Source organism: Tenebrio molitor, chromosome 4 (genome assembly GCF_963966145.1).
Source record: "Tenebrio molitor chromosome 4, icTenMoli1.1, whole genome shotgun sequence".
Lineage (NCBI taxonomy): Eukaryota > Metazoa > Arthropoda > Insecta > Coleoptera > Tenebrionidae > Tenebrio > Tenebrio molitor.
This window is the reverse complement of record NC_091049.1, coordinates 21,530,585-21,669,831: the sequence shown is the minus strand read 5'-3', so window position 1 is coordinate 21,669,831 and position 139,247 is coordinate 21,530,585. Positions and strand designations below refer to the sequence as shown.

General features: G+C 34.4%; 13 protein-coding genes and 1 long non-coding RNA gene across 19 annotated transcripts; 7 read left to right on the top strand and 7 right to left on the bottom strand.

Annotated features, from left to right (window-relative positions):
* The first annotated feature begins 21,573 nt into the window (after positions 1-21,573).
* Positions 21,574-25,335, top strand: LOC138129576 (ankyrin repeat domain-containing protein 50-like). Its single transcript, XM_069045883.1, has 2 exons — positions 21,574-23,890; positions 23,956-25,335. The coding sequence occupies exons 1-2, from the start codon at positions 23,301-23,303 to the stop codon at positions 24,752-24,754; spliced, it is 1,389 nt and encodes a 462-aa protein (XP_068901984.1). The 5' UTR covers positions 21,574-23,300; the 3' UTR covers positions 24,755-25,335.
* Positions 25,336-39,293: 13,958 nt separating this feature from the next.
* Positions 39,294-46,342, top strand: LOC138127937 (uncharacterized). The gene is made up of 3 exons (XM_069044061.1): positions 39,294-39,447; positions 39,504-43,327; positions 43,382-46,342. The coding sequence occupies exons 1-3, from the start codon at positions 39,430-39,432 to the stop codon at positions 44,166-44,168; spliced, it is 4,629 nt and encodes a 1,542-aa protein (XP_068900162.1). The 5' UTR covers positions 39,294-39,429; the 3' UTR covers positions 44,169-46,342.
* A 5,797-nt stretch (positions 46,343-52,139) lies between these two features.
* Positions 52,140-53,373, top strand: LOC138129403 (uncharacterized). The gene has a single exon (XM_069045694.1). It carries the CDS (start codon positions 52,171-52,173, stop codon positions 53,371-53,373), a length of 1,203 nt encoding a protein of 400 aa, XP_068901795.1. The 5' UTR covers positions 52,140-52,170.
* An 830-nt stretch (positions 53,374-54,203) lies between these two features.
* On the bottom strand, positions 54,204-59,403 carry LOC138128162 (uncharacterized). Of its 3 annotated transcripts, none has more exons than XM_069044343.1 (9): positions 58,966-59,403; positions 58,730-58,917; positions 58,175-58,680; positions 57,631-57,730; positions 55,800-55,892; positions 55,598-55,753; positions 54,872-55,541; positions 54,394-54,816; positions 54,204-54,336 (listed from the first exon to the last, which is right to left on the bottom strand). In XM_069044343.1, the coding sequence occupies exons 1-7, from the start codon at positions 58,988-58,990 to the stop codon at positions 55,479-55,481; spliced, it is 1,131 nt and encodes a 376-aa protein (XP_068900444.1). In that variant the 5' UTR covers positions 58,991-59,403; the 3' UTR covers positions 54,204-54,336; positions 54,394-54,816; positions 54,872-55,478. The 3 variants fall into 3 exon arrangements, with proteins under 3 accessions (XP_068900444.1, XP_068900445.1, XP_068900443.1); XM_069044344.1 differs by having other exon boundaries at positions 59,188-59,403; XM_069044342.1 differs by having other exon boundaries at positions 58,730-59,403.
* Positions 59,404-59,544: 141 nt separating this feature from the next.
* On the bottom strand, positions 59,545-61,972 carry LOC138128160 (ankyrin repeat domain-containing protein 50-like). Of its 2 annotated transcripts, XM_069044337.1 has the most exons (4): positions 61,841-61,972; positions 61,638-61,793; positions 59,739-61,587; positions 59,545-59,686 (listed from the first exon to the last, which is right to left on the bottom strand). In XM_069044337.1, exons 2-4 carry the CDS (start codon positions 61,737-61,739, stop codon positions 59,649-59,651), a joined length of 1,989 nt encoding a protein of 662 aa, XP_068900438.1. In that variant the 5' UTR covers positions 61,740-61,793; positions 61,841-61,972; the 3' UTR covers positions 59,545-59,648. The 2 variants fall into 2 exon arrangements, with proteins under 2 accessions (XP_068900438.1, XP_068900439.1); XM_069044338.1 differs by having other exon boundaries at positions 61,638-61,858.
* LOC138128161 (ankyrin repeat domain-containing protein 50-like) lies at positions 61,900-65,598 on the bottom strand. Of its 2 annotated transcripts, none has more exons than XM_069044339.1 (4): positions 65,560-65,598; positions 63,814-65,504; positions 62,119-63,684; positions 61,900-62,068 (listed from the first exon to the last, which is right to left on the bottom strand). In XM_069044339.1, the coding sequence occupies exons 2-4, from the start codon at positions 63,829-63,831 to the stop codon at positions 62,042-62,044; spliced, it is 1,611 nt and encodes a 536-aa protein (XP_068900440.1). In that variant the 5' UTR covers positions 63,832-65,504; positions 65,560-65,598; the 3' UTR covers positions 61,900-62,041. The 2 variants fall into 2 exon arrangements, with proteins under 2 accessions (XP_068900440.1, XP_068900442.1); XM_069044341.1 differs by having other exon boundaries at positions 62,134-63,684.
* Positions 65,591-66,841, bottom strand: LOC138129402 (putative ankyrin repeat protein RF_0381). The gene is made up of 2 exons (XM_069045693.1): positions 66,833-66,841; positions 65,591-66,487 (listed from the first exon to the last, which is right to left on the bottom strand). The coding sequence occupies exons 1-2, from the start codon at positions 66,839-66,841 to the stop codon at positions 65,591-65,593; spliced, it is 906 nt and encodes a 301-aa protein (XP_068901794.1).
* Positions 66,842-72,794: 5,953 nt separating this feature from the next.
* LOC138128030 (putative ankyrin repeat protein RF_0381) lies at positions 72,795-77,292 on the bottom strand. 2 transcript variants are annotated; one of them, XM_069044228.1, is made up of 3 exons: positions 76,846-77,292; positions 72,939-73,896; positions 72,795-72,887 (listed from the first exon to the last, which is right to left on the bottom strand). In XM_069044228.1, exons 1-3 carry the CDS (start codon positions 76,852-76,854, stop codon positions 72,877-72,879), a joined length of 978 nt encoding a protein of 325 aa, XP_068900329.1. In that variant the 5' UTR covers positions 76,855-77,292; the 3' UTR covers positions 72,795-72,876. The 2 variants fall into 2 exon arrangements, with proteins under 2 accessions (XP_068900329.1, XP_068900328.1); XM_069044227.1 differs by having other exon boundaries at positions 72,795-73,896.
* Positions 77,293-77,446: 154 nt separating this feature from the next.
* Gmppb (GDP-mannose pyrophosphorylase B) lies at positions 77,447-80,094 on the bottom strand. Its single transcript, XM_069044226.1, has 2 exons — positions 79,402-80,094; positions 77,447-78,110 (listed from the first exon to the last, which is right to left on the bottom strand). The coding sequence occupies exons 1-2, from the start codon at positions 79,931-79,933 to the stop codon at positions 77,548-77,550; spliced, it is 1,095 nt and encodes a 364-aa protein (XP_068900327.1). The 5' UTR covers positions 79,934-80,094; the 3' UTR covers positions 77,447-77,547.
* Positions 80,095-86,737: 6,643 nt separating this feature from the next.
* LOC138127484 (uncharacterized) lies at positions 86,738-87,905 on the top strand. Its single transcript, XM_069043530.1, has 5 exons — positions 86,738-87,211; positions 87,262-87,361; positions 87,410-87,514; positions 87,565-87,723; positions 87,774-87,905. Exons 1-5 carry the CDS (start codon positions 87,012-87,014, stop codon positions 87,831-87,833), a joined length of 624 nt encoding a protein of 207 aa, XP_068899631.1. The 5' UTR covers positions 86,738-87,011; the 3' UTR covers positions 87,834-87,905.
* Positions 87,906-99,249: 11,344 nt separating this feature from the next.
* LOC138129071 (uncharacterized) lies at positions 99,250-101,778 on the top strand. Its single transcript, XM_069045324.1, has 5 exons — positions 99,250-99,814; positions 99,865-99,964; positions 100,013-100,117; positions 100,163-100,321; positions 100,381-101,778. Exons 1-5 carry the CDS (start codon positions 99,303-99,305, stop codon positions 100,438-100,440), a joined length of 936 nt encoding a protein of 311 aa, XP_068901425.1. The 5' UTR covers positions 99,250-99,302; the 3' UTR covers positions 100,441-101,778.
* A 16,593-nt stretch (positions 101,779-118,371) lies between these two features.
* Positions 118,372-119,576, top strand: LOC138128757 (very long chain fatty acid elongase AAEL008004-like). The gene is made up of 5 exons (XM_069044935.1): positions 118,372-118,532; positions 118,589-118,776; positions 118,829-118,960; positions 119,010-119,246; positions 119,301-119,576. Exons 1-5 carry the CDS (start codon positions 118,475-118,477, stop codon positions 119,475-119,477), a joined length of 792 nt encoding a protein of 263 aa, XP_068901036.1. The 5' UTR covers positions 118,372-118,474; the 3' UTR covers positions 119,478-119,576.
* An 11,864-nt stretch (positions 119,577-131,440) lies between these two features.
* Positions 131,441-135,834, bottom strand: LOC138129877 (uncharacterized). The gene is made up of 3 exons (XR_011159415.1): positions 135,697-135,834; positions 135,529-135,640; positions 131,441-131,730 (listed from the first exon to the last, which is right to left on the bottom strand). It is a non-coding gene; the product is annotated as an uncharacterized lncRNA (long non-coding RNA).
* LOC138129876 (phospholipid scramblase 2-like) lies at positions 135,539-136,769 on the top strand. The gene is made up of 5 exons (XM_069046189.1): positions 135,539-135,656; positions 135,731-135,835; positions 135,882-136,099; positions 136,151-136,477; positions 136,534-136,769. The coding sequence occupies exons 1-5, from the start codon at positions 135,575-135,577 to the stop codon at positions 136,561-136,563; spliced, it is 762 nt and encodes a 253-aa protein (XP_068902290.1). The 5' UTR covers positions 135,539-135,574; the 3' UTR covers positions 136,564-136,769.
* Positions 136,770-139,247: the final 2,478 nt, after the last annotated feature.

Below are 139,247 nucleotides of genomic sequence, written 5' to 3'. Positions count from 1 at the left end.
AGCGGCAGTAAAGTAAACTATATTATAATTCAGAATAAGTGGCATCGCGGTAGGTGTTGGAAATTCAAATTTACGTTGGCAGCAAGACCCTTGCTAATAATACCCTAGTTTCGAAGCTGTTGGTAACTTTCGCCTTTAATTTGGCCTTGATATTATCATTGGAATCGTTTTGTGTTTATTTTCTTGTTATAAGTATTTGGAATTTCCTTGTTTCATTTATGAAAAGTGTATTATTTGTCTGGGGGTTATCTCTGCTGTGGGTGAAAACCGTATCAAAATTATGTAACGCATAACCTCAGAATAAAGTAATGACGGTTTCACATGTTTACTAAATTTTTTGACATAACATAAAGTTCACTTTAGAGAATCAACGCCTACCGCGATGCCACTTATTCTGAATTATACTATAGCTAAATCATTTGAAATTCCTACCTGGTTTCTTAAGATGTCTTAAATAATTTGTTATGAAGGTTTGAAGAAAAAATAGTATATGTTATTCGGAGCAAAAATGGTTTAATGTGCTTTGGCTGGTTTGTCTGCCTCACTGCGTTTGGCAGCCAATCTACCAGCCGCAGCACATAAAACTTCATTTTTGCTCCTCATAACATAATATACTATTTTACAATAACGACGAAAAGACTGATATGATCCTCATTTTGGAGAGCGTGGAAGGAATTCGGTCGCCGCTGCGGATGTTTCCAAGCCGATGGTAGACACTTCGAACACCTTTTATATTAACTTAATTTGTTAATTTATTTGTTGAATTTTGATTAAATACAGGTTATCTGCCAATCTGATATTTCTCACAAATCGATCCAACTTACTTTGATTTCTAATTTAAAAGAAATAACACATTTGATTTAGTAGTTACTGACATTGGTATTGTTGGTTGCGACAAAATAAAAATTCAGAAGTACCCCTCTCGTGAATAACCCTGTATATACAGTGAGCGGCAAAAGTATGGAATAAATTCATTAAAAATTAAACAAAATTTTTTTCAAAAAAATCTTTGGACAGGTCAATTTTAGTTTATAAAAATACATATTTTAATACAAAACAAAATTCCAATCAGTCAATCAATTTGTTTTCGAGTTATGACGTCATCGATAGTTTTTTTAAATGGAAACCCAATATTTTATTTCTTGATTCTGATAGCCCTTTTAATTGTCTAAACGCCAGTATAAAAATTTGTTACCTTACATAAGGAAATTTTTGAGAAAAAAAATAATAAATTTGGAAAAAATAAATTTTATAACGACCAAAAACAAGTCAAAAACTGTTTTAGTTTTATCTAGTTTTATCCCCGCACCCAATCAAAATTAAAATTTCTGTACGTTGTGTTTCTATTAAATGAGTCATTTTCGAAAACGTTTTGTAAAACAAATAACACATACGAATGAAATTTACAGTAACATTTGACTGTTTGATTTATCTACTTGATTTTTTGACTTGTTTTTGTTCGTTATAAAATTTATTTGTTCCAAATTTATTTTTTTTTTTCTCAAAAATTTTCTTATGTAAGATAACAAAATTTTTATACTGTCATTTACACAATTAAAAGGGCTATCAGAATCAAGAAAAAAAGGAGGTTTTTATTTAAAAAAACTATCGATGACGTCATAACTCGAAAACAAATGACTGCTTGGAATTTTCTTTGATACTAAAACATGTATTTTTATAAACTAAAATTGACCTGTCCAAAGATTTTTTTGAAAAAAATTTTGTTTAATTTTTAACGAATTTATTCCACACTTTTGCCGCTCACTGTATATAAAACAAAGTCGGGTTAGTTACGCTATTTATAACTCAAGAACGGCTGGACAGATTTTTATGATCTTTATATTGTTGGATTTGTCTCCGCCCCGATTAGCTGAATAACTATTAAAACATCGAATAATTAACGAAAAAAAAAAATGAAGAAAATTCATTTTGAAAGGTTATGTCATCTGTCACAATCTGTAATTGTGCGCGCATCCACAATTTGAACTTAATTGAGATTTAACGTCAGCTGAGTTTTAACACCAAGTGTGATCAATGGTGATCAACAACACCTACTTTTGCATTGTACAGGGCGCGACAACATAACTTCCTTTTTTGAAATGCGAGCTATTCATACTGTAGGGGTCGTAATGGGGCGGGAGTGGTCTCATTCGGAAGCCGTAGTTTTAAAGATTTGTTCCCTGTCAGCTACCATCATGCGTTGGATGAGTGGAAAGCCTGCGTTTGCCGTTGAGGTCTACTTTTTAAACTGATTTTCTGCAATCGCAACCCTTCCGAAATCGCTTCAATGTTGGGTCGTGTCGCGAATCAGAAATCAATTGTTACATAGGTCACTACGTTCAGACCATGATTTCAGACAAACCGGGAGTGCGACAAGACGAAGAACTGGAGTCTCACCTCAATAAGGGACAATTTGTAGTAGAGAGCCCGCTCGCCCGATTTGTCCCCTTGCAATTTTGTTTGTGTTTTTTTTTTAAATCTTGCATTTATATCAACCATCAAAGGACCCTACAAGACCAACATCCGTGCAGAAATTGCGAACATACCCGCTGCTATGTCATGGCTAACGCTAGAAATAGGCTTATTCACTTATTCAGTGTATCGCACCTGTATTTAACTAATTATGCATTTAAGTACGTCAACTGTCTGTAATTATTTAAATGCTACCCCAAGTAATGCTACGTCACGGGGGAAGCTGTTTTAGGGTTGAACATTTATTGCTATGCGGCATACCTAACCGCGAAACTATCAAACAAGTGAACAGTGTGTCCAAACCAACAATCCAGTGGAACAAAATCTTCATCTACAAAATTACAAAATGTTTCCAACAAACACGCATATGCTTAGTAATTCTCTTTCCAATTTTTAATTTAATTTTCCATATTTTCTTCCCGTCAGATGTTGACTGCATCCCAACCAAACTCATTAAAATATTCAATCCGTTTATGGCGATTGTTAATTGTGGATTATTTTTATACAGTGAATTTTTTTATCAATGAACCATAGAGATTTACATGGTATAAAGTATAAACTTTATTTCGCGTCAATGGTGTTTCTATTGCTAATTTCAAAATTATTTTTCGGACATGAAATAAAGTTTACACCATGTCAATCCCTATGGTTCATTGATAAAAAAATTCACTGTATAGTTAGTTATAACTCGGGACACAGCAATTTGCTCTACTACTCATTATACTCTCCCTTCTTGCAAATTAATTTACCGAAAAAACTTAATTTTTCAGTACTCTATCAATGAATTATCGTAAATTCATCTGAGTTAGGCAGTAGATACATAGAAATAATTCATGAAGTACGCTTCATGAAGTAAAATTTTGAACTCATGCCTTTATATGGTAGAAAGTACACAGCGTAAAGTATCATCGTTCGACGTAGAGTAAATGAACGACGAGTGTTTGAAATTTCGAACGGGTTCTAAATTTTACATGATGCTTCATGAAGCAAATCAGCTGCACAAGCGCAGTAGCAACCTGCATAGAAGCGCCGCGCTGAGTTAAGCTACCCTAACTTTTTATTTGTGAAATCTCGTGGTGAAATCCAAGTGAAATCATCTAATTATTATTGACAACGATGGCTTCATGGACAGTAGTAAATATAATCTCAAAATGCACGTGGTGCGTCGTGGTTTAACTCGATGTCGCTTTACAGTGCTCTATTCTGTGTAGCTGTACATCGAGTGACCAAAATGTTTGAAGATAATTTTTTTTATTTAAGTTTTATTGTGCAATTTTGCAGATATTTATGAAATAATTGTCAAACTTTTTTACATAAACAGATGCCAACCCAATAGGTTGCATTTTCCCTGTTACGATTATGATTTATTAATTGGTCGATATAAATTAAAGAAACACATTTATCGGAAAAATTATACAGGGAAATGTGTTCTTTTACACTAAAAAGTAACGTATGGACACTTTAATTTTAAAGTTGTAACGGGTTAAAGTGCCCCATTTTTGACAAAAAATTCCAAAGTCGTGATTTTTGTGTTGAGGGTTCCTTTGCGCTACGTGCTGAGAAACAGTTTTGACTCGGCCTCAGAAACAATTGTTTAAAATACTCATCTTCGGTAATTCGATGGATACTTGATATAATTACATCATCAACCTCTTTCATTTCCGCATTTTTCTCTTAAAGTTCCTCATCTTCATCGCCCTGTGGTGAAGGGCTGAAGAATATCGCCACCCTTTGTGATTTAGGGGAAGTAGGAGTCTTCCAAAAGTCAGAACAAAATTTCACAGTCACCTACGGAAACAGCTTTACTAGCAGGGTAGTTTAGCCACCTTGTGCCTTTCAACTTTACCCTGGAGGCCCACAGTCGGGCACCGTGAGCCTCAATTTGAGTGCCTTCGTTCCTTCGTGCCGCGAACTAGTCGGTGGGCGAAACTAGTTCAATTTCAATGCCCATTGTCCTCTCTGTGTGACTCAGCGAGCAAAGGTTTGCTGATTTCTCCATTTTCCATCCACAATTTCATTTAACTAAACCTCACTTCTTTGTTTATTTTGGTCTGTCAACTGTCTTCTCTCATTAAAATCCAATACCCTCAACAAATCCTGCGACCGCAGCATACGGCAGTACACCATTGGCCCACTCAATTTCACGTGGAATTAACAAAAACACCGAGTTAATAAAAGGGAGAGATAAGAGATTTTAGCTCTCTTCCCGTTTTGCGTGTACACCAAGCTTGTTTACGTGGTGAACGTACCGTCTAATTACCGTCAAGTGTCGCAAAAGGGAAGAAGCTGCTACAATCCCGTAGTCGCAGTCGAGAACACCCACGACTGGACATCTCTCCAGAAGCAAGTCCGTGTTCCTACAGGAGCTACCGCCGGATCCTTGAGGCGAGCTACTTACAACGCTCCGCGCAGGCGCAATTATCACCGCCAAAGCCACCCTCACCGGAGTCCCGGAGTCCAGCTTCCGGCAGCTGCCAGCACCGTAGCAACTACGGTCAGAGCTTTTTATTCTTAGCGGAAATTTGCCATCAGGAACGGACGATTTGTTCCGTTAATTTGCGCAATCCAAGCTACCTAGTTGACGCGCAAGTTCGCTGAATTTTTAAAAACAAACTTGTAACAAACTTTGTGAAGGGCTAGCTACTTGACGCGTGATTGTTCGCTCGTATCACTCAAATATTTTTGAAGTAAACTAACGCCCTGTACGACACGTGGCCACGCGCTCTAATATAGGACAAATTCCCCGGTCAGAGACCGAATTGAAATTTATTTTTACTTTTAAATGGTAGCGGCTTGCTAGAATCATTCATATTTTATTTTTACAACTTCAATTATCAAACCAAATACTCTTTTTATGTTCATTTTTTCAATTTTTTATCAATACACGTTTATTTCAATGCTTTTGTATCATTGAATTGCCGGAATTTTTCTTCTGAGGTTTTCGGATTTGGACCCAGAGTTAAATTTTTAATTTTTTTTTCAACCAAATCCGTGGCGCCCTATTTTTTTCGAAAAGGAACCCCCCAATACACAAAATGCTCTACGACTGATGCCGAGGCAGTGGAGCATCCCCTCAGGTAGGTTACAAAGTAACTGTGAAAAGAATAAATCACTCCACTAGAAATTTTTGACATTGTTCGGGAAATCGCAGCTCTCTTGACCTAAAGTATAAGGTAACGCTATATTTCCCAGATTGGGTGGCCGCAAATGTTCTTTACCGTGGTTTATATACAATTTTTTTCACTACTAGATAGGTACGTTAAAACCCTTTCTGATAATAATTATTAATTATTTTGTCTGATGCGACGATCCGAGTTCTCATTTTTCAACGGTTGCTATAAAAATCGTCTACGTTAACCAATGAAATCAACGAAAATCTTTCGTTGCTAAGTGACGACTGTTCATTGTTGACACCAGCTGAATTTAAGAAAGCAAAAGTTATTGCCATACTAAAACCCGGAAAACCAGCCAATGAAGCTTCGAGTTATAGACCAATCTCTCTACTCAGCGTGTGTCATAAATTTTTGGAAAAGCTTATCTACAATAGAATTTCACCAATAATAGAAGAAAATCTTCCAATAGAGCAAGCAGATTTTAGACCAAACAGAAATTGCTGTGACCAGGTGCTGGCCCTAACATCTTATATCGAATCTGGCTTTCAAAAACGTCTAAAGACTGGAGTTGTCTTTGTTGATCTCACCACAGCCTATGACACCGTTTGGAAAGATGGTCTAATACATAAATTGTATAACGTAATACCTTGTGGAAAAATGTTCTCACTCTTAGAAGATATGTTGTCTAACCGTCAATTCAGGGTTTTCGTTGAAGACAAAAGCAGTAAGTTTCGATTTCTCAACAATGGTTTACCTCAAGGCTCAGTATTGTATTTAATTTATATACAAGTGATTTACCCCCAACAAATTCCCGAAAATTCATCTATGCTGACGACCTGGCAATGGCTTACCAACATCAGAATTTTGAAAATGTAGAGAACGGACTGTCAGACGATTTAATACCTTTGAATAAATATTTCACAAAATGGCGACTTTGCCCAAATCCTCAAAAGACAGAAGTTTGCTGTTTTCACCTCGTAAACAACCAGAAAAATAAAAAACTGAAAGTAGTCTTCAATGAAACTACAATTAAGCATAATTATTCCCCGACATATCTAGGAGTAACTCTGGATTCATCTTTAACCTTCAAATTACACATCGAAAAGTTACGACAAAAACTGAAAACGAGAAACAACATTATACATAAACTAGCAGGCACAAGTTGGGGAGCGAATGCACACACTTTACGTGTCACAGGACTAGCTCTAGTGTATTCTACGGCAGAATATTGTTGCCCTGTCTGGAAGAACAGTGCACACGTGAACAAAATAGATTCTCAATTGAATACGACACTTCGAATAATAACGGGTACTTTAAAATCTACTCCAACACCATGGCTACATGTCTTAGCGCACATTATTCCGTATGATATTAGAAGAAATTACGTCACAAAACGAATTTGGGATAAATTTCAAAATTCACCGAACATGTACTCCATAACACAAGACATGGCAAATTTACCACCGTTTAGATTAAAATCGCGTAAACCACTTTGGAAAGAAGAATTTCTCATGCAACAATTTTCCAAATCTGATTATTGGAAAGCAGCCTGGCAAGAAGTAGATATTTTCAATAAAAATCTAATTGAGGATAATACAAAACAAATTCCGGGATTTCACCTACCCAGGAAAATCTGGTGTAAATTAAATCGTTTTAGAACCGGCCATGGCAAATGCAATAATATGCTGTTTCACTGGAATATTCGTGAAAACCCTTCTTGTGAATGCGGTGCAGAAAAAGAAACCACCCAACACATTGTGGAAGAATGTCCCCTTACTAAATTCCAGCAAGGTTTCTCCAAACTACATCTACTTACCGAAGACGCCCTAAATTGGCTACAACAAATTAAAAACATATAATTTACCATAATTATTTTGTGAATTTCGAATTTTAATTGTATTTTTCTTCTTCATACGAATATATATATGTATGGGTAAAGATACTTTTGAGGAGATTTGTAGCACGGAATGGTACTTTCGAGGAGGATTTGGGAATTTCGAGGAGCTCCTCGAAATTCCATGCAACGGAAAGGTACCTTTGAGGTATCAAGATCTCATTGGGATGTGCTGCCCACTACATGAACTAACACTGTATCGACACTGTAATGAGTTTAACTAGACTATTGTCCCCTAGGTGGTGAAATACATTACGAAATTATTTTCAAATTTGGACAGCTATTTCATTGCCATAAAACTGGTTTTCAACCCTTATTTTAATTGACAAAATGTTTATAAATTATTATTATTGTTCTTATTTTGGCATAATAAAAATCTGCCTTTAAATAAGTTCTTCCACATGATCAATCATATCCTTCATCCCGTTTTAATCAACAATTTGTAAAACTACCTATTTTTGTGAAATAAATCCAATGAATAATCAATATTTTTTTGCAATATTTTTCGTTAACCCCAAGAATTTTTAGTTCTAATGTTAACAATTTTGATAAGAAGTTACCCTCCAACCTTTTTTTATGTTTGTGAAAGCAAAATACCACAAACGTTAACTGTCTAATTTCGGATAATGATCAACGGTATTTTTTTTAATTTTCACCCCTGCGTTAACTTTCACAATTCCTAAATGTCGTAAAAGCTTTTTAAAGTGTTGTGATGATCTTAAAAACTGTCACAACACTAATGGCTAATCAAAAATTTTGTTTTGCTCATAACTGGCTTATTTACAAATCTGTGCCGCAACCCCCTACACACGAATTGGTACTTTTGAGAAACCGTAACTCCTTGAAAGTATCATTAGATACATAAACTCTATTATCAAGGGCAATTATATTTTTTTGTTGTTTTACGCTCAACCCTTTGAAAAACTACCCCCTTTTGTAAATTTGCTCCCATAATTTTTTTGTTTTTAGCATTGATTGTTCACACTAAGAATTCTTAGTTTTAATGTTAACAGTGTGACAAGAAAATACCCTCCCACCCCCTTTCAACCCCCAAACTTTTTTATGTACAAAAAAGGAAAATACTACAAACCTTAACCACAGATTACTCATATAAACAGATAGTGCACTCGGACCTCGAATTGTTTCCAGTTTCAGTGCGCAAGTCTCTGTTTTGGTTCGCACGAATTTAAAAACCTGTTTAGTTGGTTTTGTAAATAAATATGATAAAGAAGAATTTTCCCTTAGATTATTCTCTAAAACTGTATGTCCACATGAGAATTTATTATGCATTAAAATATTACAACTGCAACATTAATTGCCCAACACTTAAAAACAGAAAGTTATTGAATGTATCGCATTTGTGACTTTGTGAAGCATTTATCTGAGGTAGTGTAAAAGATAAAACGGCCTAACCCAGAAAATATAGAACTATACAGTGAGCGGCAAAAGTATGGAATAAATTCATTAAAAATTAAACAAAATTTTTTTCGAAAAAATCTTTGAACAGGTCAATTTTAGTTTATAAAAATACATATTTTAATATAAAATAAAATTCCAAGCAGTCATTTGTTTTCGAGTTATGACGTCATCGATAGTTTTTTTAAATAGAAACCCCCTATTTTTTTTCTTGATTCTGATAGACCTTTTAATTGTCTAAATGCCAGTATAAAAATTTTGTTACCTTACATAAGGAAATTTTTTAGAAAAAAAAATAATAAAGTTGAAAAAAATAAATTTTATAACGAACAAAAACAAGTCAAAAACTGTGTTTGTAAGTTCTTAAAATTATGGAATTAAATGTTCGAATTGCCATCCCCCAGTTTGTTGACAAAAAGCAAGTTTATGAAGAAATTCCCACTGTTTTAGTTTCATCTAGTTTTATCTCCGCACCCAATCAAAATTAAAATTTCTATACGTTGTGTTTCTGTTAAATGAGTCATTTTCGAAAACGTTTTGTAAAACAAAAAACACATACGAATGAAATTGACAGTAACATTTGACTGTTTGATTTACCTACTTGATTTTTTGACTTGTTTTTGTTCGTTATAAAATTTCTTTTTTCCGACTTTATTATTTTTTTTCTCAAAAATTTCCTTATGTAAGATAACAAAATTTTTACACTGTCATTTAGACAATTAAAAGGGCTATCAGAATCAAGAAAAAAAATAGGGGATTTCCATTTAATAATACTATCGATGACGTCATAACTTGAAAACAAATGACTGTTTGGAATTTAGTTTGGTACTAAAACATGTATTTTTATAAACTAAAATTGACCTGTCCAAAGATTTGTTTGAAAAAAATTTTGTTTAATTTTTAAGGAATTTATTCCATACTTTTGCCGCTCACTGTATACATACTTTTCCAGGTTCCGCATTATTATCGGAAATTGTTATTTAATAAAAATATTCAATCTTAATATAATAGTTATAATTGACTATAACATAATATCTTTAGAACCCAAGCCTAATAATAACTTACAATTAATTGGTATAAATAAAACTGTGGTTTAAATTCACTACAACAAAATTTAAACTTATTTCATGCCACAATTAAGTCTGTATGGGTTAGCCTGTTTCCATTTTGATTGTTTTATTTAGAATAATTGATTTGTTTGAATTGTATTCCTTTTTTATTATTTTTTCTTTCTGAAAAATATATTACGTTAATATTTTATTCTGGTTTTATTTTCTGTATCATTTTTATGAACATAACATCAATAGAATTGATTAAAACTCTTATTTGCTTTATTTACAATTTTAGAATTCCGCGTCGATCGGGTCACATTTTAAATTCGCGCGAACCAAACGAAAGTTACTGCGGCAAGAATCTTGAACCGCTACAATCAATGCATTGCTGGTCAAGTGCACTATCTGCTTATATGAGTAATCTGTGCCTTAACTGTCTAATTTCAGATGACGAACAAACAGTAACTTTTTTTCAAGTTTCACCCTCCACTTTTTTTTTCAAAATCCAAAATCTCGTAGAAGTTTTTTAAAATGATGCGATCATCTTAAAAACTGTCACAACATTAATGGCTAATCAAAAATTTTGTTTTCCTCATAACTGGCTTACTAATCTGTGCCGCAACCCCCTACATACGAATTGGCACTTTTGAGAAACAGAAACTCCCTGAAAGTTTCATTAGGTACATAATCTTCATTGACTATGTATCTAATGATGCTTTCAAGGAGTTTCTGTTCCCTTACGGGAAAGGATATTTTTTTGCCGTTTTGCGTTCAACCATTTGAAAAACTACTCCTTTTGTAAATTTTGTAAAATTAAAAATTATTTTTGTGAAAACTGTTAAGAAAATAAAAAATGCAAGTAAAGAATTAAAATAAATTTCAATTATTGAGAGACACTTTATCCACTTTTGCAATCTTTAATCTATGTCAAGGAGACTCCAGGTGGTCTATACTTACAAAAAAGATTTGAATCAAAAACTTTGAAAAGACTTTTTAAACGAAAGGTTAGTCGACTCCATTTTCTTTTTATAATTTTTAGTTTCTAATATCATTTTAGGGTCAATTTTGTCTTCAAGATTTGTTTTTTTAATAATATAAATTCATGTTTATGTAACATCATTTCGAATAGAACATAACCTTAAAAAATTGATATCACGTAAAGATACTTTTGAAGAACACGAATTCCCCAAAAGTACCTTTACGAGAATCGAAGGTATATTCGGAATCAGTGCTTTTTAATTCGTTTGTGATTTGGACAATTGCAAATATTTTTAGTACTGTTTAATAATCACTAATGAAGTAAAATCGGATGTAAAAAATATTTCGCCAAATACTAGAAGAGTCACTCGATTCCATTTCATATTTAATATTTTTTTAAAATGGGGTTACTGCGGGATTCCTGTTGATAATAATTTAATGTCAACTTTGCCTTCAAGATAATTAGGTCTTTTGAAAAAGGCTCAGAGAGGCCGACATACTCTGTAACATCATTTCCAGTAGAACATACCTATATAACCTCAAAATTGATATGACGTAAAGGTACTTTTGAAGAACATAAATTCCCCAAAAGTACCTTTGCGAGAATTGAAGAATGATTCGGAATCCGGCTTTTTAATTCGTTTGTGATTGGGATAATTTCAAGTATTTTTCTTTTCACTAATCAATTAACATCCGTTGTAAAAAACATTTCCCAAATACTAGAGGGTCACCCAATTCCCTGTCATATTTAATATTTTTAAGAATGGGGTTGCAGCGGCATTCCTGTTGATAATAATTTAATGTCAACTTGGTCTTCAAAATAATTAGGTCTTTATAAAAAACTCAGAGAGGCGGACATACCTACTCTGTAACATCATTTCCAGTAGAACATACTTATATAACCTCAAAATTGACACCACGTAAAGGTACTTTTGAAAAACACGAATTCCCCAAAAGTACCTTTGCGAGAATTGAAGAATGATTCGGAATCCGGCTTTTTTGTTCGTTTGTGATTACGATAAAATTGATATCACGTAAAGGTACTTTTGAAGAACGTAAGTTCCCCAAAAGTACCTTTGCAAGAATTGAAGACTGATTCGGAATCCGGCTTCTTCATTCGTTTGTGATTGGGAGAATTTCAAGGAATTTTGAGTATTTTTTAATCATCAATCAAGAAAAATGGGTTGTAAAAATATTTCGCCAAATACTAGTGGGGTCACCCGATTCCGTTTCATATTTTACATTTTTGGGAGTGGGGTTGCAGCAGGATTCCTGTTGATAACAATTCAATGTTAACTTTGACTTCAAAATAATTAGGTCTTTTTAAAAAGGTTCAGAAAGGCCAGCATTGTCTGTAACATCATTTCCAATTGAACATACTCCTAAAACGCATATCACGTAAAGGTACTTTTGAGGAACACAAATTCCCCAAAAGTACCTTTGCGGGAATTGGAGAATGATTCGGAATTCGGCTTTTTTATTTCGTTTGTGATTGGGATAATTTCAAGGAATTTTGAGTATTTTTTAATCACCAATCAAGTAAAATCGGTTATAAAAATATTTCGCCAAATACTAGAGGGGTCTCCCGATTCCGTTTCATATTTTACATTTTTACGAATGGGGTTGCAGCGGGATTCCTATTGATAATAATTTAATGACAAACTTGTCTTCAAAATAATTAGGTCTTTTTAAAAAGGCTCAGAAAAACCAGCATTGCCTGTAACATCATTTTAAATAGAACGTAACCTTAAAATTGATATCACGTAAAGGTACTTTTGAGGAACACGAATTCCCTAAAAGTACCTTTGCGGGAATTGAAGAATGATTCGGAATCCGGCTTGTTTATTCGTTTGTGATTGGGATAATTTCAAGGAATTTTGAGTGTTTTTTAATCACCAATCAAGTAAAATCGGTTATAAAAATATTTCGCCAAATACTAGAGGGGTCACCCGGTTCCGTTTCATATTTTACATTTTTACGAATGAGGTTGCAGTGGGATTCCTATTGATAATTATTTAATGACAAACTTGTCTTCAAAATAATTAGGTCTTTTTAAAAAGGTTCAGAAAAGCCAGCATTGTCTGTAACATCATTTTAAATAGAACGTAACCTTAAAATTGATATCACGTAAAGGTACTTTTGAGGAACACGAATTCCCCAAAAGTACCTTTGCGGGAATTGAAGAATGATTCGGAATCCGACTTTTTTATTCGTTTGTGAATGGGACAATTTTAAGAAATTTTGAGTATTTTTTAATCACCAATCAAGTAAAATCGGTTATAAAAATATTTCCACAAATACTAGATGGGTCACCCGATTCCGTTTCATATTTTACATTTTTACGAGTGGGGTTGCAGCGGGATTCCTATTGGTAATAATTTAATGACAAATTTGTCTTCAAAATAATTAGGTCTTTTTAAAAAGGCTCTGAAAGGCCAGCATAGTCTGTAACATCATTTCCAATTGAACATACCCCTAAAACGCATATCACGTAAAGGTACTTTTGAGGAACACAAATTCCCCAAAAGTACCTTTGCGGGAATTGGAGAATGATTCGGAATCCGGCTTTTTTATTTATTTGTTTTTGAGATAATTTCAAGGAATTTTGAGTATTTTTTAATTACCAATCAAGGAAAATCGGTTATAAAAATATTTCGCCAAAAACTAGAAGGGTCATCCGATTCTGTTTCATATTTCACATATTTACGAATGGGGTTGCAGCGGGATTCCTATTGATAATAATTTAATGACAACTTTGTCTTCAAAATAATTAGGTCTTCTTAAAAAGGCTCAGAAGGGCCAGGATAATCTGTAACATCATTTCCAATTGAACATACTCCTAAAACGCATATCACGTAAAGGTACTTTTGAGGAACACGAATTCCCCAAAAGTACCTTTGCGGGAATTGGAGAATGATTCGGAATCCGGCTTTTTTATTTATTTGTGTTTGGGCTAATTTCAAGGAATTTTGAGTATTTTTTAATCACCAATCAAGTAAAATCGGTTATAAAAATATTTCGCCAAATACTAGAGGGGTCACCCGATTCCGTTTCATATTTTACATTTTTACGAATGGGGTTGCAGCGGGATTCCTATTGATAATAATTTAATGACAAACTTGTCTTCAAAATAATTAGGTATTTTTAAAAAGGCTCAGAAAAGCCAGCATTGCCTGTAACATCATTTTAAATAGAACGTAACCTTAAAATTGATATCACGTAAAGGTACTTTTGAGGAACACGAATTCCCTAAAAGTACTGTAACCCTTCGACTTCTTTGACTTTTCCTCGATGATTTTTTTTCTCCCTCATTTGGTGTATTGTTGGTTGTCGCATTCCCTCGGATGTTATTTTTGCGGAAAAATACGAAACAAAAATAATGAGAAAGAAATATTTAGGGATCCTACGTTGTGTTTTATTTTTCATTTTGTTTAATTAGGTTCTAACCAGAGGCCGTACCGTCGGAAGGTTTTTCCAAATAGAATTAAAACGATTGAGCACACTTCACTTACATTTTATTTAACAAATAATCGAGTGTGGTGGTGTTTGGTCCCAACAAATTATAGAAATAAATAAATGAATTTAATAACAGAAGTTGGTGGAAATTTGACCCAATGAAATTTGACTCTCGGCCCACGAATTGAGATCTGACTCATGAATAAATGGCTAAGCTGGGCAAATATATGAGTTTATGGCGCGAACAGCATTATACGAGTTTGAGATGCGAACTATGTGATCCGATTTAGATTTCAATTCTTTCCTCAATTAAATTGAACCCGATGCGATGTCCTGGAATCTCATAGATCACCCCGGTCTACTCCGGTGGTCGAAAATAAAAGGGAAAAAAGGTTCTAACAGGGCCAAAGGGTACCTCTCTTCACGTGTCAGCTGGCCTAGTTTGGTCACTGTCCCGTTTACGGGTGACATGGCGGTTTGTGCACTTATGCCGGACCACAGCTAATTGAGTGCGACGGACACTGGCGGTAGCTTCCCGATCTCGAGACTCCAAAACTTACATAATAAATAAAAATGTTTTATAATGAATTTATACTAGTTCCCCTTGATGAAAGCACGGTTCCCCAATCGGTAAATGCAAGACGATCACATACTTCGCGATAAAGAGATTAGTACAAGATTCTAAAGAGTCACGTGGTCATCCGATACTCACGAAAATAATATAATCTTTACTTTAGAACGATAAAGAACTAAATGCTGGTTGACTAATTAAATCACGACTACAAATAATGTACAAGAATTAGAGAAATAATTTACCTTGTGAATGTAAAGAACGTGGTCACAAAATGGCTGCTGGAAGTACTGAACGTAGCTCCGGCTACTTTGGAGATCAAACCCCGAGTGAATCAAAAAAGCCTTGTTTCCCGTCCCGCAATCGGTTTTATCATTTCTGGCGCACCCCACTTTCACAACCCCTACTTAACCAAAGTGACCAATCAGCTCGGTTCTACTTTACGCCGACCGCGACACCCTGTCGATATCTCTAGAGCTTTTGAAATTACAGTTTTCGTTTTCCACCATTAATTTAAATGTTTAAATTTGGACTTTTGTTAGGACCAGACCGAATGTACATAATTTGTTGTTGAATTAGAACTCTGAAAAGAACACTAAATTACTGACTCTATACAATAATAAACCTCAACATCAAGACACAAACATAATTAAAAATGGAACAAATAGAATTAAACAGGAACACTGAATTACCGACTCTATACAATAATAAAAGTCAGCACCAAGAATTAAACAGAATTTAAATGAAACAAACATAATTAAAATGCAACAAACATAATTAAAATGAAACAAACATAATTAAAATGAAACAAACATAATTAAAATGGAACAAATTAACCTTATTTTGAAACCTAAATTGGGCTTGAAACGCTGTTACGCAAGTGCCATTTCATACAACTAAGTTCCGTTGTTCTGCTACTTCTAAAATTTGTCCTACATTGGTTTGATTCCCCAAAACCGTTCTAATTAATAATTACTTCGTAAATTTCATTCTCTCTCTCTCACTCACAACTCTGATTTCTACGACTACCTGGCTTTACCGTTTCCCGGTCCTCTGTGTTTTCTACCGACTCCCTTTCTACTTTGCTTTGTTACTTTTCTAACTAAAAGTGCAAACAATTCTAGTTCTTTTCTACGATAAAGCGCTCTGTTTTTTAATTTGCAATTCTCGCCCTTTAATTACAAATATGCCACAAATTTGAGAATGCTAAAAAAAGTAAATTAACCTAATGAACATTAATTTTGTTGTTCTCTCAATTTGAAACCTGCCAACATCAAATTCATTAATTCAATTATCCCCTGATTTTAACTGGACCACCCAAATTGTCGAACTTGTAATTACAATAAATTTATTGCAACGCTCCCTTTCCCCTGAACACTTGTTCCCCTTGGGCTATGTTTTGCCCCGGACGCGTACCTGCATTTTCAAAGAAAGGTTGGCAGATTTCACTTGAGGAGTGTGGTGCCACTCTTGTGAACAAAGCAACAATAAAATTTACAACTGAACAGCATTTCCGTCGCAAATGAACGGTATTTAAAATATTTCGTTGAAATTATTTTAAAATTAAAATTCTTAATTTTATCGAACCTATTCGGACCGTTACAGACGCCCCCTGGTTTCCGGTAGATCCCTGGAGATGACGGAAAGCATCTTGTGGAGTGTCCGAATCCTCTGTTGGTCGTTGGCGCTTCCTCGAATTCGCCGTGTTAATGCTGTCCCCTTTGTTGAGTTGCGGAATGAATTGGGCAATGCGTTTGGATGATTTTTGGCAGCGATTTTGGTTGCTGGCCCGGGTCTCTTACATAGCAGGACCCTAGTCGCCGATGTGGAATTCAACAGGTTCGCTCCCCGTTGAAGTTGTTTTCGCTCAGCTCGGTTTTGGCGCTTCCTCGATTTCGCCATGTAGATGATGTCCCTTTTGCTGCGTTGTGGATTGAATTGGACAATGTGTTGGATCAATTCTGGCAGTGATTGTTGGTGGCTGCCCCGGGTTTCTTGCATAGCAAGACCCCCGTTGCCGATGTGGGGTTCAAGAGCTTCGCCCCCCGTTGAAGTTGTCTTCGTTGAGTTCGGTTTCTCGAATAATCGAGAAGTGTTTGTCTGTTCGAAGTTCTTACAAGGTTCTGTTGGTAGCTTTGACAATACATTTGCAGTCGTCGTGTGTTCTGGTACGGCATTTTCTTCTGGTTGCCCCTGTTGTTGAAGTAGTTGTCAACAGCTACTTTTCTGCTGGCGATCACTTCAGTAAATGGTTTCAAAGTTCGTCCTTTCCTTTGGATTTGGCTCTGAGTGGCAGCGGCTTTTGGGTGACTGGTTCGTTCGCCCCCATTTCCTTGGTACATTCTGGAGAGCTTTTCGCCCCCCGTGACGTCGCTGTCCGTGGGATTTCGCTCATTGAAAATCCGCGTGGTCGCCCACGCGGTCAGCTGGCTCAGCTGTTTGGAGTTCTTCTCATGGTAAGTGGTCAACCTCTCGTCCTGGTGGTTGAATTGTTGTGGCTCCCTGAAGTTCCTCCAGCGGTACGTGGTCTCCCACTTGGTCCTGGTTATTTAAATGTTGTGGCTTCCTGAAGTTCCTCCAGCGGTACGTGGTCACCTACTCATCCTGGTCACGGCACCAATGTAACCCTTCGACTTTTTTGACTTTTCCTCGATGATTTTTTTTCTCCCTCATTTGGTGTATTGTTGGTTGTCGCATTCCCTCGGATGTTATTTTTGCGGAAAAATACGAAACAAAAATAATGAGAAAGAAATATTTAGGGATCCTACGTTGTGTTTTATTTTTCATTTTGTTTAATTAGGTTCTAACGAGAGGCCGTACCGTCGGAAGGTTTTTCCAAATAGAATTAAAACGATTGAGCACACTTCACTTACATTTTATTTAACAAATAATCGAGTGTGGTGGTGTTTGGTCCCAACAAATTATAGAAATAAATAAATGAATTTAATAACAGAAGTTGGTGGAAATTTGACCCAATGAAATTTGACTCTCGGCCCACGAATTGAGATCTGACTCATGAATAAATGGCTAAGCTGGGCAAATATATGAGTTTATGGCGCGAACAGCATTATACGAGTTTGAGATGCGAACTATGTGATCCGATTTAGATTTCAATTCTTTCCTCAATTAAATTGAACCCGATGCGATGTCCTGGAATCTCATAGATCACCCCGGTCTACTCCGGTGGTCGAAAATAAAAGGGAAAAAAGGTTCTAACAGGGCCAAAGGGTACCTCTCTTCACGTGTCAGCTGGCCTAGTTTGGTCACTGTCCCGTTTACGGGTGACATGGCGGTTTGTGCACTTATGCCGGACCACAGCTAATTGAGTGCGACGGACACTGGCGGTAGCTTCCCGATCTCGAGACTCCAAAACTTACATAATAAATAAAAATGTTTTATAATGAATTTATACTAGTTCCCCTTGATGAAAGCACGGTTCCCCAATCGGTAAATGCAAGACGATCACATACTTCGCGATAAAGAGATTAGTACAAGATTCTAAAGAGTCACGTGGTCATCCGATACTCACGAAAATAATATAATCTTTACTTTAGAACGATAAAGAACTAAATGCTGGTTGACTAATTAAATCACGACTACAAATAATGTACAAGAATTAGAGAAATAATTTACCTTGTGAATGTAAAGAACGTGGTCACAAAATGGCTGCTGGAAGTACTGAACGTAGCTCCGGCTACTTTGGAGATCAAACCCCGAGTGAATCAAAAAAGCCTTGTTTCCCGTCCCGCAATCGGTTTTATCATTTCTGGCGCACCCCACTTTCACAACCCCTACTTAACCAAAGTGACCAATCAGCTCGGTTCTACTTTACGCCGACCGCGACACCCTGTCGATATCTCTAGAGCTTTTGAAATTACAGTTTTCGTTTTCCACCATTAATTTAAATGTTTAAATTTGGACTTTTGTTAGGACCAGACCGAATGTACATAATTTGTTGTTGAATTAGAACTCTGAAAAGAACACTAAATTACTGACTCTATACAATAATAAACCTCAACATCAAGACACAAACATAATTAAAAATGGAACAAATAGAATTAAACAGGAACACTGAATTACCGACTCTATACAATAATAAAAGTCAGCACCAAGAATTAAACAGAATTTAAATGAAACAAACATAATTAAAATGCAACAAACATAATTAAAATGAAACAAACATAATTAAAATGAAACAAACATAATTAAAATGGAACAAATTAACCTTATTTTGAAACCTAAATTGGGCTTGAAACGCTGTTACGCAAGTGCCATTTCATACAACTAAGTTCCGTTGTTCTGCTACTTCTAAAATTTGTCCTACATTGGTTTGATTCCCCAAAACCGTTCTAATTAATAATTACTTCGTAAATTTCATTCTCTCTCTCTCACTCACAACTCTGATTTCTACGACTACCTGGCTTTACCGTTTCCCGGTCCTCTGTGTTTTCTACCGACTCCCTTTCTACTTTGCTTTGTTACTTTTCTAACTAAAAGTGCAAACAATTCTAGTTCTTTTCTACGATAAAGCGCTCTGTTTTTTAATTTGCAATTCTCGCCCTTTAATTACAAATATGCCACAAATTTGAGAATGCTAAAAAAGTAAATTAACCTAATGAACATTAATTTTGTTGTTCTCTCAATTTGAAACCTGCCAACATCAAATTCATTAATTCAATTATCCCCTGATTTTAACTGGACCACCCAAATTGTCGAACTTGTAATTACAATAAATTTATTGCAACGCTCCCTTTCCCCTGAACACTTGTTCCCCTTGGGCTATGTTTTGCCCCGGACGCGTACCTGCATTTTCAAAGAAAGGTTGGCAGATTTCACTTGAGGAGTGTGGTGCCACTCTTGTGAACAAAGCAACAATAAAATTTACAACTGAACAGCATTTCCGTCGCAAATGAACGGTATTTAAAATATTTCGTTGAAATTATTTTAAAATTAAAATTCTTAATTTTATCGAACCTATTCGGACCGTTACAGTACCTGTGCGGGAATTGAAGAATGATTCGGAATCCGGCTTGTTTATTCGTTTGTGACTGGGATAATTTTAAGGGATTTTGAGTATTTTTTAATCACCAATCAAGTAAAATCGGTTATAAAAATATTTCACCAAATACTAGAGGGGTCATCCGATTCCGTTTCATATTTTACATATTTACGAATGGGGTTGCAGTGGGATTCCTATTGATAATAATTTAATGACAACTTTGTCTTCAAAATAATTAGGTCTTTTTAAAAATGCTTAGAAAGGCCAGGATAATCTGTAACATCATTTCCAATTAAACATGTTCCTAAAACGGATATCACGTAAAGGTACTTTTGAGGAACACGAATTCCCCAAAAGTACCTTTGCGGGAATTGAAGAATGATCCGGAATCCGGCTTGTTTGTTCGTTTGTGATTGGAATAATTTCAAGGAATTTTGAGTATTTTTTAATCATCAATCAAGTAAAATCGGTTGTAAAAATATTTCGCCAAATACTAGAGGGGTCACCCGATTCCGTCTCATATTTTACATTTTTAGGAGTGGAGTTGCAGCAGGATTCCTGTTGATAACAATTCAATGTTAACTTTGACTTCAAAATCAAATAATTTTCAATTGGTTACAGTCTGGTAATTGATGTTATATGAATTTAAATGCGAACATTCAGCGGCAGCAGTCACAAGAAATATATGCAGAATTGAAGGTGCGGGGACGGTAAAAGCGTCTACTTGTCGGCGATTGTTTGCGAAATTTCTGAATGGGGAAGAAGGTCTTAAAGATAAGAATCGTTCAGGACGAAAGAGCCCATCTTCTATCGTTGTGAAATTGAGCTTTTGCATTTTTAAAAAATGCATATACCGGATGTAGAATAGGATTTTACATGTAAAAATAAAGAGTTTCAATTATTGGCTCCCCTAACAATTTTATGGCAAAATTGTTAAAATGAAAGTTAGAGAGAATTAAAATTACGGTCTAATTTCAATCTTAGTTTTATTCTAACATCTTCTGGTACTGAAAGAAAGGCAAGAAAAAAGTTAACACAAAAATCATAAAAAGTACTACTAGGCATGAAATTTTATTTCTTTCTTTAGATGGTATTATGGAGGATCTTCTTTAAGAAACTTCCAAGCAACATTTGCTTCAGGTTTCCCAGACTGACCAATTTCAGCCATAGAAACAATTCGAAGAATTGGAGAGAAGTTTGAACATTTAATGGAAGATACCTTTTCATTCGTCCCTGTAGTCCTGTACGAGTTCATTTGAAGGGCAGATCAAAAGAAAATTAAATAATAGTGAAACCACCCGACAAATAATTTTAGAAGTCAAATTTCATTGCTAGTACTCCTTTTTAGTATTTTTGTCCTAACTCCTTTCTTGCTTTTCTTTCAGTACCACAAGATGTTAGAAAAAAACAAAGAGTGCAATTAGACAGTACTTTTAATTCTCTCTAACTTTTATTTTAACCATTTTGCCATAAAATTATTAGGGGAGCCAATAATTGGATCTCCTTATTTTTACATGTAAAATCCTATGTCTCGTAAACCAATTCTACACCCGATATACAAATAGTGGATGACACAAAGCGTGAAAAACAAGAGAAAAAAAGAAAAAGAGAAAAAAAAGATTTGAGATGAAATAGTGTATTATGATACAAATTTAGAAGGAAGCCTTCAAAGCACGCGCGACGAGTTTAAGAGCACGACGCGTAGCGGAGTGCTGATAACGCTTCCAGGTCGTTGGGATCTTGGGATAGTGGGATCAAGGGACAAACAAGCTTCTATTGGCGTAAAGAAGGTATAAAATTCTTTGTAAGTGAGGCGTCGCCGAGCACCCTACGCAAGTGATGTTTGACGCTTTGAACACATCGTTCCTAAAGTCCCCCAAAATGCGGAGATCTTGCTGGTATAAAGTTAACTTAGTACATGTGTTCAGAAATTCGTTTGAAATTTTGTGTTTGAATTTGGTACCATTCGCGATATTTCCCAGTAAAAGTTGGTAGTGGCAATCAAATTGATACAATCCGACGATTCTTGTCCTTGCATAATGGGTGATTTTACGTTAATTAAATCTGAAGCGCTAGACTTGTTCTTACGTAAAAGTGATTTTATTTTATTCATAATCATTAATCACCCGATACTGAGTCTCGACTTCACCGCGCTCTTTGTCGCTTTCTTCGGCCAACTGTGCTTCGTCGGCATCTTTTTTTTTGAGCTGAAGTTTCTCGATTTTGAATTGAACAGCGTCATATTCTTTGAAAAGACCTGATACCGATTCTAAACTTGTTTCTAGAACGTTTATGTCTGTTTCTGTGTCCGATATATTGTTGGAGCCTGCGAATCCCGCCTGTTTATGTTAAATCGTTAAGGTCCGACATTTTTTTTACTATTTATTCAACACTTGTTCAAAGCGCCCAACCTCTCTTGCGAAGTATACTGAGCGTTAGATTTTCCAATATGAACGAACGAAAGAAACTTGTTTAAATAACGCAAAAAACATGTACGGGAACAAGAAGAGAAGGACAGACCTTTTGATGAGCAAAACTGCAGACACCTGGAGTAGTTCCTAGGCTGATGATCTCGTTGATCGATGATTGGATTGGCGATGACCATGATCTCGCTGATCGGTGATGACGATTGTTTGTGTTGAGATTCAGGCACTTGAGACTACACGTGGGTAATCACTAATCACACACGGGGGATTTTCCACTACTTTTTTTTATTACATACGTGTAATAGATTTATCACACACGGGTGAAATTAGCAGAAAATTGTCCACTTCATCAAGCAGTCCTCAAACAGAATGTTTCCGAAGTTGAAAAACTTGCCCCAGAATATCTAAATCAGGAAGATCGTAAAGGAAGGACACCACTCCACTTAGCGTCATCATTAGGACAAAAATATCCAATTTCTGAAGATTTTGACGTTAGAAATATTCAGAACATAGAATCTACGAAAAGTCAGAAAATTTTACAATGCTTATTAAGTATGAAACAATTCAATCCATTACAGAAAGACAAATTATTTCAATGGAATTGTTTTGAATATGCGGATGCTTCCTTGTGTTTATTGGCTATAGAAGAAATGTCAAAGAAAACACAATTTGAACTGGAACATTTAACAAACTACCGAAACGTTAACATCCTGTGTAAACACTGCGTTTAACTTGGTTGCATAAATATATTATCGATACTCATCAAATTTCAAGGTTTATCAAATGTTGATAGACTTGGTAAACCACTTCTTCATATAGCTATAGAATATGGTCAAAACGATGTTGTACAATTATTACTAGACCACAATGCCGATTTGTTCAGACTTTATTTTAACGGACGAACAGCAATACACGAAGCCGTTATGTGGAGACATTTAGATATATTGAAGACCTTGTTAGACGCTAACCTAAAGAGAGATGATAGAGGAAGCGCACTTCTGCAGTGTGATATTGACAAGAGAGATTCTAGAGGAAATACACCGTTACAAATTGCTGCAGAATTTGGATATTTTGATATTGTTAAACTATTAATTGAAAGAGGGGCTCAGGTTAATACTTCTGATAATTTAGGAAAAACACCTCTTCATAAAGCAGCTTGTACGCGTAACAGAAATATCGTTGAATATTTGATTAACAATGGTGCGGATCCTAATATTCAAGACAATGAAGGGTTGACGGTTCTCCAAAAGGCTGTTCGGATGGGACACCTCGAAGTTGTGAAATGTTTGATTGAAAAAAACATTAACATTAATGCCGTGGACAGAGCCAAAAGGACAGCATTGCATCATGCAGCTTTCAAAGGCTTAAAGGATTTTGTGGAGTATTTGGTGACGAAAGGAATCGATGTAATGGCAACTAACGAAGATGGCAAAACAGCATTGAAAATCGCAGAAGAAAGAAAACAAGAAAACATCATAGAATATCTGAGAAATGTTGAAAAGAACACTAAAAGGTACGAGTAGATCAATTTCATATACCTTAGCAAATAGATATATGTATTATTTTATTTGTTGCTAGATTGTCGTCCGGAAGTACCGTTGAGTTGAGCTTGCATGAACTGGCCAAAACTGGTGATGTCGAAAAAATTCAGGAGTTACTGAAAGTTGTCGATATAGAAACGAGGGATCAAGAAAACAACACGATCTTACACATAGCCTCTTACTACGGGCAAGAAACCCTTGTGGAATATTTACTGGATAAAGGTGCCAACACCGACGCTACAAATATCAACCGCAGAATACCCTTACATCTAGCATCGCAACTTGGGCACGTCAAAGTGGTAAAACAATTATTAGACAAAGGCCATAAATCTTCAGCTAGGGACAAATGGGGCTTAACTCCGTTATCTCGAGCAGCGTACAAAGGTCATAAGGAAGTTGTCAAACTTCTACTAGACGCTGGTTTTAGTGCCAACTCGCAAGACTATCGTAAACATACACCTCTACATGGAGCTGCTCATCAAGGACATAATGACGTAATTGATTTACTGATTTCCAAAGGAGCAAATGTTGAAACTGCCTCGGAACACAAGAAGACATGTTTACATGAAGCAGCCAAAACTGGAATGACGGAGACCGTTCGACACTTGGTAAAATTCTGCAGTAATATTATTAACAATGCGACTAGTGATGGAGAAACAGCTCTTCACATAGCGACTATATTCGGACACCTGCCTGTGATTCAAGAACTCGTGGCGGCAAAAGCTGATGTCAATATAACAAATAATTGTAAAAAAACGGCTTTAGATCTTGCAGTAGAAAATAATCAAACAGAAATTGTTGCATTTCTTCAAGATCAAAAACGAAACAGTAGTTAATATTTAATAAAATGAAATTACCTAGCTTCAAAAGATTGATAGTTTCATTCTTAATGTTTTAAGAGGAAATATAATTTAGACGTATAATCCTCATACCTTTAAGCATTAAATTATATTTCATTATCATTATAATTTATTTTCGATCTTTATACCTGTACCTAAATTTTTTAAGAGGGAGAAGCATTTATTTGTTAATTAAATAATAGTAGTTTATTTGACGAGTTTGTGTGTAAATTGGGCCTTTTTTGGTACGCGTGGGCCATTTTAAAACGCGAGTGAAACGAGCGTTTTAAAGGCCCACGAGTGCCAAAAAAGGCCCAATTTACACACGAACGAGTTGAATACAACGTTTCTTTGTTCGACGAGCCCCTTAAAGGCTCCAAATCGCTTAATAGTTATTTATGTGACGAGCTTTAAATTAATCTTTACGGGCGCGCTGGCACTTGTTGGACGAGTGACGTAAGGAACGAGTCTCCATAAGCCAGTAAGCCCAGTAAAGATTAATTGCTAAGCGAGTTGCATACAAACTTTTATTTCCACCTTCAGCCTTTAAATTTCGTTTTTTAATTGTTATTTATGTTTATAAAAATTTTGTAATGAAAGGCGGTGGGGCAATTATACCTACGTCGTCATGGTGTTGAGATAAACAACAAAAATACTGTCAGAAGTTTTGTGAAATTTGTTGCAAAAAGAAAGAAAAGAAAGAATGGCTTTAATGCCCGATAGACTTTGAAGGCGATTTTTTTTAAATGCAAGAAAATAACCACGGAATTACCAACGCTGCAAGTGCGGCTCTCTACTGGTTCGATCCCAGGAGCGATATGAAAATGACTTGCGAAACGGATCAAAATGCATTATTAACGTATGTAATTGCAACAATTGATAGTTAAATTTGTTTGTGTTTGTAATAAACTTTTTAAAAAAAAATCATTCAATTAGTTTTGATTATTTATTTTTTGATGAGCCTTGTAAAGTCTTTACAGGTCTCATCTACGTGCCTGTTAAATATTACAAGGCTCTGCCTGTAATTACCCATTTACTTAGTTACCACAAATACCTATAAAGTGTCATTTACTTAGAAGGTGGAAATAAAACCTTTAAAATTAGCTTGACGTTTCGTTTTGACAAGTTGTGACATTTATCAAAATCCGTTCACATAGGAGAAAATTCTCAAATTCTGACAGTGTCAAACAAAAAAAACCTTTTCGTACCTCCAGCCGGAATTCCGTAGTTTGTACATGCGTTGCCGGCCTAGTCAGGGAAAACGTAGGGATTTTGAGTTGTCATCGGTTTTGGTTGGCACGTGTTATCAGAATTCTGTCAAGCGTCAATGTTAATTTTGTGCATGGCTCGTTAAAAATGTGTTTCTATTTACAATAACGTACAAACTACAAAGAACCAATATTTAACTAAAATTAATTAATTAAAATTACGTTTAAAGTGTTTTGATTGTTTGAGCCACTTTTTGAATATGGGCTGGTGTTTCCATTACACCAAATGTTTCAGGAAACTGTCAAAAAAAAAACATATTAATTAAATTTAATAAATGTGAGAAAACAAGAAAGATGAACCCTAAAATTCATACCCCCACATTCATTGATAACAAAACACAAATAAAGAATTACTCGATCAAAACACTCGAATGAAAAACAATAAAAACTTTTAGTATTAGAACAGCGATCGCTCTTCCTTCAAAAAACTGTAACGTTTTTACCGCTCAAAAACAATTTCACTCATTCCTTCGTTTCACTTGATGATTGATTAGGATTTAGGAGTTAGAAAAATGTAAAAAAATATTCGAATGCAAATTATTTTTTCACAAATGTTACCCACTGTACGTCATACGTCAAACGTTATGGTATGGCCTATTTGCTTCTTCGTCGCAGCGCCAAGTTTTATTACACTTGTGTCTTATTGGCATTTAAATTCATTAATCATTCGACCTTGGGTTTTGTGTCTAATCTTATATAAGACACTTGTAACAAGTAACTATTAAATTAAGTTAGGGTTAAGTTGTGATAACGATCGTCATGATTCATGATCATGAGTCTTACACGAGACATACACTAATCAAACTAATTTTATTATCAAACAATAGTCAGATTAAAATAAAAAGATTACTAATTTTCAAATAAAATTGAGAAAATGATAAGTTTACTATCAATATTTTTAGCTGATCTCAAGAACACTTAAAACTTCACTAAATGTAATATTTACAAAAATTCTTATTTAACATAAAATATGTACATCTCATCTAATAAGCGTCTAGCTGAATTTTTATCATATTGTGATAATTTGATATTTACAAACTTGACTTTTTTCCGCGAATTATGAATCTGTTAAAATTCAAAATCGCTCATCTCATAAAATTCACTGTTTTGGTTTCTGTAATAGTAGCTAAAATAGGCCGCGAAATCCAATTTCGCTGATGTTGGTCTTAACGACGGCCGTTAAACTAAACGTAATTTTAATATTTGATACATTAGAGCTTCCATGTAAGACAATAGAATGACAATGACAGTGACAATTGGATTAAATTAGAAACCGCAGGATTTATAATACTTTTTACCTCTGAAGGAGTTCACGAACCTGAAACATCGCTATATCACTGCAATTCTCTTCCGACGATTATTTACAAAATGACTTATTTTATTTGAGTAATTTCTATAGCGATATGCCGACATGTAAGCCGACTTTATACCGTGCCTTCAAATAAATTCGAAATTAAAGTAGACTGTGATTTTATTATGAAGTTGGCAACATCTAATTTTTAAAGATAGCACACCAGTGACATTTGACAGTACAGCAGACGTGTTTATTCTGATCGTGACATAAAAATGTATAAAGGGAACGCAAAATTCAAAACAAAACATTTATTCTTAGAGAAAATGTTAAAAATGTTATTGGGGGGTTATGTTAGCACAAACATGTCTAATAGCCTCACAAAGTTCTTCGACAGTGTGACCTGTGTTTTTGAGGTGTGGGTAAATAAAGTAGTCCATTATTGTAAGATCCGGAGGCACGGGTGTCAAAGAATTCTTTCAAATAAGCAATTGCTTGACAAGCAGAATGTGCTGTAGCATTACCTATCTTGCGGAAGTTCATCATCATATAACTCATTGAGAAACAATTCTAATAAATCTTGCAGCAGTTAAAACATATTGGTCAGATGATTCGCCTTCTCGAAACCACTGGCCAAACACCAATTTTTTGTGGATGTAAAGGAGTTTCAACAAATTCATGGGGACTTTCTGCTTTGTTTATTTAAATATCCCGAAAAGAAGCACTTATCGAGAATGTCATTGTTGTTCAAGTTTTACAAAAATAACTGGCAATATGCTGTTCTTCTTCCAAAATCTAAGGACCCGAGTTCGTGGACTGCTTGAATTTTATATGCATACATATAAGTGCAGATCTTTTTCTAGTATATTGCGGCTTGTTCCTTCAGAAATCTGAACTTCTTGTGACAATTTCGTAATTGATTCTTGGATGGGTTTTCTCCATTCGACACTGAATATCTGCGATACAATCTCCGGTTCTTTTTCAAGGTGCCCCGCTCCCTGGTTTACGGCTTACTGATCCAGTTTCACGAAATTTGTCAACACAAGCATGAATTTGGTGTACAAGCTGTGTATAAGTGGTTACAAGATTAAGAAACTATTGACGGAACTCCTGTATGTATTGATTAATTGAATAAACGTATTGTCCGTTTTCTAACCTACCATTTCGAAAATAATTTTCAAGAAGAAACATTTTGTGTGGTAATTCCATCTTATTACGAGTATAATAAATAGTTAATGAAAATTATAAATGAATGGCTCACAACTCTTGTAATTTGAATTAATTTGGTAACTGTCAGTGCTCAAAAGTCTATCAACTGTTACAAGACAAAAATATAAATCACAGCCTACTCTAATTCTGAATTTATTTAAAGGCACGCTATTTCTTGACAGTGAAGTAAATTTTCGTTTGCACAAAAAATGATGTGTACACCTTGGCTGCGAAATCCTTTAACATCCTCGAGATTTCGCGGCCTTGATTTTCAAATAACTATTATATACAACTATCACATAATCTATGGTTTACTAAGAGGATTTTGGCAAGTAATGACAGTTAATACTATTATCAATTATATTACTCAATCATCATGTCAAAATGAAATTTAAGGTGATGACATCACAGCTGTAAAAAACTAGGTGAAATGGAAATCAACCGCAGTTGCCGAAGGTTATGTCGAGAACAACCTAAATAACAAGTTAGACGAGGATAAAAAAATTTGGAAAAAGTTAACAAAAATCAATATACCTACCAGTGTAATAGTAGATTACATACCGAGGTGGGAAGTGTTTCATTCCTGTCGAGAGCTAAGATAGCTTACCAAGGCGTAGCTGAGGTGAGTTAATGCTCGAGACAGGAATGAAACACATTCCCACCGAGGTTTGTATACTATTTTATTCGGAATCATTACTTTTTTAGCAAATAAACAATTCGTTTGGTGCAGTTTCATTTCTACCGTTTTTCGCCAATTTGTGTACGCCACTGGAAAAAACTTGTAACAAGGCGGGAAGTGGCCTACTACTGACCAAGAGAGGGAAGTAAAGATAAAAAGGAATGGTTAACCTTCCGCCCTCGTATAAGGTTAGGAATGCGCATATTACAATACGATTCCAAATAAATAATATTACAAGGTATATTACAGGAAGTACTATCGGGTGTTCATTTAAATTTCCGGTCAAAGTTGGGATTGAAGAGTCGATTGTAATCCACTTGTAACTTTTAATAATTACTATGAATTATAATTATCATGTTAATAGAAAATCCTAGAACTGATTACTTTTGTGTTAAAACATTATTACATAAACATTTTTGTTTTATAATACAAAAATTTCCGATAATATTGCGGAATCTGGAAAAGTGCCCCGAATGCTTGCAGCGTTTCCACGTTGAATGGCAAGGGAAATCCTCTCGAAAAGGAATTTCTTTGATTTTGAATCGCCTGATTCCGTGATAAGTCGGTTTCCAATGACATTAATGAAATCGATGGCTTCTTTGCACCAAGGGCCTAAGGTTTTAAAGGCTAAACCTTTAAATATGTGATTTGACGAAATTATTGAACTATATTTGCTATGTTTGCGTTTGCAAGCCATTTCAGCGGCAGAACCTGAGACTTCAGATGATTTCAATACGTAACTGTCTGCAAGTGTATCTACAACAGTAACGTCCCAAACCAAAGGTTGACCTTTAATCCACGGTATTAAAGTCATCCCATCTGGGCGTTTTCCGTCATCCCCAGACAGTCCGTTTGGTTCTAAAGTTGAATTCACATGAATAGAAATTAAAGACCGGTTGATAATGGAATTAATTTCAGTGTGTCTTGAAAATCTACCACTGCTTTTGAAACAACTTAGACCGTGGGTGCCAATTTCGGCAACTTTCGCATTGCATTTGCAAATATGAGGTGTACAAAGATTACAACCCAATCTTAAACCAATACAAACTTGGAAGGAAGTGTTATCTAAAAGAGTACCAATATTAGGAGAAGGTACTGCATGTAACCAAGATCCTGATTCTCTGCATTGCAAAGCCTTAAAACGAGCCAAGTCTCTAGGTGAATTAAAGATTAAGTCATTGGCAATTATTCCTTTGATATTAATATTATCCCAATTCTTCTGAAATTGTGGGATTGTTGGTATTTCGTTCTCATTTGCTACACCCCAGACTGCTAAAGCTTCATCATAATGGTGAATATTAAGCTCATTATCCTTTGAGTTTAGTAATAAAGAAACAAGCTTTTTAACCCCATTAATTGAAGATAGGAAAGCAGGGAGGCAAATATCGGAAATGCGACGAATTCCCAGACCACCAAATCTAATCGGTAAAGTGGACTGACGCCATTGTAAATCAGTTAAACGTAAATTAAGTATTCTCTCTAAACAAGACTTTAAAGAAGAATCAATTGAATTAACATAATTAGAAAATTTCCAAAATGGAGTTGTTCTTAATAAAAAATTAAATTTTGGTATAAAAAGACAGTTTTTGATTAAAGAATAAGCCACGTGTCTGTTAAGGAGTTCAGCTTTTTTTAAAAGATTTTCAACTGTACCTAATTATAGTTTTTTCGACGGTGTTTTTGAAACCTTGGTCAAAGATTGGAGAACCTAAAAGAGATAAACTTTCTCGGTCACATATTTTAATGCCTGGTGCTAAATTTTGAAATTCCTTTATGACTTTTAAATCTGTGTCTCCAGAACAGCAAAAGATCTCGCATTTGTTAAAGTTTAATTCAAGGCCAATTTTCTGAGATAAATTGATAACTTTCTTAAAGTCTGATAAAACTACTTCTGGGTAATCAGCTAAGGTTCCATCATCTAAATACCATATGTTCATTTTAGAATCCAAAGATAAAATAATTGGTTGAATGGCAAGACTAAAAATCATGGGACCGCAGGGATCTCCTTGCTGGGCTCCAACAGAAGAAGAAATTAAATGATTACCGAAAAATAAAGTTGAAGGATTTCTATAGCATTGATAAAGATAAGGGTACAGAAGTGGGGTATGACATTGGACTTCTTTCAGAATACAATCCCGTTCGACTGAGTTAAACGCGTTTTTGAAATCTAATTTAAGAAGAACTTTGCCACGGTTTGGTCGTTATTAACAAAGGTTCGTGTGGTATGAATTGCTGCTTCGCATCCTAATTTAGTTGCAACTCCAAGTTGGTGTGGAGATAAATACGAATTTACAATATTACGACTTTGAAAACAGGCTAGCTTTGAGGTCAATCTTCGCAAACAGTTTCCGATAGCGATCGGTCTAAATCCTCCATCTTTCTTGTTAAGGGCACATAAAGACGCACCATACAATAAATGGCAGATTTCTGAAGGAAGTTGCCCAGATAATAAAAAATTGCACAGTTTGGTTAAAGCTCTTAGTGCCTTCTGACCTGCTTCACTCGCTGCCAAAGATATGATATCTTTCAAGTATTGTGGTCTCATGCCATCTAAACCTGGTGAAGAACCGGCAGGAAAGGAATTGATACTCGTAGCTTCTCGAACGTTTTGCTCATTGACTATTAAACTAATGTCTCCTGGTTTGGAAGGGTCTGGGAAAAAAAGTTCGCGAGATGGTGAAGGTTGTTTTTTTTTTAAGTTCTTCGGCAACATCTTCGTTGAATGAAGCTAATGAGTCATCCGAGGACAATAATTTAACAGCTCCTCTGATATCAAAATCGGCTACTTTTGCTTCCACTTTCTTAGCGAATGATAAATTTGTACGTTTCTTAGAACCAGTTCGTATTTGAGGTACTTCATAATTAGAAAGATTTTCTTTTATATGCTTATTCAACGACTTATCAGATTTCTCTGCTACATTGAAAGCTCTATACAAAAAAAGCAAAAGATTCTCAAAGGATGATAATGATTTGGTCGAAAGACAATTATTAATAATGGAACTTAATTTATCTGCAGCTAAATGTGTTTAATCCAAAAACTTAATTAATATTGGTATTAATATCACTCCATTACAATCCAAAAACTTACTTAATATAGTGTATTGTTTTTTCTCTGAGAGTTGTAGATAGTATAGTATTCGAGACGCGTGTAATGGCTATTACCCAGTTAGATGATTGCATCACTTGTTCACTTGTTGGCGCTCGTGGTGCAAGTTTCATCTTCCTGGGTAATAGTGGTCATTACACGCTCATTAAATAATATAATATTATTTTACTTGCCTAAATACATACTTAATTCAGATAACTACTTAATCTAAATGTCAAATTACTTTATTTTGAACATTTCAATCTTTTGCGTAGATGTTGGTACAGGATTATTATAAATGATTGTAGTCGAAGCAGCCCATGCTCATGTTATGAAATTTTTGCCGCTTTCATGTGAACTGTCAACTTTTGTCGCTGTCACTGTCATTTTTTAGGTGTGTGAAAGGTGTGTACTCACTTATTCACATAATTTTGATGTTTTTTATATGGAGCGGCAACCATAAATTTTACATTCAGTTTTTACGCCTACTTGGACTACAATCATTTATGATAATCCTGTATAATGAAGTAAACATTTATTGTGGAGCTCTAGAATTATCATTCCTATACACTGTAAATAAATACAAAAATCATGAGAACGTTCAAATAAACTATGCAGTACGCGCCAAAAATTTGGAACAATGGAAATATTGTTTTACCTGTTTTTCGAAAACAGCTTAGACAATAATTAGTCAATTTAAATGTTTTAAAAGAAATAAATTTACCATCATTGTAGTTTTTCCTTTCATTTCCGTTTCTGCGCATTTACGTGATTCTCAGATTTTTAAGTGGCGACCCCCAATATTTTTTTGCAGATTTGGAAAAAATTTCAAATTCTGATTAATGCCCATGTACTATGTATGACCTTGAACTGATCGCTAAGATTTCGATTTGTAAATGTGAAGAAAGGGTGTCAATGAAATTCTAATTTTACAGTGAAAGTTCCAGAAAAACTAATTTTTTAATAACAAAATGATAATCACATTGGTGAATTTAGATATTATCAATATCATGAAATTAATTTTGATATCAACGAACTAAAAAAGCAAATTAAAACAACGTTCAAAATCGACTATTTTGAAACTAAAACATAAAGTTGCAACAAAAATAAATAACCGTACTCATTTCATTCCTGATTATCTCTTTCGGTTGCTCAGTTGTAGCTGGCCAGTTAAAGTAAACCGTGCTTCTGACATAATCACATAATAGTTATTTATGTGACGCGCTTAGTAAATTAATTTTACGGCCGCTCTGGATTTTGTGGGACGAGTGACGAAGAAACGAGTCTCCATAAGCCAGTAAGCCCAGTAAAGATTAATTGCTAAGCGAGTGCATTCAAACTTTTATTTCCACCTTCAGCCTTTAAACATTCTTTTTTAATTGTTATTTATGTTTATAAAAAGATGATATTTGATATGAAAGGCGGTAGGACAATTATACCTACGTCGTCATGGTGTTGAGATAAACAACAAAAATACTGTGAGAAGTTTTGTGAAAATTGTTGCAAAAGGAAAGAATGACTTTAATGTCCGATGAAGACTTTGAAGGCGATTTATGTAATTGCAACAATCGATAGTTAAATTTGTTTGTGCTTATAATAAACTTTTTCAAAAATTATTTAATTAGTTTGGATTAATTATGTTTGATGAGCATTGTATTACAGATCTCTTCTACGAGCCTGTAAAATATTACAGGGCTCTACCCCTAACTACTCATTTACTTAGTTACCACAAATGCCTGTAAACTGTCATTTACTTAGAAGGTGGAATTAAAAAAATGAATGGGGTGAGATTGGGAGACCGTGCAAGTCACACTTTAAATCCATTTTGACAACTTTTAAATTTATCCTCTTAATTTGCGATTACTTCCGGAGGGCTTTTTGTGCGTAGGGTGATAAATTTGACACTACTTAAAAGAAATTACAGGAATTATCTGTGCAATAAAAATAATTATATTAACAAGTGTATCCATTTCAAATCAAAGTAAAATGTATTATAATAATTAATTTTGAATTTCAACTATCAATGTGTTCCCTAAATCCAGAATTTTTAAATTATTAAAAAAAGATTGCGGTACTATTCCCGTCGCTGAAATTACAAGTGGTAAAATCGAAATTTTTTCTAAACACCAAAGATTTCTCATAGCAACGGACAGCTCTAAATATTTATTAATTTTTGTGTTATATGTCTGTGTTATGTTATGTGAATTTGGAATAGCTATATCTAAAAGATATGCTTGCTTTTGTTGTTTATTTAAAATTATAATGTCTGGTCTGTTATGCTTAATATGAATGTCAGTTAAAACTGTTCTATCAAAATACAGGGTGTTTTCGAAGTTGAGGCGTTCCTTGTAACACGAGATAATATACATTATTCTTAAGAATTTTAGCCTGAATCTACTTAGTAAAATGTTTGTATTAACGGAGATAATTGATTGTATATTTTTATTGTTTTCTAAAATTTTGAGTCCGGTCCTGTCTATTTCTCCGCTGTACTAGATTAATAACTGACGTGGCCCAGGATGGTGTCTTTCTGGAAATCGCTCTGCGTACTCTCTGGACGCCGCAGCTGCATTCTGATAACGTGAGAATATTGCGCATACATTAGCAACATATCTGTGAGCTCATTATTTTCGTAATGATAAAGCCATTCCGATTAATTAGATGACAACTCTGACAGTATTTTTGATTAACGTTCATGCTCATTTGATTTTTTTTGTCAATTCTAATTTCTAACAAATCATCGCAAATTTGATCAGGACCGGTTTCAAAAATTTCAAAAAAATTAACTTATTCTATCTTCATTGTCGTACACATTTTACTAAGGTGACTTTGGCTAAAACTCTTTAGAACAACATATACTATCACATGTTAAAAGGAACACCTCAACTTCGAAAACACCCTGTATAATTTGTAATTATCATTTTCCAAACAACTTTCTGGTGTATAACTATAATGTGGTTGTGTATTCTTTAATAAATTGAATTTAACAGCTAAATTCATGTGTATAATTTTAGCGAATATATCATGATGTTTCTTATATTCGCTTTGAGCCAAAACGGTGCAAGGAGAAATGATGTGTTCAATTGTTTCCCCTTCAGTTCCGCAAATCCTACATTTATCATCAATCAATTATCGATTGTATAATTACTGTGACAATTAATCTAAATAAAAAAAAATTATGAAGATTTTGATGTCATGTGTCATGTGTTTATGCCACACTCTAAGTTATAAGAAAATATCAACAATAATCTTATCTACCGAGTACCAACATGAAAGATAAAATAAAGTGTGCATCAACAAATGTGATCAAGGTTGTAAATTATTATTGAAAATTTCACAAAATTAACAAATATAAATCCGAACTAGACGTAACGTTATTCTTAATTTGAAAGAAATTTCGATTTTTAATTACTGTTACGTTATAAAATTGTTCTATTTAACTATTTGTGGTTTTTCTTAACTTCGGGTCGAGACCTACTTGTCCCTGTAAGAATGCAACCCCAAAAAAAGGGGGGGGGGGGTTATTGACAACCTGCCCGAAGGCCGGGAAAATGCTAAATATGACATTTTATTTATTAAACGAAATATGTTTTTACGTATCATATCTTCTTCAAGGGTAATTCTCGCACTGATAAAATCAGATAACTACATAGGTAGTAAATATGTAGAAACTTGAGATGTTACCAATTGTCTAACATTATCTGATACAAGTAAAAATAACTTTATCTATATTATTTCGAGATCGTTTTATGCTAGAATAGTGAAATTGTTGTTAATTTGACATTTTTTTACAAGAGTCATTATATAATTGATAGATCAAAAGAATAAGAGATCTGTTTGTTTGAAGATTAAACAGAAAAAATATATATCATGCATAAATTAAGAACAATAATACACCATTAACTGTACATCGAAAATTTGTGAAGCATCACTCTTTGTGGTTTCGTTTTTATCTAAAGAAAATTTCTTGTTGCGGTGTATTTTATGAAACTGGTTAATATCTTAGGCGGATTTACATCACAACGTGAAACACAGCTTAGGTTTTGACAATTGCCATTTCATGTAAACCATTGCAACGGTGGTTAAAGTTACAACGAATTTTAATTGTATGCCCAGGATTAGAACCTGACGAAAAATTCAAATTAACAACAAAATTAGATATTGACGCTACAGTTTTTTCGGATCTATTTAAAAATTACATTATCAAAATTTTTGAAAACCAAATCAATTTTAAAAGTCTTTAAAATGAGGTAACTTTAGATCCCAAAATTAAGCATATTAATCACAAAAGACATAGGTACGGATTCAAATCCATTGACTCGATTACAGATTAATTGGATCTCTCGATATAACTTGCTACCATACTACCTAGTTTGGAGTGATAATTGTTATGTTATTTATGTCATATAATTTTTATCTAGTAGGCACTTTTTGCAGTAAAAGTCGTTGTCAAAGTTGACGTTTAGTGAACTGAGGGAACTGTGCCATAAAATTTTTATTGCACGCTTTAATGACACAGAACTGTCAGAATACAACAATACAATTTGTTGGAAACATTGTTTACAAGTAGGTTGCTAAATGACGTGGTTCTCAAACGACTTCGGTTATTCATAAATTTATACAAATTTATGTTAAAACCAGTGCGATGATCCCACGATCGTAGATAAAATGTTGTAAGACATTTGTACGTCTAAAAAGTTCCTTTGTTGCACTCACATCCTTTAAAATACTCGCTCGTACCTCGTTCGTGCAATAAAGGATTAGTTATTTTCATATGAGTAGCGCTGTCAGATCACTTTTCAGGTATAAGGCGAAATTTGAAGCACGAGGCGTTAGCCAAGTGCTGCAAAACAGGCCGAATACCTGAAAACTGACAGCGCACAAATATTGAATAGCATTTTTCGTGTTCGTTTAGGCAAAGTCTTAAAAAACATTAATTTATTGTAAATTTTGAGGTTATCTTTGACAGATGTCAAGTTAGGTATATAACCGGGAAAGTTTATATGTTTAGTTATATACCACTTTCCCCGTTATACAGGGTGTCCCAGAACTCGCGGATCAAATTTACAGTGCGTTTTCCTTGGTGATAACTGAAAGCAATAGCGTTTAAAAAAAAGGACAGGGTATAATCGATTTTTTGTAATGAATAATTCAAGTTGACCAATCAGAAGGACGCTGTTAATTTGAATTTCACGTAAATTTAACCAAAGGTTTGAATTACCTAGCAACATAATTCTAGTAAGAATGGTATGGAATTTCAAGTAAATGTTTGGGCAACTGTGAAGATTTTGACAACGTCAAGTTATAATTTGATTCGAAATTGTCAAACTTCGTATTGAAATCATATATACAGCTGCAGAGTATGCCGAAATGCTCATAATTTATGGAAAGTGCCCGCGCAATGCACGTGAGGAAGCAAGGGAATATGCAATACGTTTTCCACGACGTTTGCCATATCCAAATTATAACGTATTTCTATGGTTGGTGTACCGTGCTCGAGACACTGGGTCCTTGGTGCCTACCTGACAAGAAATTGGTGGTCCCCCGCGAGAAGTTAGAACGCCAGAGACTGAAGATGCTGTTCTTCAGTCCTTTGATGACGACGGTAGAAGAAGTATATTTGAAAAACTATATTTACCGCGAACCTATCAATATTTTAGAAGAACTAAATAACCAAATTCACGAAACACTAGCTACTGTTATTCCTAATGTGCTTAGACTGGCAAGGGAAAATTTAATAAAACGAGCTCGCCTATTCCTTCAGTTGAAAGGTGGTCAATTTGAACACATGTTATAAATTATTCTTTTTATTTTGCATGTTTCTTATTTCATTTGTTGCATTCTACATCGTTTAGTTATAAAATTTGATCTTAAATTTTTACTAATAATGATGCTAAAATAAATAGGTTAGTTCAATCCAGTTTCGTCTTCTTTCTTTCAGAACTGCCACTATGCTTGATTTGTTGCTCAAAACCTACGTGTAACTCCAGCTTTTTTAGCAATGTCAAGAATGTTCCTAAAAGTCTTTTCTTTCATTTCGACGATGACGAGTCCCGCTCGTGTAGCTGCGCTAATACGTTGCAGATGCAGAGTGTATGCACAGGAGTCAGGATAAATTTCTTGTGATTCCGATTCACTTCACAGGCCCTGCATATTTCACTTTTTACTAAGATTTTTAAGGTAGTAATATGTATTACTCACTTGACGCTACGTCGCCATTTTACCTTCCATCAACAAAGGTTCAATTCATCATATCCCTCCCGTCAATTTCCCATACCCCTCAGGGTTGCAATTGCTCTGGAAATTTTCGCTCATAACAAACCATATTTCATTCATTGTCGGAAGAAGAAACTTCTTGCGTTCCCTGATTTAGATTCTGGACAATTATTCACCTGCCTTTGGCGCAATCATCCCATTTTTGGTTATTTCAAAAGTAGCTGTCACTTTTGACGTCTGTTTCGACAAGTTGACCAGATAAATATTGAAAATAATTTTATTATTCATCGAATTATACGTTGCTTGGCAATTGAGGGAAGGTACTCAATTTTCTCATAAAGGGAAAATTAGATCGAGCTCTATTGGTCAATTTGATTAATTCATAACTAAAAAGCTGTTGCACCCTGAATATTTTTCTAAACGTTTTTTACCTTCATTACCATCAAGGAATATACAGTTTCAATTTGATCCGCGAGTTCTGGGACACCCTGTATATCCCAGGAAACGAACACGAAAAACTTTTTACAATTATATCTTAAATAAGTATTTTTATTTCTTGCTACTGTCAGTATTTTTATTTATTGTAGAACTTGCTTCTGAACCTTAAACTTCCCCTTAAAATTCTTATCATTATTGTCAAAAATTTGAAGTCTCGATGACAATTGTTTTTCTAATGCTTATCGAAAAACTAAAAAACATTTTGATGAACAGATTCAATGTAATTTACACGCAATAAATATCATCATACATTCGGTGAATTATCTTCTTTAAATAAGATAAGAATTTTATAAAAGCAATATAAAATATTATCAGAGTCATTTGTCGTTAAGATGCGTAACCCATAAAGTGAAACCGTGTGAGTTTCAGTTACTTATTTATTCGTAGTTTATTTAGAAAATTGGTGTATCAACATGTATTGCTGAAATGGCTGGCAGGAAAGAGGTATGAATAATTTTATTTTAGTAAATATTCGTCATTGAAGTCAATTCTTTCTCTAGTTTGCAAAGGGTGTCATTAATTTGGGATACGAATACGAAAAACTCGTCCCGGCTTATTTATCTCTTAAACTGCTAGAAGATAGTTCAATTAAAAATTTTACGCTAAATGTCAATCCGAGTGGCTATCGAAAATTTGACGATTTGACCGTTAACATAACCACTCACGAGGGCCCTAACGAGAGATTTTTACTACAACTTAAACACCGACAACTAGGACGAGATCAAATTGAAGCAAGATCTGAATTAAACAGAGAAAAGAAAAATTTTAACATCTCCGACTACTGCGCTGAATTCGAAAGACTCTCACCAGAAGTCCAAGACAATTACAAATTCATCTTGTATACCAACGCGAAATTTCGAAACTTCCACGAAGTAAGAAATTATAAAGCTGAATTGTGTAGAACTTCATTCAAAGCAAAAGTTTTCAACACGGACAACATTTACCAGTTTCAAGAAAGCAAGGCCGACCTCCAGAAAACGTTTTATAGAAAATTTTACTTATACTCTGGACAGAAAAACGTTCAGCAGTTAATCGAAGCCATAGTTCAAATTTTTAGAGGAAATTTTCATTCGGATTCAAATACTGCAACATGTTATATTGATTTCTTTGGAAATCTGCGCATGGGGAACTACTTAAATACGGAAATAACCAGAGATGAAATTATTCTGAAACTAACAAGTTTACTTTTATCAAATCATGTAATCAGAACACGTGTGCGAGAAGAACGAAATAACAAAATCCAACAACTTGAAGAGGCAATTCAGCAGTTTGAGGTAACATTGCTTCAAGACATTGATCAAGAGTTTGTTAAAGATAATTGGTGTTATTCGCATAGACAGGAGCATTTGGTAGAAGATTGGGCAAGGAATAATAAAATGTTGCCAAAGCAGAGTCAAGATATCTTAGATGAAAAGCAGAAACAGCTCTTGCAATACTTAATGCAAAATCTCGTGTTTGTGAACGTTGTGACAAATTATGAAGATGTTGTGTACAAAGTAGTCAATTTATGTAGATCTACAGAAAATTTTAAATTAAAATTCGTTTTAACCGGTAACGTGATCGAAGATGAAGTTTTAAAGAAGTGGAAAATTTTTAGAAATTTATCAGAATTAAGATCAAATCAATATCTTTACCACAACATGACGACCTCTTTCAAAATATCTCTTCAAGGAAGAAAAGCCGAATCTGTCGAAACATTTAAGACAGAATTTGATTTACATTTTGATGAGTTTATAACTCCAGATATTTTATTTAAAATGTTGCAAGATGATCTGGTGGTTGGGACAGCAATTGAGAAGTTGTCGGGATATTATATACCACGAATTTTATTAAAATCAGAATTTAACTACAAGCATTTGGAAGAAATGTGTGAGCAAAATACTGTAATTGTACAATGTAATGGAGAATCGAAAACTTTTAGAAATCTGTTGAATAAGGAGTGTAGAGGCTTAAATATTTTAGATTTAAATAATTATCAGCAGGATCCGTCACAATATCAGAAATCGTATCTGGTGTTAACCGATCAAAAGTTTTGCGAAGACAATCTATCCACCATACAGTTGAAGTTAATCCAGAACAACAAACTTGAATGGATAAAGAAGAAAATTAAAGCGGAAGATTTGAATGTTCTGGACAAACAAATAAAAGCCATATGTGGTTCTCCTGGCATCGGTAAAACCACAATGATGAAGAGATTGGCAAATAAATGTCCCTTGAACTATTGGGTGGTTATTGTTCCTCTGCAGCAACACAACTGGTTTTTAAAAACCAAGCCGACCACTGAAGAAATTTTGAAATATTTTCTCAACAGCAACAAGAAAATTGATCAACAAGTTCTCCAATATTTCCAAAAGTTTAAGCAAATCTTGTTTTTATTTGACGGGTTAGATGAACTAGACAGCGACAGCATTACAAACGTTCTCGGCATCCTCAAGCAAATCAATAAAGAAGGTTATAAGGTTTGGATCTTTTGTACAACATACTTGAAAAAGGCTTTAAGAAACGAGTTAGAAATATATTCCATATACGAGGTTGAAGATTTAAAAAAAGAAGATTTGAAAGAATACGTGTCTCAACATCTTAAAGAAAAAGGCATGGAAACAACTAACATTGAATTGATAACTTACAAACTTTTTCATGACAATATAGAAGAAATAGATACCAACATTGTAAAAGTCCCTCTCTTCTTGTTTATTGTGTCGGAAATTGTCAGCGGATACAAGAATTTTGACAATTTGGAAGAAATTCTAACACTGACCAGAATGTACTCCCATTTTATTGAAAGAAGACTTGAACATAATCTAAACAAGACTGAATTTAAATATCCGGAAAAGTCAAATATAATTATTGACGTCTTTAAACATTATTACTACAGAGAATATAAGATTGCTGCTTTAAAATCATGCCTGGACCCAAGTCTTCTAGAATTGTTGAAAATCGAAAATGATAAATATTTTTTGAAGTTGATTGAAGAGTATGGTGATATTTTGGGACTCATGATTAAAATAAACAAAGACGAAACATTTGCATTTTCTCACCATACTTATGCAGAATTTTTTGCCGCACTGTGGTTAACTGAAAATTACGAAGTATTTCCTCTTGAAAAGAGGAAATTTATTTTTGAAGAAAAATACGACCGCATTAGAAATTTCTTCAACATTAAACTGGCAGAAGGTTGTCCACTTCATCAAGCGATTCTAAGACTCGATGTTTCTGAAGTTGAAAGACTTGCACCTGATCATTTCGAGCAACTAGATAGTGGAGGAAGAACACCACTGCATATAGCTTCGTTGCTCGGACGAAAATATCCTGTTTTGAAAGACATCGAAGTTAGTAACAATCAAAATCAATGCGAGAACTCCATGAAGCATCAAAAGATTTTAGAATGTTTATTGAATGTAAAAAACATTGACCCTTTGCGAAAGGACCGACTTTTTCAATGGAATTGTTTTGAATATGCAGATGCCTCGTTATCTTTATTGGCTTTAGAAAACTTGTCAAAAAAACAACAGTTCAAACTCAAGTATCTTACCAACTATCACGATTTGAATATTCTATGCAACTACTGTGTATCATTTGGATATGGCAATATATTATCAACGCTAATTAAACTACAAGGTTCATCAAATCTCGGTAAAGTGAACAACAAACCACTTCTTAATGTAGCTGTGGAAAATGGTCACAAAGATATTGTCCAATTGTTAGTTGACAATGACACTGATTTGACAAAAACTTGTCCAGAGGGAAGAACTCCTTTACATGAAGCTGTCCTTTGGGGACATTTCGATTTAGTAAGAATTTTTTTAGACGCTAATCTGCACGCCAACAAAAAAGACTACAAAGGAAATACAGCTTTGCAACTTGCAGCAAAAATGGGACATTTTGATGTTGTCAAACTGTTAGTCGAAAGAGGAGCTATGGTAAATACCACCGATGACATAGGACAAACACCTCTGCATAAAACAGCTTACATGGCAAATAGAAATATTGTGGAGTATCTAATCGCGAACGGAGCAGACCCTAATACTCAAGATATTGAGCGAGAAACTGTCCTCCAACAGGCCGTCCAGATGGGACAATTCGAAGTCGTCCAGTGTTTGATTCAAAACGGCGCTGACATCAATGCTTTCGACAGAAGCAAAAGAACAGCATTACATTATGCAGCGTTTGAGGGTTACCAAAACATTGTGGAATATTTGGTTGCAAACGGAATCGAAGTAGCTGCCGCTGATGACGATGGTAAAACAGCATTGCAATTGGCAATTGAAAGAAGACATGAGAATGTCGTGAGATATCTCAAGGATCTTAAAATTATTATCCAAAGGTAGGTGGGTCCCTGTTTAATTTCTTCGTCGTTATATTCTTTGTGTGTCTTCAGGGCGTCGCCCCAAGCCAGTGAGCACGTCAGTTTACACGAATTAGCAAAAATTGGTGATGTGGAAAAAGTCCAGCAATTGCTAGAGGTTGTCAATATTGAAGCCACTGACCACAACAAGGAGACCGCTTTGCATCTAGCCTCGTATTATGGACATGCACCTCTTGTAGAATTTTTACTCGAAAAAGGCGCCAACACAGATGCTATAAACAACGATGGTCGAATTCCGCTACATTTGGCAGCGCAACTTGGACACCTGAAAGTGGTAAAACAGTTACTAGATAAAGGTTATAAATCTAAAGCTGTGGATAAATGGGGTTTAACACCGTTACATCGAGCGACGTACAAAGGTCATAAAGAAGTTGTTGAACTTTTGGTCGAAGCTGGATTTAATCCAAATCAAGCCAGTCATCGTCTACTAACATGTATCCATAGCGCTGCTCGTGGAGGACATAACGATCTGATTGAATTTTTGGTTGGAAAAGGAGCGAACGTGGAAGTTATTAGTGAAGAAGGGGAGACATGTTTGCATGAATCGGCTTTAAGAGGACTCACGGACACGGTTCGCTATTTGGCACAATCGTTTAATAATATTATTGATTTTGTTAACGTTGAGGGAAGAACAGCTCTTCACTTAGCTGCTGGGAAGGGGTATTTTACTGTAGTCCAACAACTCGTAGAAGCCAAAGCTAACGTTCACATCACAGATAAATACAAAAAAACGGCTTTGGATGTTGCAATTGAAAATAATCGAAGAGAAATTGTTAAATATTTGCAGGACCAACAATAATTAATATTCCACAAAGTATTTCATTTAAAATTTGGGTAATTAGACATGAAACGCTCGTGCAAATTTAATTTTGTGGTTCGGTATTGTGAAGAACAATTTTTTGTTGTTTATTAATTACGATAATTAATGGCGGGATAGTGCCTTAAATTTACCTAATGATGATTAGTTACGGTAGCTAAAATTAGAGTAAGTAAAAATCACTGGAACAGAGTTAGTTACAAAGTTGGGAAAAATAAAGATTATTTTATTTTGTAATTTTAAGAAAATTTCACATTTCTTAAAAATGAATTGAAAATAATAGTAGCGAAATAAATGTGATTAGTTTTACAAATCTAATGTAAACTTTTAGGAATGTGTGGACTTCTTATCTAAGCAAAGGCTAATTTTGAAAAATGAATGTAATACATATATGTAAATTTTTGGAAATTGTTTCCTTGTGATTATTGTAATCAGGAACATTAGTTGCTAGTAGAGTTTTTAATAGACTGGGGTCCAGTTTACAGAAGCGAAATTAAGTTAATCGTAATTAAATGCAGATTAGATTGAACCAATCGCAGTTTCGGATTCATGGATTAATCGCGCATTAAAATTTTATTCGAATTAAATATTTAATTCTCTTTCTATAAATTGGCTCTGGAGCCATATAACATAAATTAAGATTATATAAGATTATTTATTTATTGCATTTGATTTACTCGTTGCACTGAAAAAGATAATTTTCGCGAGTTTTGAAAACATTCACAAATTTTTTACTACAATAATTAATTGTTGTTAATTCAAGCGACGAGCTAATTAAAACATGCTTAACCCGAATTTGATTTATTACCTTTTAGTGCTTATTCACAATGGACATAAGCTTGACATAAGGCATAAGAAATTCATGATACATGCAGTGGATATACTATTAATTTTTACGTAACTTATGAGAAGTGACCTCAGTGAACATTATTGTTGTGTACAAAAAGTCATAAAGAATCATATTCGAGTTATATGCCCAAATTTACAAATTATTCTTAGGTATCTCTTATGTATTTCTTATCTCTTATGCCCATCGTGAATAAGCACTTATAGGCTACATTTACGGCCATTGAGGAAAACTGACGTTATATTCTCCTTCGCTAGGTATATCTCATATGCAAAACTTTCTTCCAATTTAACTAAAATTATTTCTTCTCTATTAACTTGTTCCTCTCGTTTGAAGGATGTGTGAAGAATTAAATTTAGCTGTAAAATCCTGCTTGCTACACAATCACGATGTTTTTTAATAAATACTTTGTAATGAATTTACACTAAAAATAATGTAAGAAGTCCCATGTTAAATTTCACAGTGGTACTAATATTCGTGTACTATTGGGGACAAAATACTTTGGTCGTCATTCTTCTGTCACTTCAAAACAAATTAATGTAAACCAAGCATTAACGTCAAGTCAATAGTGATGACAATTTCAAATTATTGACTTTTCTCTTGTCAAAAATATGGCACCTTCCACGATTCAAAAATTTAGAATCATCTCCCTTGTTTCTGGGGGATTGTCCATGGGCCAAATTGCCTTGTGGAAACCTTTTCAATTTTTCCTCCTAGGAATATCTCCTTCAGTTGTCCATTTTTCGGTATTTAACATTTTGCAATGATGAGTTTGACAGTGACAGAGGTTGACAGTAGTAAAAAATAAGGTTAACCGTCCTAATGCTTGCTTTACAACTTTATGTCAGTCAACTGACTTTGACGACCAAAGTAATTTGTCCCCAATAGTAAGTACACTCAAAACAAAATGTTTAATGTTATAATAAATTGTGTGGCGACTTTTTTCCACATTAAATAATATGTATGTTGAACACAATCATATATTTTAAAAAGTTTATTACCTTTTCGACACCTGCAAAAATGAAAATTTAGAGTTTGAATTGGTTTGAATTATTCAAATGAATGACAACGTCTTAAACATAGATGTATTGTTTTAAATGTACTTTCAAAATTTTTGTTCATTACCATAGAAACATTCATTAGTTCGCATTTTTGCCGCGGGCTTCTTACATTATTTTTATTATAATTTAATTTATTTTAGAGCCGGTGATGTATTGGGTATTTTTTCTGTTAATAATTTGTTAATTGTTTTTGTTAATAAGTTGTTTATTAAAAAATGTAAAATCTCCAATAAAAAGGTTGTTATTAATTTTATTATTCTTATTTAACAAAGTGAATGTTCAATACAGTTTTGTACTATTTAGTAAAAAACTAAATGGTGGTAGCATTTACGAGTATACAGGCTCTTTCAGAACTCGCGCCCTAAAGAAAAATGGAACCTGCCTACGACGATAAGTTTTCAAAAAATACAAGAAAATAATTCCCTGCTGCTTACAGAACTGAGTTACTTGTAATTCTACCAATCTCAGAAGGGCATCTCGAAGTGTGATGTTTTTTCTACCAATTAAAACCAGTTACTAGGTCTCCAAAATAATACCATCAGCTGCACAAAATGTTTTGGTTACTGTAATTTTGACATTATTACATTTGATTTTTCATTGTCAACAAATTTAGATAAACGATGGAGTCATGTAAAATGTTACAGCTGTCATTCCACCACAACTTGGGTTGCCTTCTGGTTAAGCAAAGCCTACGGCGATTCTAGGGGACCCTCGGGACGTAGCGACGGACCTGAGCTGAGCCACCAGTGTCTGATCTGACAATAGGCGTATTTATAAAAATTAAGTATTTACTTTAAAGTAAAAGGTAGCACCAAAAAATAAAAGGTAGAAGTAAAATGTTTTACTTCAATTCGTATTCATAATCTTTACCTTTTCCAAGATACCGTGAGATCAAAAAAAAAAAAAATTAGAGTTGGTTGTGACCAAAAACTTCAGTTGGCAATTCGTTAAGATTTCAATTATTATATGTCAAGTGAATGTCAGTCTTAAAAGTTAGGTTAGTGATTTTGAGAAAGTTGAAATCTTGATTTTCATAAAGGAGTGAATTATGTGTGACCTGTCGGTTGTAAAAGAATTTCCGCCTTTATTCAACGGTGAGAACGCCGGCGCCGCTTCAGAGAGGTTATGTTGGGGGGGCTCTTATTGTCAAGGGGTTTAATTTCATGCACAACAGACACACCATAGGGACAAAAGGATAAGCTGAACTGTACCAAATGATTAGTTTCTTGGGTTAATCTCCGGATGGATTTATTTGGGGTCTCTGCAATTCTTTGTTCAACCTCTTCAATATTTTCAGCTGTTCTTTTTGTCGGTCGTCCTCTGCCATTTTTGCGCAATACACTACCTGTTTTCAAAAACATGTTTACGCATTTGTAGAATTTCTGGGCAAGTTGTTGGTAAGTCTTTTAAAAGTTGAAATTCTTCAAAAACTGGAATTAATAATGACAGTTACTGTTGTAATGAGTAATGACATCTGATGACATTTGAATTAAATTTTTACGTGTTACCAACGAAAGCGTATTAATCACGGCCCTCTCGATTTTTTTTTATTTTCTATCGCACGGTACTATGTTGTGTGACACCGCAAAATAAAGGGGCGGCATTTTGATTGATTTATGTGTCCTGTTACGATTGATTTAATCAATTTTCTAGAATATTCTCAAATGTTCGATTAACGCGCGCGTGATTTCCGTATCCGCCGAAAAAGACCTACGGGAGAGGGGCGAAAGAAATAAAAGTGGGGAACCAGGAAGGCTCGAGGAACTTTCACGACTTCAGTACTTATTTTTTTTTTTAAATTAGCGTTTCAGATGTGGTTCAAAAGGCAAAATATTTCTCGATAATTCTCTTCAGACATAACAACAACATACAACCCTAGCCATATCCGTGGCTTCCAGACCCTGTCTCGTTTCCTCTTCTGCGCATCTTTTGTGCCAAGCTGTTTTATCAAGCTGCGCTTCAACTGATTCACATTTTACGTTTTTCTAATTTATTTTTGTGCCAATGCTATATTAAACATGTTTTTCTGTTAATAATTTGTTAATTATCTTTTGTTATTAAATTGTTTGTTAAAAATATAAAATCTCCAATAAAAAACTTGTTTTACCGAGGAGAGATAACTAAAGTGCATAGAGCAAAGATCATCGATGATGAGAAAAGTCAAAAAGTCATTATTATTCCCTGTGCAATAACAATCACCGTTTACCTACTTGTTTCTTAGATTACATTTAGCTGTTGTTCAAAACTTGGCTGTAATATTTTCATTTACAAATTAAGTGTTTAATCTGATTGAACATCTAATTAATCAACTTAAGTACATAACATTTTTGGTTTACAATACAAAAATTTCCGATAATAATGCGGAATTTGGAAAAGTGCACCGAATGCTTGCAGCGTTTCCACGTTGAATAGCAAGGGAAATCCTCTCGAAAAGGAATTTCTTTGATTTTGAATCGCCTGATTCCACAATAAGTCGGTTTCCGATGACATTAACGAAATCGATGGCTTCTTTGGACCAAGGGCCTAAGGTTTCAAAGGCTAAACCTTTAAATATGTAACTTGACGAAATAATTGCACTATATTTGCTATGTTTGCGTTTGCAAGCCATTTCAGCGGCAAAACTTGAAACTTCTGAAGTTTTCAAAACGTAACTGTCTGCAAGTGTATCTACAATAGTAACGTCCCAAACTAAAAGTTGACCTTTAATCCATGGTACTAAGTCATCCCATCTGGGCGTTTTCCATCATCAAAATTAGAAAGATTTTCTTTTACTTCAACGACTTATCATATTTCTCTGCTACATTGAAAGTTCTATAGGATAAAAGCAGAAGATTTTCAAGGGAAGAGATTGATTTGGTCGAGAGACAATAATTATTAATAATGGAGCTTAATTTATCTGCAGCTAAATGTCTACAAGCTTTTGGTAATCTTCTAATAGTTGGTAACTTATGTTTTAAATTAATAAGCAATTTTGTTATTGAATCGGTTGAAGAAGTAGAAGAAGTTGATAGGTTATTATCGACATGATACATGAATTTGCAATCTGTTATTATCCTTAAAAAGATTTTCCAGGACATAGAGTACAAGGTAATCGTTAAGATCCACCAGGATGACTATCTTCTACTCTAAGGCTGCTCTGTGTTCCTAAGGCATTGAGCTTTTATAAAAATTGTTTATCCCAACTTATAGGTTAACTTTGTACTTTGGGGGATATACGAGGGCAACACTGAAAATTTCTAAAATGTCATGTTTCTAAAAACAAATGAAATTTGTTTTTCTTTGACAGTTACTCTTTAATGTTTTGCAAGTTGATTGCCGTTTAGTTTGTTTGATTTGCTCAAATAGTTTTTTAATTATCATAATTTAAAGATTTTGTGTTCAGCCAAAAATGAATTTGACTAGAGAACATTTCCGGGCCATGATTTTTTACGATTTTAAATCGTCATTAAAAAGCGCCATCTAAGGCAACAATCTAGAATTAGTATGAGTCAAATTCAAAATATTTTACTTCAACAATTAGATGTGAAAAAAATTTGTTATCGATGAATTCCACATAAAGTGACTCCCGATGAAAAAGAACAACGCATTGAATGGTGCAGAAAAACTATGAAAAAATTCAAAGGCCACACTTCAAATTTGATTTGGAATTTCTAGCACCTTGTGATTTCTTTTTCTTTCCAAAAATTAAAAATAAAAATGCCTGGAATCACTTTTTCGTCATCAAGTAAAGCAGCGGAACATTATAAAAACTTGGTTTCTGAAGTATCTCAGGAAGAGTGGTATCATTGCTATACGGAGTAGTTTCATGGATTACAAAAATGTATTGGTGTTAAAAGGGAACATTTTGAAAAACGTTCAAATCATTTATGTTCGACTGTGACAAATATAGATGGTTTATGACGTTATTTTGAGGCTATAAACTACCACTTTATCGGACTAGTCCGATAAACAAGACGGTAAGGTAAATTTCTAGTTAATCGACTTACACACATAAATTGACATGAATTGACAAATAATGCAGTCGAACATAATGATTATTGTATCAAATTCACAAATTTACAACGTTGGACAATTAATATTCTTTTTATAAATGACATTTTTTGGAATCGCCAACTAGATTTAAATTTTTGGTTGATCGCGTTTGGAATTTGTGCTGTTAGATGTCGCTGTGCAAAAATACGTAGGGACACGGCTTATTGTTGGTTCATGACTGTAAATAAAATTGTAAAATGAAAAAATGTGGTTTCTTTTGTGCAAATTTTAAAAATGGGTAACTTTTAATTTTGTTTACTTTTTATTATTCCAAATAATAAATACTACTATAATAAATAAAGTAGCAAACCTGCTGTCATTCTACATTTACCTCATAGATGTCACTGTTATTTTTTTGTAATTTAAACAAATAATGCAGTCGAACATAAAATATTGTATGCAACTTGTCCATAATGATGCTTTATTGGACTCTTCTATTTATAGCCTCGCTCGCTGCGCTCGCTCGTCCATAAACTCGACTCGTCCAATAAACCATTACATTATGGACTTGTTACATAAATAGCTATTAATTTTTTTTTAATTAATGCTTGTTTGATTTTCTAAAAAATTTTCAGTGTCGCCCTCGTATCTTTAATTTTTAAATGTAGTTCTTCCAAAAAATTGTTATATCCAAAAGCAATCCGATATTTGTGCCATTTTTCTATAACACCATTTCCACAGACTGTTGTTAAGAGAGAAAAGAACAGTGGGTTGATGAGAATATTCTACAAAACAGCTGAGTTTATTGCTGCGCATATTCTTATTCAATTGTTATTGTCTATTACAAACTTGTCGAAATGAAAAATGAAGCAATAACAAAATTTCATTGCTACTGCTTTTATTCCCCGAAGTGCAAAAAAAAAATCAATTTTTGTCCTTTCACTACTTTCACTTTCAATATTTATGTCATCTGGATGTAAAGAAACCTCAACTCTTGAGACCTTTCAGTACTCGAAATTTTCATGAACAAATTAGCAAATCCGGTTCTATAAAACCAAGCTTCGTCAGTAAAAAAACTAATTATAGAACATTTTCATCATTACGGAAAGTGTTTAACAAGTATCCACAGAACTGCAAAATAAAGATATAAATCCTAATATAACATTGCACGACACGTAGTTAAAGACACCTCAAGGAATTGTGACAAATTGCTAATTAAAGTGATCGCTTTACTTTCTACAATATCTCCATCATCATCTGGAGTATGTATTGATACTCGTCCACTTCCACTCTTTCATCTGTATTTCTTGTTTCAGAAATTAATTTGTAATTTCCAAACATCTGTGTACTGAGTACTTTTTTATTCTGGTAGAAGATTAAAATTCCATCATTAGAAAATTTCCTTACAAGGTAAAAGCCATCTAAGGACTATTGAATCTTAGATCCATCTTGTGTCGAAAAATCAACTATTGATAGTATATTATTACATAAGCAAGGAAAGAAGGTTTTTATCCACGAAAATTAAGGTTGCTGCACGAGCCGAAGGTGAGTGCATCTAATCGTTTAAGTGGATAAAAGCGATTAGGTCACGTGGTTTATGGACATAAAAGGAAGAAGAATCGACATGTTTTTTTATCTATGCTAGAATCTAGAGTAACCATGTTTTTTTATAAAAGAAGGATTTTTCTTTTATTTGACTGTAATCAGGCTAATCACACAGGAGTTTTTTAATGCGATAATTTTATTCCTCCATAATAGTTAAGCAAGAAATTGATTTCTTTTGTCAATTTACTATAACTAATTATATCAAAACATGTCTTCTTTCGTTTCTTCTAAAAAATAATTTTAAAAACTCAAGAATTTTTATGTCGTTTTCACTTTGAAAAATAACTAAACAGATTGGATGGAAAAAATTAATTTAATATATCCATTAAAATTATTATTCGGACAAATTCGATCCATTTCATAACCAAGAGATAAATACATTTAGTTCTAAAAATATCGTGATTAAATATAGATGCATATCGATATCCATTTCATTAATTGTTCTATACAGATAGAAAATAAAATCGACATAAAATGTATTAAATGACACAGTTGCAAGATGGATTTCAGGCTTCTAAGACTGATCTTCAAAGTGGGCAGAACATTTGCGTTTAGTCCCCCATCCACCAAAATCACACCAGCATCGAACAAGCAGAAAATGTACGCATATTTTATGGCCAGCTTTTATACAGTAGCAGTTTTCGTTGCATGCATCTACAGATATTCCTACTACAAACACTACATTCACATTAAACTTATAATCCAAGGGATTTTAGACGGTTCCTTATACGTCTTCAACATATACACTATTATCACGTCGGTGAAAAAACGACCCCAATGGTACATCCTAATCAAAAATCTAAGATTAACAGCAGATACAAGTGCAGTTTCTTACAAAACCAACGGCTTCAGTTTCATCATCTCAAATGTATTTTTTTGGGCCAACATGTTTTACATGACCTACATATTCACAAAAGCGATGGGATGGGACTACTATAGGCTCTACGCCGTGGAGTACGTGCAACTGTACGTCCAATTCATGATAAATTTTCTTATTTACACGATTTTAACGATGCTGAAAGCAAGATACCAGATGACTAGTCTGTCCTTGGGACGTCACATTTGCTTGGTGACAAAACTAGAAAGAAGATCTCTTGCAAAGCAGTATCCACTAAGCTTCTTGAAGAAAATCAAGTATGATGTATGCATTTTAAAAGAAACTGTTGATGTTTTTAACGATATCTTTGGTTGGCCTGTTCTATTTATAATTCTTTACGCGAGCCTTCAGGTTCTTCTCTACATGGATACCCTTTTTCTGAAATCGTCCACGCGCAGCTTGGAAGCTATTTTGTGTAACATCAGCATGATTCTATTATTTTGTGTAAGTTTTTCAAAACTGCATCCCAATTTGTTTATTTTAGAATTGCAGGTTGGCGCTACTGTGAACATTTTATTGTGCGATTTCATTGCACATGAAGCCGAGAAAATTCTAGCCTTATCGTACAAATTAGAGAGACATTTTGTGAATGGCATCGTCAGTGAGAAAGAAGAATTGTACACATTTATCAATGTTCTTGTTGACAATTTTCCAAAATTTTCGGCAGCAAGGTTCTTTCGTATTGAGAGATCGACAATTTTTCGAATTTTTGAAGCAGTGACCACCTTTGTGATTATCATGATTCAATTTGAGTCCAATTCAAATAGTTTTGATGTCAAGGCATGCCACCATTACTGTCTTAGTTGCAATTGCACCATGTTCTAAGTTTGCTCATTCAGAAAAAAAATATTCATTAAAGAATTTGCATCAACACAAAAAAATTTTGTTTATTAATAATTGTATGTCGTATTATGTTGCATAGAAAAACAAAATGTTTTATGACTAATATATATCTTATGTGTACTCTTATTTTTTCAAAACGAATTAATAGCGATTTATTTTCACTCTTTCGAAATTTTCATCATTTAAATTGGAGAAATGGCGTTTTGTAAACCAGAGTTTATTATTATCAAGTCAAATTATTTTCAGAATGCTCAAAAAGGCGAACGCTTTTTGGATGCTTTTGAAGCACTAGTGCGCGAAATCGACGTTCGCGCACTAATGCTTCAAAATCATCCAAAACGCGTTCGCATTAGTGCGGGAACGTTGATTTCGCGCCCTAGTGCTTCAAAATGGTCTGCGACCGCGTAGTAGTGCGCGAAAATTGATTTCGCGCACTACTATGCAATCGCGAAATGTCATTTTGAAGGTAGTAAATTCAAAAACTAATTTTAGAGTGACTTGAATTTCATTGCTTAACGTAGAGGGGAAACAAATAATTAGCAACGAAAACAGAGGCCCAAAAACGGAGCAATAACCTCCGTTCGTAAATTGATTCATTTGGAGTCGATTCATCATACAGAGTGATCAACAAGAAACCAAATCAAGAGTGCTACCTCATCTTTTATTTTATCGAAACGTACGTCGTATACTAATCAGACACTTTTATATAATTGCTGTGCACTCGTTTTGTTGGTTGCCTACCTCTCAAAAATCTATTATTAATTGCCTTTATAAATTGTTTGTAATTCATGAATAATGGATTTAAAAGGAAGTTATTATTAATTATTATTTATTACTGATTAAGGAAAAAACACACAGTTACATAAAATTCCTTCATAAGGCACGTAATCTTTGGTTACAAAATTTTAAGTCATTATTTTTCAGAATTCTTTGTTTTGTTGTTTTCTGTAAGAAAAGTGCTAAAGTTATTATTCTCACATTTTTGGTTAATTGAGAACTTACTCGTATCTTTTCTAGCAGTTTAATTAAAACATTTAAATTATTCCAAGGTCAAAAAATAAGTTTTCACAAAAACTGCTCCAAATGTTCTCCATTGTGGTCCAGAAAGAGTCAAACTCGCCTCTCATATTTTCCAAAAACACTTATGAAGCTGTCAGGTGAAATGGACTGCCAAAATTCATTTATGGTGAAAGTTTCTTTAAGGTAATGTGTGGGTTTTATTTCTTGCAACACACAAGGGAAACAAATTAATAGCCTCCTTCAAAATTTTTGCAATAAGTGCCATAACTCAATTTAATTTACAGTCTTAAACGCCTTATGGAAGTTGAGGGATGTTCCTTGATAATTTGTCGAACATTTTGCACCATTTCTAAAATTTGAACTCAGGACTGACCTGACTTCTTCTTAATGATGGATTATGATTCACTAAAATTAGGCATTATAATTTTAAGACATTGATAAACTTGTTAATAACCAATACCATCAGGTTCAGACATTTGGCTTGAAATTCTTCAGTGTAAGGGGGTACAAAGTAAGGCCAGTCTTCACTTTCTTGTTTCACCCTCTTTCGAAAATAATCTAATAAAAATGCCTTCTCTTTAATGGTAAAACCCATTTTACAACTTATTCTGGGATAATTATTGCTTACAATTCCAATAAACGTCTGTAAATATTGCCGAAATCGAAGATTTGTTTTTTAGGTTAAATCACTTAAATTGTCAACAACAACAACCTTGAATTTTGAAATGTGACATTTAAACGAAACATCTCCGTACCAGTGGCGTCGAGTTTGGCAATAAAGCTGATAATTTACTTACTCTTACAAATGTAAAATGTTGCTCTTATTTATCTTATAAATTGTTTCCCTTATCTTATAATAATAATAAAATGCACAATTATAATTCCAACGTCTAAAATTCATGAGGTATGATTTATTATAAACTAGCGTTTGAGACCACAAATTGTCTACGGCCATGCTTTGAACGCTTATTTGCGTATGATTCTGCTACGACGTGACCGATAATTTGCAACGCTTGCTCTGATTTGGATTCTTGTTGATCACTCTGTAGAACGTAGGTATGTTTGTTTTAAATTCTATTGTATGCGACTTCTACAAGGATTGGCAGGACAGAGTATAGAGCCTTGAATATCTGTGAAATGAAACACAATGAAAATTGACGACAAAATGGTCCAAAATGTGACTCACAAACATCAGTAGTTTAAAGTTAACGATGAAACCTTCCGAAAATTTCAATTGGATGGGATTGGCGGCATTCATCAGAGTGAGAACTAATTTCTTTCTGTTTCTGGTGTTCCAATTATACCAATTCGTTGCCTCTAACTTTAGTAACATATTTTCTGACTGCAAAAATGTTTTACAGTATGTTGTGAACAGTGCGTTAGTTTACCTCGTCCTCTATTGATTGTCCAGCTGCAATGATACTTAATATGGTAGACAACGAAGAAACAGCTACCACAAAAGAACGCCACAAAATCACCTCCTACAATTTACGAAATTACAATTTTTTATTTCGAAAGAAAAACAGAAGCGAAAAGAAGATGCAAAGAGAGAAAAGAAGAGGGAGAGGGATGGAGGAGAAAGAGTTAAAGGAAATAAGAACAGAGAAGGATGTAAGGGAATATATAAACAGAGAGTGAGCGAGGAAGTAGCAATGCAAGAATGGGAAGAGTACTTCATGAAACTTCTGGGGGGGAGAATGGAAAAAGGAGAGACAGAAACATAAATGAAGAAGAAGCAGACGGCGCCAAAGGAAACAGAAATCACAGCAGAACAGGTAGAGAGACAAATGAGGAAAGTAAAAAAGAGAAAGCATGAAGAGCGAGATCGGGGAAACAGGAGTGGTGCCGGACAGCCAGACAGGAATCAGAAATGGAAGAAAAGAAAAAAACAAGGAGAAGAAGGAGAGAGAGAGGAACGGGTATGCCAGTGAAGAAATGGAAATAATGAGAGCAGAAGGAAGAAGTGCGGACCTGAACGAGAGGGACAAAGACACGGACAAGCAAGAGAGAAGGGAGAGAATCAAAGAATCAAGGTACAACAGGACAGAGAAAATTTCGGAGTACCTGGGGAGAGAGAGTGCAAGAAAGAGAAAAATGATTCAGATGAGGAAACAGGTATTTGACGGAAGGAAAGGAAAGAAGGCGCAGAATATGCTATGAGGAGAGAGAATGGATGTAGCGAAATGAGAGAGAGAGGGAGGAAGAGGAACGGGGAGAAATACTGATGAAATGGAAGTGGAGGGCAAGGTTAGAGAAGGAGAGGCGTGGGGATAGGAAATAAAAAGGTAATTTATTTTAGAAATTTATTATTTTGTAAATTTCTTAAAGCGCTTATTTTGGATGTAAAATTATACAGGGCAAGTCACATAAGGCTTATTTCTAAATTTATTTTGTACGCAACCAAAAATACTAACGACGCAGGCCACTTGATACCGTTTATAATGTGATTTAATTTAGTAGTCAACGTATAGTGAAATTTTTTTAATAAACAATTGTCAGTGTCAAAATGAAGTAAAAAACCATACTGTACCACCCTAAAATTTGGACATATGGACCAGCTGTATAACAATTTGACACCAAATCATGGTTATGGTTATGTTCACTTCACTTCCCGTAACTTTCTTCCGTGAATTCATTTTCAAAACAAATTTAATGAGAAATCAGGAGAAACCTTTTCGAATTTGAAATAAGCTCTCGCTCGTTAGGGCGCAGGCTCAGTTACATAAAAAAATGTTGACACTCAATGTGACCAATCGTATTATCATGAAAATCACAGCTTGGCTCATACCAACAAGACAACGTTTTGACAATTGTTTATTAAAAAAATTCAACTATAGGTATGTAATTTGACTAAAAATGTCAAAATGACGTTTTCCTGTTCTGATTAATGAAATCAAAAATTAAGTTCATCAACTGTCATTTTGACATTTTTAGCCAAATTACATACCTATGTTGATTACTAAATAAAATCACATTATAAACGGTATCAAATGGTCAGCGTCATTAGTATTTTTGGTTGGCTACAAAATAAATTCAGAAATAAGCCTTATGTGACTTGCCCTGTATAGCCTATTTTAATGAAAGCCAAATTAATACTTTATTAAGATATGTAATGACATAAATCAAATAAATAAATATGTAGATGGAATCAGAATAAAATCAGATAATGTTTGTTTGATGAAGATTCAGTAGAAGAGTAATAAATTGATGACAGCTTACCTGCACAAATGAAAGCACAATGCTTATGCCTATAACGATAGCACCAGTGGTAAATGGTATTATAAGATTACTCATCAGCATCAAAGCGTTATTTTTCGATCTGTAGAAAAGAAATGCATACATTAATTTGACATGATTGACAATCGTGATTTCTTTGAACCAATAATGAATAAATCACGGCCTCCTAGATTCATAAGAGACTCGTCTCTTATAAGAGACGAGTCTCTTATGAATCTAGGAGGCCGTGGAATAAATAATATATAGCCGTTTGCACCGTCGTAGTTTAAAATTAAGAAAAGCTTAAAACCTTAGTTACAATTATTAAAATCATAGCAACAATTGTTTTTAAGCTTGGTAAATATAAGTAACGTCGGTGCAAACGGCCATTAAACACATAAACATAATAAGCATATGAGTACACAAGATATTTTTTCATAATCTTGGATAACAAAGTGAATGACGATTAGTGACTAGTACAAATACTTAGTCGATGAGAAAAAATGTGGAAAGAGCAAATATCCCAAAAGTCTTTTGAAATCATTACCGAATAAGCTCGCAGTGTCTGTCTATTATCTTCTCCAGCTTCGACTCAACCTCTTCTTGATAAATTTCATCACGAATTAAGCTTTCGGAACCTTCAACATCACTACCCAGCCCTTCGATGAGTGCGTTAAGCATATACATTTGAAATTTGACGTGTTGTGTGGTATAGATGACTTGATAGGCATGTACTTGCAACGCAAGCCCCGCTAAATACAACGTCACTTTGAAAATAACAACATAAAAATTCGTCTGACGGGGACACAACTTGTCCAAAACATGTTGAACAAAAATCCTTTCGGTGTCGTCAGGTGAAGACATAATTTGAGTGGCCCACAACAGTATTAGAGATGTGTTGATCACGACGAAAATGTTGATTTGCTTCGACTCTCTCGCGATTCTCAATTTGACGTCGTTTCTGGCTGAACTGATGTCCCACAGCTCAATAACGTTCATCACATTTTCGACCATGTGGTTTTTAACCAAGAGAACGGCGAATGCAAAGGAAGTCTGAAACTGTCTAATAGATTTGATTGTTGTATCTCTTGGTGAAAATTACATAACACAGTTGCAAGAAGAGTAGTCCGTATTTAATCAGGTCTTCCATGTTAGGTGCCTGAAGGAAGTAATAAAGCTGAAGGAGTAACATTGTCGAGTGGGTGATGAGCGTTAACTTCAGCAAGTATTTCACAAATTTGAATTGGTAAATGCTGCTGCCTATCATGCGGACTGGTTTTAGACAGTCGTCTGAAAACATTCCACAAGAATGTGTTTGTTCATTGTTGATAAGCTTACAGTTCATTCGAATTGGATTCATCATTTAATTTCAAAGAGAGAGTCTTCAACTAAACGACCACAACTAACTATCGAAATTGATTCTACTTCAACTATATAAATGATTCCTAATTGTTTTCTGAATTGATTGATCAATACATCTAATAACGCTAAATTGATTAATCAATACCTCTAATAATGCTCCACGGTCATCTAAAAATAAATTAGATAAGGAACACCCACCTTATCCACAATCCACCAAAAATCAACCCATAAGCCTGTTCGAATTCATCGAATATTTTACTGCTGATGCACAAATGCGTTTTGGAATTGAGGTACTCCACCAGAAGACGGGAGACCTCACTTCAAGGGGAGACCCACCAGAACACGCTGAACCAACCCCGTTCTTCCACCGGAGAAATACATTCACCGGAGCAACTCATTCTCTCAGAGCAGTTCTTCCCCTAGAGAAATTCATTCACCGAAGCAGTTCTTGCGTCGGAGCCAAAAGTTAGGTCCTCGTCACCGCAGAAAGGGGCAACTCAGCAAAAATTTTCTGAAACCATACAGGGTCCTCAACAGTCGTTAATAAAAGTGAGATCAATTTGGTGAAAAATTTATTGAGAATGATCATCTAAATTTTAGTACAGATTTTTCTACAGATTTTTATAAACAATTCCATTTAAGTTTATTCCAGCTTTTTCTCAAGCTATACGTGTTGCAGGATCCCCACTTATGGAACCTAAAGAAACACAATCAAAGCACAATTTGACAACATGCAAGTAAAAACGAACCACTTTCGATCGTAGCAGTAGATTTAGATTTCAAATAGATGGCAAAATCTTCGTTCCAGCTTGCATAATTTTCACTTTCTCTTTTCGCCAAATCTACATCCGCGCCGTGATCAATTAAAAATCGAACGATCCGAAAGTAATGGTTTGAGGCAGCTATCGACAACGGAGTTTTCCTGTTATTGTCGAGCTGATTGACGTTCGCTCCTTGCTCCACAAAATACTTCACCATCTTGAAACTTTCCATTTCAACACTTTTTGTCAAAGGTGTGTATCCAGATTCCCCCGCTGTGTCAAAATTGACCCCGATCTCCACCAACAGCTTGACCATGTTACAATTTTTCTTCTCCAAATACTTCATCAAGTACGAGGTTTTGTATTCGCTGTAGAGCACGTGCATATCTGCCCCGTTGTCTATCAAGAAACGACAAATAGCAACGTCGCCAGTTTCTATAGCTTTCATCAGAGGTGTACACTTATTTTCGTACAAAAAATTCACATAGGCGCCTTTTTCCTGCATGCACTTAACGATCTGCAAATTGCCCTTCGAGATTGCTTCCAAGAACGCAGTCTGCATTGTAGGTTTCGCTCCGTTGTCCAGCAAAAGTACCACCATTTCTAGATTCTCGTTCTGAACCGCACAAACAAGAGGCGACTTTCCGTTGGGTCCATATTTGCAAACATCTGCGTCTTCTCTTATCAAAAACTTGACCACCTCGATGTGGTTTTTTTGAACCGCATGTGTCAAAGATGTGTTCCCATCTTGATCCAACCCGTTCAGATTGGCACCTTTGCCGAGCAAAAACTTGACAACATCTAAGTGACCATTCGACGCTGCCTTAGAAAGTGACGTTTGACCGTGTGACCCCTGGTTGGAAATGTCAGCTCCCGCCGTCACCAGATACCTCACCACATCTAATTTTCCTGCGGCTGCAGCATTCGTAAGAGGCGTATTTCCGCTTGAGTCTTTCCCGTCGATGTTGGCACCATTGCTGTGAAGAAACTTGACGATTTCCAAAAACCCTCCGAAGGCTGCGTAACACAGAGGACTGGTCCCAGTGGAACAAAACTTACAAACTTCCGCACCCTTATTGATCAAGTACTCGACCACGTTGAATTTGCCAGTTTTGGAAGCATTCGCTAGGGCAGAGTCCCCGAAGGAGTCTACCCCGTTCAAGTCGGCCCCGTGATCGAGTAGAAACTTTACAATTTCCAAGTGACCCTCGTTCGAGGCCCAATTCAAGGCCGGCTTTCCTCCTTCTGCGAACTTACAAACATCTGCACCTTCTTTCACCAGGTACACCACCATGTCTAAAAACCCGGCGACTGTTGCGCTAGCCAGGGGGGCGTTTCCATCCGGATCTGTGACGTTAACATTTGCTCCTTTATCCAAGAGAAGTCGGGCAGCTTCTCCGATGCCGTATTTGGCAGCCCAAGAGAGCGGTGTCCTTCCACCAGGTTCCACCTTTACAATGTCCGCACCTTCGCCTATCAAGTACTCCAAAGCTACGACTTGGCCCTTCATTGCTGCGTTTGCCAAAGCTGTGTTTCCATCCGGGTCAACGTGATTGATATCCGTCCCTTTATCAAGCAGGAGTTTGATAATCTCGATCTGACCTTCCGATGCGGCCAAAGAAAGCGGACTTTTTCTGTTTTCGTCGACTTTGTAAATGTCAGCGCCCTTGCTTATCAGATATTCCGCAATGTCGAGTTTACCTTTGCACGAGGCGTAGGTCAAAGGAGTACTTCCGGTGGAATCGAGTGAATCAGGATCAGCTCCATGATTGATAGATTTCTTGACAAGATTCAAGTCTCCGATTCGTATACTGTTGAACAAATTTATATTCCATTCCTGCAGTGGCAAAACATAGAAAGCAAGTGCTTCCAATTAAATTGACTTACCTGGAAGTATTTTAACATTTCTTTTTCTGTCTGATTCGTCATTGGAAAGTTGGTCGAGATGAAAGGGGATCCGAGAGCAGTCAGAAAGGACAGAGCTGTCATCTTGCAACCAAGCGTCTTGATGATTTTCTACTTCACTCAGATTGTCGACTTTTACTGATGCAAAACATAAACTGATGAAGGTAAAATCGTCTTGGTACTACCTGTTCAACTGATGGAAGGACGATGCCTTGAGGCAAAGGGCAAAATCATTATTCCAACTTGCGTACTCCTCAATTTCTTGTCTTGCTAGATTGACGTCGGCACCAGAATCGATCAAAAATTTTGCAATACGAAAGTAATTCATCCTTGCAGCTATGGATAAGGCGCAGTTTCTGTTGCCGTCAAATAGATTGATGTTAGCTTCACGCTCCACCAAATACTTGACCAATCTAAAGTTTTCCATTTCCACAGATTTAGTCAGAGGTGTATGACCACTTACTCCTGCGATATTTACATTTGCCCCCGTTTTAACCAACAGCTTGACCATGTCGATGTTTTTCTCGCTCACGTACTTCATCAAGAACGCGTTTTTCTTATCACACACGATAATCCCAACGTCGGCTCCTTTCTCGATTAAGAATTTTGTAACATTGATATACCCTAGTTGGATGGACTTGGTCAAAGGTGTGAATCCACTTTCGTATCTAAAATTGACAAGCGCCCCGTTTTCATGCATGTACTCAATAATCTTCAAATTTCCAGTCTGAATCGCGTCCAAGAAAGCGGTCTGAATTGTTGCTTTGGCTCCATGTTTCAACAAAAAAATAACCATGTCGAGGTTTTCGTTCAGAGCGGCCGCAGAAAGAGGAGTTGTTCCTGTCTTGCCCAATTTACAAATATCGGCGTCTTCTTTGACCAAAAAATCAACTACTGCCATCTGATCAGCTATTACTGCACTGGTCAGAGGTGTGTTGTCATCAGAATCCAACCCATTGAGATTTGCTCCTTTGGCCAACAAGAACTTCATTACTTCTAGATGTCCGTTTTCAGCCGCTCGAGAAAACGGACTCTTTCCGTTCGCTCCAAATAAAGTAACATCAGCACCGTTGGATATGAGGTAGTCCACTATGTCGAGTTTCCCTGCAGCTGCAGCGTTTGCTAAAGAGGTGTCCCCATTGGGATCCACACTGTTCCTAGCACCTCTCTTGTGCAAAAGTTGCACAACTTCTAGATGTCCTCCTGAGGCGCCATACGACAATGGACTCTTTCCATTACTCCCGCATTTGTTGGTGTCGGCTCCTTCCGTTAGCAAAAACTCGACCACGTTCAAATTTCCCGCTCGCGCAGCGTTAGCCAAAGCTGTGTCTCCATTGGAGTCCACGTCGTCCATGTTGGCACCTTTGCCAATCAAAAACTTGACCACTTCTAACTGACAATCTGCTGCAGCCCAGTTCAGGGGTGGTTTACCCCCTGGTTCAAACTTGCAAACATCAGCCCCTTTCCGAATCAGGAGAGACATCATGTCGATGCATTTCATAATTGTTGCGTTTGCTAACGGTGTGTTTCCATCAGGATTCGCGTAGTTTATGTTGGCATTCTTGGCAAGCAAAACCTTCACCGTGTCTTCACGATTCTTCATCACGGCCCAAGACAGCGGTGTCAATCCGGAGCCTGTCGCCTTGTTGATGTCAGCGCCCTGGGCCACCAAAAATTCTATAGCATCGTGCTTGCCTTTCGCAGCTGCGTTCGCGAGAGCGGTGTTTCCATCCGGATCGGTCTGATTGATATTGACTCCGTTACCAAGCAAGAGCTTGAGTGCTTCTACTTGATTTTCAATTGCCGCCCAAGAGAAGGGTGTTTTGTTGCCAGCTCCAGGTTTGTAAATGTCAGCACCGCTGACTATCAGATGCTCGATGATGTCCAGCTTTCCTGTGCTGGATGCACAGGTTAGAGGTGTGTGTCTGGTGGTGTCGACGGTGTTGGGGTCCGCACCGTGAGTCAGACATTTCTTTACACTGTTCAACTCTCCTTTACGCACTGCATCACATAAATTTGTATTCCAGTCCTTGAGAAGAAAAGGAAATTAAAAGGTTTGACACATGTCATTTCTAGTAAACATTTTGCGCACCTAATATATCATTTGAGATATTTCGAAAGTGCTAAGTAGGAAATCAGAATGAGTGGCCTAACTTACTTGGAAGTATTTAAGCATTCTCTAATTACTAGTGATTTAGTTCTACAATGAAACGAAGTGAATTTTTGACTGTAAGTTGATACTTGAAACGTCATTGTTTGAAAAATTGATTCAAATATTTGTCAGAAGTATTTATTTCATTCGAATCCTGGTCTGGCAGCAATAGTGAGCAAACGTGTCTAGTAGAAAAAAGTGCAGAGATTACTAACGTAAACAGCAACGAGTGAGTGAGAGGTGATAACCAGAAGGGGGAGAGTAAGAAAGAGAGGGCATGACGAAATCGCCAAAAGCAAGGAAAGGAAGCAGCCAGAGAGAAAGAGAAGAGAGTAGGACGTCTGAAGAAGACACGAACCCGTTCAGAAAGAGTTCCAGAACGGTAAGATCCCCCAGTAGAAGCGAAGAAGGAAATGAAAGCAAGTAAATGAATAAATAAGTGAAAACCATGATTGAAGAGGTAAGAGAGCTGGAATAAGAGAGGAGAACAAAGTACTAAGAAAGGAATTAGCGGCAGTGAGAGATGACATGAGAAGAAGAGAAGAAAAATGGCAAGCGGAGGAGGCAGATTGCATAAAAAGGATGAAAATGATAGAGAAAAGTAGAACAAAAAGTAAAAAGGAGAGTAAGAATAATGTTATAATAACCGGAATAGGGAAGGAAATATACAGAGGAGGGTGAAAGAATGGTTAGAAAGGGAGATAGGCCTGAAAGTGAACGTAAAGAAAGCATTTAAAATAAATAATGCTTGCAAAAATAGAAAGTTGGGAGCAGAAGAAGAACTCTATGCCAAATAAGAGTAAGTTGAAGGAAAGAAAAGGTGAGACGATGTATATAGATGAGGTTTGACAAACGAAGGAAGGAAAACACAAAAAAGTTAAGAGATAGAGGAAAAAAGGTGAAAATAGGATACAGGAAGATACAGATAAACGGGGAATGGTTTATACGGGATGAGACGGAGGAGAAACTGAAGAAACATTTTTAGAAGAAGGAGAGAATAAGAAATGATAAACCGACGAGAAAAGGTATAAAGAGAAAGTGAATAAAAAGTTAGATGGACAAAGAAAACGGAAACCGGAAAAGAGGTACATACAAAGAGGAAAGTTGCTACCGAAAGAGTACAAATGGGAAGGTAAATGGGCAAAAAAAGAAAAGAAAAAGGGAAGAGCTACCGGGGGAATAATAACAGGGGTGAAATTGGGGATAAAGAAAAGGAAGAAGAAGAAGGATGCATGGAATGAAAAGTTCATATAGACAATAAATGGGGGAAAATAATGACAATATACAGTAAAGAGATGAAGACAACAAGAAGAAAACAGGGAAGAATGTATGCTCATAGGAAAGGACTTTAACGGGAGAATAGAATAAATAGGAGCAAGAAATTGGGAAGAGGAAAGGGTGGATGAGAAAAGAAAATCCAAAGACAAGGTGAAGAGTGCAGAGGAGAAGAGACTAATGGAATGGATCGAAGAAAATTGATGGGAGGAAACGTGGATATTTGTTTTTCAATTTAAAAAACGTGAAACATAGTTAACAGTGCAGTTTCGTAAATGAAAGTAAATAAATTATAAAAGTAATTAATAACAAAGCCATTTAATTTTGTTTTATTAAAAAAAAATATTTCAAACAACAAAAGAATTAGGTAGGAAGCATAGTTTTTTGGTTGTGGAGGTACAAAAGTTCAGTTTCCTTAAAATCTACAAAATAAGATATATTTTATTAAAAAGCTACTAAAATAGCGAACAATCATACCAGTCTATTAAAAAAGTGGTCAGAATCCTTTTCAGCTTTCAGAATCCGTTAATGGAAAACCCTCATCCCTTGCAACATCACATTCCTGTACATATTTAACAATTTCCAAATTATCATTTTTCGCTGCTTTGTCCAAGACAATATCTTTATATTTCTTCACCAAATCAACAAATGCACCTTTCTCTTTCAAAAACCGAACCATTTCATCACTACCCAAATCCACCGCTTCCATCAACGCCAACTGTATCGTAGATTCCGCCCCATTTTCTAACAAAAATTCAACCGTGTCTGCGTCTTCATTTATCACAGCCCACGATAGTGGTGGTTTGCCCTTGTTACCAGCTTTGCAAATATTCGCCTCCATGACTGTTAAGAACTCGACAATCTCTTTGTGCTTGTGCCGAACAGCTAGTGCCAAAGGAGTATTTCCGTTGGGGTCCAATCTATCAATATTTGCCCCTTTGGCGACCAGGATTTTAACACAAGAGAGATTGTTTGACATCACTGCTTCGAGCAGAGGCGTTCGTCTGCTGGACCCTGCTTTGTCAACATCTGCTCCTCTGTTGAGCAAATATTCGGCGATGTTTGTTCTTCCGTTTTGTACAGCGTAGAGCAGTGGGGCGTTGCCTGCTTCGTCCAGTTTGTTAACACTGACATTTCTTGCGAGTAACAGTTTGACGGCGTCTAAATGGTCGCGAAAAATCGCCCAATGGACTGGAGTTCTTCCGGTTTTGCCTGTTTTACAAACGTCTGCCTTCTTTCGCAGCAAGTACTTCATGATATCGATTCGACCTCGGCGAGTGGCGTTTGCTAAAGGGGTGTTTCCGTCATCTCCGATGTAGTTAATGTCAGCTTTGTTTTTTACTGCTTCTTGGATAAGGGTGCGGTTTCCGGTTCTAACACCTTCCACTAAGAGGAGATTTGGGTTCTGAAAGACAAAATATAATATCACAATAATTTTAATTTTTGTACAGCTTCAGTTCTCTTTGTTCTTCGCTCATTAATAAAAAAATCCAAAGATGAATTTTAGTATTCCAGATGAGTAAAATTGTTCTTATCTAATTTTCATTAAAAACTTTGGACAAAATCCTTTTTATAGAAATATGTAAATTATCTCCACTTTTTTACTAGGTGTATATTTTGCGGCAAAAGTGTAGAAACAATAAACAATACAATAGTAGAGAGTAGTAACGTGATGCAATAATTTAATTACTTGATAAGAAAAAATAATATTATTTTGTGTGACGCAATAAAGCGAAAAATTCTAGCTTACCTGAAGCATGTTTAGACAATCCAAGTTTTTAAATATTGACAAAGAAGAAACCACCAGCACAGACACGATTGAAATTTGTTGTCTTTCGTACTCTTACATGGTTTTCGCTTGATCACACTTTGCTTACAACTGAATACACAGACTCCTCGGTTAAGGTATTTATGCTTGAAAGGGCTCTCTTCATTATTATTTAAGTTTATCTAATGTGACGCAAAAACGTTGGTAGGTACAATGAATTCATTTTGTTTGGACAACAGTAACAAGTAAGTGGGGAGTTTGTTCTAGTTGTGCACGATTGCAACATATGTCGTCAAGATTCTCAATTCATAATTGAGTAATGTTGCAATATTTAAACATTTTTGCTAATAGTTTCAATTATTCTAGTTTTTGTTAGGAATATTTTTAATATAGGTAGGTACTAAAAAACAAGAGGGAATACCTAGTTTGTTGGGTACAAATAATTTAAAGTTTTTGTGTACATTTTTAAAATTTACTGGCAGTCGAAATGGTTCATTCCCTGAGTGTTGGCTGTATAGAATAGGACAAAATGTCCCAATTTTCTAAAACAAGAAATGTCTTTAGTGTCCCATATTAAAGATGTAATCAAGACATTAGTTCAAGATGGAAGTGCAAATAAAGGGAAAAAACCACTGGAAGGCTTAGGTACACCTGAGGCATTTTTCAAAATAAAAGAAAAATAGTACTTATTTATAAATGTCTGGAGCAAAATGGAAGTACACATTTTGAGTATTTTCTTTGGGAACACTAGGTACATTTGTTTTCGTGCTATGCGTATATTTTTGTCATTTTTTTCAATAAAATTTTAATCCATTGAAAAAAGTCAGTTTGTGACAACTTTGTTACTTTAATTTGCGTTAATTAGAAGCCCCTTGTTTTCAGAAAACCAAGTAATAACACCAAAAGTATCGTCCCACTCTGTATTGTAGGTGGCATATTCCACAGCACACCACGGTGTAACAAAAATTTACAATAATCCTGTATGAGATCGAAATTTTCGACCATGACAAAACTGTTTTATTATTGGATATTTTTTTCTTTTCAACGAATGTTTGTAATCTAGAAATTTGACGAGAAAAACTGTTGACAGTTTTTCGAAGCAAATTTCGGCAAGGTAGGAAAAAAAAAATTATTGTACAATATACACATACACATACAATATAACACATGGTGTTATCGACATCAGCTTATCGCAGATTTTATTATCGATAAAATTTTGTTCTACGTAGAAGGTTTATTGTTGCTAATTAATGTCAGTTATTTGGAGTGTCGTTGCTTAAAGTCATAAAGCTTATGTGGTAAAATAACAATTTACAAGTATCTAAAGAAAATAAAAAGGTCGGCGGATATTTGAACAGATTATTTCCTGAACCAAATAAAAAAAAAACCGTTTCGTGTTTAACGACGGATACAGGGTTAGTCACGAGAGGGGTACACTTCTGTTCATGGAAAAAGCATACAAGCCTTGAGAGAGATTTTTGCAATTTTTTTGGCTGTGTAAATTTACTTTGTATTTGTTTCCATGTTTACCAATGTTAAGTTATCAGGTAAGAATTTACAAACGAATTTTGATTAAGTATACGAGACTTAAAGGAACCCACAATAAATCTTGAAAATACAGAATAATATTTACTTATAATCTTGATAACAGTAACATGAGAGAGGGCATTAAGTAAGTACACGTTTACTGACTGAAATCGAATTATTTCAATTATCTGCCACTGACAGTGACATCAGGTACTGATAAAAATGATTTACACAAGCAAAATGTACGTGTATGCTTTTTCAGTGAACAGAAGTGTAGGTACTTCTGAATTTTTATTTTGTCACAACCAACAATACCAATGCCAGGAAGTACTATATACCATTCACGATTGTTTCAAATTCGCACTATAATCTGTTTCAAAATAAAAAATCCACCACCTGTTGAATTATATTGGCACAAAAAAAGAAATCCCTAGAATAAGTTTCACTTTTCTGGGTTGGCCTAACCTTCCGCCAAAATTTGACCTTCAGTGTGTCACAAATATCAAATTATAAAAATGCCTCGAAAAACAAGGAATCTTTTAACCACTAAATTAAAGCGAGCGTTCATTAAGTGCTTCGAAGAATTTAAAAAACACGATGAACTACGACCAAAACGGCTGTCAACAGCTTTATTTCATAACCTCACGTTTTTCTGACACATTCAAACACACTAAAAACAAAAGTTGGCGACGTTGTCGGTTGTATTTTCGAGGTAGAATGCAGTGTTGGTGGATTTTTGATTTTGAAACAAATTATAGGTATATGTGAAAATCTGACATTTTAGTTAGCAGTATTGTAATTTGTCATAATAAATCTATTTTAGGTTATAATTGAACCAAACATTGCTGCCAGTTTGCTACATTTTTTAAATAATTGAACGCATGAAGAACAATAATTTAAAACTTCAATTGAAATGAAACGTATAAATTTGTAGCGCAGTTCTCGTTTAAAAACATTCCTTATTAAAATGGGTACCTAATTTATTACTACAGTTCGAGACACGGAATTTCGGGCATCACTGTCAATATACTGTCAAAAAATGTGAAATAGGCTTTAGATTATTAACCTCAATTTTACCGTTTGCGACGATTTTGATTGACATGCGATTGATGTGAACAGAAAATAAATTTCAAAATTTGACTTTTGAATGTCGTGTTGACAATAAAGAGTGATTTACATCGCAATTTTTTGAAGTGACAGAAAATCCTAACTAAATTAATGATGGAATTGACAAGGCGAATATTTAAAAACGAAACGTTATATGACAGGACCTACGTCAATCTAACAAAAAAATATCTTGGCCTGCTGCGTGTTTAAAACAATCATGAACGGCTTATAAATCAAATGTGTTATTTCTTTTTTTCACTACATACTAGTCTTAGAAGGCGTCATTATTGACTCTCGAACTGAACCCAGAAGTAGAATTTCTCTCCTACTAGTTAATAATTTAATAACCAATGGTTAATAATGAACAGCCGTCACCTAGCAACGAAAGATTTTCTTTAATTTCATTGGTTAACGTAGACAGACGATTTTCAATTTTCATAGCAACCGTTGAAAAATGATAACTCGGATCGTCGCATCGGACAAAATAATTTACTACCTCGGCTTAAAAAAATGTCTTCTCTACCTTGGTGTATAAGTACTATTAAATTAGAAATCAAAGTAAGTTGGATAGATTTGTGAGAAATGTCAGATTGGCAGATAACCTGTATTTAATCAAAATTTAACAAATCAATTAACAAATTAAGTTAATGTAAAACGTGTTCGAAGTGTCTACCATCGGCTTCTAAACATCCGCAGCGGCGACAGAATTCTTTCCACACTCTCCATAAATGAGGAGCATGTCAGTCTTTTCGTCGTTATTGTAAAATACGGGGTGATCAATAAGGACTGTTTAAGTTGGTAACACTGAATCGTATTTTAAATCGTATAACAGGAGTAACTTCCGGTTGTTGGTGGCTTGTCGGTGTTAATGATATACCTATTTCAGATATTTGTCAAATAAACCAACAAAACATATCCAGTTACAGTGTTATAAATAAAAATTTTCTTAATTGTATTGCCAACTTAAACAGTCCTTCTTGATCACCCGGTAGTTATTTGTGTCACAAGGCTAGAAAATGACATTTTGCAAGTGCAAGCACGGTTTGTGGGGCAGAAGCGTCAGCCGAGGCCAACAAGTGCGAGCACTTGCAGAACATTTTCTAGCCGTGTAATACACAAAAATTTTTCGGCCGACAATTTAATTAAAGCAAAATATAATCATTTTTGTTCAAAATCACCAGATAGGGAATTTATTTTTCTTCCATTGGCAACATAAAGGATTCAAGAAGCGACTGTCACGACAAAAATCAACCAATTCCTCAAATATTCAAAACCGTCGGCGTTGTTTCTGTTATTCCATCGCTTGATACCCCCTCGGCCCCTACTGCTATACACAATGTACAGCTTACGATAAAGGATACAAATTTGCCCGACATAATATTTTACACTTAAATTGTACAAATATGCCACATGGCATTTTCATTAAAAATTCCTGTGTCGATTTTATTGCCTAGGTAGGGAAATGCTAGTTTCCAGACGATTTAGACGAATGAAAAATCAGTGTTTCTAGACGGAGGCCGAAAAACACATTTTTCGAATTGACAAAGATTTTTTGCTTTAATGTCAAAGAGACAGGACTAAGAGCCATCGTGAATTCAGTTATAATTATTTTCAAAATTTGAAATCAAGATGTCTTTGCCCTCACTTAAAACCAGAAGGGATTGTCACAAGCTGTGTTTTCTACATAAAATAATTAACTATAATGTTGATTCTTCTGATGCTCTGCTTCGTATCGGCTTTAATGTTCCTTTATGTAACCTCAGACACCCGAATTTGTTTCATGTTTACTGCCATAAACACAATTACTCCTACAATTCACCCTTGAATAGTGCCCTTCGCCTGGCCAACCTTTACTGTAACGAGTTAGACTTCTGTGGAGTCTCGACAAATAAGTTCAAGAGTGACTGTAGGAGACTTCTGTGCAAGTGATGCATCTTGTTCCCGCTTTTTGTTTTTGCTAATGCTCCATGTGTGTTTTCTTGTAATTGCTTTCTTGGCGTGAATAAACTAAACTAAACTAAACTAAACTAAGATATTGTTGCAATGTGTATAATGGGTTGCGGTAAAAAGAAATTAAAAAATACCCCTCTTGTGAATAACCCTGTATTTGGCAACCAAAATATGTGTTTTTTTTTTTTGAACGACAAAATGCAAAATTACTTTTGATGAATCAAGCTTCTATCACTCTTCTATGACCTCGAAAGGTACAACCATTATTTCCACAGGGTATTTCACGAGTGGTAATGAGCCCCATGGAATTGTAAATGCAACCCACAATACATTTACAAAAAAGCTGGATATGAAATTAAAGTATCCAGCTTTTTTAGAAATGTATTGTGGGTTACATTTTCAATTCCGTCGGGCTCAGTCACTCATGAAATACCCTGTATATCAATACATAATATTAAAGAATTAATAATTACATATTATATTATTATACGAGTTTAATAAGACGCTTTATTATCACATGGGTGTATTTAAAGCCCGACAAGCGTAGCGAGAAGTGCTTTAATGGAATGAATGTGATGATACGTCTTATTAAACGAGTATAATATACTATTTTATCTACTTTGCTTTACTAATTCCTGAAATTTCAGCTGCTCAAGTTTTCATATTAGACTAGGGACTTTCACGTGGGTTGGTAACAGACATTTTTCCCAAAAATGTAAGGTTATATTTACTAAATTTAAGTCCGTCAAAAAAAGTGCAAGTTATTTTATTCGTTTGCGTTCATAAAATATGTGATTTTTGAATCGGTCTAGAAGCATTAAAAAGTGCCATAGCGGTTCATTTTTGCACGCGTTTTGCGTTAAAAAAGTAGCGTGTCATTTTTTTAACGCAATTATAAATTTTTTCATTCTTAATTAATAGTTTTTTTTAACGAGTTCGTATGTAAATTAGGATTTTTTTGGCATGAGTGGGCGTTTTAAAGGTCCACGGGTTCACACAGAAGAAAATTTTCAAATTTTGAGTGTCGAAAAAATTGTTATCTAAACTTACGGGCGCCAAAAAATTTTTTTATGCAACAAGTAAAGTAAAGTAATATTTTTTTTACGAGAAGGGAAATTTGCCGCACGAGCGCAGCGAGTGCGCAAATCCGCCGAGTAAAAAAAATATACTTTACTAACGAGTGCTTACACCATTCAGTTACCTAGTTACATTACATCAAAATCTGAGTTTGATAATGATGGAGCTTCAAGATTAGGACTTGTAAACATTCAACACTTGATGTGATATCTCAATTCCCAATAAAACTCAACCAAAGCTAGTAACTCCGTGAAGGTAAACTGTTAAAAAATAAAAACCAAAGTAAATTACAAAAATTAAATTTAATAGTAGTATAATTCAGTTCTCAATATTACACGTTCAATAAACAGAGGTTTGTACTGTAGTCATGACAGATCTGAAAAATTTTGAGTTGGTTAAGAAGTCAAAAATTCTTAAGGTGTTTTACCATCCAATGCTGCATCATCAATTTTCACTATAACAAATGACTTCTCGGAATCGTTATCATTCAGTTCATCAGTCTCTTCGTTGCTAACAGTCTTTTCCAGAACCGCTCCGCATTCCACAAGATAGTTAATAATCTCCAAGTTCCCGACTTCTATTGCTCTACTCAATGGCGTCTGACTGTTCTTGTAGACGAAGTTAACATCCGCACCTTCCTCTCGCAAAAGCTTAACTAACTCAAGACTCCCTGATTCTATCGCATCCAAAAATGCCAACTGAATTGATCCTTCGACCCCACTTTCCAGGAGAAACTCGATCAATTCGACATCTTCATTTAGCACAGCCCAGGAGAGTGGTGGTTTGCCTTTGTCACCAGCTTTACAAAGCTCCGCCTCCATCACTGTCAAATACTTGACAATCTCTCCGTGTTGAAACCGTGTTGCTAGAGAAACAGGTGTGTTACCCTCCGGATCGAGCTTGTCAATTTTTGCTCCTTTGCCCACCAATAATTTGACAATTGGTAGGTGACCAGCTGTTGTGGCTTCACTTAGAGGAGTGTTGCCGCACGAATTGACTCTGTTGACGTCTGCACCGTTGTTGATCAAAAAGTCGGCAATGTTTGTTTTTCCTTCTTGAGCAGCGTAGAAGAGAGGGGTGTTCCCGACGTGGTCTGCTTTGTTCAGGTTGATTTTGTTCGATAGGAGGAGTTTGACGGCTTCTAGGTGGCCGCGGTATATCGCCCAAGACAGTGGAGTCTTGCCTTTGGGACCCATTTTGAAAACGTCAGCTTTGTGCGTGAGAAGAAGCTGCATTATGTCGAGTCGTCCTCTTTTGGTGGCGTTCGCCAGGGCTGTGTTTTCGTCAAATTGTATGTTGTCTACTTCCGCACCGTAGTGGAGGGCCTTTTGGATGACGGAAATGTTGCCGGTGCGAGTGCTCTCGTACAAGACGTGGTTCCAGTTCTGTAAAGAAATACATTAAATTTTTAGGTTTGTTTATATTTTTGCACTTGCATTAATTTTAGGAGTATTAATTAATGCTTTATCTTCAGTGGTAAAACTCATTTTACCACTTATTCTGGAATAATTCTTGCTTACAATTACAGTAAAAGTTCGAACGATTTACTCCACTCGCCTGCGGCTCGTTCCGTAAACTTCGTTCTCGTGATTAATAGCTATCATTATATGGTCGTTAAATAATATACCGTCAAACAACTGTCACTATGAATCAAATTAACGCAGAAATGGTTTTTACTTCAGAACATAAAAAATTCATCACTGGATCGTAATGGTGTTTTCAATAACGGACAATGGACATATTTACATTGCTGTTGCCTGTTTGGACCAATTTCGGTAAAAATTTCCAAATTTAAACACCACTAAATTAAAACACGTATATGCAATCAGAAATACTTCTACGCATCCAGAAAATCTCGAACATACGTTTAAAATTCCAAAGCCTTCTTTGATCTAAATTCTAAATGAGTGTTGATCGCACGGTACAATATTAATGTTGTCATTGACATTGTGGTAACATTAAGTTAATTGATGCAATTTTAAATTAAAAATAGACACAAAAGACAGCACAAAAAACTATTCGTTGCAGCCGAGAAGGTGTAAGATAAATTTAATTTAATTCAAAGATATTATTAGCAATAATAAAAATTTGCACAATCCACTTCAAAATTAAGTGTACTTTGGTACACATACCACCTAGGGTGATATATTGGGTGATTCAAAATGATTGTGGCCAAGTATGGCAACTACGTACGAAAATTTATGTGGCAACTGTGTGGGTATGGTAGAGTTGATATTTCTTTGACAGTTCATAGTCGCGTAATTTTGAAAACTGTCAAATAAATGTGTAATGATATCAAAAAAATCAAATGCACGCTTATGAAATGTCATACAAATGACAACTCTACCTCATCCACACAGTTGCCACATAAATTTTCGTACATAGTTGCCATACCTGGCCACAATCATTTTGAATCACCCAATACCTAATAGGTAGATACTTAAGTCAAAATGAAGTGTACTTAATTGATATTATTAATAGATAATAATGATGATCTTAATGTTCCGTGAACAGTGTCGTGTTGATTATCGTCATTAATACCAGTTACGTCAGTTTATGTGTCATTGTTTTTGTAAATTCTAATAATTCAACATCAAAAAACGGGCTCCCAAAGACCGTTCAATAAAAAAGATATAACAATTTGAACTTTTAAGATTTATTTTTCAAAGTCCAATATAGGTAATGTCGATTTTTCCCGCAGAAACGTTCAAATTCTACTGTGGGTTTTTTTAATACAGGGTTATTATAAATGATTGTCCCATCGCAGTTGGTGTTGGTGACGCAGTTGAATGTGCCGCAAACCTCATAACATGAGTGAGACTGTAGTGGAAATCTATCTACTGAAGTAGCAACTAGTTTGTCTAACGTTGCGAGGATGGCGGCACATCCAAAATTTGTGTGGGTTTTCAACGCCAACTGCGATGGGTCAATCATTTATAATAACCCTGTACAATTTTTTTTTAATTTATTGCAAATTTTTATTAGGTTATTTCCACCTCTTTAACAAATACATATTTCTGTTTGAATGGAATTTTTTTAACTGCACTCTATTCTCTGAACTTGTAATAGACAAATGAATAAAACACCATTTGATTAGAAAAATCGGTGTCGAACTTCTACGACGCGACTCACGTAAAAACTACCGAACTGAAGAAGTGTTTTAAAAAATAAACAAAAACATTTTTTGTTTTTTAAGTGATGTTAAATCCTGCAATCACTAAAACACAAGAAACACACTCAATAGCACAGGTACGAGGATACGAGTGATGAAAACTTCTTCATAACTAAGCTTGCGCCTTGGAGGCCGTAGTAATTATGAAGCGGATCAACATAACTTACAAGTTGAAATGAAATAATGCTCTATGCTACTGCTTGAAATATGAAGGACACAGCTACAGCTCTTAGTTTCTGTTGGTACGTCCAAAATTAATTTTTAAGTAATATAGTTTATACCACCAATTTTGGAAGGTTTCCTTATCCTAATTTTAACAAATCGTTAGTTTATCCTCACCGCTTTAGATTAAAATAAAAAATGGTTTTCTGGACTGCTTAGAATCTCCAGATGAGGACCCAGTTTTTTTTTTGTACTAGCATTTAAACCTTTGACAAATAAATGAAATCTGTTATTTGTTCTGGCAGCAAAAAATCCATAGAAATATTGTTCAACCCACATTACCCTCAAAAAATAAAATTGTCCCAGATTTATCTAAACATGACTGTACATCGAATTTTAGAGCACCAACCACAACATTGGCAATAGCTCCCTGCATATTATTATACCGTAAGAGCAAAAAAAAAATGCCATCAAGTATAGCTATGAAAAAGAAAGTGCCGTGTTTTTGACTAAGAAATTTGTCATGCATTTGTGGAATCCTGAAATGGGTTATTTAAATAAACAATTATAGGTGTTATTGCATTTTTTCCCTGCAATTTACAGTGCACGAGCGCATTATAGACTGTGTCATAGCATAGCTATGTCTTGTAGACTTTTATTTTTTTCAAAATATTCTCATAATTTGTATAACACTTCAACATTTACTCTGTTTTTTGGTACACTCAAACAGTTTAATATTTTTTAACATTCCACTATTTTAAATAGATGTGACGTAAATCGTTTACAGAACTGTTATTTACGCAAAATAAAAAAATACATTTACAGCACAACTTTATATTTTTCATTTTTATAAACGTTGAATGTAATCAGTCGATTGGTTGATCTTCAAATACCTATCTTTTGTTCGCCGCGCACAATATTGTGCAATACTGTAGGAAGGTTATAGCATTATAAAATAAAATTCATCAATAGTTAATAATAATTTGTACTGAGAACTTACCCTTGGCATTTTAAAAATGTTTAAAATAACGGTGCAATATATTCAAAAACACAGTGGGAATGTAGTGGGACACTGTCAAATTAAACCAACGTTTCTCACTGAACAATAATTTACGTTTATGTTTAACTGATGACTAGTTCTAACTTCCAGAAACAAACTAAAATTTTCTCACTTGTACTTCCGTTTACAACAAATAAACAACAATACAAGCGCGCAACTTTTATTTCATCGTTCCAATGTTGCCAACGCTGAATTAATCTGGCAGAATCTGGGGACATTCATGTGGATGACGCAATTCACGTCAATTATTGATAAAAATAAATATGTATGTATAATACTGACTAACTGAGTTACTTGAATCTCAATATTGCACAATCGGAATCAATATTTTTCAATTTGTAAAGCTTGGGTGCAACTTACAAGAAATAAAAGACGTGTTATTTGTACTGACATTTGCAGCTGATTTAAAAAAATAAAATAAATGGACACAACAAATCATTCTTGAAATGCAAGATTCATTTAAAAATTTGTAATTTATAACCTGGAAGTATTTATTTCGCTTTGGTGTTTCTTGAATATGTTGAACATCCACTGATTCAACTATCAGCTAATAAAATTTTATTAAAAACAAATTAAAAATATTTAAACATTAATAATGCACAATGGAATTGTAAAAATAAAATAAAAATATAAAACAGACTGTTACATAATGATTTGGGGTTCTGGCACAGACACGGTGATATTTTTGTGGGGCAGAACTTGCCCCCCGTTGATGTACGTTTCGTCCTTCACTATGACGTCTTCACCTAGAACCGTCGTGCCTTCCATCCGGACCCACTTTCCTACAGAACACCTCCACCCGACTATGCAACTCTCCAGCCACGAATTCGACTTGATGACAGCGTCCGTCAAAATCGTAGACCTTTTTACACACACCCCTTCTTCGATGACCACTCCGGGACCTATGGTGACGTTCGGGCCGATCTGACAGTTGGGGCCAATCTTGGCGGTGGGGTCCACCAGGACGTTGCCCACCACTCCCGGGCCTTTGTACAGCTGATCGGAGTTTTTCGAGCGCAAGTCTTTCAGATACAGACACATGCCGGTGAGGAAGTCTTTGGGTTGGCCGACGTCCATCCAGAAGCCTTGCAGTTCGAAGGCGTACAGTTGGTGGTCGCAGACCATCTCTGGAAAAACCTCTTTTTCGATCGATGTGGGACGGAGCTGGATCCTGTTGACCACGCTGGGGTTCAGGATGTATAGACCTGAAAGAACTGCTCTTACACGAAATTTCGACAATAAAATAAAGACTTAAGTAGTTTACGTAGTTTCCCCAAAAACTCTTCGTTTTTTCACAATTTCATTTAACCAAGTGAATGACGTTTATGGCAAATTTACGAAACTGCACAGCTGTGTTTCATGTTTTTTAAATCAATAAACAGATGTCCACGTTAACTTTGGAAATGTATTGTGGGTTGCGTTTTAAATTCAATAAAAGGTGATCGATACCTAGTCTCAGGTCAGCAATTTTTGGACCTCCTGCTACATAACATTAAAAGTATAAAAGAAAAAAAATAACAACAAAAACTCATTCAAAAAGCTACAAATGTTTAGTATCCAAAATGACCCACCACTAATGTGATAAATAAAGACGTCCGAATCAATCTACGAGTCACCTTTTGATTTTCTAGTCATTGCCAATCTTTATCACAAAAGTCAAATGTCAAGTCAAAGATCAGTGCACTGATAATAATGTGGTTTTTTAATGAATCACACTATCTTGTCATAATGTGCAGATATGCTTTTTAGCTAGTATGATGCAACGACATTTTATTGTTGCATTATTAATACAAAAATTTTAAAATCTCTCACTTTATCTCTACATCCCTCCAGAGTAACGAATTTAATTACATATTTGGGTCCACACGAAGTTGTAGTAAAATTTACAATTTTGTCATTAAAAAAAAAAATTGGAACATTCTTATGGTGATATTTTCTAAAATTTAATTAACTATGGATATATCTGAATAGCGTTGATTTAATTTAAAGACCTCCAGTATGGACTATTAAATAAAACTATTTTCTGCACTGATTTTTTAAATGCATAAAAATGTACCTACTTGAAAAACCAAAGTTCTTGTATCCACAAAACATTAGGCAAGTAATATGTTCTAAATATTCTAACTGAGACATCATTAAAAACAATACAAAACATATTATAAGTACCTATTTTAAATTCTTTGTTTTAAAATATTTGTACAAATGAATATAAAAGAAAAGATTAAAAACAACAAATTAAAAACAATACAAAACATATTATAAGTACCTATTTTAAATTCTGTTTCAAAATATTTGTACAAATGAATATAAAAGAAAAGATTAAAAACAACAAAAACCAAATGATAAATCTACCAGTTATTTATTTTTTCTCATTTTAGTCCTATTAATGCAGTACTTATCTCTCTTATCACAAAACAATTGTATTCTCTAGAAGTGTGTGACACACCACAGTACAAATACAGTTGCATACCTTACCAAACTACTGCATAAACATACCTGCATTAATTTTGTTTGAAATAAATTCCTGAGGTTTCTCTACAAAACTCTCGATACACTGATTGGAATCATAGACCACTACTCCATATTTTGACGGTTCCTCCACTTTAGTCACCACAATAGTCCCTTCTTGACCATGGTCCCTGTGAAACTTAGCCAACTCCTTAAATGGAAAATCACAAATAATATCCGAATTCAGGACAAAAAATGGCTTGGTGCTCTTCACGAGGTGTTCTTTGGCCAGAGCTATGGGCCCCGCAGTCCCTAACGGTTCACTTTCGTGTGAAAAAATCAAACTGATACCCAGTTTTACAGCTTCCGCTTTCAATTCTTGCTCCATTTGTTCAGCCCTGTACGAAACAGCCAATATCACTTCCGTGACGCCCGCATCCACCAAAGCTTCCATCTGATGCAACAGAATCGGCTTGTTGGCGAATTCTACCAACGGTTTAGGCCGACTCAGAGTCAAAGGCCTCAAACGGGTGCCGTAACCGCCGACTAGAATCAATGCCCTCATTTGTTCTTTCGTCATTTTCTTTGATGCGAGGTCTTCGGTGTAAATGCGTGGGTTGGAAAGCTTCGTTGGCAGTACACGTCACGAGTTCGGAACCAATTTAATATCATCTAACTGATAAAAAGACAGGCAAAACAAACCCAACCTTTATAACGTTTTGACAGTTATGACGTGTAGGTAAACAAATAGTGGCGTAAGGATGCCAACCCAACAAACGAAATACCCCAGATTTTCAAAAAACCACAGAATATTAACACATGATTAAACATAAAAACCATTTTGGGCTAATTCCAAAATTATATTTGTTAGCAATGATGAAATAATTATTGGAGCTAAAATATTTTTTATTTGCTTTTACAACAGTTCAGCTAAAAAAAAAACACTTTCATTCAATTCTAATCGAATGCAACACAGTGGTCCTCACTTGAAGGAGTGATTCGTGGGCGCTGAGGAGGTAGATTAGGGAAACTGTACCAACATCTCAACATATTTATTTATAAAATGTGTTTGATACACAAATACCGGGTGATTTTAAATGATTGTGACTATTTTTTTCTTAAGTTGGGAACATTTTTCATAAATTATTTTGGCAAACTTGATACCTTAATCAACACATTGGCGAACGTATGTAATTTTGACATTTTATGTATTAATAAATTGTGTCAAGTATGAGATTAAAAAGCAGAATAACCAACAATAATATTACCAACCTATGAAAAAAAAAAGTCACATTCATTTAAAATCACAGGGTACATCACACAGTCTATTAATCAAAGAATCGCAACACCGCAATTTACACCCAAAATAGAGCTGACAACATTGTCCACATTTGACATAGGGTGAAAAATCTCATCATATAAAAATTAAGGTTATTAGAGATATTAGTAGCGCAGCATGTTAATAAAGTTAATAACAACTAATTTGAGAGTTTAATAAATGTCTTACTTTGCGAGGCATTTTTTATAACACGTTCAAATTTTAGCTGCGAGTATGCGTACTTTCAAGGACATTAAAAATGACAGACGTTGGCTGATATAGCCAATAGATATCATTAAATTCCCTAAATTTAGTAAAATTTTATATTTACAAACTGAAATCAACAGGTCATTTTAAATGAATTTTGGAAGTGTCTATAGTAACATACTGAATACCAGTTTTTTTTGCTATCCCAAATTAATTGTCCACAAAATTTATTTATAGTTGACTCAACTTGCAAAAAACCACTTTGCCTTTGCAACAGCATTTTTATGGCATTAGTAATTTGAAATTACTTTAAAACTGTACTCATATGGAAAATATTCAATCCAAATTATGATTTTCTGGTCTTCTTGTCCCTTTATTGGGTTCAAAAACATTGAAAAAACGCTGCTGCAAATGACAAGCGGTTTTTTGCAACTTGAGTCAACTTTACACATTTTTTTACCTTTGATAATAATTAATAAATGTGACACTAAACCTTCAACTTTGAGATGTCTCCTACAACTGATTTTCCTTCATATGAACAATGTTCACATTCATACCATTGTAACAAAAAAATAAATGGTATGAATGTGAACACTGGACACATGATTAGATTCATTCAATCTGAGACACAGATTTTTGCAGTTTAGAGCTATCCCCACATTCAGTAACAATCATGCATTACGGAATCTTCGAACACTGGAATTTTGTACGGACCAAGCAAGTACAATCAATGCAGCGTACCTGAAATAAACACTTTTGATAAAATACATTAAAAATGTCAACCGAAAATTAACAAAAATTGTTTTATGACCTTTGTGAAACACGTAGTCAAATACATCTTACTAACCTCACTTTTTTTCATTTAGTTGTATGTATGTATATTTGTTACCTATACAGGTTTTCAAAGTAATCCGATTTTTATATATTTCCACTAACTTTTTTCATTAAGTTTAAACATAAGTTTCCGCCGATATTGCTCAGGGTAACTTGGTTTTTTGAACTTCATAGTTGTCATCGTACTTTGTTATTGTAGATACGTTTCGTTTCGTACTTCTTGAGATATTACAGACTCAAAAATGTTTCTATCGACATGTTGATTAATGAAATTAGTAATCTTGAAATCTTCTACTTTACTTTATGACGTCGGATTCTCGGATTAGTTGCACTGTCATTGCCGGTCGGATGCCGCAAAGCCAGGCCGGACGCCGGAATTGTCGGAATGTTGGAAGTCGGATGCTCGGATCAGGATCAGGATAGGATCAGGATGTCGCTCAGCTCAAAGCTCAAATTGCGCATAGCTTTGCTAAGGTTACGCTCATTTACACAGGAATAACACTGGCCTGCGATTGGTAGTACGGTTGGCTTAAAAAAAAACGGGAACTGTCAGAAAAAGTTCTGTCAGATTTTATTAAATTTTTATGGTTTGAAACGGCCTTTTAGAATTTAGGTTAAAAAACTGCACTTATGTGTCAGAAGTACTACTGTCAAACAGACACAAATTGACATAAATTGACAAATTAAATTTTCAGTTCACATTAGGTCAAATTTCATATCCCGTTTTTTTTTTTGAAGCCAACTGTATATTAAAACATGAGTTTTATAAAACTTATATCGAGCGGATCAAATTAATTTATACCTACATACCTAATCGAGTTATCTATGAATCCGAAATCGTATGTCGTTACTTGAACAAAAAACACAGGTTAGATCTGGGCATATCAATCGAAAAGACATACGGATTCAAATCCATGAATGACTTGATTACAAATTAATTGATCGCTCGATATTAACATCTGAGCCAGATTTGCAGCACGACTGCTGCAAGCTCCTGAATGACTGTAAATGACGAGTGCTCTTAAGTTTTATAAAACGAATTGTTTATGCTATTTTTTCTAATTTGCACATTAAATACGGGGTGATCAATAAGGACTGTTTAAGTTGGTAACACTGAATCGTATTTTAAATCGTATAACAGAAGTAACTTCCGGTTGTTGGTGGCTTGTCGTTGTTAATGCTATACCTATATCAGATATTTGTCAAATAAACCAACAAAACATATCCAGTTACAGTGTTATAAATAAAAATTTTCTTAATTGTATTGCCAACTTAAACAGTCCTTCTTGATCACCCGGTACATGTTTTTTTACAAATAAAATAAATTTTGGTAATTTAGGGAATTTTGTGACAGTTGGTGACATATTTATTTCATGTTTAACATTTAAAGTAAAATTCTAAATTTGAATCTAGACTAAACATAATTGACATTTTTCGCAAGTGAATTCTTTTTCAGATACTTTTCCAGGCTCCTCATCATTTCTTTAAGCTCTCTCTTACTCCTTGCCGCAATCACCATGTCGTCCGCAAACGCCAGGCTCCTAACTTTCTCCCTACAATCCTTCTCCCCCGCTTGCGCTTTCCTCAACATTTCGTCCACGTCCGGCACGTATATCGTGAACAGCAGGCGGCTGAGCGGGCAGCCCTGTCTCGCTCTCTTTGTAGTCTCAAACGGGTGCAACTGAACTGCGCACAAAACTCATTAGATCCTTAATCCAACACTCGAACTGCGCTCAAGAAATTTACTCTATCTGAACTGACCTTTACAAACTCCTAAACTGCGCTCAGTATCCAAAGGGATTCGAAAGATGGTCAAATAACCATTGATAAAAACACGCTTTCCATATTTACCTTTTGAGTAAAACCAAATTCACAAATAACTTAGTTATTTATAATTTTTTCTCAACTTCTTACCACTCTTTCCAGCGCTCAGTAAACGTTTTCAGAAAATTTTTATTGGCGATCATCCTTCTCGGTTCTCCTATCTGAATGCTCAATGGACAACTATTTAATCTTTTGACCTCCCGATAGTTGATAGTTAAATTTTTTTTGGAAATTGAAAATGTTGTTGGAGCAGCTTGTACAATTTGATTTATGATGCTGCTTACTTATTGTATTTTCATTGCCGTACACATTTTACTAAGGTGATTTTGGCTAAAACTCATTAGAACAACGCATACTATCACATGTTAAAAGGAACGCCTCAAATTCGAAAACACCCTGTAGATAGGGCAGTTTACCGATGATTCCTCTCCTCTCCATACTTCATTGATCAGTTCAACCATCCTCTTTACCATTCTTTCGGCCTTGTTAAATTACATTTAGTCTTAGCATATTTTTTTTCTTATGGCTGGAACCTCACTTATTTCATTCCATGCTTCATCATTTGGAAAACTAGATATCACTAAAGTATTTTTAAAATTTTAAGACTGAACAGTGCTCAAGCACTAAGGATAAGACTTGGAGAATATAGGAGTAGGAGTAATTCTAGTTCTTGCAGCCCTTCCACTCCTTTATGAATCATTACCATAGAAAAATGTTGTTCTTGTAATGAGTTAATTTGATAGAAGGTCACTCCTCGTTTCAACTTTCCTTTTCAATCAATCAATTAGTACAATCATCGCGACAATTGCTACTAATTTACTATCTGGTCTTAATTGGTAAAACTAAATTATCTATTCCTTGGTTTATTTATTATTGTCTCTAATTTGGTAATAACTGAATTATTATCTAGTGCTCGGTAGCTATTGGTTGTAAATATTTAATAATTATGTGTAATTTTTTTGATAGCGCAATCAACCATCAGTTATTTCAGAATAACATTTTTTTAGAAATATATTTCGTAATATTTAGGTTAGCAGTAGCACTTACTGTGTACAATTGTGTATAGCTTGTTCCAGCTTCTGACAAATCAGAAACTGAGACCTGCAGAGATGGAGTATGAGGAGAAAACTCTAATGGGAGGTAAGGCAATGAAATATTTTTTATTTTTTTAAATATTCCTTGGTGTTTACATGTTAAAACTGGTCTGTAAGACCAAACATCAACATATTTCTAATATCTCTTAATTCTAAGTACTTATCACTCAGCTAAATTTAGTTCAACGACCTCCTTGAGTTAGTTCTGTTGTCACCATCGCACAGTACTCTCCTTTTTGATACAGTTCAAATGGTTTTGTTCTCTTCAGTCTTCAGAACAGATGTTGATTGTTCAGCAGCTGAAGAACTTCGGCATTTTCGTTTCCTTCCAAACCACTTGATTTCTTCTTTTATTGTTAGAATGTCAAAATTTCTGTGAATATCCACATTTCTAACATACCATGGTGTATTTACCATAGCACCCAGGATTTTGTTTGGAATTGTTGGTATTATCTTGATATTGCTGTTTTTCGCACACCACCAGAGTTGTATTCGATACAATCAGGTAGGTTTAAGAATCTGATTAGTTTGGTGTCCAATTTTTTCCCTACCAGGTATCTGTGGAACTCCTGCTTGTATAGCTTTTAGGTCTGAATATCCTTCCTCTTGTTTTATTCTGAACAGTCTATCAGATATGTGGGTACGAGGTAACTATTTCAACATTCTGTTTAGGAAGCATTTTTTTTATCTTGTGAATTAATCCTTCATGCCACAGCTTGCCGAAGGCCAGTGCAACATCAAGGAATGTGCAGAGCAGATTTGTTTTCCTTCCAGGTTTTTTCGATTACGTTTGTGATTCGGTGCATTTGGTTTGTTGTCGAGTGCTTTTGTCTGAAACCAAATTGGTGGTCAGGAATCAGTTTAGCATTTTTAACCTCTTGAAAATAAGTTTTCAAATACTTTTGCTTCTTGTTTATTTGCTCTTGCCCAGTCATCTTGGTCTTTTCTTATTGGGGGAATTGCCATGATTGACCTTTTGATCCGTTTTGTTACTTTCCACAGTGATAACTGATAATCAATCAATTCATCAAATTTGACCTCTGTCGATATTTAAAATTTTGGACTGGTTGTCCACTAGCTTATGTTATTATTACTTTATAAAAAATCTTTATTCATTTATAATATGATAGGATGAAAATTTAGAACATTCTTCAGTTCTTTCATCTTGTGTTGTGTTTATTATTTTATTCTCTCTATCAAATAATGAATTTTTTTAGATGATTACTTGAAGATAATAAAATTTATCGCATCGGATGTGTTTCAACCAAAAATAATGAAAGTTTTTGTGTGGTTCAATCTTGTAATACACACTTGTGCAGCTTTGCTTACCATTCATGCACTCCTCTTCAAGATAAAGATGAAGGAGTTTGTTTATTATGCCCCGGTGCTTTTTGCCAGCTTTTACGTAAGTACTAGGGTAAAAAGTCCTTAACATGTTAAATTTTCATGATTTACATCTACAACAACCAACCAACGAACGTCGTAACACGACATAATGAGAACATGTAAACTCGGTTTCAAACCAAATAGTATAGTTATTATATCATAAAGAGTAGAAGTGAGTCTTTTTGTGGTAAGCCCAGAGATTGAAGACCGAGACGCAGTTGAGGTCGGCAACTGGGCGAAGCACAAAAAGACATTCTACTCTGAATAATATATACTATTTTATCTTCAAGCGGATCACAAAAAAAAATCCGACATGAACTCTTTTTTTTTTCATGCAGTTACAATTTTCAAATTTTAACCAATAATTTCTACTAACTTTCAACTTTGTAATATTATTGGTACTTGAAGTTTGCATAATATTAGTAAAGTCTACAACACTATCTGAATTATCCGATGTACTTTCAGCAAATTTCCCAAAATGGTGAATGATCGCGATTTGTAATTTTTAGTATCCTGAACTTTCGTGCTCTTTTCTCCTCTTACTGAATGTTTTTATTACATTTTAAGCAAGCGTCAACTTTATCATTTTCCCTTTCTTTGTGACCAATCAGAATGACACGGTTCACATCAAAGAAACTTGCAGCGTTTATGATACATTCCATTAAATTTGTTAATTCCAGGGCATGTTGAGTCTATTGACGATCTTATTCAAAGGTAAGATGGCAAATGACATAAGAAACGAATTGAGACCTTGGACTATTGACTGTGCCGGGGAAGAAATACATTCACGATTGAAATTTGAGATAAAAGTGATTACATCATTTGCCTTGTTCAACTTTGGCGTAGCAATATTTGCCGGTTGCTGGTATTGTGTTCCCATATTTGCTGATTCGGAACTATTTTACCTGTTGCGATTTGCCGACGAACATTTTCCAAATCAAAAAATTATAGTAGAAGTAATATACAGATTGTCGTTTCTTTTTCTGATCTATGTTATGATGGTGCTTGCTTACCAAGTTATTTATTACACCCAACATGCTAGATTTCAAATCATGTTGTTTACTGAATACTTGGTCAATATAGCTAAAAATGACAGTGGACTTAAAGATGAGGAATTATTTTATAGTTCTCAATACCAAGAGAAACTTGCCCATAATCTCAAATTCTGCATCAAGAGATTTCAAGAATTTTCGTCGTAAGTTCTTTGTTGAAAGCATCAAATTTAGTTCTACCATTAAGTTTTAGCACCCAAACAAAAAAAATCAAACAAATGGGCAATCTGATTGCATTATTTGCTTTATTCGGTTGTCTCTTGGGAATCGGCGTTGCATTTTATATCTTATCGGTAAGTATTGAATAGGTAAAATTCTAAAGTTGAGATCATATTTTGAAGGACAAATTCTATCCTGAATATTATGTGCGAATGGCTGCTTCTAGCGTCGCTACTGTTGCTACATTTGTTGCTCTAATTTTATCAGGACAGTCAATCGAGAATCAAGTAAGTGTGACCAATCTGTGACAAAATAAAAGCAAAGAAATATTTCCCAGGCGGATGATGTATTGAACGCGATGATGGAAATCACTTGGTACAATTTTAATTCGAAGAATAAGAAAAGTTATCTCATTCTTTTCACAAGCTTGGCGGCTAAATCTTGGAAAATTAAATTTTCTGAAAACTATTCGATAAATTATGAATTAGGTCTAGCGGTAAGTTGACAGTTTTTAGATATAACAAAAATAATATATCTGTTTTCCAGATTGTTAGGGGCATGTATTCTATTCTCTCTGTTGTGGTAAATATGCATAGGACACAGTAGAATTAAAAATTTCCCTTGAATTTTATTGTAAATCTTAATCCTTTATCACTTTTCATAGTGTTGACCTAGGAATGGTACATCTTATTTTGGAAAAATATGTTGATAATAATAATTTTTGCTTCCTATATTTTATTTTTAACAACTGCGAAATCAAACTGGAAAATGTTTAGCCACAACTAACATAATCGAGAAATTTTTTGTAGCCACATTATATACCTAAGTCCATAAATTTAAAAAGTCGTCCAAAGGCATTTTAAAAACTTGTAATGAAACTATTACAATCTCTACATGCTGATGAATGTCTTCGGTGCATTCCTATCAACACTTCTGTTAAAGGGCATCAAATACACACTTAGTAAAAAAATATGTAAATCTGACACCATAGGTTTTTAAATATTTTGGTTTTCACAGCCGTTTTTGACCCAACTCCCATCGCAGTTGGCGTTGAAAACCCACACAAATTTTGGATGTCCCGCCAGCCTCGCAACGTTAGGCAAACTATAGTCTATTTTTTCCTGGTAGGCTGCGCGCGCGATTTACAAAATCTTACAACGAAATGCGACTTCCCTATTGGTTACTCTATTCCACTAGTAGGGCGGTCGCATTTCGTTGCAAGATTTTGTAAATGGCGCGCGCAACCGCATACCAGGAAAAAATATACTATAGTAGACAGATTTCCACTACCGCATAGACAACACAGTAAACCTATAGAACGCAAACTCTCATAGTTTTTTGTGCCCCGACGCCATCTACTGGCTTGTGGTAGGTGCAAAATAAGACACAGCCAGCTGGATATCCTGGCTTTTTTATTTATTTTAATTTAAAGTCAATTATTTATTAAACTAAAAGACTACATTTATTTTGAAGTTTTTATTTTTAATCTTTTTCCATACATTTCCGTTGTATTTTTATAAATTTTGGTTTGGTATTTCTTGCATCCTCACCCAAAATTTTGCTGTTTATTTTCATCGAATTTTGCATGAAGTTTTATACGTTTTCGGTTTATTACAGTCCGAATTTTGGATCGACATTTTGCCTTTTTAAAATGTTGAATATGCTGAGCTTTTCTTATTTTCTTTTTGAAACTTTCACATCATAAGAATTTATATCATCAACTTCATTACTACATAAAACAGGAGTTACACAATTATAGTGTCTTCAGTATAAACGTCGTAGATCAGTAGATCGGATGAAAATTCTATAAAAAGTAGTTTTCAGTTAAAATATAATTATCAATATTTTTTTACAATTACTGGAAGTAAATCTGGACTGGAAAAGGAGGGAAGTTGTATCGAGGGTACGGCCACATTCGTTCGTGCCGAAGTCTTTGCTGGTAAAATGAAGTCCACACACAGTGTAGCTGTTATACCAACACTTTCATAGGCTCCAAAGATGATAACTGCTTGTTACCAGTCTTTTTAATACATTCCATAAAACGCCCAGGATATTTAATTGGATTTGGAAATCTATGGCGAGTTCTACATGGTTTATAATACCTTTGCACGGTGCAAAGTCTCACAATAGTAAACTTATTACTTATGACCCTTATGACTTGATATGTCAAAATATAATTTTTTTAAATTTTGGCATAAGTTTCCGCGATTTTTATTTTTATAAAACCGCAGCGTCCCCTGGCGGCTTGTGGTGGGTGCGTTTCCAAAAAAACAGGGAAAATGCATAGGAGTTTGCGTTCTATAGGTTTACTGTGTTGTCTATGCACTACCGCCACCAGTATCGCCACCTATTGGCGATAGTTTCACTCATGTTATAGGGCTTGCGGCACATTCAACTACACCACCAACGCCTACTGCGATGGGCAATCATTTATAATAACCCTGTATCTTATCAAACAAACGCAAGAGGAACTATTTGGTTCTTTTATTGTGTACTGTTGGTATCTTGGATGGCGTACGGTTGGTATACGAAAGACGCGGTACCAGGAGGTCCACAGTTAAATAGGCGACCTGGAGACATTGAATTTTTTACAATTCCCGTTTGAAGATGGCGCTCAACACATTTGTTCGTAACAGAAATCTGCACAGATTGAAGACAATTTGTTAAATTTATGTATTTATTTACAATTATCTTCTGTAAATTAATAATAAAATAAAGCACATTTATTTATAAATATGTTTTTTTGGGGAATTTTGGTTTGACGTTAGTAGTTCTAGTTGCCTCGTATTATTGGTGTCGTTGTTAACAGTTCTGGGTTTATTTTGAATTTATTGAAGTTTTTATTGATCTCAAATGAAAATTATTGATGAGGTGAGTCTATATCCTAAAAATGTGCAAATGGGACAAGAATGGCTTCGAGTTGTGATAAACTATCAAAAAAATTCTTCACTCCTATACAGTAGGTATATGCAAGACATTTTGAAGACAAACAGTTTCAAACACCATTTAATTTTTATGTTAATAATATTAATATATTAAAACTTAACCCTCCACCACTATTACTTGATAGTATTATCCGTAATAGTATATGTACTCCGGCAAAATTGCCGTGCCGCCGGGTGGTGGAGGGTTAAGAAATTTATTAAAACTTAACCCTCCACCACCCGGCGGCACCGCAATTTTGCCGGAGTACATACACTATTACTATCAAGTAATAGTGCAGTGCTAATCAACATAATTACCGGCGTCTCGCCTCCACATTTTGACATTGTTGTGTTTCATTATGTTCTGTGTCAATGTTAAGGAACTTCCTTACGATGTGACATGAGTATAATAATATACCTTTTTGAATTTCAACTACCAATGTGTTCTCTAAATCCAGAATTTTTAAATTTTTAAAAAGAGATTGCGGTACTATTCCCGTTGCTGAAATTATAAGTGGTAAAATCAAAATTTTTTCTAAACACCAAAGATTTCTCATAGCAACGGAGAGCTCTAAATATTTATTAATTTTTGTGTTATATGTCTGTGTTATATTATGTGAATTTGGAACAGCTATATCTAAAAGATATGCTTGCTTTTGTTGTTTATTTAAAATAATAATTAATATTATTATTACCTGTGGTGGCGCTACTGTCGCACCAATCGCGAAAATCTCTACGTTTTCCTGGTATCGTAATTTACTTTTCTCAGGTAAGAGAAAAGAGATTGAGTGTTAATTTGCGTGCGGATTCCCGCAATTCTGGGGAGGGTACACTCTATTTCACTATCGCACATTTTGTTTGTTAAAAAATGTGAGCAAATGTCAATTTGGTTTGACTTTTGTGAACTAAAATTTAATACAATCTCCTACTACTAAGTTTTAATATTTTTGCCGAAATAAACGATAATATTACGGAGGTTGGTTTTTATTTATTTTTTCTAACAGTAATATCCTATACTGTTTCCATGGTGCATTTGAGCGCACACCTTATGTTTCCCATAAAATACGCTTTTCTCCATAAGACACGTCGTCAATAGCAACGTATCTTATAGAGTCATAAAATACGCTCACACATATTATTCAAGTAACATTTTATTCATCATTTTTACAGTAATTATCACAAAAGTGAAAAGTACAATTATTGAATTGGAACTGCCACATTAGCTTCGTGCTCTTGTTCCTAACATCTTCTTCTTTAACTTCTGCTGTTTCATCCAATGCGAGTGGCCGGTCATCGAAAACTGGCAATCTTTACATTTTCTTCAAATGATTCTTGCCGTAATGTAAATTAACTTTTAATGAAGTTCTACACACTTACCTCATATCAACAAAAGCCAAAATGACATCTTCCGTTACCTCCGCGATTTTATTGTTCCGGCCTTGAAACGAAGCATACACCTTTTCGTATGCACTTTTAGACTTCATTGGTAACAAATTGCCCCTTTTTTCTTATTTCTTCTGGAACGTTTTGGCACATTTCAACGATGAAAATTGTTTTTTTTTTCAAATTTGTTGGTAACCTCCGCATTTTGTGTATTGTGACGCGCCTCGAATAATTTCTGAATTTATTAAAATTTCTGATAAGATGTTAGTGTTAGAAAAAATCTTGAAGACAACGCGTGTTTTATAGTTTAAAAATCTCGATCTATTAAATCCTCGATCCCTGCGGTCGCTCTGATTTAAACTACGATCTCGATTTTTAAATCGTCTATAAAACACTTGTTGTCTTAATAGCTATTTTATTATTATAATGTAGCTTGTTTTATTACATGATTGATTATGAATAAAATAGTATATTAAACCTCGGCGAAAGTCCATTCCTGTGTCTCGAGAACTAGTTCACCTCGAGGGCAAGCCTCTCGGTAAACTATTGTTCTCTCGACAGGAATGGAACACTTTCCGCCTCGGTATGTAATATACTATGATTAGCACTGCACTATTACTTAATAGTAATATCCGTAATAGTGTATGTACTCCGGCAAATTGTCGTGCCGCCGGGTGGTGGAGGGTTAATCATTGTTTTATATTTTTGTGATATAATTTTATATTATCTATATACATTTTTTATTTGTTTTTCTCCAATACAGACTAGACAATACAATCTCCCCGGAAAAGCGGCAAACATTCCAGCAGGAGTGTTTTCCGTTTTTCCGGAAAATAAAATAATGAACAAAAATTGCTTTTTTCTTCAAACGTTCGTAAAATATGACATTGCACTGCTGCATTGATAATGCTAAAGTGTCACTTCATTGTCGTGGCATCTAACGAGCTGACCAGCGTCCGTGAAGTTATTATCTCCGCTGAGGAGCGCCCGTGCATTTATTATCTCCGCTGAGGGCGTCCGTGAAGTAAACTAGCTAAATCATTTGAAATTCCTACCAGGTTTCTTAACATGTCTTAAATAATTTGTTATGAAGGTTTGAAGAAAAAATAGTATGTATATGTTATTATTTGTAAAATTAAAATATTCGCGCTATAAAAAAAGTACTAATTCCCGACGTGTGGTGGCGTTTAACCTCACATTATTTGTATTGAGTGTCCACTCTCTATTATTATTTCTCTTTGCGCGGTACTCGACTCTCAGCTCTCGAAGTGAAAAGTGGTGTTTGGTTAACCGGTCGCTTTCATTGTTTTAGTTGAAAAAGTAATTTTCGCTGTTACGAATCTCGAGTCGTTCCTTTGCTTATGAATACGCTTGCCCGACATCGTTTTCTGACGACTGCCGCGCCGCCTCGCGGAGGCAGCGCGCAGCTTTCAGTTGGTGTTTTCAAAATTCCGCCTGTCTGGATAAGTAATATTTTAACATTATGCCCCACGTTGTGGAGCCACTTTTAACAGTGTTTGTGTTGTAAATTGTTTATTTAGATAAGGGGTAAACAAAGTTAATAAAAGTTTGTTGTGGAACTCTTGAGGGAGTTCGAATGATCATATGAATAATGATTAATGAATGATTTGTCATTGTGTGCATCCCTTTTATAGCCTGGCTGGGGATGATGCGGCTCGCTATGACGGCGCGCAGCTGATGATGATGGTAGGGGTCCAGCGATTAGATTATCGCTGGCGACGGTAGCGCTCCGAATGGGTTAGTACGGGGCGCTTTGGTACTACATATCACTCATTAAAACACAGGAATTTTTAAAATTTTCGCATTCAAGTGTACAATAAATCATGCAAATAATAATAACTTGCGGCTTTCAGTCGATTGATACGAGCTGTTTACGGAAAAAACTTGTCTAAAGGTAAAATTTTCGATTCGGAAATTGTTGCTATATTTTAAATACAAATGAGTAAGTTCAACGACAGAATTTCGATTCGGAACGTTTTTAGTGTGATTTTTGAGATTTAGCGATATAAAAACATATTTAAAGAGGAACTAGCGCGATTTTAATAGTATCTGGAACATTCTCATTGCCAAATGCCATCAATTGCCATCCATTTGCCGCAAGGAAAACCGGTGCACTGGTTTGGCCGAAGTTAGAGGTATCGACGCGGGGGAGTTATCCACGTTGCAATGAAAAACGGGAGCCTGCCAAAGGAGCCGTACGTGGGGGGGGGGGGGGGCTATGCAGTCACTCATGGGTCCCTTCATGACGTGTGATCCTGGCCGCAGAGTTTATCGACCGCCCTCGGTGGAAGGCCTCTGTTTCATCAGCTGGGGTCACTACAGTGGCGATTCGGAGGACACAAGTCGAGGACACTGCACCCATAACGAGTTAGGTGTCGCAGGGACTTGGACGACCGCGTGCTGTCTTGAAGAGCTGAGAGTCCGAGGTACCTAATATTCATTTAGGGAATTAGATTGTCTGTCATTGTAATCTTGAGCCTTGTTGCGCAATCTGAGGTAACATGTTGTGTAATTTTAGAGATTGAAAAGATTATGGTGCACCATCGTTTGTGGATGATTTTTGGGGATTTTACTCATCCCATTTGCAGTGTCTATTCGTAATAGCATAATTATCATTTCTTTCACGGTGCCGCTTTGTTCTTGTATTGCGAGTTTAGGTGCTGACCAACCGTTGTTATTTTATTTCTTGTATAGTGTCGTTCCGACAAAAAAAAAAGAAAGGGAACTATTTCTTTCTACCCTCCTCAAGAGGTCAGTAGACGAGTTTATTGTGTTTTCTATGTATTTCTTGTTTTGTCATGTAAAGTCGCACCGTTAAATTGTTCAATTTTTTAAGTGATCTTGTCCCAGATTAAATAACACTGTAGGTAAATGAAAACGAGAATGTATTTATTCATGTATGCATAAAATAAATACAGGCGTCCTCTCACCGATTTATGCATTTTTATTTCTAAGTTTGTCCACCCTGCAGGTCCGCCATTTGCATCCCCAGCTAGTCTGCCGACATTTTGTACAAAATACACAACCCCCTACCGCTTCGATGACGATCACGGCATGGCCAATTTGTTCAATTTCGCGGGTTTCTTTCGATAATTCAAATGTTTGAAATTTGTGCAGGAGACTGGCGATATCTGGGTTATTATATTGGTTTATTTATTATTGTCTCTAATGTGGTAATAACTAAATTATTAACTAGTGCTCGGTAGCCATTGGTACCGTTAATTATGTGTAATTTTTTTGATAGCGCAATCAGTCATCAGTTATTTCAGAATAACATTTTTTCAGGGATATATTTCGTAATATCTAGGTTAGCAGTAGCACTTACTGCGTACAATTGTGTATAGCTTGTTCCACCTTCTGAGAAATCAAAAACTGAGACCTGCAGAGATGGAATATGAGGAGAAAACGCTAATGGGAGGTAAGGAAATGAAATATTTTTTATTTTTTTAAATATTCCTTGGTGTTTACATGTTAAAACTGGTCTGTAAGACCAACCATCAACTTATTTAGCTGCAGAACTCCCAAAAATTTTGTTATACCGGGTAATCAAAAAGGACTGTTTAAGTTGGCAGTACTATTAAGAAAATTTTTTAATTCGGTTATTTATAACACTGCAACTGGATAATGTCTTGTTGGTTTATTTGACAAATATCTGATATAGGTACAGCATTAACAACGACAAACCACCAACAACCAGAAGTTACTCCTGTTATACGATTTAAAATACGATCCAGTATTACCAACTTCAACAGTCCTTCTTGATCATCCCCTAATTTTAATTTCAGTAATAAAACAGTGACATGATTAATTAATGTCGAAGGCCTGTGCGGCATTAAGGAATGTACAGAGCAGATTTGTTTTCCTTCAAGGTTTCTGATTCGGTGCATTTGGTCTGTTGTTGAGTACTTCTGTCTGAAGCCAAATTGAGCATCAGGAATCAATTTAGCATTCTGTATTATAGGGGTTTTAATCTTCTGCCCCACAATGGGACAGTGACTTGACCGGGCTCAGGTTGTTGTTCGGGGTCTGGGGGTGGGTTCTGTAATGGGCACCAGGCAACTAGTTTTCTTTTTTTTTTTTTTGGAGCTACGGATTATCTTGTTTAGTTGCGGGACCAGAAGTTCCTAGTTCTCGACACCGGAAGACGACTTATCTGCTGGCTTTCGGCCTTGAAGAGACGTCGATCCTTGGCGGTGTTCTCGCGTGCCCTTGAATTCTCGATTAAGGGTGGCTGTCTCTTCAAAGATCTGGGCGCATAAGGGAAGCACGGAGACGCAGACGGAGGACCAACTCCAAATTGGTACGGTACGATACTCCAAAACGGTACGGTACGAAATTCCAAAACGGTACGGTGCGATTCTCCACCGACCAAAACCAAACTAAACAAAACACCCCTAACGAATGGCGTCAATAACTAAAATGCGAACGATTCGGTAATTACCTTTCCAGTTGACAGGGGCGATCTAAAGATGCCTTTTCGATCGAGCCTAACGGTACCACGTTCTTCTCGATAACAGTAGACGATACTATGGCGTCGGCAAAATCGGACGGAAATCGGCGACACCGAACTGGACCAAACTCGACCAAAACTATATCAAAATACCCCTAACGGACGTTGTTAATAACCAGAATATGCAATTGTTGGATAATTACCTCTCTGGGCGCGAGGGGTGACTTGACCACGAGTCCAAACCCCAAATTCTCGCCGTAGCACGACCGGCGATTTGATTCGGTGATCCCCTTCGACACGATCCGATACGATTTTCACCTTTCGGCTCCGCGGTCACCGACCGACGTCTTGTTTCCGCCTCGATAGTTCTTTCGCTACCCCCGCACTTATAATTCTGCGTCGCGCGAAACAATTGACATTTATTCCCTCTGTATTAAGACATTCCGATGTTTGAACGTACGGCGCATCAATTGACGATACTTCCGCTGCACTACTCGTGCGCTCTGGCTCGTCAAGATGATGAAGCATGGCGCCGGTTTGTTTACCTTTCGCTTTCCGCCAACGGGGAAAATTACAGATGGTTTCACGGTAAGGTGTCGGTAGGTCCGCGCGTGTATTGCGTTAGATGGTAATCGTCATTCTTCGCAGGGTCGAAAAAGGACAGAGAAACAGAAAGGAAAAGAAGAAGATAACGTCCCGGCAAGTCACGAAAGTGAAAGTGGAAACCACATTGCCGTTGCGTCATCCGTAGCTGTAAATAAATTGAGAAGACGATCCAAAGACGTGAGGCCGTCTTAGCCTTACATGATGGGGCAAAAACGTGTTCTTCCAGCCACCCCGTGGCTGGCACAGTTTGCAAATGAAATTTACTTTTCGTGGAATGAGCGACCCAAAAAAATGTCACGGAAGGTGGGCGCGTCGCGTCGGCACGAGACGTTGTCGTCGATACCTTTTTTGTTTGTTAATGCTAAGTCCGGGTGGTCGACTTGCGCTGTTACAGTACCGCTAGCGTTTGTAGAACCTCTTGGGCCTTCTACACCGGCCAAAAATGGAATAGTGGCACTTTATCATGCTACAATCTCTTGACAATAAGTTTTTCAAATGCTTTTGAAATAACTGGTAATAGGGAAATCAATTTGTATGATTTCACTTCGTGAGGTGGTTTTCCCGGTTTTTGAATCGTGACAACTTCTCTGCTACTTTCCAAATCTCAGCTCTAAAAACTACGTGGTGTGTCAGCATGACAATAATTCCTTTACGTGATAATTGCTTCGGAATTTTCCCAGTCCGGTGCCTTCTTAGGATTCAGACTCAATTTTATTTCTTCTGCTATTTCCTTTGGAGTGACAGTAGTGATTTCTTCTGTTATACTATTAGGTATTAGGTATTAATTTCTTTTAGGTTGTTATTATTTTCAATATCACTTGGTGTAAAAAAATTCCACAAAATCTTCAGCGAATAAATTTGCTTTTTGTTTATTTTCTCTTGCCCAGTCATCTTGGTCTTTTCTTATGTAAATAATCAATCAATTCGTCAAATTTGACCTCTGTCGATATTTAAAATTTTGGACCAGCTTATGATATTATTATTTGAAAAATAATCTCTATTCATTTATAATACGATAGGACGAAAATTTAGAAAATTCTTCAGTTCTTTCATCTTCTGTTGTGTTTATTATATTAATATTATTCTCTATCAAATAATGAATGAATTTTTTTAGATGATTACTTGAAGATAATAAAATTTATCGCATCGGATGTGTTTCAATCAAAAATAATGAAAGTTTTTGTGTGGTTCAATCTTGTTCTACACACTTGTGCAGCTCTGCTTACCATTCATGCACTCCTCTTCAAGATAAAGATGAAGGAGTTTGTTTATTATGCCCCAGTGCTTTTTGCCAGCTTTTACGTAAGTACTAGGGTAAGGAGTCCCTAACATGTTAAATTTTCATAATTTACATGTACAACAACCAACCAACGAACGTCGTAACACTACATAATGAGAACATATAAACTCGCTTTCAAACCAAATAATATAATTATTATATCATAAAGAGTAGAAGTGAGTCTTTTTGTGGTAAGCCCAGAGATTGAAGACCGAGACGCAGTCGAGGTCGCCACTGGGCGAAGCACAAAAAGACGTTCTACTCTGGATAATTTATAGTATTTTATTTTCAAGGGGATCACAAAAAAAAAATCCGACATGAACTCATTTATTTTTTTTTCCTGCAATTACATTAATATTACAATTTTCAAATTTTAAGACACCAATAATTCCTACTTCCTTTGTAACATTATTGGTACTTGAAGTTTGCATAATATTAGTAAAGTCTACAACACTATCTGAATTATCCGATGTACTTTCAGTAAATTTCCATGTAAAACTTTCCCAAAATGGTGAATAATCGCGATTTGTAATTTTTCGTGCTCTTTTCAACTCTTGCTGAAGATTTTTATTACATTTTAAGCAAGTGTCAACTTTGTCATTTTCCCTTTCAGAATGACACGGTTCACATTAAGGATGAACTGGAGTAACAATCTCAGCAAAAAGTTGCGGAATTCTTATAATGCTATGAAACGTTTATTACGAGAAATCAATATTTGAAAAAATAGTTTTTAATTTTTGTAAACGAATTGTAATGAGTTGCAAGTAAATTTTGTGTTTATTTTCTTGATATTTAGATAATTACTTACATGTGATTTTACAATCTTTTGACTAAGAGTGTACGTGAAAGTAAACAAAAGCATACTAAATTTCAATTTTCATTGATTTCTGTTAAAGTTCTTAACGTAACTGTAGTAAAACGTGCGATATGAGTGTAATATTGCATACCGACGTCAATTATATGCATTTTGTTCACTTTTATTGAAATTAAAACAGATACATAACCTCAAAAACCGTGTTTTTCCACATATAATTAGCGATTACAAGGAAAATCCTCGACCAACTTTTTTTGTAAATTCATTAGAAAATTCAACGATATCGATACTTTATGTGTGAAAAATTTAAGAAAAATTGGCCTTTTTGAAATATGTTTTTTATCAATTTTTATGCGACCATTGCTCGATTTCTCATAAGAATACATTATAAAATATCCCGAAACTTTAAAAGGTAATAACTTTAAAATTCCTCGATCAAATTTTTTTAAATTTGGCACAGTACTTTAGAATGAATGAAAGGACTATTGTACCAATTTTAAGCAAATTTCGCCATTTTTCAATGTTACTCCAGTTCATCCTTAAAGAAACTTGCGGCGTTTATGATACATTCCTTTAACTTTGTTAATTCTTTCAGGGCATGTTGAGTCTATTGACGATCTTATTCAAAGGTAAGATGGCAGACGACATAAGAAACGAATTGAGACCTTGGACTATTGACTGTGCCGGAGAAGAAATACATTCACGGTTGAAATTTGAGATAAAAGTGATTACATCATTTGCCTTGTTCAACTTTGGTGTAGCAATATTTGCCGGTTGCTGGTATTGTGTTCCCATATTTGCTGATTCGGAACTATTTTACCTGTTGCGGTTTGCCGACGAACATTTTCCAAATCAAAAAATTATAGTAGAAGTAATATACAGATTGTCGTTTCTTTTTTTGATCTATGTTATGATGGTGCTTGCTTACCAAGTTATTTATTACACCCAACATGCTAGATTTCAAATCATGTTGTTTACTGAATACTTGGTCAATATAGCTAAAAACGATAGTGGTCTTAAGGATGAGGAATTATTTTATAGTTCTCAATACCAAGAGAAACTTGCCCATAATCTCAAATTCTGCGCTAAGAGATTTCAAGAATTTTTGTCGTAAGTTCTTTGTTGAAAACATAAAATTTAGTTCTACCATTAAGTTTTAGGATCCAAACAAAAAAAATCAAACAAATGGGCAACCTGATTGTATTATTCGCTTTATGCGGTTGTCTCTTGGGAATTGGCGTTGTATTTTATATGTTGTCGGTAAGTATTGCATAGGTAAAAGTTTAAAGTTGAGATCATATTTTGAAGGACAAATTCTATCCTGAATATTACGTGCGAATGGCTGCTTCTAGCATCACTACTGTTGCTACATTTGTTGCTCTAATTTTATCAGGACAGTCAATCGAGAATCAAGTAAGTGTGACCAATCTGTGACAAGAGTAAAGAAATATTTTCCAGGCGGATGATGTATTGAATGCGATGATGGAAATCACTTGGTATAATTTTAATTCGAAGAACAAGAAAAGTTACTTGATTCTTTTCACAAACGTAGCGGCTACATCTTGGAAAATTAAATTTTCTGAAAACTATTCGATAAATTATGAATTAGGTCTAGCGGTAAGTTGACAGTTTTCAGATAGATACATATAACAAAAATAATTATGTCTGTTTTCCAGATTGTTAGGGGCATGTATTCTATTCTCTCTGTTGTGGTAAATATGCACAAGACAGAGTAGAATTAAAAATTTCCCTTGAATTTTATTGTAAACCTTAATCCTTTTTCACTTTTCACATTGTTGACCTGGGAATGGTATATCTTATTTTGGAAAACTATGTTGATAGTAATAATTTTTGCTTCCTATATTTTATTTTTAACAACTGCGAAATCAAATTAGAAAATGTTTAGCCACAACTTTTTGTTGCCATACAAGGCTGTAAGAATTATATACCTAAGTCCATAAATTTAAAAATACGTCCAGAGGCATTTTTAAAACTTGTAATGAAACTATTACACAATCTCTACATGTTGATTGATGAATGTCTTCGCTGCATTTCTATCAACACTTCTATTAAAGAGCATTAAATACACCCTTAGTAAAAAAGATGTAAATTAGTATAGACACCATAGGTTTTTAAATATTTTGTTTTTCACAGCCGTATTTGACCCAACTTTTTTTTTAAAGCATACTCTATTCCACTAACCAATAGGAAGGTCGCATTTCGTTGCAGGATTTTGTATATTGGGCGCGCAACCGCCTACCAGAAAAAAATATACTATAGCTACGACTATAGTAGACAGATTTCCACTACCGCTAGTATCGCCACCTATCGGCGATACTAGTTTCACTCATGCTATGCGGTCACCAACGCCTATTTACTGCGATGGGACAATCATTTATAATAACCCTGTATATTGTTTAAGTTAATACTTAAATCAAAGACTATAGGAATTTATTTTGGTTTTAAACGTGTACGATATATTTTTCGTTTTTATGAATGTTTCTGATGTAAACAAATGTTATATTAATTATTATTATTTTTCTGTCCCTGATTCATCTGAAAGCACTGGATTTTATGATATTGTTCTGCTGCACGTATAGAATATGTATACAAAAATTATGGGTACAGCTAAATATTTCCAGAACGGTTTAGTAGAGCTCGTTGAAATTTGGCATAGAGGCTAACTAATTTTATATTTTTTCAAATATTTTTTATTCAATAATTTTTTATAAAGTTTCGATGAAAATAAGATATGCATGTGTTACACCACTGAATTCACAAAAAATACTCTTTTCAAAAATATTAAATTGGACTCCTGGTTCCATTTAAAAGAAATCAAGTTAGCCTGGTATCTTCAAAATAAATGATGTTAGAAAATTGAGAAAAATCTTCTAACTCTGTGCCAAATTTCAACGAGCTCTGCTAAACTGTACCCATACATTTTAGCGACCCTGTATATACTCGTAAGGCTGTATGTGCATCCCTGAATAGGTTAGAAAACTCTATTCACACCAGTAATATCGTTCGAAATTTTATATTAGTTTGTAACTTATTACTAAATAAAATATGACTCTATCCCACCTCCACCCGTCGGCACGGCAATTTTGCCGGAGTACATACACTATTACGGATAATACTATCAAGTAATAGTGCAGTGCTTATCAACATAATTACCGGCGTCTCGCCTCCGCATTTTGACTTTTTTGTGTTTTATGTTCTGTGTCAATGTTAAGGAATTTCCTCACGATGTGACATGAGTATAATAATATACCTTTTTGAATTTCAACCACCAATGTGTTCTCTAAGTCCAAAATTTTTAAATTTTTAAAAAGAGATTGGGGTACTATTCCTGTTGCTGAAATTATAAATATTATCATTATGCTATCATTATTGCAAATAACTTTACAAATCTGTTTCTTTCACTTTAGATCCTCCTTCACAAGAACGGCAATATAATATAGTCCATTCATTTTAAATCTTGGGTTTAGTAATAAAACTTGCCTGCTTTGACACTTGTTCGAAACTCAGTGAATCTAAAACTGTGTTCAATACCGAGTGTCAACTACCAAACCTGACCATAGGAATTTAACATGAAAAATAGTTTTTGCGTGATTTCAGGTACCTACTTCATTAAGAAATTGATTAAATTTAACATTTGTCAAATGGTCAAGTTATTAGAAACATTTTTATTCACATTTATCAAAATGTCGAAATATGTTTGTGTTTAAATTTACTACTAAAATCGCCCAATAATTTGATTATTAAAAATACCATCCCAAACATTAAATTTCTGAGGGCATTGCGTTCTTGTAGTTAAATGTATCCGCGGATTTTCTTGAGACAAATATCGAGTGTTCTGGGTGGCTCATTATTTAACATACATTTGCATTCGTCGGTAAAACATCTGTTTTTAGGTACTATAAATATGTTCTGCTTACCTTATCTATACGACTGGTGCAGGTAATAATAAGACATCCCAAGCGTAGACAGAAAGTACATAATAATGGGGTTTTCCCGAATTTTAAAAATACAGGACACGTCGGCCCTAAGCCACTAAACAATTACAGTCTTAGTTGTACCGTTCAAGAAATAACTTGTGTTGTGTAAAGTGAATTCAGTGCGTTAATTTTACTCAATATGTAATATTTGTTGCCAATACTGGTGAATCATCTAATGAATTTGATTCAGATGACGATTAATTTTCTATTTGTTTATGTAAGTATTTTATTATTTTATTTATTAATTTACTTTAAAGTATACATGTAATGGATACTTTATTAATTACTCTTATTTCTTTATTTAGTAATCTTATTTCTCAAATACAAAATTTCCCAATACAAAATCAACAATCTCTTAACATTTTTTTGGTCACTGATCGCAAAATGTGTTTTAATTTTTTTTTATTTGCGGATACTTTAAGGTCTCTTTCTTTTGCTCGTCGATAAGATGGTGAAAGTACGACGTGGTACCAATTTTATGTGAACAGAGGGATTACTACTTTACAGTACCCACACAATGAAAACTTGCCGCTTTCGTAATTTACGGCGTTTTGAGTTTACAACTTTACCCAAGATTTAAAATGAATGGACTATAACTAATAAGCAATTTAGAAAGAGAAATGAAACCCTACTCATGATTATTTATTTTAGCAAATGATATAGTAAATCGTAGAAGATGTTCCAACTGGTAAGGTAAAAAAAAAAAATTTTTGTTAATCGAAATACTCTTGATTGATTCCTATAGTAATGGAAATTAGGGAAATATACTATGGAATATTGTATAAATAAATTAATAAGAACCAATTGAGGTTTTACCACTTATTGTATTGTATTGTATTGTAATTGCCAATTAATGACTGGTAGTTACTTACTATTTCTTTTACCTTGTATTTTAGGAGAATAGTTTTTAAATATTGTCACAAAAATGTGGGTTAGGATTATCTGCGTATGAATCTGAAGTAGCAGATCAACGAAATTTTCAGATTTGTAATCCAAAAACAAATTACGTATATTAGGTCTGGTCCTAACAAAAAGCTAATCTTAAACATTCAAAATTATGGTAAAAAACAAAAACGGTTACATACAAAAAATTGTATATACAAATATCGAAAGACTACCGTGATTGACTAAAGTAACTAATTTAGAATCTTAGAGAGGTGAGAAAATAATCAAAACGAAAGCGGAACAATGACAGAGCCGGGATTTGATTGGTTCGTTGGAGTTATTGATGTAGCGGAGACTCCACCAGTGGCCACCGCTCTCAAGCTGCTATTGTCCGGCGCAGTGCACAAAATAAAGTCATGCCACCCAGGGTTACATCGTTCTATAGGAAGATTACCATCCATATTCATTTATGTCGGCACCGCTTTTTATTAAAAATATTACAATATCCGAGCATTCTTTATCAATAGCTATATTTACGGGTGTTCCTGCATCATTTAGAATTAAGTTTTTCGACGCAAAGTTCTACAGGAAGATTACCATCCATATTCATTTCACATACATTACATTCAATTTCATCATTGAAGTTTTCATCAGTTCCATCTATAGAAGTTGTACTATTAGAGCTTTGTTTATTTAATGAATTGGCATGGATTTCTCCAAGAATTTTGTTGGCGACAGTTATCTTTTTAGAAAGAGCATCATCAACGTAACTTTCAGGAACTGAATTTGATTACATTTTGCTCAATAGTGAGTAAAAAATTTTCCTCACTAGTGATTCAATTGCCATCTTTGCTCACTATTTTCAGTAAGCAAGACCACTGAATTTCAACCATCTCTCGTAGTGTAAATAACTATTCCACCGAATAAACCCAAACTTCCCCGAGTTTGGTGCCGTTTCGAAAATAACTTTACTTGTGAAAGCAGTTGATTTATTATAATTCCACAGAAAGCGAAACTCAACTCAAAAAAAAAGACGTTACACTCGCAAAACACAAATGACATCTGTCAACTCTCCTTTTTCGCTTTTTCAAATTTAATTGTTTTTAATTGTATTTTTCTTCATACGAATATACTCGTATACATTATATATATTTTTCGCTTCTTCTTCAAAAAAGTCATAGCCAACTTGATGAACTATTCAACTGAACACTCGTTATATCTAGTGGCTTTAATAGAGATGGAGTTTACAGCGCCATCAGTAAAATTTTGTAGAAGTTGCCAAGCAGAAGTTAACTAACTTTTGGGTTGTAAAAACTGCTGGTTCTTTGCCGATTATTTAATTTTTGTGATCATATTAGTACAGCTCGAGCAGTCAAAGTCAAATGAAAATGTTATACTCGTAATGTGATTTACGCGAACATTTGCATCTTACAATTCCGACGTGATGCGTGTTTCCTATGACCTCCAACCTAACCAATAGTTTTTATGCAATTTTCATTAGAAACTTGTTGTCCATGATGACCATGATTTTAATTTTATTGCCATCATCAAATTGTTCATTTAAAAAAATTCCTCATTTATTATTGTTCCGGGTGTGAACGGGAAAAAATCGGGAGTCCTCTGTCAAGTAAAATAATTAAAGTAAGTATTCAATGTTTTATGGAAGACAAAATGTCAGATATCCTTATTTACAGAGTGGACCTGTTGCGGATAAAACATAACTGCAGATAGTAAATTAGTTAAAATGAAAAATCAAAATACAATTTTTTTTTGTCTACAGACAAAAAATAATAATAATCGTTGGCATATTTCCGGAGTGGTGAATATTCATATTGTTCAAATCTGAAAAGGTGGATGACATTGCTTTTACTTGATGTCATTAATGATTTATCATTTTGTTCAATTTTGTAAACAATATTAACATACATTGTAAAAGACATAAAGAGCAAATATTGTTTCCCATTACGCAACTTTATTTATTAGACCGCTTTATAAATAAAGATATGTATTTAATTGCGGAATAAAGACAATTTAAAACATTCAAGTTTCAAATTAATAGACATGAATGACATGATGTTATTTGTTATAGCTCTCTATTTAACATTTTGTGTTATTCACTACACTTTCCTGTAGAATCCCGTTAATCCAGTTTATGCATTTTTTAGATAAAAATATGTATTTAGAAGTTAGAAAAAGAATGACTTATAGGTACTTGGAAAACATAAGAAGTTCAGTAAACCCTTTACTTCATCAGAAACCACAGAAGGCTTTTTTCAATTTGTAGGAAGTCAACTTTCTTAGAGGCCGATTTCAAGTTGTCTTGAACTTGTATTGTCATGGTAACGGCGCAAAATTGCAAGTTTGAGAAAGATGACGCATATTAGTAATTAATGTGTAGGACAAAGATAGCTACACATTTGCGCTGCACCACCTATTTATCACCATGACTTGAAATCGGGCTCTTACATTTTATTCTAATTTTGTGATATTGAAATATTTAGAGACTTGGAAGTATCACACGATGAAAAAAAATGGAAAGTAGTTTATGCTAGAGTGGTATATAAGAGAAAGTAGGCTCGATCCTGGTTCCTAGGGGAGTTTTTGAGAGTTATATTTGAGTTGGCAGCCTGGTTGCCATAGACTTTGTGAAGTAAATGCAATCAAATTTAAATAGTTAACATAATATTTATATATTATTTTCACTCTGGAAACATTTTGTCCTACAGGGTGATTTACGAGGAATAATGAGCCCGACGGAATAGAAAATGCAACCCGCAATTCATCAGGAGAAAAACCCGGACATTTACCGCTTCGATGTCCGGCTTTTTGTTGCAATGTGTAGTATTATTAGAAGAATCCTTTTAATTCAATAAACTATTGACAGACTTTTTGTTTATATTATTTTTTTCAAACTATTTATAATATTCATTTGTTTTTATAGCAACTGCTCACTAATTAATATCAAATATAAATTTAATATTACAACAGCCCCCCTTAAATTTATTTTTTCTTTATTCTATATTCTTAATGCCGGAATTTTCTAAGCAATAGTTATGTTTGAATTTTGATAGGGGCTTCGTTAAAAAATCGGCGACCATTTCACTCGTTTGTATGTATTTGATTTCTATTTCTTTTCTTTGCAATATTTCTCGTATAAAATGATGCCTGATATCTATGTGCTTGGTTCTGGAATGTTGAATTGGGTTTTGTGCGAGGCTCCTTGCACCTTGATTATCGTTCATTATTTGAATTTGTTTATCTATGTCCAACACCTCCTTTAAAAATCGTCGTAAATAGATGGCTTCTTTTGTTGCATCGGATAAAGCCATATATTCTGCTTCTGTACTTGAGAGTGCTACTGTTTGTTGCTTTCTTGCTTCCCAGCTGACAGAACAATTTGCAAAAATAAAAATATATCCTGTGTAAGATTTTCTGTCGTCAGGATTCGCTCCCCAGTCAGCATCTGCAAAACCAATTATATCTTCAACATTTTTTTCGTAAACTAATCCGTAGTCCCTAGTTCCTTTTAAATATCGTAGTACTCTTTTCGCAGCAATCCAGTGTTCCTTTCCAAAACACGTATTATATTGACTTAAACAGCTTACTGCATATGAAATATCTGGCCTTGTTGAAACTGATAAATACATGAGGGAACCAATTAAATTCTGATATGGACACCTTGTCATCTTTTCTTTTTCTTTTTCCGTTTTTGGACGCATTTCTTTTGACAGTTTAACATTTGGGTCCATGGGAGTTGAAACTTCTTTTGAATTTTCCATTCCAAAACGCTTTAATAAATCATCAACATATTTCTTCTGACTCATAGTAACTTTGTTTTTCTTTACGTTAAATTCAATTCCCAAACAATATTTTATCTGTCCCATATCTTTCATCTGGAAAATTTTCGCAAGATTTTCTTTCAGATTATTAATTTCTTCCATGCTGTTAGACGCTATTATTATATCATCTACATACACTGCTATTAAAACCATGTTTTCTTCGTTTCCTCTTCTTGTTTTTCTCATATAGATGCATTTGTCTGTGCTGAGCGGTCTTAAGTTCAACTTCTGTAGGTTCTCATCTAATTTTTTGTACCATTGACGACCTGACTGCTTCAATCCATATAATGCCTTTTTCAATAAACAAACTTTGTTTTTGAACACGACTTCTGCTCCAATTTCATTTATTCCTTCAGGTAATTCCATGTAAATTTCCTCATCGATATCCCCATTCAGGTATGCTGTTACAAAATCCAACTGATGAACTATTAAATTGTATTGTGCTGCGATGGCCATTATTAGTCTTACAGAACATAATCTTGAAACAGGTGCAAAAGTTTCTTGGAAATCTATTCCTGGCAATTGGGCATAACCTTTTGCAACTAATCTTGCTTTTCGACGAGCGATCGTACCATCGGAATTAAATTTTGTTTTCAGAACCCATTTACAGCCTATTACTTTTCGATCACTTGGGCGATCAACTATTTCCCATGTTTTATTTTTCTTTAGAGAATTAAATTCATTTTTCATCGCTTCTCTCCATTCTTCGGATTCTTGTCGTAAAAATGCTTCTTTAATTGTTTTTGGATCTTCTTCAGTAATTTCATTTGTTCTTGAACCTTCTTTCTCCGTTATTTCTTCTTCACATGCTTGTACGTATAATTTCTTAGGTCTTCCTTTCTTTCCTGTATAAAGAAATTTTGGTCTTCCAGGTTTTCGCTTTTCTCTTGTTTCTACTTCTCTTCTTTCGTTGTAATTTTCTTGCAAGTTGTCTATTTCTGTTTGATCTTCTAATTGATTCTCATTATTACTAGCTTCACGTTCTGTTTCTTCATTTTCTGGTTGATTTTCTATTGATTCATTTTCATTTTCAAGTTTTCTATAATTGTTCAAATATATTTCAACTTCTTTTTCTTTCTTCATAATCTCTTCAGAAGTAAATTCTTCCTGCATCGGTTGTTCTTTTACTTCAAAATTATTTACAAATTTTACATCTCTTGTTGCATAAATTCTTTTAGAATCGGGGCACCACACTCGATACGCTCTTCTTTCTGTTGAATAACCCACGAAAATACATTTCTTACTTCTTGGATCAAATTTTCCTTTATTTGGAGTTTTATCTAACCTGTAACCTTTCGTTCCAAAAATTTGAAAGTGTTTCACGCTAAAATCCTTTCCCGTCCATAATTTGTGCGGTGTTTGTCCATTTATACTTCTAGATGGACATCTATTTCTTAAATAATTTGCTGTAGAAATTGCTTCTGCCCAAAATGAGGGCGACAATTGCGATTGTATCATCATACATCTTGCCATTTCTACTAAAGTGCGATTTCTTCGTTCAGCAACGCCATTTTGTTCTGGTGTATATGCCACCGTCATTTCATGTTTTATTCCATGTTTCTCCAAATAACTTTCAAGTTCATTACATAAGTACTCAGTTCCATTATCCGATCGAAGACATTTTATTCTTTTTCCTAGCTGATTTTCAACCATTGCCTTGTATTTAAAAAATGCACTGGCAGCTTCACTTTTCTTCTTGATAAAGTAAATTTCGCACCAACCTGACTTATCATCAATAAACGTAATAAAATATCTTGATCCACCAATCGAGTTTACTCTCATTGGTCCACATATATCGGTGTGAATTAATTCCAATAATGTTTCATTTTTATGTGATTCATTTCTTGAAAAAGATTTTCTAGTTTGTTTTGCTTTCAAACAAATTGAACAATTTATTAAATGTTCATTGCATCCAATATTCAAACCATAAACTTCGTTACTTCTTGCAAGTTCTTTTAATTGTTGTTCATTAATATGTCCAAATTTTTCATGCCACTCTTGTATTTTTGTTCTTGAAATGTTCATACTTGCAGCTGCTGTCTCTCCCTTTTTGTCTAGAATTTCGCGAACATAGTAAAGGTGATTTCTTTTTTGACCAATCATAATTTCTTTTCCATCTTTATCAAGGATGTAGACTTTGTTGTTTTCAAATATCACCGTTGAACCTTTATCTGTGATTTTTCCGACAGATAACAAATTTGAACGTAAATCAGGAACATACATGACATTATTCAAATTGACAGATCGTAAATTATTTTCATTTGACACTTTTATTTTCACATTTCCCGTTCCTCTTATTTTTGTGAAACTGTGATTTGCCAAATTTAGGACTTGATCATTTTGAGCGATATTTTGAAATTGATCTTTTGATGAACACATGTGCGAAGACGCTCCTGAGTCCACACACCACCATTGGCTTTCTGATTTGGTTCTATTGATTTGAAGAACTGTTTCGGTAACTTCTGCCTTTTTCGAAATTTCATTTCTTGCTTTGGCTTTTGACCAACAATTTTCAGCTTTGTGTCCTATTTTCTTGCAATAATGACATTTAAATTTGAATGCTTCTTTAAAATTATTTTTTCTTAAATTTTCCTTTGATGATTTTGGTCCATCTTCTTTCTCATAACATTTTTTAATTAATAGAGCACCCGGAGAATTTTGATTTTCTCTACTTTTTCTTGCTTCATATTCTTCCGTAAGCTTTATTTTCAGTGTTTCTGGCTTCGGTAACTCATCACGAGATTCTATTGCGATCCGGAAATTTTCATATGAATCTGGAATGCTATACAGTAACAATATTGTTACGAGATCATCTACAATTTTTAGTTCCATTTCTTCTAATTTATCGATGATATTAAAGAAATTATTTAAGTGATTTTTCATCGTTTCTCCTTCATTCATTTTGGACATTATCAGTTGTTTTAACAACGTAGCTTTTCTTGCAGGACCTTTTGATTCATAAAGCTCCTTTAATTTTTTCCATATTCCATTTGAAGTTACACAATTTTTTATTTGCCTTAGTTCATTGGGATTTATCGCTAATATTAAATCTGCTCTTGCCTTTTTGTCGTTTTCTTCCCAAATCGTATTTTCTTCATTATTTGGTTTTTCAATAGATCCATTTACATATCCCCACATTTCGTTCTTTACGAGAACTGCCTCCATCTGAAGTTTCCATGTATCATAATTTTCTTTTCCCAGTGGTTCAATTCTTATTACATTTCCACTCATCTTCTTCTATTAAGTCTACTTTCTTTTAATATTCTCCTGGGCCCATAACCCTTTGTAGTATTATTAGAAGAATCCTTTTAATTCAATAAACTATTGACAGACTTTTTGTTTATATTATTTTTTTCAAACTATTTATAATATTCATTTGTTTTTATAGCAACTGCTCACTAATTAATATCAAATATAAATTTAATATTACAACACAATGTATTGTGGGTTGCATTTTCTATTCCGTCGGGCTCATTATTCCTCGTAAATCACCCTGTATAGGGACCTATATGTTGGTTCTAAATAACTTTTCTTAATAACTTTTTGTCGTATTTGTCACATAAAAGGCACTTTACAGGGAAATGGGTTTTTTTGAAAATTTCCATGGCATACTTTATTTTTCAAAACAAAAATTATGTTATAAATTAGTCTAACCAAGCAGGGCTGAACCCCAGAAAATGAAAATTTAAATCGAATTTTTTTTATCTTTTACAAGAGTCGTTTCACCTATCCGAGGACACACTGTATTAGAAACCAGTAAAGCGCGATCTGGAGAACAAAACACCTTAACAAAAGGAAATGAACCTGTCTCAAGGCTAAAGGAAACTAATAAAATGCATATTGGTCTTATTCTAGGCGAAAATTCAAGTTAAACAAGTATGAAACTATGAGAAATAATATATCTTAGTCAAGAATAAATTAAATTTAATTTTGCGTTTTAAACAAACTAACATTGTTTAACATTGAGCCATAAAAAAATCTTTATTTACATAGACACAATGAGTCATTTTCAGAGATTTAGAATTTTAAAATTTCCAAGGCATACTTGACTTTTCAAAACTAAAATTATGTTAAAAATTAGTCTTTAACCAAGCAGGGCAAAACCCCAAAAAATGAAAATTCAAATCAAATTTTTTTTATCTTTTACACGAGTCGTTTCACCTATCCGGGGGACACAGTATATATCTTCATGGTTTAAAAAGTTTCCGCAGCTAATTTATAATTTGTCCGTGTGGGTGTTAAATGTTCGTCTTAATTTTTAGGTTGTGAATAACTAATCAGTGCAACACCAAAGCTAAATCAAATCATTCTAATACATATTACTACATTCGACTTGGTCTCGGTCTTCAGTCTATGGGCTTAGCACAAAAAAACTCATTTCTTAATATAATCTACCATAATTTGGAGTTCTGGTTATGCGTTTAGGGTGACTGAACTTTTAACATATTTCAACCGGTAGATACCTATCTTACTGATTGCTTAGTTTGCCCTTGAAAGTTTTTTATTTCATACTGTCCGGTAGATGTTCGATTGGGTCATCAATTTGAGTCCGATAGGTGAGTTATAACCAGTCTTAGGACAGAATAGCCCCGGACAAGTCGACCAGTACAACTTTGCGTAATACTCCGCTCACATATAAACACGATTCAGCTGGTTCGCTTTAAATAACAGGCGACCCAGCTGAATCGTGTTTACGTGCGAGCGAGGAATTACGCACAGTTGTAGTGGTCGACTGTCAGGTACTATTTTGTCCTAACACTGATTATAACAGTATCAAAGCCTGAAAGTGTCACTAAGCAACACCTACCGGACTGTTTTAGTTTTATACATCAAATCTGACATTGAAAAGCGAAAAAGTCAAAAAGTATTCAATCTAAAAAAAAATAGCAACGGCCGTTGCCACAGGAAAAAAGGTGATGCTATTTTCACAGTACAATGTCATTTTTTTATTTTTGAATTATAATTATCATGCACAAGAGACTTCGAGTATGAAATAATAGTTATTTACTCCCCTACGGGTCGTTTTCTACACCTGGGACTCGTGCGCCAAATCAACCATTATAAAACTCGTTCTTTAATATACTATACCGACTGCGTCAGAAACTCTGTATGGATTTATTACAGCGCCCCACACTGTCAATTTGCGAATTTTTAAAAATTAAATGTACCAGTAAAACGAAATGATTTTAATTCTAGCCCGCATGCTTTGTGCTTTAATTTCTTGCTTTTTTTTTCTTTATTGTGAATAACTGCTTTCTCAGACCAACTAATAATTTACATCTGAATAGAAGTAGAGACTAACGTTCACCCATTGTCTAGTGGTGTCTAAGAGATTGTGTTCATGAATATCATTGACCCTGCTTTTGTTATCAGTTATCACTTATCACTCACTACACCAGATCAGGTTTTTTCATTTTTAATCTTCGGATTGAACCGTCATTTAGCAGTAATTGCGTGGCTTCTGGGTTTATGTCTTTGTTGATGTTTTTGGGCTAGGTGTTTTATCTCCTCAGCAACATACGGGATGCTTAAATCTCGATGAATATCACTAATATCACTGTTTCTTGCATACCTCGGTGCGTCAACAATATTACGGAGCCCTTTGTTCATTTTTATACAACGTTGATAAATACGGAGCTGTAAAGCCAGGATGCCTTTAATATCTAGTTATACAGGGTGTATTATAATACCTATTTATGTCACGCGAATCTACGTTGAGGACCAAACAAAAAATTCGAATTCGAATTTGATCTTGGACGAACTATTTTTAATGACAATCCTTGTTACTTTTTGACTTTAAGTTCAAAAATCTCTCTAGCTTAGTTGCCATATTGCAATAGATTCAAAATTTATGAACGACATTTTTAAAAATGAAATTACAAACAAACCAAATAATCAAAATGACAAAATTAGTGCTGGAATATTTTCCTTTTTTTCTCGGAAATATTGTTATCAAAGGGTATACCCTTTGGCATTAAAAAAATTATAATTTTTTAATGCCATGACACAATCAGAAAAAAAAACTAACAGAATCAATAAAAAAAAAATGCATTGTAAATCAAAAATGTTATGTAATTATAAAAAAATTTATAGGTTACCATTTGAAAAATAAAAGTTGCCCATTGACCATAAATGGGTAGATGGTATAAAAATTGTAATGGGTGTTCATTTAATATTCTGGTAGCATCACCAATGGAAATCTTTTGTTTTGAAAAACGGATGTCGCAGCGTTAAAATACGACATAACCTCACTAAAAAATAACAGCATGATACGAATTATGATAAAAAAAAGTAACACAATTACAATTCACGCACAAATTAATTAATTTATTAAATGAGGTGCTGGAAATGCAGGAAATGTCTACCTTCTTCTTTTCGTAACAATTTGTGGCACGTTCCTGCTTTCCTACATAAGGTTCAGTCTGTTCGTTGCGATAACTGACGCACTGAAGTAGTGTGGGGAGCATTTTGCATTATTTTTCTTACAGTTTCAATAACTGCACTAACTGCAGCAGTGCGTTTTAGCGGCTGACCTGTGGTTTTTCTTCGGTAAACGCCTCCAGTTTCACGAAACAACTTTACTCACCGGCTCAGGTTATCTTCGAAGGTTTTCCGTCAACAATAACATTGGGAAATTCGGTGATAAACTCTTCTAAGCAGTTTTGTACGGAGTAGATCCATGAACCATTCACTTTCAAACTATTGCGATTGCGAAAATAACTTTCAATCAAAACGTTTTCTGTTCTAACGTGAACACCAGCAAACAGTAAACTTGTCTGAACGCAAATGTCAAAATTGACAGTTCTACACATGCCTTCACAGAAACAAAATATTTTCATAGGTAATGCTACTAGAATATTAAATGAATACCCGATATGCTCACTCAGGTTTGTTGTGTTTTTAGAGCCATTTCGTTTCCTCTATAATTTTTTTTTTCATTTGGGTCATCAATAAAAAAGTTATAGCGTGGGCCGTTTTTTTTTAAGACAGCCTGTATATATTTATGTGTATAAGTGTACGTCACAGATCGTTACTTGTTATTTATGTAACCATAAAATCGAAACACACCTTTGACAATCAATCTTTTTCAGTGACGTATTCTTCTACGGTTACTTCAAATTTTCCGCCTCGCCTACGGCTCGTGTTGGAATTTTCATCCTCTTGAACAATAGCCATCATTATACGCTCATTGAAGAATGTACTATTTTATTTGGAGGTTCTTTTCTTGAATTTCTGGTTACAATAACAGTAGATTGTAAATGTTTTACCCATCTTCAAGTAATCCAAAATAGTAAATAATGAGAAAAATAATAAAAAAATTCTATACCTCTTAGATTTGAAGATACGGGGGCTCAAAAGGTGCAGCTTTGATCTCATTTATTTTAAATATTAAAAAATATTTTGACTATTTGTCTTTTACTAGCCAGTGATCTAATAATTCTGAACGACTGTAATCAGGTTTGCAATTATTTTTGTCATTATTTCCAGCATTTCCAAGTAGTAATTTTATGTATTAAAGAACAAGTTTTATAAGGGTTGATTTGGCGCACGAGTCCCAGGTGTAGAAAACGAACCGAGTTTTCTATGGGACGAGTGCGCAAATGACCTTATAAAACAAGTTTTTTATGTTATTTTTTCGAATTTGCATCCTTTTTTAAAATTTTTAAATAAAAAATTAAATTTTCGAATTTTAGAGAATTTTGTATTACATAATTGGTAATTCGGAAGTAACGGCTGAAACGATTAATGAGATGTCAGAAAATCACACATCCATTATGCTAAAACCTTCAACCTGTTTAATTCACGGACTTGTATATCTGATTATGGAAGATTCCTAAATCTTCCACATCATGCGTATCTACCTACAGTTTACGCATTAACACTACTCCGAATAGCCGTGACCCACACGTGGATTATAATAATTTTCATTTATTTACATTCAAAATTAACCAATTAGTTCTTCCTTGTTTTCATGCACACGGTAATCAAACAAAAAATGATTGATTGATTAGACAAACAATGTTTTATTGTGTGATTTCATTAGAATAGATAATGTGTGAAGGTACTATGCCAGCGAATAAATTTCGGACATCAATTTCATGTCATTGTCATTAGTTGTAAAACACCCTTTACATATTAATAACCCTATTTTCCACAGTTGTCACTTTGACAGAATTCACATGTTCAGATTCAAGTTAATCTGACGTTACTTTGAAGTATTGAGAAAACAATTTTAATATGTCAGAAATTATGACAATAAAGCCTAGACTACATTTCATTTTTCCAAATGACAGCAAATTTGGTGTCCGAAATTTATTCGCTGGCATAGTACAACGTTCATTCATTTATTTTGCATCTTTTCAATGACCACATGGCAGCGTAGAATGATCACATTTCCCACATTCTTTCGAATCTGACGTATTCGTTGTTTTAGTGAAGTTCCCATTTTATTCTAGATAATAGTTTCACCAAAGTAGTCTCGACGAATAATGACCCGCAGCGAAGCGCCGAGGTCTACCTGGAATGTTCGAGACAGGGCCGGCATCCGGATAAAAGGTCGACGGCCTGGGACACAGTCAATCAGATATTCAGAGGCAGCGGTAAACAATTATTGTCGAGCAATGAAAGTGATTAACCAGCGTTAGTGCAAAAGTGAGAATTTCATTTTAATTTTTTAGGAAGCGGTTAATCTTCATTTAGTGTAAATTTTTAATCTGCAATAAGTAATACATAAATAATAATTGTCATTGTTTTATATACAGGCTGTTTCTAAAATACGTGTGTTAATTTTAACCAGTGGAAGAACGCGCCAAATCATGGAACTTTTCTCTATAACATTTTTATGAAAAAGCAATACAAATTGATTTAAAATTTGGATCAAATCAAAGTGTATACCCGCCTATGGGTAAGGGCGAAAATTTTCTGTTGTGATAGAAACAGAGCTTTGTTAAAAAGTTCCATTGTTTTAGAAAAAAATAAATAATCAAAATGGTTACAAAAAATAGAAACTAGTTAATCACACAAAACGACAGAAGGATCAAAATGTTTTTTTCAAGGAAGGAAAATCGAACAGTCCGAGTTATTTTCGAAAACAGAAAACTAAAAACACGAAAGAAATATTTAAAAGACGTCAAAACTAGAATGGGGAATCCCATTGTGTTCGTTAGAAAAACCGACAGCGAACGGATCGGTCCAAAAGTCTAATAAAATACTTTCGGCGGTATTTTGATACAACTTCATTTTTCATTTTTTAACCAGTATTGTTACGAGAATGGAAAATCCATTACATCAGCTTTAATTATGAACGACATAACTGAACACTAAAATAAATAGATAAGCATAAGTTTAAGAGAACTGGCAACATCCTGAGATCAAGAACATTTGCAATCGAGTCAACCTTGGAGATTTCTTATTGTTATTTTTTTAACTCCCCTGACCTTAGAAAGAAACGTTAAAAATGTATTACCATTGGTTTCGAAAATTTGACAACGAATCTTCTTTTTTTGAACCTTCAAGACGTACAGTGGCGAGCAATAAATTTTGGTCGTCAAGGTCATTCTTTGACGCAGTCGAAAATGCTCCATTGTAAAATAGTCGTAAATGTCATAACCTAACATCATATTGTATGACATTAATTGTCATTTTGTTCTAATTTTTTGACACTTTGTTGACTTGGGCATAATCAGTCAGGGAATTTTTTTAAATTTGTGAGAATTTAACCAAATTTTGAAATGACATTGACGACCAAAATTTATTGCTCGCGACAGTACCTACTCTTTTCTAATGAATAAATAATGTAATGTATAGCAATATGAATCTTACTACCTAGATCTATTATGACATTTTTGCTATTACATTGCTATTAACCCAAATTAGATCATAATTCCGCCCTGGACACACTTTTTCCGTGTAATCGTCAAATAAAATAAAAAATCCAAAAGAAAAATGACGGACATTATATCGGGTGTTTTTTTTATTTCACCTCGTAGTAGGCGTTGAAGAGTCGATTGTGAACGCACCACTCGTGCAAAACCTAAGATCCGTGATCCGTAACCTGTATAGTGCGTTCACAATCGACTCTTCAACACTTACTATGAGGTGAAATTTAAAAAAAAAACCGATTCAAATTGGCAAATAATGTTTGATTAATAAAAATATGTAAAATAAAAAAAATACTACAAGGACTTTTGTTTTATTAAATTGTAGCAATATGTATTGCATAAGCGAGTACCAGAAAATATGAATAAAAATAGGTGCAGCTGTAATTCAAGTTACAACGAAATGTTAACCAAGGTTCCGACAAAAAATGTAAACAAAAATTAGTTGAAAAAAGTTCCAGTCTTCCCTATACGGTTAAAACATTGAGTATATAAAATTTTTAGCAAGTAGGATTAATTATTGTATAAAAGTCTTTAAACGATGTAACTTTAAGTGCCACGATTAAGAATGCAAATTGGAGTAAAGATGTGATTTCACCTTCAAGGCTGACTCGATTACAATTTTTCTTGATCACCCAATATTACTTAATACTGTATGTGCATTTCCTTAAAATAGCATCACATTCATGACATTTTTGGAATATGTAAATTACCAAGAAATGAAATTGCCTAATTAACTGGTCAGCTGTGAGAGCGCAAATTGAGTGTTTTTCCGGCCCAGAAGTACTCTTTGGGGGCCCTGAATTGACCCATTATGAACTAAAATTTCCACGATTTGATTTATTTGTTTTCTTGTCTTTACAGTCTTTGTATTTATTCACAAATTGGTCCCAAAAACCATGTTTGGAAAATTATTTAAAATCTTTAAAAATCGCATAAAAATCAATATAAAAGACGTTGCCCCTAAACCAGTTCCACTGTTAGACTAACATGTCTATCCCCAAAAAAATGTACTGCATATTTTAATCTAAAGTGACCTTCGCGCTTTTTTTTCTAACTCGAAACTTGTTGATGACGCAGGATGCATTTTTGTTGCGAACTATATAGGAATAGACAGATTTAAAGGAATGCTAGTTTATCATTGGTGTTTTAAGTATACACTTGTGCAAAATGGCTACAGTCTTGAAGAGCATTTTCGAAGTTTTGACGGATTCTCCGCCGATATCTGGTACAGATATAAATTAATTTCACTTTATTTCTTAATTATCACGAGTACATTTTTAGACCCTCGGATGGATCTTTTTCTGTTAAGGGCACCTGTTCAATTGATCACAACAATAGCACTCTACCTAGCTATAATTTACAAAATAGGTCCAAACTTTATGAAAGACAGAAAACCATTTAACTTAAGAAATATTTTAATCGCTTATAACATCGCCCAGATTATTTTCAATTTGGTCGTATTCGTAATTGTAAATCGACAAAATCCTTCATTTTTACAATTACAAATGAGTGGCTTTGCAGATTGCAGCGTACGTACAAGGCAAAAGCGTTTTTTGCGCTCAATGTGATCCTGAGGGGAGTCCAAAATCTTCACTGACTGTTGTGGGACACTATTCTTACCTGTTGTTGAAATACTTCGATTTGGTCGAAACTGTACTTTAAATTATATTTTTTTAAATTCGCACTAATGAAAGTGTTTAAGATGTTTTACGTCTTGCGGAAGAAAGAACGGCAAATCTCGTTTTTACACGTCTACCATCACATAGGAATTTTGGTAGCGGCATGGGTCTCTGGTAAATATTTCCCAGGAGGTCAAGCAGGTTTTGTAGCGTTATACAACACACTCATTCATTCTGTCATGTACTGCTATTACTTATTCAGTGTTTTGAACTACAGCAAAACGCTATGGTGGAAAAAATATGTGACGCTGATACAAATTGTAAGTGGATCAATTTGAAATTTCGTTAATATTTTGTGTATTTTTTACTTATAGGTACAGCATTGTGTGATATTTCTTAGCGTATTTCCTGCAGTAGTCAATGTTAACTGCTCATATCCCAAGGGCTGGATGGGATTATTTGCTCTTAATCTTACAGTAATTATTTATCTATTTGTCAAATTTTACAAAAAGACGTATCTAACTGACCACAAGAAACAACACAGTAAATAAATTAAATATGAATACAAAAATAATATTTAATATTATTATCATTTAACTTATTGTTCATATTTGTACGTATTTAAACAGTATTAAATTTTTTTACATGTATATTAATTGTGTCAATGACTAAAACCAATTTCACTCTCGGTGTGAGCAGTAGCAGTGTTGGATTCTCTCATGGGCTGTGACCTTGGAAATATAGCTCCTGCTTGAGCTATGAGAAAATCCAAAACCTCTACTACTTTCGCTACTCGAGACAGAAAAGCAGATCTCAAGATCAAGATAGATATATTTCTTACACATTGTCGTAAGTAGCTATTAAAAACATCTTTACCTTCTTCACCAATCCTTTATCTTGGAGTGGATCTCGATATGCACTCTAAAGTCAGTCAGCTTTTACGAAGTAAACAGTGGAAAATTTTACGAAGATTGAAATAATAATGATGTTTTGCCGAGTCTGCTACAAGACAATTAATTTCATTGGAGAATTTCGTGTGACGCAACTGTTGAATGGTAAATTAATGCCACAGGGAAGGCAGCAAAAAATGTAGGTTGTTGACATCGTGAGCACATGTAATTCACGGCTTACATTGAATGAATACAATGGTTCTGTGGAAGAAAAAAAGTAATATTGTTTTTAATTAACGAATTTTCTCCTTTGATCTTATTTTTAACAATCATTTGACCATGACAAGAACAACCTAAACTAATAAACATTAGGTGGGTTTCTCCATCTAAAATGCATCAAAATCATTAATCAGACTTTTCCACTATTTACGTCAATATTCTTAATTTGTTGGACACGTACCTACATTACTACAATGTTTCTTAACTTCTCCTTTGTTATCCTACTACAACTACTTATTTTAGAGAAAATTTTCCAGTACCTGAAGGGCAAGTTTATTGAACGCTACAGCCAAGAAACTGCCATGACAAGACATTTACAAAATTGTAGCATTTGGGAGATTTGAACCATGAATTTTTCCGCAGGAAAGAACAGGAAGTCTGAGGACCTGTAACAGATGATTAGCCATGGAACCAGGTTAGATCTCGGTTTAAATCTTCCAGTAAAAGGAAGTTACACAAAAACTATTATTTCTTATTTAAAGTCCATTCAAAAATCAAAAAACCACCAACGTCGCATTTTCCTCGATAATTACTATCGGCATCGCTGTCTAGTGTAAAATTTGATGAGACTTGTAATTTTGAGGTTAAATGTTTATTAAGTGTCTTGTTTTTCTGGGCGTGTTTAAGTAAAAATAATAAGAATCAATAAATAATTGAATTTTATTTTGAATCAAATAAATGTCATAATTTATAGTTACAAACATAGTATGAAAAAATATCTACCTAGGGTTTTTTAAATTTTACCAACCTAAAGCAACAGATGGTGGTTTTTTGATTTTTGAATGGACTTTACTAATACTCAGAGTTTGGGAGTAAATCGCAATTTAATTTCGAGTTTTGAAATTTACCACACAAAAAATACCAATCATAATCAAGACGGTAATCATAATGACAATAAAGTATGGCTTACATTTTTTTTTTTGAAATGACAGAAATTGACGGCTAAAAATTTTTGGCCGCCATAGTACTCACAAGAGGACGAAAAGTAACTTCTTTTAGGACACTGACCGTGGCGCTATCTGTTGCATTGCAAATAGTAAATTTCTAGTTTTGTTGGCAAGCTGATAAAAAAATACTAGAAAAAACTGTTAATATGTATTAATAAATGTATCTCTTTAAAAAAGGTAGATACAAAATAAATTTGTACTTTTTCCAATGATGTCTTTTGCTGTGGTCGCCAAAAAATTTAACGTGCACCTCGGCAAAAAGTGCCTTTTGTCCTCGCCTATTTTCAAGCCTCACCTGCGCCTCTGCCAGAAAACTCAGACTCGGACGAAAAAGATGCACCTTTTGGCCTTGATCATCATAATAGACCTAAACAATAAGAGAAAAATATAAATTTGATTTTTAATGAACCAGTTTAACACCTGGAAATATTACAATCTGTTGACATTCAGTTTTTGTAAACAAAAATCGGTTTCTTTCCAACGGCATCACCAAAAAAATTATTTATTCAACTGTTCATCGAAACTTAAACAATATAATTTACGACGTAAAAAACATACAACAACACTGACTGGTTATTTCACAGACTATCAAGGTAGGAAATGTTCAAAGAGCAAGCAGATACGTATTTTTCTGTTATTGTTTATTTCGATTAAGTATCATGATTTAAAGTTATTCATAGCGCTCTAAATTTGAAAGAAAATTGCACAGACGCACTTAGAATTATCTCAGGTTTCCGAAAATGTAGTAATATCAAGAACATAATATACATATGTATGTACTATAGTATTGCCGTTATAACTTTTTATCTGCTCCGCCCACTAAAATTGACCAATCAGAATCAAAGCCAGATTCAATCTGTACAACTTTTCATCACATTTGCCACGTAAAAAAGTTAAGGTTAGAATTTTGCTGTCAAGTCCACAATTATTATTGTTTTAGGTTCTAAAAAATAAAATGTCATTCAGACAATTCGAATGTCAGAAATTTTTACTGTGTAAATCAGATCGTCTTAACAACCTATTTGATTGGTAACTAAGAAAATGAAATGGGCGGGGCAGATAAAATGTTACGTTGTCCTTAGTATATACTATGTAATACATTTTCATTTTTTGTAAGTCGCAAAAATGAGTTGCCTTTTGCAAATTGGCGCACTAATTACTTGCTACTTTATCGGGGATGTTTAAATCTACAGTTATGTTCAAATAAATCTGGGACAACTTCTTTTTTGGATTTTAAATGTGACTTCCAGCAGTTAATTAATTAACATTTTATTTAAACAAATTTTTTGGCTAAAATTAACAATTCAATGGTCGTTAGTTTATTAAAAGAGTTATAGTTTATAAATAACATTGTCCCAGATTTATTTGAACTTTACTGTACATGAGAAAAATAGGGAAAAAAGTCTTCGGATTTACATTTTCAAATCTGGGAGGGTTAAATGTAAATAAATTTGGCATCGTTGCATGTAGGTAGTTTGAATAATAAAATTTATCTACATTTTAGCACTATAGCAACTTGACAGAAATAAAAATACAGGGTTATTATAAACGGTTGCAGTCGAAGCAGGCCATGCCCATGTCAAGATATTTTTTTGTTCGACACTGTCAGAATTTGAGAATTTTCTCCTGCGTGATCGGATTTTGATAAATGTCACAACTTGTCAAAACAAAACGTCAAGCTAATTTTAAAGATTTTAAGCGATTTGGAGCCTTTAAGGGGCTCGTCGAACAAAAAAACGTTGTATTCAACTCGTTTGTGTGTAAATTGGGCCTTCTTTGGCACTGTATACAAAAGGCAGATTTAGTACCACCTCTTGGATATTTTATTTCAACCATTTCCAAGAAGTGATTTTATGTCGGTTTTACCTAAAATAACTTATAGCAATAAGGTTTTGATTTTTCTTTCTAATTTCCAGGGATACAACAAAATTGAAATATTTGCAGACTACTGAGATACATAAAATTGTATTACATTACTTATTACAAATATTTTTAAGTGTTGCCACATTTAGTATAACAAATTAGTTAATATCTTCTACAAAAAAGAAGACTAACATTTTCACCTAATATTTTAATGACTACTTAACAACGTACTGCTAAGATGTTCCGCGATTTTTGGGGCACCAGTATACTTAATTTTTATTATAGTTATTATTATTAAAAATATATTTAATGATATCATAGCGTCGTCGTCGAAATTATACTCGTATTGCGGTGTAACAGAAAATTATGAGACTTAATTTTATGTATAATAGGTAGGTAAATTATCTCGAATCCTTTTGTCGCTTTCCAATAAGTGCAACCGTTCTAATGGTGCCTCTATGTAAAACACATATTACAAGGATGGCGTACAAATTTCATTAGATATAAAATTTGCTTTGAAGCAAAAAACAGTTAAATTGGAAGGATAATGGGTAAAGTGAACTTTTCCTGTCATTATAATTGGACTGTCGACGAAAAATTATTAGTTAGTTATTTCTACAACTTATTTTTTGTGTTGAGTTGATTTTAGACGCACTAGTGTAGCGCGTGCTACGAGTATAATCCCACGTGTGAAAACATAAGCTGCGTACATATATTATTGCAACGTCATTATCTCTATAAAATAAAATTCATACGGAAATACTAGTTTACATATCTAATCATCTAACGTCCTAGTACCGAGCGATCATTTAAAAAATAAATCGAGTTTGCTTTGGAGCCTATGCTATTCCATGGGTTGCCATAAGTAACACGCCAACTCGATTTATTTTTTAATTGATCGCACCGTATTTGCTTACTCGTCCAGCGAAACCTCACTTTCCGTACGTGGTGCTTAAAAAAATGTTCATACTCCCGTAAATTTTTCAACTTAGATTTTATTAATCACGACTTTATCGTTTTAAAACTTATAGTGGGTATTGTGAAATATGTAAAATTGTTTTTATCTTACAATAGCGGCTATTGCCATACATTATACAACTGTTTTCAGTGACTAAAATGAAGTTTTATTCATTAGAGAGATAATATGCTCATAAGTCACTATGACGGTTCATAATGTAATTCTTTGTCTGACTTATTTGAGTTAATTTTCATTGACTTTTTCGAACTTTCCTACAAAAGCCTCTGCTATAAGATAAAACGTATATCACACATGAGCGAAATGTTTGAGATGTGTATCACTCGTCTTGACGCACTCACATATAATTTTGCATTTCTCTCACTTATAATATAATGTACTATTATTATCTAGTGACCAGTCAACAATTTTTTTAAATTAATACAAACCCTCGTTTTCGCAATTTTTTATGTAGTCAATGATGATAGTCAACATTGTGGAAAAACTTGAAAGATGATAATGTATTTTTACTTAATATTGGGTGATTCAAAATGATTGTGGATAAATATGGCAACTATGTACGAAAATTTATGTGGCAACAGCAATGGCAACTGTGCGGGCGGGGTAGAATTGACATTTGTATGACATTTCATATCGTGAATTTGATTTTTTATACCATTGCACATTGACTTGACAATTTTCAAAACTGCGCAACTGTGAACTGTCAACTCCTTTCGTCATTGGAACACATTTTAATAAAACAAAAAATATTTTAGAATTATACAAAAAAAGGACATTTCAAGTGAATAACGTATTACTGGCTGCATTTAAAATTCGTTAGATGTGAATCAGTGTGTATAAATTACAGTATAGTCCAATTTTTACCCTTTTGAGGTGACGTCACGATTTTCTTCCTCGCTTTCTCTTTATTGAAACGAGAGAAACAGAAAAAAACATAAAAAAGGCACATTTATTTAGTGATGGTCACTTTGAGGTTATTTTATGCTCCTGTCAATTTGACAATTTTTAATTTCTTTCACTTATTACATTGATTACAAACATAACCTTTCGAAGCAATTGCCAACAAATTTGAAACATTATAGTTATTTATGATCAATTCAAATTTGTTTCTGATCGTAGCTCAAACATACGTGAAGTTACTAGATAATGACGTCATCACAAAAGGGTAAAAATTGGACTATACAGGCTGATTCACGAGGAATAATGAGCCTGAACAAATTCTCGATGCAACCAACATTACATCTTCGCAACTTATTTTACGAATTTAAAAAAAATTACAATTTGAATCCACGATGCCTATCAATCATTATCATTGTCATTTTTTGACAAACGCTACAAATTTATTACAAACGGTGCAAAATGTACACTTATTCGAATGATGAGAAGACTAATATGATTTTAGATTATGGAGAATGTTTGAAGAATGCATCTCTTGCTGCCAGTGTTTATGTCCAGCGATACCTCGAAAGGAGAGCGGCTTCTGACACAGACCTGAATTTTAAAATATTGGAGGGTCAGTTGAGAGCTAATTGGCCTCCCGTTTAGTTATCAAAGCAAAGGGTAGCCACGGATGAGGAACACGAAATAGCAGTTTTTCAAATTCTTGAGGAGGAACCACAAATGGGGCAACGCGAAGTGGCAAGAAGGGCAGGCATCAGTTAGTCTTCCGTTTGCAGAATTGCTAATGAAAATAAGTTTCATCCTTATAATATCATCTTGGTCCAAGGTCTTAAAGAAGCAAATTACCATAAAAGATTGAATTTTTGTCGATTCGTGCGGAAACAAACGATTTTAGATCAAAATTTTTTGGAAAATGTTCTTTTCAGTGATGAAGCATATTTTAGCAACAATTGTAGTGTAAACAAACATATTAGTCGTGCACGATCTTTTTGGGACAGAGTTGGCTATGATTTTTTTGAAGTGAAACTTTTTTTAGCGAGGGGTGCGAATCCAAAAGACCTTGAGATATTCAAGATGAAACAAAAAAAACTGAATAGCGTCGGGCGTGACGTAGGGTGTTGATTTAGTGACTTTAGCGAACAGCGCATCGCATTGCATCCGACGTTCTAGATAGAGCGTTGGTGGGGTTTGCTGTACGCAAGATTGATATAGACATGTGAGAAAGAGGGAAAGAGCGGATGAATAGTAAGTTAGATAAAGAAGAGTAGCATAAGACCACGTGACATAGGGCAAGTTTGCATTTAAAAGCATTGGAATGTATTGAATTTTATTAATTTTTTTAGATTACAAAGTTACATTTTCTTGCAATCGCATCGCCAGATTTATTATTTTAATATTCGTAAGAAAATAAATGACTTCTTTATCCTTCCACACCAGCAAGCATGTAAAATAAAGTGGCATATTCATATCACGCACAATGCACACAATTCTTATCGAAATTAATAAACAGTAATATTGAATGTTTTTCTTTTGCATTATTTCTCATTTTTGTTTCTGTCGTCAATTGACAAATCATTTCAATTTCTTATCCTTAATTTAAACAGAGATCCGGCAACAATGTACGTATTCAGAAAATATAACCTTCAATTGAAAACAACCTAACCCAACACCGAAAGTGTCAATTTCCATTAGGGAATTTAGTTGCCATAGAGGTACTGCCAACTATAAATAGTAGAGAAGATCTCGAACATCGAATAACTGTCGATGTACTATAACTACATAGATTTGTAACACCAGCGATGCTTATAATCTTTCCAGAACCACATTGACCCATGTAAAAGAAGTGGTGGGCAGCATTTAGAACATCTCCTTAATGCTTAATTGATTCACTTAATTTTTATGTTCTGTTCGTTATTAAAACACATTTTGCGTTGGTATTTCAGTTATTTCTCTCTATGTCAAAAAATGACAATGATAAATGATTTATAAGCATCGTGGATCCAAATTGTAACGTTTTAAAAAGTTGGCAAAGAAGTTGCGAAAGTGTAATGTTGGTTGCATCGAGAATTTGGTCAAGCTCATTATTGCTCGTGAATCGCTCTCAATAATACAGCCTGAGCCTGACTAGGTAAAAATGCAAGCCAAAATACAATTTATAAAGCTATCTCGATCCCTATTACATTATCATAATGCACATAAAACATAAACTCGGTACAGGTTGCAAAGACACACTTGTCATTTGCAACAGCATTTTTTTCATATTTCTGAAACAAATAGAGGCACAAAGGGACCAGAAAATCATAGTTTGGGTTGACTATTTTCCATATAAGTACAGTTTTAAAGTAATTTCAAATGACTAATGCCATAAAAGCGCTGTTGCAAATGACAAGTGTGTCTTTGCAACCTGTACCGAGTTTAGATAGCTTTTAATGTCAGCCTAATGAATGTCAAGTTCTGACCAAAAATACCTCTCTCAACATAGTATGATTTAATAACAATAATAAGCAATTAAAATCACAAAAGTAATGCCTAATGCGTAAGTAGGATCATGTCGGTTCTCCCACCCTTCGAGAACATTTTTAAATACTAATAATGAAAGAAAAATGCAATGAATGACAGACATAAAGGGTGTTTTTTTAAATTTGGCGTCGAAGTAGGCGTTGGAGAGTCGATTGCGATCGCACCACTCGTGTAAAAGCGTAAGATTTAAACAGCTGATCCGTGATCCGTAACCTGTATAGTGCGTTCACAAACGACAGTTCAACGCCTACTTCGACGCCAAATTTAAAAAAACACCCGTTACAGTTAATTTCAAAACTATAGAGTAGGTACACCTAATGTTCTACAGTGTGAAATGCACTTACATTTTTTGTCAATGATCAATGTCAATTTTGATAAACAAAATGCCTAATCTAGCCGAAAACGCGAAAGTGTTCATTCTTTCCAAATTAGAAGAAGGGTGGTCAATCCGGAGGGTAGTCCAGTATTATAAGATCGCGAAGAGCAGCACCGTGCAGAGGATAAAACGACAATATGTTCTAAAATATCAGCGACGTTTTTTATGTTGTCAAACTTACCTAACCTACATAAAAAATATGACGTTCAAATTTCAAAAAGGCAACGTTACATGTGGAAAAACCGTGATAAATCGACTTAATGATTTTTCAGGTGTACTCTATAGGTAATCTTTAAATTAACTGTACTATGGCAACTAACCCCATTTTCGATTTTTGTCATTCTTGTCATCGTGACAGTGATAATCAAAATTAAAATTGGGAAAAGAAGCGTGCACCAGAGAGAAGTGCTACTACAAATCAGTTACGCTAGTGCGTCATGATCTGTAAGTTACGAAAAGGGCGAAGGAAACGCCAAACAGCTTGAAAACCTTCAGTTTTACAAACTGACACATCAATCATAATGACAATAAATGGTCGCTTGCATTGACTTTTTTGAAATGTCAGATAGTACCTACCTTTCAAACTATATAATAGAATACCTACTTGGATTGCTGATTTAATTTTTAAATACCTAAACACAATGAATGCTGTGTAAAATGTATTTTGGGTTGCATTTTTACCTGGTCAGGCTCGTCATCTAATGTGAATAACTCTGTATACTATTATTATGTATGCAACGTTAGATTATTTCTCTAGAAAATTAGATCTGATAGGACTTACTGTTGTTCCTCTTGGAAAGTTCTCGGCGTACTTTATTGTCCACTTTCCAATTGGGACTCCCCAGGAAGGAAATCAAATGGAAGTGGACCAATAAAATTGTTTTCGTAATGAGCAAGGCTGGTAGAACTGACTAATTTGTATAGTAGGTTTAGGTTGCCTCGTTGAAAATTGGGGGATGGGGGAAAAGTAACTCGTGATGTAAAATCAACCCAGACATTTTGAGTGTTGGAATCATGGACCTAGTATTGTAATATTGTAATAGTACCTCCATGGTTGGAATAGAACCCAAGGTTTATAAGCTCCGTGGGTTTATTGGTTGTTTTTTTGGGTTTTATTCTAGTGAGGGAACACCTAATGCGTGATCGACAAACTCTGTAATAAAAGTTTAGTGCATTATTAGACGTCACGAGTAACTTTTGCGAGGGGAAAAAATTCAAATTATTGTTTTAAATGGCACCGAGGCAACCTACTATACAAATGAGTCAGTTGTACCGACCTTGATAATGAGGTGGCGTCGTACCATCTGATGAGCTGTTAGTGAATTACACTACAGTGTTGCAGTCTACAGAGATAATAATATAAATATATTTTCTTCTGCTTGATGCCAACACTTTTTCGTTTAAAGAGAAGCCCTCACGTTGTTTTTTTTCTAAATAAAAAAAAAGGATAAGATGGACTAATTAGAAGATCATTTGCTCTAATGTCAAAAATTTTACATAAGCCTGAGCTTAATTAATCTTGAAGTATAAAACTATGAATTATACAGGGTGTTTTCGAAGTTGAGGCGTTCCTTGTAACATGAGGTACTATACATTATTCTTAAGAATTTTATTCCAAATCTTCTCAGTAAAATGTTTTTACTAACGGAGATAATCGATTGTATATTTTCATAGTTTTCTAAAATTTTAAATCCGGTCCTGGTTATATCTCCGATGTACTAACACTAACAAACAAATGGGGTTAATGTCTAGGTTTCTGGAAGGGCATGTCAAATCGTTAATTGTATTTGCTCTTGGCTCTTAACTAGTTCTGTGCAAAGGCCAATGTATGTATCGATTAAATATCATGTAAAGTTATTGTGAGGAAAAAAATAAATCCTTATTTGCGTAGTCTTTCCTCTACCATACACAATTAGCCCTACCATTGGGCGGAAAAACAACAGAACAATTAGTCATTTGACTATATCACGACTTAAAGATATTTTCGTTTAAAAACATTACACTATTCTAAAAATCATCCTCCTTTCCTACTTTCAAGATATCTACTTAATTCAAATGAGGCATTGCAAAATTTTTAAAAGTCAAAGTACAAATTGATAAAAGGACTGTAATTGTCCGAATAGGTTCTCTAAATTAAGAATTTTTTATTTTAAAAATAATTTCAACAAAACGTCGTTCATTTGGGACGGAAATACTGGTCAGTTGTAAATTTTATTTTCTTGATGTCGGCACTACATTCCTCAAGTGAAATCTGTCGACCTTTTCTTGGAAAACGGTACGCGTCGGGGACAAACCCAAGCCCAAGGGCGATAAGTGTTCAAGGGAAAAGAAAAGATTGCAATAACTTACTCGTTCCACAATTTGGCAAGTCCAGTTAAAATCAGGGGATAATTGAGTTAATGAATTTGATGTTAGCAGGTTTTGATTTGAGAGAACCACTAAATTAATGTTCATTAGGTTAACTGACATTTCAAATTTGTGTCATATTTGTAATTAAAGGGCGAGAATTGCAAATTAGAAAAAGCGCTGTGTCGTAGAAAATAACTAAAATCGTTTGCACTTGTAGTTTAGATTCCAAAATAATGCTAATTTGGTTCAATTTTTAATTCTGTTTGTTCCATTTTTAATTCTGTTTGTTTTTTGATGCTAATGTTTATTATTGTATAGAGTCAGTAATTTAGTGTCCTTTTTCAGAGCTGTTATTCAACAACAAATTATGTACAGTCATGTTCAAATAAATCTGTTATAACGTAACTCTCAATTTCACTTGTTCATATAAATCTAGAACATCTTCTTTTTTTGGTTTTAAATGTAATTTCAAGCAGTTAATTAATTAACATTTTATTTAAAAAAATATTTTGGCTAAAATTTTATTTTTATTACTATACTTCTAATCATTACTCATTAGGCATTTTGCGGTAAAATTGCTTTAAAAACTATATAATCACTTGTCAACTTTGACAAATATGTAAATGAAATCTGCAATTTGTTCTAGTAGCAAAAAATCCATGGAAATATTGTTCAATATTCAGCCCACATTACCCACGAAAAGTGAAATTGTCCCAGATTTATCTGAACATGACTGTACATTCGGTTTGGTCCTAACAAAATTTAAAATTATAGTGGAAAACGGAAACGATTAAATCGAAAGTTCTAGAAATATCGAAAAAATGTGGCGATTGGCTAAAGTAACAAGTAAAGTAGAACCGACCTGATTGGTCACTTTGGTCAAGTAGGGGTTGCGAAAGTGGGGTGCGCCAGAAATGATAAAACCGAATGCGGGACGGGGAACGACGAAACGATTTACTCGAGGTTTGTGCTCCAAAGGGGCCCCGAGGTACGTTCGGTACCTCCTGCAGCCATTTTGTGACCACGTGCTCTACATTTAAAAGGTAAATTATTTTTCTAATTCTTGTACTTACTTAAATAATTGTAGTCGCGATCTAATTAGCCAAACAGCATTAGTTCTTTATCGTGCTAAAGTCAAGATAAATTAATTCTTTGAGAATTTGGTGATAACGGGACTCTTTAGAAACTCGAATTAAATTCTTTATCGCGAATTATGTGGACTAGGCTGAGTGATTGCAGGGCTATCGCGTCGGGTTTAATTTAATTGGGGAAACAATCCAAATTTAAACCGGATCACATAGTTCCCGTCTCAAACTCTTGTAAAGCTGTTGGCGCCAGAAATTTCGGTATTTGCCCAGCTTAGTCATTAATGCATGAGTCATAATTCACGGGCTGTGAGTCAAATTCCATTGACTAAAACGTCCACCAAAAGACTTTATTAAACTCATTTATTTATTTATACGGTTTTGTGGGACTAAACGCCGCCATACACGATTATTTGTTAAATAAAATCCAAGTGTAGTGTGCTCAATCGTTTTAATTCCATTTTGAAATCCTCCTTACATTATTTCATTTTATCTTGTTTTTGGTTTTACTTCAACTACAGATCCCCTTTGTTTCTTCCACTAGTTGGTAAATTAATAACATTCTAACCTGAGTGAACATTTTTTTTTCGTATGACCCCACACAATATGGCAGAACACTCTGGAATAAAACTGACGTTAGAATGTTTGTTTAATAATAGAGTGCCGTGACAACTGTCTAAATGTCAATAAATTCGCTCTCTAATAAAAACGCGCCAAATGTTGTTGCAAGTGCTTCACTGCAATCCAATGGTGCTATAGAAGTTAGAAAACGCAAAAAATGGACTATGGAAATGAATATTTTCATTATACGGGAATATTTTCGGATCACGAAACTACAGGATGTTGTGAGTACTTACAGGCTTGATTTATTTAAAGCGTTCCAAAGTAAGTACCCCCAGTTTCCTGTTACCATTCAAAATTTAGCTGACCAGAGGAGAGCCATTATGAAGAAAAACTATATCCCTTCGGCAATTTTAGAAAAGATCAAAAATGATGTAAAGTTAGAATTGTCAATTAATTATTCTGACAATAATGAAGTTTCTAATAATTTACTTGAAAATTCTGTTGAACCGCAAAGTTTACCGAATCATAATGACTCTTTCTGTTGTCAAAATAATTCAACACCAAACAACACGATACAAAACGACATAAATAATTTAGACTTGAGTTATAATGATATACATGTTATTAATCAAAATTTTTACTACCATCAAAATTTTAAAGAACAAATTGAAGATGAATTTAATAGAACTCTGAACGAATTTGAACATATAGAACCATTTAATAGACCACTATTACCTAAACAACAAAGCTCCAAAAAATTCTTTGCAATGATTGAAATTTTAAATCAATTCATTTTACCTAAATTTGTAAATAACACGACAAGTTTTAAAAAATTACACAGTATTATATATAGTGGAGCTTTAACAATGATCAGATTAAATGGTTCAAAAGAAATTGACCAGACAAATAATATAAAAGCTAAAGAATTACCAAAATGGGAACGAAGACTAAATAAACGCATTAACAATATCAGACGAGATTTAGGTAGAATAACTCAATATTTAAAGGGTATAAATTCTAATCATCTAAATAACTGTATTCAGTCGATTTTAAATAAAAACAGAATACATTGTTTAAAATATAACGAATATAATGAAACATTAATAGAAATTAAAGACACTTTATTACAAAAATTGAATATTTATTCTAAACGATTAAAAAGATATAAAAATAATAAACAACGGAAATTTGAAAACAAACTATTTAGAAATAATGAGAAGTTGTTTTACAAAAATTTAGCAGATAATAAAACTCAAAATAATAATGGTATACCAAATATAAATGAAATTAAAGAATTCTGGTCAAACATATGGTCAAATGAAGTTCAATTTAATAATCAGGCAGAATGGATTCCTAATTTAGAAAATGAGATACCAGATAGTAATAATCCACATCATATTCAAATTAGCCTTGAAATTTTAGTTAAAAATATTAATAGTTCACATAATTGGAAATCCCCTGGAGGTGACCAAATTCATAACTTTTGGTTAAAAAAATTTACTTGTATTCATAAATGCTTACTTGATCACTTTAACGGATTTATTAGGGAACCTAACACATTTCCAGAGTTTTTGGCCCATGGTATAACATATCTGAAACCAAAAGATTCCGATACTAAAAATCCATCAAAATATAGGCCAATCACATGTCTGCCTACAATTTATAAAATTATGACATCTTGCATTAAAGTAATAATTTACGACCATTGTCAAAAATTAAATATACTTAATGAAGAACAAAAAGGTTGTGTTAAGGAGTGTTTTGGTTGCAAAGAACAACTTATAATAGATACGGTAATAATGGAACAAGCTAGAAAAAATAATAGAAATATTTATACCGCATTCATAGACTACAAAAAAGCCTATGATTCAGTACCACATTCATGGTTAATTAAAATTCTTAAAATTTATAAAATTAATTTGGATTTGATTAACTTTTTATCACATGTAATGACATTTTGGAGAACTACTTTAAATTTATCAATAAACAATACTAAATTAAAATCCGAGCCTATTCAAATTAAACGGGGAATTTATCAAGGAGATTCTTTAAGTCCTTTATGGTTTTGTCTAGCCATTAATCCTTTGACAAATCTATTAAATAGCACTGGATACGGTTTTAATATTAGACATAATAATACCACACTATCAAAATTAAATCACCTTCTTTATATGGATGACATAAAACTTTATGCATCTAAAAAGAATCACATTTTATCTTTATTAACAATAACTGAAAATTTCTCAAATGATATTAGCATGAGTTTTGGTATTGATAAGTGTAAAACGCAATCAATATGTCGCGGTCATTACGAAAATTTAGAATATATAACTAAAGAAGGAGAAATCATTAAAAATTTAAATAAAGGAGAATTTTATAAATATTTAGGTATTAATCAATCAAATCATATTCAACATTCAATTATAAAAGAAAATTTAGAAAAACAATTTTATTTAAGAATTAAATCTATTTTAAAATCAAAATTAAACGGTAATAATTTAATTAAAGCAGTTAATACATATGCTGTTCCATTGTTGACCTATTCTTTTGGTATTATAAAATGGTCCAAAACTAATTTACAGAATATAAATATTCAAACTAGAGTTCTCTTTACAAAATTTTGTAAACATCACCCCAAATCTGCTATTGAAAGATTTAATTTACCACGCGAAAATGGTGGCACGGGTTTTTCAAATCTAGAAATTCTACAACATAATCAAATTGCTTCACTAAAAAATTATTTTCTTAATAGAGCTCGTGATAACACTTTTTTTAATGCTTTGGTTTCAGCGGATAAAGGCTACACACCTTTAAATTTAAGTGATAATATAATTTCAGATATTGTTGAGCCAAATATACCTGACACTATAGCAAATATAAAACAAAAGTCTTTACATGGGAGATATTTTAAAGAGCTAGAACAGCCAGAAATTAATATTCAAGCTTCTCATGCATGGCTTAAAAAATCAAATATTCATCCTGAGACTGAGGGTTTTATATTTGCAATACAAGATCGTGTTATAAATACAAGAAATTATAAAAAACACATATGCGGTTTACAATCGATCATTGATAAATGTAGGATTTGCGGAACTGAAGGGGAAACCATTGAACATATCATTTCTTCTTGCACCGTTTTGGCTCAAAGCGAATATAAAAAACGTCATGATATATTCGCAAAAATTATACACATGAATTTAGCAGTTAAATTCAATTTATTAAAGGATACACAACCACATCACATTTATAAACCAGAAAGTTGTTTAGAAAATGACAATTACAAATTATATTTTGATCGGACAGTTTTAACTGACATTCACATTCAGCATAACAGACCAGACATTATTATTTTAAATAAACAACAAAAGCAAGCATATCTTTTAGATATAGCTGTTCCAAATTCACACAATATAACACAGACATATAATACAAAAATTAATAAATATTTAGAACTCTCCGTTGCTATGAGAAATCTTTGGTGTTTAGAAAAAATTTCGATTTTACCATTTATAATTTCAGCAACAGGAATAGTACCCCAATCTCTTTTTAAAAATTTAAAAATTTTGGACTTAGAGAACACATTGGTGGTTGAAATTCAAAAAGGTATATTATTATACTCATGTCACATCGTGAGGAAATTCCTTAACATTGACACAGAACATAAAACACAAAAAAGTCAAAATGTGGAGGCGAGACGCCGGTAATTATGTTGATAAGCACTGCACTATTACTTGATAGTATTATCCGTAATAGTGTATGTACTCCGGCAAAATTGCCGTGCCGCCGGGTGGAGGTGGGATAGGAATTAATGATACCTATAATACAGTCCTTTAATGAAACATTACAAGAATACATTTTTACAGCTTGCGATTATTATCAGAGTAGTGCAGTAATTCAAAATGGCTTCTATGAATACTGCCGAAGAAAGGTGTCTTCAGCCCGTCATAAATCAGCCGATGCGTGCACTTCAAAATGCCCCAGGTGAATTTTTTTCCCTTGAAAATATTTATAAATATCAAACCTATTAAGCAAAATGTGTGCTTTGTTGTTAACAGAATGGATGAATCCCCCTCAATTAGCAGTAAATTGTCCTCCAGGCTTGGAGTACCTTACACAGATCAATCAACTGCTGGTTCATCAAAAAGTGGAATTACTCGAAGGTATTCTATTTAACGTTGACTTCCAATTTCTTACACCCATTTTTAGCGTTCACCGGAATCGAAACGAAGAATAAATACAACATAAAGAATAGTTTAGGCCAACAAGTCTACTACGCCGAGGAAGATACAGACTGTTGGACGAGAAACTGTTGCGGCTCTATCCGCCCTCTAGGGATGAAAATATTCGACAACTTCAAGAACGAAGTGATCCATCTGTACCGGCCCTTGGCATGCGACAATTGCTGCTTCCCTTGTTGTCTACAAGTGCGAATCATTCAGTTTGTTTTCTTTTTGAGTAAATTTGGATAATTTCAGACGATGGAAGTGTCGTCACCTCCTGGAACTCTCGTGGGGACGGTAGAACAAGACTGGAGTCTTTGCTTTCCGATGTTCTCCATTAAGAACGCAAACGGTGAAGTGGTGTTGCGCATAAAAGGCCCGTTTTGTACCATGGGATGTTACCGAGATGTTAATTTTGAGGTGTTGTCGGCGGATGGTGCCACAAAGGTGGGTCGAATTACGAAACAGTGGACTGGACTGGCTCAAGAGATGTTCACTGATGCTGATAATTTCGGGATCACTTTTCCTATGGATCTGGATGTTAAAATGAAGGCGGTCATGTTGGGAGCTTGTTTCCTAGTTGTAAGTCTCTCGACATCTATATTTTTTGCAATAAACCAAAACTGATTGTTTTGTAGGATATGATGTACTTTGAGAGTGACGGATAAATTCACAGCCTCAATATTTGTTCTAGCAAAATGGGCGATTGTTACAAATAAGTATATCAATGTTCATATTTTAGAAGGCTTTGTAATTAACAAAGGATATTTGTATTTTTACATGCCATTTAATTTTTTATAACTGCAATCTCTGAAAACAAATTTTGTATTAGAAAATAAAAGCACAAATGCTACAGCATTTCCATCAGTTATAACGACACTAAATAAAGACATTTTACCTTCAAGTATGAAGTCACATAAGTGACTGCATCTCCTCGTATACACTGGTGCACACCATCTGTGGCAGCTCTGCTGCCTCTACAATTATTTCTATAAATTCTAGAAAAAAGGAGAGAATATAGTGATCAATATAAATCACGATACCTGCAAGAACAAGTAAGAAAGAAAGTATTGTTACGATTTAAATCTCCCGCGATTTAAATCACCGAGAACATTCTCGAACGTTCTAGAACCACGCACGCTCTGTGGTAGTGTCTGGTTTCCGCCGAAAAACACCTACGTGAGAGGGGCGAAACTTATAAATCGAGGGAACCAGCGACAGTCGAGGAAGTTGACCTTTTGTTTTGAAGCTATTACAGTTGGTTGCAAAAAAAAACGGGAACTGTCAGAATAAAATTGACACATTTTTACAATTTTTTTATAGTGTGAAACCTTCTTACGACAAATACGTTAGAATTATGGTCAAAATTCAATGACATTTTGAAAAATTGTTTGATAGGTATTGTCAAGTAGACATTTAATTGACAAATGGACAAAACCAAATTTACATTAGGAAAATTATCTTTTCAAGTTTTTTTTTTGCAACCAACTGTACGGGTATCCCAAAGGGGGGTGACTTGGAGTGCGGCAGGTGCTGATCATTGTTTATTTATTGTGAATCACGTAATTGGGGGCATTGTTACATCTTAGTTTTTCCTTATCGAAAAATCTCAAAATTTTATACGTTATACTTCTTATCAGTTATCATCACATTGTAATCGATCTGGAAGTGAGCATCAGCGCTCACCAATGATTTTTTGTTCTCATTTTCTACATGCCAGACTGCTAAAGCTTCATCATAATCGTGAATAATAAGCTCATTATCCTTTGAATTTAGTAATAGGGAAACAAGCTTTTTAACACTGTGAATTGAAGATAGGAAAGCGGGGAGGCAAATATCGGAAATGCGGCGAATTCCCAGTCCACCAAATCTAATCGGTAGGTAAAGTGGACTGACACCATTGTAAATCAGTTAAACGTAAATTAAGTATTATTTCTAAAGAAGACTTTAAAGAAGAATCAATTGAATTAACATAATTAGAAAATTTCCAAAATGTTCTTGTTCTTAATAAAAAGTTAAATTTTGGTATGAAAAGACAGTTCTTGATTAAAGTATAAGCCACGTGTCTGCTAAGAAGTTCAGCTTTGTTCAAAAGATTTTCAATTGTAATTATAGTTTCTTCGACAGTGTTTTTGAAACCTTGGTCAAAGATTGGAGAGCCTAAAAGAGATAAACTTCTTCGGTCGCAAATTTTAATTCCTGGTGCTAAATTTTGAAATTCCTTTATGACTTTTAAATCTGTGTCTCCAGAACAGCAAAAGATCTCGCATTTGTTAAAGTTTAATTCAAGATCAATTTTTCTGGATAAATTGATAACTTTCTTAAAGTCGGACAAAACTACTTCTGGGTAATCAGCTAAGATTCCATCATCTAAATACCAAATATTCAGTTGAGAATCGAAAGATGAAATAATTGGTTGAATGGCAAGACTAAAAATCAAGGGACCGCAAGGATCTCCTTGCTGGGCTCCAACAGAAGAAGAAATTAAATGATTACCGAAAAATAAAGTTGAGGGATTTCTATAGCATTGGTAAAGATAAAGCTAAAGAAGTGGTGTATGACGTTGCACTTCTTTTAGAATACAATCCCGTTCAACTGAGTTAAAGGCGTTTTTGAATTTACAATACGACTTTGAAAACAGGCCCGCTCTTCGTAAACAGTTTCCGATAGCAATCGGTCTAACGTGTGTTAAATGGGGCATCATTAAAAAGATTTAAAAAATTGACAAACATGTATGTAGGTATGTAATGTTTTAATATACTTAAGTGCAATATATGTCGAGGCAAAACTATCGTATATGTAGATACAACGTCAGTTACATTTTATAATACATGATATACAGGGTGTATTTTTAAAATGTGCCAAAATTTTACCTACGATGTTGTAGGACAACGTAGAAGACTAAAAGCAATTAAAAAAATTGTAGCTCAAAAAATAAATTTCATTTTATTTTTTGACATAGAATTTTTTAGATATTTTTTCCGAGTTCTACATGAAGCCAGTAGCTCGTGGTTAAAATATCTGTACAACTTTCAGTAACACTCTGTATATTGTTGGGTTCGTCTTCCTTTCATCACCTGTCAGGCGGCTCCAGTTGTGATTAGGAATGGGGGGTCGCCTCTAAGGAAATTCTTGAACGGTTTGAGTAAATACAGGTGTTCCGAAAATGGCGCACTCACTACTTACTACCTGATCGAGGATGTTTAGATGTACATGAAAAAAATATGGAAAAAAAATTCAGACAAAAAATCAAATATTGCAAAAATGATAGTACAATGTAAACAAAGATATACTCGTACATCATTACCTTGCAGTGTTGCCTTAGTGGATTTAATATAATTTTTACGATTTC

What these genes read in the sequence shown, in the direction of transcription:
- LOC138129071 (XM_069045324.1), top strand. Translation starts at nt 99,303, where the DNA reads ATGTTGAGTCTATTGACGATCTTATTCAAAGGTAAGATGGCAGACGAC. An exon ending in TTGTATTTTATATGTTGTCG is followed by an intron (nt 99,965 to 100,012) that starts GTAAGTATTGCA and finishes CATATTTTGAAG; the next exon opens with GACAAATTCTATCCTGAATA. An exon ending in ATTATGAATTAGGTCTAGCG is followed by an intron (nt 100,322 to 100,380) that starts GTAAGTTGACAG and finishes TCTGTTTTCCAG; the next exon opens with ATTGTTAGGGGCATGTATTC.
- LOC138128162 (XM_069044342.1), bottom strand. Translation starts at nt 58,990, where the DNA reads ATGATGAATCCAATTCGAATGAACTGTAAGCTTATCAACAATGAACAA. An exon ending in TCTTCTTGCAACTGTGTTAT is followed by an intron (nt 58,681 to 58,729) that starts GTAATTTTCACC and finishes AGACAGTTTCAG; the next exon opens with ACTTCCTTTGCATTCGCCGT. An exon ending in TTGTGCTTTCATTTGTGCAG is followed by an intron (nt 55,893 to 57,630) that starts GTAAGCTGTCAT and finishes CGTAAATTGTAG; the next exon opens with GAGGTGATTTTGTGGCGTTC.
- LOC138128757 (XM_069044935.1), top strand. Translation starts at nt 118,475, where the DNA reads ATGGCTACAGTCTTGAAGAGCATTTTCGAAGTTTTGACGGATTCTCCG. An exon ending in ACTTCGATTTGGTCGAAACT is followed by an intron (nt 118,961 to 119,009) that starts GTACTTTAAATT and finishes AAAGTGTTTAAG; the next exon opens with ATGTTTTACGTCTTGCGGAA. An exon ending in ATGTGACGCTGATACAAATT is followed by an intron (nt 119,247 to 119,300) that starts GTAAGTGGATCA and finishes TTTTACTTATAG; the next exon opens with GTACAGCATTGTGTGATATT.
- LOC138129576 (XM_069045883.1), top strand. Translation starts at nt 23,301, where the DNA reads ATGTGGAGACATTTAGATATATTGAAGACCTTGTTAGACGCTAACCTA. An exon ending in GTTGAAAAGAACACTAAAAG is followed by an intron (nt 23,891 to 23,955) that starts GTACGAGTAGAT and finishes ATTTGTTGCTAG; the next exon opens with ATTGTCGTCCGGAAGTACCG.
- LOC138128161 (XM_069044339.1), bottom strand. An exon ending in CAAATGTAAATATCGCAGGA is followed by an intron (nt 62,069 to 62,118) that starts GTAAGTGGTCAT and finishes GGAAAACTTTAG; the next exon opens with ATTGGTCAAGTATTTGGTGG.
- LOC138129876 (XM_069046189.1), top strand. Translation starts at nt 135,575, where the DNA reads ATGGCTTCTATGAATACTGCCGAAGAAAGGTGTCTTCAGCCCGTCATA. An exon ending in GCTTCCCTTGTTGTCTACAA is followed by an intron (nt 136,100 to 136,150) that starts GTGCGAATCATT and finishes GGATAATTTCAG; the next exon opens with ACGATGGAAGTGTCGTCACC. An exon ending in TGGGAGCTTGTTTCCTAGTT is followed by an intron (nt 136,478 to 136,533) that starts GTAAGTCTCTCG and finishes ATTGTTTTGTAG; the next exon opens with GATATGATGTACTTTGAGAG.
- LOC138129403 (XM_069045694.1), top strand. Translation starts at nt 52,171, where the DNA reads ATGGATTTCAGGCTTCTAAGACTGATCTTCAAAGTGGGCAGAACATTT.
- LOC138127484 (XM_069043530.1), top strand. Translation starts at nt 87,012, where the DNA reads ATGATGGTGCTTGCTTACCAAGTTATTTATTACACCCAACATGCTAGA. An exon ending in TTGCATTTTATATCTTATCG is followed by an intron (nt 87,362 to 87,409) that starts GTAAGTATTGAA and finishes CATATTTTGAAG; the next exon opens with GACAAATTCTATCCTGAATA. An exon ending in GACAGTCAATCGAGAATCAA is followed by an intron (nt 87,515 to 87,564) that starts GTAAGTGTGACC and finishes AATATTTCCCAG; the next exon opens with GCGGATGATGTATTGAACGC.
- LOC138128160 (XM_069044337.1), bottom strand. Translation starts at nt 61,739, where the DNA reads ATGACAGCTCTGTCCTTTCTGACTGCTCTCGGATCCCCTTTCATCTCG. An exon ending in AAATGTTAAAATACTTCCAG is followed by an intron (nt 61,588 to 61,637) that starts GTAAGTCAATTT and finishes TTGCCACTGCAG; the next exon opens with GAATGGAATATAAATTTGTT. An exon ending in TACTGCTACGATCGAAAGTG is followed by an intron (nt 59,687 to 59,738) that starts GTTCGTTTTTAC and finishes GTGTTTCTTTAG; the next exon opens with GTTCCATAAGTGGGGATCCT.
- Gmppb (XM_069044226.1), bottom strand. Translation starts at nt 79,933, where the DNA reads ATGACGAAAGAACAAATGAGGGCATTGATTCTAGTCGGCGGTTACGGC. An exon ending in TTCAAACAAAATTAATGCAG is followed by an intron (nt 78,111 to 79,401) that starts GTATGTTTATGC and finishes CAGTTCTTTCAG; the next exon opens with GTCTATACATCCTGAACCCC.
- LOC138127937 (XM_069044061.1), top strand. An exon ending in CTTAAAATTATTATCCAAAG is followed by an intron (nt 43,328 to 43,381) that starts GTAGGTGGGTCC and finishes GTGTGTCTTCAG; the next exon opens with GGCGTCGCCCCAAGCCAGTG.